Source organism: Chaetodon auriga, chromosome 7, assembly GCF_051107435.1.
Source record: "Chaetodon auriga isolate fChaAug3 chromosome 7, fChaAug3.hap1, whole genome shotgun sequence".
Taxonomy (NCBI): Eukaryota; Metazoa; Chordata; class Actinopteri; order Chaetodontiformes; family Chaetodontidae; genus Chaetodon; species Chaetodon auriga.
Genome location: NC_135080.1, coordinates 13362586 through 13506764, shown reverse-complemented (window position 1 = coordinate 13506764; position 144179 = coordinate 13362586). Strand labels below are relative to the sequence as shown.

The 144179-nt window shown below is 41.6% G+C and overlaps 4 protein-coding genes across 8 annotated transcripts; 3 read left to right on the top strand and 1 right to left on the bottom strand.

Annotated features, from left to right (window-relative positions):
• The first annotated feature begins 70239 nt into the window (after positions 1-70239).
• Positions 70240-94534, top strand: vps53 (VPS53 subunit of GARP complex). Of its 4 annotated transcripts, none has more exons than XM_076735607.1 (22): positions 70240-70353; positions 70770-70850; positions 71959-72008; positions 72105-72171; positions 77214-77300; positions 77736-77851; positions 78167-78286; positions 80549-80627; positions 80717-80860; positions 80957-81099; positions 81639-81780; positions 82427-82522; positions 83806-83900; positions 84974-85216; positions 86909-87056; positions 87377-87459; positions 87561-87639; positions 87909-88057; positions 88173-88242; positions 88468-88605; positions 92666-92770; positions 93271-94534. In XM_076735607.1, exons 1-22 carry the CDS (start codon positions 70267-70269, stop codon positions 93436-93438), a joined length of 2490 nt encoding a protein of 829 aa, XP_076591722.1. In that variant the 5' UTR covers positions 70240-70266; the 3' UTR covers positions 93439-94534. The 4 variants fall into 4 exon arrangements, with proteins under 4 accessions (XP_076591722.1, XP_076591721.1, XP_076591720.1 ...); XM_076735606.1 differs by having other exon boundaries at positions 82424-82522; XM_076735605.1 differs by having other exon boundaries at positions 81639-81816.
• A 234-nt stretch (positions 94535-94768) lies between these two features.
• rflnb (refilin B) lies at positions 94769-97645 on the top strand. The gene is made up of 3 exons (XM_076734347.1): positions 94769-95362; positions 95836-95930; positions 96177-97645. The coding sequence occupies exons 1-3, from the start codon at positions 95162-95164 to the stop codon at positions 96493-96495; spliced, it is 615 nt and encodes a 204-aa protein (XP_076590462.1). The 5' UTR covers positions 94769-95161; the 3' UTR covers positions 96496-97645.
• A 1656-nt stretch (positions 97646-99301) lies between these two features.
• dus4l (dihydrouridine synthase 4-like (S. cerevisiae)) lies at positions 99302-106241 on the top strand. The gene is made up of 14 exons (XM_076735259.1): positions 99302-99643; positions 99731-99852; positions 100031-100148; positions 100425-100547; positions 100669-100895; positions 101020-101287; positions 102216-102235; positions 102743-102860; positions 103037-103137; positions 103424-103571; positions 103661-103796; positions 104278-104380; positions 104540-104640; positions 104992-106241. Exons 1-14 carry the CDS (start codon positions 99552-99554, stop codon positions 105025-105027), a joined length of 1713 nt encoding a protein of 570 aa, XP_076591374.1. The 5' UTR covers positions 99302-99551; the 3' UTR covers positions 105028-106241.
• Positions 106242-106275: 34 nt separating this feature from the next.
• LOC143323097 (solute carrier organic anion transporter family member 1C1-like) lies at positions 106276-134777 on the bottom strand. Of its 2 annotated transcripts, XM_076734726.1 has the most exons (16): positions 134299-134777; positions 128152-128318; positions 121361-121502; positions 118091-118223; positions 116819-116940; positions 116582-116728; positions 115963-116061; positions 114809-115057; positions 114198-114362; positions 112787-112982; positions 111789-111954; positions 111352-111524; positions 109466-109530; positions 109252-109369; positions 108166-108413; positions 108077-108109 (listed from the first exon to the last, which is right to left on the bottom strand). In XM_076734726.1, exons 2-15 carry the CDS (start codon positions 128239-128241, stop codon positions 108176-108178), a joined length of 2103 nt encoding a protein of 700 aa, XP_076590841.1. In that variant the 5' UTR covers positions 128242-128318; positions 134299-134777; the 3' UTR covers positions 108077-108109; positions 108166-108175. The 2 variants fall into 2 exon arrangements, with proteins under 2 accessions (XP_076590840.1, XP_076590841.1); XM_076734725.1 differs by having other exon boundaries at positions 106276-108413.
• Positions 134778-144179: the final 9402 nt, after the last annotated feature.

Here is a 144179-nt window from a genome sequence, read left to right as displayed (position 1 = left end):
TTTTTAACCGTAACCATGATCGTTCCCTAACCTGATGGAATAAAATACCTCATATATCTGTGTTTTATTTGCCTAACCTTAATCGTACCTGTATCATATATTATGTGCCATAACCAGGATCTGTCCCTAAACTTGGCCATAGCCTCCATTCACAGATATTGTAAAACCTTTCCTCATACTATTATGAACTTTACAGTGTTTTGGCATCTCATAAGCCTTCAAAGTCATGAATCTATTACTCAAACTGGCCTCTTCTGGGTCATATTTCATCATCTCAGTGTTACCTGGAGCAACACTCCCCCACCAAACCGCCCCTCATGGTTTTTTAACACATTGGTATTTTCTTCCTGTACTAACATTGTAGATACTGTCAACCTGCATCAGGCAGCTCCTGCACGCTGACAGATAAAAACACACACAAACGCATACAAAAAAAAAGAGAGAAAATTAGTGCAAGTTTTTTGTTGTTTTTTTCCACGCAAACGCACACTTTCACACAGAAGTGTTGGCCGTTACCTGTCATAGCAGAGCGTTTCAAACAGATCTGGTCTGTGTGCAGCGCTGTGGCCTTAAAGCACACACACGTATCACATGACCAGACACACTCATCTCCCTCACAGTCAGACAGATTTTGACACACACAGGGAAACCTTTGCCTGTAGCCTTTCTGTTCAAGCTTGAGACATATACTGATTCAAAATACCTGTTTCCTTGTGAAGGATTATGAATTTCTTCTGTTGGTATGTTTTATTCTCGTATGAAAATATTCAAAGAGCTGTATGATATGTTTTTTCATGAATTGGAGGATTGCATTGTGTTTTGATTACTGCTGATTTCCCAACCGTTTTATCTTTGAAACATACAAAAAAGAAAATCACATCGCAAATGCATCAAAGTTAAAGTCAGTATCTCCTGCTCTGAATAGTGATCAACGTACAATAATTAAAAGCCCAATATTAAAGGTTTTGCATGCCTGAGATCTTTTCCAGGTGGATGCTGAATTCTGTGCTTGTACTTGCATGAAATATTTGCACAGGTGCTTGAGTTTGGTCTTTGATATCCAGTGCTCCTGGCTTGCATTTGCTGATTACTGGAAAAAGAATACAAGTCCTCTCATGTTGCTATTTTTATCTTGATGAAAGTTCCATTCAGATTTCTTCTCCATTGAATGTGTGTTCATTTCACTTAAACAAGAGAGGTTCCTCTGTACAGATAGCCCTCCGAAACAAGCTAACATGTTGATACTATAGAATATGATGCTGTCGATGGCATGGCAGTCTTCACTTTCATTTTAATATGTGCCTGGTGTTAATTCTCTCAACGTCACAGTGCACGTGCTGTATGTCTTCAGCTTAGGGTTGGATCATGGGCTGATCTAGACTGGCAGCGATAGTTGGTTTAAAGCCATTGCAGCCAATAATGTTACAGCTGACACAGAGGGCCATATTTTTGTGCAAACTCAAAGCACAAGGTGAAACTTTTCGCTGGTGAAGTGACAGTTTCCTGAGGAATGGTCAGGTTTTCTTCCTCGCTGCGCCTGCACAGCGGGAAGAGAGATGCAGTTGGAATCTGTCACTGGCAATCCAGCAGCACGCTGCAATTTTGTGTGGAGATTGACTGCTTTTCTCTCTGTCTGCTGCCATCTGCCAGACCAGCTCAGCGATGCACTGCACACAGGTGAGGTGCATTGTCAAAGCACAATTAGGCATTCCCAATTTTCTGTGATCTAATGAGCAGTAGGTCCTTTGATGATTAAATATCATGCAACCAACATCAGGCACAGAGACTCCTGCACTCTTGTTTAAGTCAGAGTGGCTGGTTATGACTGAGGCAGTTTATGGCAGTACTGATTATCAAGAGAGTTGAATCCGGGGAATCACTGGAAACACACACATCTCAATTAAAAATACTAAGGTAATTAAAAGTTCTGCCTCCATTCTACATCTCGGAGCGTCCTTAGGACTGCCAGTCCCACCAATCCTCTTGTGGCGTTCTAACACATCTTAAAGCAGCAGGTTACCACACTGAAACAGCTGCGGCATCATCGCCTCCTTTTCATCAAGTCTGGCAAGTGGTGCCAGAAGCATTGCATTTTAATTGCAAGAGGTCTGCAGCAACAGTTAACAATATGACGCGTGAGGTCAGAAGCATGACTGTTTATAGAGAAAAGTGAAGCTGTGTTGAATAAATTTCATTGCAGGGGAGAAGAAAGCCACTATAATTGTTAGAAGTAAAAATGCATAATTTTTTTCTGGATAGTAAACAGGATGATCATGGGATGTGGCAAGTTGTGCCACAAGAAATGATGATAAATGTGGTTGTTACATTAACCCTTAAATACTGTTCGGGTCAAATTTGACCCCTTTTGACATTTGACAGCAGTTAAATCTGCCTAAATGTCTTTCTTTTAGCCTGAAATTTAATGACTTTTCCTAATGTGTCTGTGAGTATTTCTTATGGGATTGCAGTGACAGTAAGTTCAATCACGTGACTCGCCAACGTTCCACCACATTCTACCATGCAAAGACTAGTTTGCACTTGGCAAATACTTGTAAGTAAGTTAATGTTGCATTAATAGTTAGTAGCTATAAGTAGATAGTCTGTGAGGACTTTTTATGATATAATAGTGAAGACAGGCTGGGCCAAAGCTGACCTGGACCATACTGTGAAAGTATAGAATATGAACAGTATGTAAAGGTTACATTTGTCTGGAGAACAGCATGAACCTTAAACTTATCTCCCCTTGGTGATGTGTTTGTTCCTCCATAAAATTCATATTTGGCTGCTGTATATTTGCACTTGTGCCTGTGCAACTGCTGCAAGAGTATTTGTTTCCTGATGAAGCTGGTCTGGACTCGCCTCCGCTCCCAAACTGTCAGTATGTCATGGTTTTTAAAAAGGAGGCGAGGAGCTGATTTGACAGCCGATGATTGATACTCGCCCTTATCAAACTCACTTTAAATGTGTGGGGTTTTTTTAACCACCACCACCCCATTTCCATATGTGTCATGCACCTCAGGCCCTGGAAATTCCAAAAATGCACCGCATATCCTCTGTACACTTTTGTTTGTCCTCCAGAGCTGAGGCTAGCAGCTTTTAAGCTACCTTCATTAATTTTGCAGTGGCAACGCTGATTTCCCTGATTTGAATGGCAGCTATCAAAGCCACATGTGGCAGTTTTGAGGGACAGAAAAAGAATAGAGATGGCACTGGTGTAGAATTTACTAAAACATAAAGCGGATGGAAGCAGATGAAAGCCTGATGGTGATGAATCAGAGAAGTGACAGTGACAACCATCATCACATTATGGCACAACAGCAGCTTGGTCTATCAGGTTAGAGTAATGCACTGCAACTCTCAAGGAAAACCTCGAGGAGCTGCATGACTACTTAGATCTCTGGTAGAATGTGTGTGTGTGGGTGTGCAGACTCACATTGTGGTGACATAAATCTATTGCGAGGACTTGCCTTCCAAAACAGAAGTCCCCAGCATATAAATCATTACATTTTGAGATGAAGACTTGGGTGGTGTTTAGGGTAAGTCTCCAAGTCTATGTCATGTCCTCAAAAGTGATGCAAACACGACTGTGTGTTTGTGGATGTGTGTGCGCGTGTGCGTGAAAGAGTGTGCTTGAATTCATTTGCATAAGCAATGCAGATTTAAGCCGTCCCCCAACTCTAGATATTATGCCATTAAATCATTAAAATGCCATTTATACATTCACGTTTGGAGCCATTATAATGCAGTGAACAGTACAGACTATGCACATACAGTCATCAATTTGAATGAAATTAAAGTAGCTGCTGCACATTCTCCACACACCGTGTTAGCATTAAGCTCATTTGGAGGCTGAGAATATGCCATAGAGAATCTCCATGTCTGTATTTGAGTGATGAGGTTACCTTCATCTCTGAATTGATATTGTGTATTATGTTGTACACAGCGGGTAAAAACAGGATGTCAGTCATCACAGTCTTTCAGCAAGTCAGGCCTCGAGATCTGCTAACACTCAAATCAGAATTTAATTCTCACCCATCAGATTTTTTGCATTTTGTGCGAAGATAAGAACACCATGATGCAAAATGACAGTTACCTGCCCAATTCACTGATGTAGGGCTTCGCAGTAAGCCGATTAAGTCACATTAAAATGGTACAGTGAATACTTCTTATTCCTCTTTGCCGAATGCAAGACACTTATCTTGAAGAAAAGATCAGTCTGTCAAGCTAACTGGAAAGATAAGATGCAGATGTCATTCTTTTTCAAACAATGCTCTCCACTTGATAACGCACTCAAAGAAGGCGGTTAATTACTGAGACATTGTGGCTGCTGTTCAAATTACAAGCACAGGAGCCTCGCTGCCTCATGAGCGACGTGGCTGCCGCTCAGGAGGTCGTGAGGCTTTTCCTGCGAGGATGATGATGTTGATGCATTATTCTGAATTTCTTATTTCAGGTCTGTTTCATGGCATTGTCATGGCTACGTGCCAGCAAACTGTGAGATACAGAGAGAGCACGGGTGAGAGGATGTGTGAAAGAGAAAGAGAGGAAGACAAAGAGCACTGCCAGCACCTGTCTCAATATATCCCCTAAAAACTCCTCATCTTCATTTGACACTCACACAGACACACAGGCGTGTGCTCTCGTCTCTCTCTCTCTCTCACGCACACACACACACACACACACCACACACACATATAGATAAGCATAGAGAAAGTGACATCCATCATTTCATGTTGCCATGGTGCCCCAGGCAATACGAAACAGGAAGAAAGTCAGTTTAAGAGGATGAAGCATGACAGGAGACATGCACAGTTTTACACACCATATTTGGGCAGCATACACACACCCTTTCTCTCCCCTTTGCTGCTTTCCTTCTTTTCATTTTGCTGGTCTGTGCAAACGACACCCTCGAATGGCATCACAAAGCTCCAGTACTCTTCACTGCATACAACAATTTGCATATAAAGTCATTTACACTTGCTGCTCAGGCAGGACCACCAGCATTGATATGTCACAAGAGCTTTAACTCCACTGCCTGATACATCTGTAAATCCAACACCGGCAGCAGATTTCTTCCATGCTGACCCCCAGGACCAGGAGAAAGGCAGTAATAATGGGGGTGATGCCTCCGCCCGGCATCATCACCACGTTATGTGCATGTCGATGCAATGTTGAATCTTTGCTCCCCTTGTGTGTGAATGTGTGATAGCAATTTGCCCATTTAGAGACAGTACAGTAGTACTGTAAGTGAACTATTTACTGGTTTAAATCAGTAATAATGACCAGCATTTAGTCTGAAATAGAAGTGGACAGAGGACTTGTAAGCACACCATCCTGGAAATGTGTCATCCGCTAAAAGCAGAAGCTTCTGGGTCAGTCTACACAAGTGGGACAACTCCCAATGGAGGTGTTTTTTAAATGATGCTATACTGTTAGCTCACACATACAGCAATGTACTGTAAAGCATGTTCCATCACGTACATGTAGGATTGGAGCGTATGTCATCGCACCTTCGTCAAGCCTCCTCACACAGTGACACATCCTGTTCGTTGTCTTATGAGATTGACTGCTGGAAATGATTGCTACATGAAGAAAGGTATTACTGTTGACTGTGTCATGGAAAATCTTAACACTGCAGTAACAATAATTTTTCTAACCCTCACATCTAAAGGTGTAATATCCATATTTTATTTTTTTTATTTTCGTGTCTGTTATATACTTGAAAATAGGTACTGCAGAGCTGTCAAGCAAATACAGCGCAGGCAGGGTTCATTTTACTTTGTCAACACTAATATATCTGTGTATTTTTGCTCTGCATATACTTGTGTGTGTGTGCGCTGTGGAGAGTAATCTGATGGAGATAGTTTGATAGACAAATAGACACTTGTGTGAATATGTGTTGTCAGTGTGGGAGGTATGTGCTGTATCGAGGTGTTTGTTGATCTTGGTGTTTACTGTTGAGAATAGAATGGAGCGACCAGTCACAGGACTGACGAACGGCTGAGAGGGAGAAGGAGAGACGAAGTTTGTACAAGGAGGTAGGGGATAAAAGTATGTTAGGAGAGAAACATAATAGTCATGAGAAAGTCCAAATACATGCTAAATCTATATGGCACTGGTCCATTATACTAGTGACCAAATTATCATGCCACTGTATTTCTGAGGTATAACAATACCATGATTTTGTACCATAATATTAGAAAATTCCATAATCAAGCGCCACTGCCATTAAATGAAGAGTTATCTCATTTAAACTGAAAAAATCCTTAATCCTTAATCCTTAAATGTAAACATGATTTATTAACTATCCAGTCAATCTCTGTTTGGTAAGAAGAAGAATCCCTCAGCACGTCAGATCTGATTTTGGCCTCACCGCTGAGCTCCTGTCACATTGCCTTCCTCTCTTCAAACTGTCTGCAAGCCAGTGTTGAATTTGTAGAAGAAAAAGAGCAAATATTGCTGTACAGCTCTATCACAGTACCACTGTACTTTGACAGCCTCACAAGCCGTTCACACATACAGACTCGAAAGCTGGGAGAGCGAGAGGGTGCTATTTATTGTGAACCGGGCGCCTCCCCGCTGAACTACAGAGCTTTAAAAGATGCCCAGCAGCAGTGCAGGGGAAAGTTGAAAAAAGCCCAAGGAGAGCGACAACCATATGAGATCCTACTCCGCTCCATTGGTGGAGTGGGAATCGCTTCCAGCACAGATACAGAAGCACAACTGTAATGAGTGGGATTTCCTATGACAGAGACGGTACCTTGAAGGCATCAGCACACATGTTGCAAGTTTTCAGAATACGAGATGTTAGTGTAGAAAGACGAGGAAGGACTGAAGTGTATGTTTCTATGTGCTGAGCAGTGGAATGAACCCCACTGTGAGTGCATTCCTCTCTCAGTTAGAATTCAAGCAGACCTCTCAGCACTGCTAATCAGTATTGTCAGATTGGGCGCCATTGTTTCGGCGTTACCACGTTATAAAAACCACGCTAGAGTTGATCCAATCTGTTAGCGTGTTTTCACTTTAGTTGACAAAATCCACGGTTGTTAGCCAGAAATCAGAAGCCTGCTTTTGTTTACTTCTGTGAAAAATCAACATTACTACAAATTTTGAGTGGAAAATCTGCCACTGTTGTTACTGTAAACTGTAAAAGTGCCATGACAGAATGGAAAGGCTGAAAGGCAAAGCAACAGTATCTAAGGGAGGCAGGGCTGAGCCAAAGGTCAGCAGTGACAAAAACTAAACATGATAGGCCTTGTGGTCCTCACAGCTGAAAAAATGTTAAATGAAATGCAGTAATAATAATAATTTTGCTGGCTGGTTGGACAACTATATTTCAGTAATGCTTTTAGCTTCCTAAAAGCAATGCAACATGAGATAAACTCCAGTTTTGTAGCATTAAATGTGATTTTTTTTTTCTTTTAGCTTAAGGCTAGTGTTGTGTTTTAACTGACCGCAGAAGAAAGATGAACTGAAGTCAAACCAGGGTAAATATGTAAGGAACAAAGGAATAGACCTGGGGGGATTTTTCAGTATTAAGTCATTTGAGATACGCTTGCAAAGAGGAGCCACTTAAATTAGAGCTGAAACTGAATTACAGTGATCTCAAGTTATATCAAAATGAAGAACGTTACATGCATAAAAACCATTTCAGATTTCTAATTATTTTTTCACATTATTCCCAAGCGTACCACACACACACACACACACACACACACACACACTATCTATACGGTACACTCTAATATCTCAAAGTTTGGTTACTTTGGACCTCAGCTTTCAGTGTGCTGATTCAAGGTTTCCACCCCTTTTGAATAACTCTGATTAGACACAAAGGGGAAACAGAAAGCAAGATGGAAAACAGGAGCGTGGGAGAGAGGAATAATCAGAGTGAGAAGTGAGGGACTGATAAAGAGAAGACCTTGACAAGGATAATTCTGCTTAAGTCTGAGAAAATATGTACTTTTGAAAGTAATGTAAAATATTCAGGCATTCAGTCCCGGTTATAGCCTTGTGCACACACACACAAACAAAGCACAGTAAATATTGGCTTAGTACCGTGTCCGCCTGTAATGAAACCATATGTTATTACACACAACACAAAAAAAAAAGAGAAAAGATTGTTGTAACTTTCACCAGCTTTATTCTCTAATGACACTTCACTCATGTAGAAACTCTGCCGCTCAGAATGAATAGACTCAAACTTGTGTGGTTGTCTATGTAAAAGACTAAAAGGCACACTTTGCCTGTTGGTCAGCGACATTTTAGTAACGTTTTTAACTTGTAAGAACGAAGCAACATCCCAACGTCCCATTCGAAACAACAGCAGCACAATGTTTCCATCCAAATCCAAAGTTTTAAACTCATTTTGTTAACGTTGCCAAGATAAAAATTTTTATTTTTACTGTATACAACCAGTAAAGAACAAGTATTGCAACAAACATTACAGAACCAGTACCACTCTGATCAGCAGCCACTGGAGCTTTCCATCTGAGCGGTGGGATGTTTGGTGAGAAGCAGCATAGAGCTGCTTTATCTACAAGAGAATAAACAAAGCAGGAACTGCAATGTCATTGTTTATTCCAAAACAATCTGTTTCCATCAGCCTTTATTGAATATCCTCTTTATGGATAACCGAAGTTTTCCATCTCTGCCCGCTGAGAAAACTTTTTTTTTTTTTTTTTTTTTTGCAGTATTTCTGTTGAACTCACAAAATCATCACTCTTACAAACACATGAACAATACCACTGAATGCATCCAGACAGTTGTTAAAAATAATCATCCACAGCCATCACACTCTTTGAATATTTAATCAATACCTAACAAATGTGCACTGCTGTAGCCATTGTTGGAGCTGCACTTCCAGTTGTTCTACATGCTGCTCCGTCACTGTTGCTGCAGCCTGATGAGGAAGTGCGTGTTTGACAAATTGTTGGAGGAGACACAATGGCAACACTTTGTGTGGGGCTAATGCAATGCCAATACTGATTATCCAAAGTATAGGGCCACTCTGTCACATATCGATGGAGGAAATATGAGGGTTGCTTGGATTTTTGCAGCAACAGCCAGTGTCTTGCCTCTACACAGATTTGAAAACATGCAATTTAGAGACATTTATCTTTATCCTCATGCCATAAAACACTGGTCCTCTTTTATTCTTTGCTATCTCTGCATTAATAACTTTGCTGCTATTTTTCACTGTTTTGGAGCCCTGGTAAAAGTGTCCATTCATCATTATCATTATGATGAATATTTCCTGTACCAAGAAGTACAATATAATTATACAAGATATAAAAACACATTTATTTGCATTGCATATCCTGTAGAATACATGCTGTGCAATAACAAACAGTCACAATGTGCATAGATAGAATTCAATAACCGGGCTGATTAAGCAATCCTGCATTCACACACAGGTCAACCATAAACATTGTTCTCATGGGAAGTGAGGTGATTTATTTGTTTGCTCCAATTATTTTTTTTACCCTCACGCTGTTTTTTTTCTATCTTGACGGCTCCATAAAACAAAGTCTGATCGATTCCAGCCTGCTGCCACTGCTGAATCTCTATTTCACTCTGAAATCTTTAAGTCATCCCTGACCCTCAGCCAAAGCCCCTGCAATAGACACACACACACACACACCTTACACACATTAAAATGCAATCGCTCACAGTTTCTCATATATACACACACACACACACACACACACACACACACACACACACACACACAGTCCTGCTTCAGTTGACACACAGTGATGATACGCCAACTGGCTGATTACCGGCAGGCCTCTCTGTGCAAATATTTACCAGATCCCTGAATAACTGACAAAATAAAACATAAGCAGGGAATAAATTAAGAAGAGGGAAAACACTGATCCCAACTGGAGAGAAAAAGATATCTACCACTAGTAAATATCTGATAAGAGGAGGGGAAAAGAGGAGAAGAATCAGAGAGTAAATAGAGGAGAGGAAAAAAGTGATGAGATGGAGAGCAAAGTGAAGAAGATGAAGACAGAGAGGGGAACCAAACTGGAGAGAAGCAGCCTGGGACAAGAGGAAGGAAGGAGGAGATGGAGATGGAAAGCTCCCTTCGTAATGGGCTAAGTTTTGTCCATTAGGGAAGTGCGTTTGGGGAGAAAATCAAAAACATCTCAAGGGTTTTCACAATTGAGGTCAGCTTAACCTCGCTAACTAATGCCATTTTTAAACTTACCACACAGGTAAAACACAGCATATCTTGTTACTGAGAAGAATCAATCTACTTCAGGAAAGAAATCTGAAGCCAGAGTTAAAGACAATTGCCATAAGGGACATGGGACATGAAGCAGATGAAAGGAAACAGAGGCTGATGTGACATCGCACAGGTTGACATGGCATCTGACAGGCCAATGCTGCAGCAGAGAGGCTGACATGGTGAGACAGTTTGACATTTGAACAGGAGGCATGACAAGAGGGAGGTTTACCTGAAATGATCCGATTGTAAAGAGGATTGCACGGTGCTGGAACTCACACCATGTCAGACGGAGTTCATTGTCAAATAAAATCAATCCGTTGGTGATACCAGTGCATGCAAAATGGTAAAAAGACGTAGGGGTCACTAAGATTTTGGATGGCAAAACTTTATCCCAGGGGAGGTGAACCACTGGATGTAAGATTGTTTGATTCTTCATCATTCACATGTATAGTTTTCTGCATACTCCTCTACCTCCGCTCTGCTCTGCTGCTTTGAGAAGAAGCAATTCTTGCATAGCAGAATGGTTACTCTTGGCAGGACACACTTCACCTTGCGTCAGTTTGGGAATAAGCAGTCACTGAGGTGCTGAACTGGCTCGGTGCACTAATGGCCCAGCGGTGGTGCACTGCACATCCACATAGGCCAAGCAAGGAGGAAGGGGCTGAAGGCTTTTGTGCTAATCCAGGCCATTCAAGTTACCTTGTAATGTTGCTTGTCAGCTGTGTACACTGAAGCGGAGTTCCTACAACTACAGCTACACTCAGCTCATAATGTTCAGAGTAAAAATTCACTTAATTATATGATTATAATGCACTGTACTCAACAAGTCAAAAATATTGAATGCCTGTGGCTGTTTTATTACCATTCCTAAATGGACCCAAACTTTGCGTTCTTCAAGTGCAGCTGCACTTTCTGCCGATTAAGTGCCATTTTCTGAAAGTACAGTGAAGGGCTTTCATTTGCCTGCTGCTGTTTGCTGTTTTGATGGCTTGCCAGAGTAGAGGAGAAGAATCCAGAGGTCCACAGCAATTTTCATGTCAAGACTGTCCACATTTCGTGGCATCCACTGCCTTCTTGAACCAGGCTGCTCAGACAGTGCATGTTGCACCCTCTGATATTTTCATAACTTGAATTGGTTAAGACACACGCTTAAGGTGTCATGCTCCAACCAATCCAATCCCACCCCAACACACCTTTCCAACATCAGAATAGCAGGAACATCCAGCCAACAATTTGTAACATTCAAAAACCGACAATCCAGCGTTCACACCCACTTCACACAGTGATTGGCCCGGTATGTGCTGCTGAGAAAGTAAGCAGGGTTTGGACTTCTCTCCCCAGCTCTCAGCTTGATTCTTTTTCTTCTGGTTTCTTTTGTTATGCACTGACTCACTCACTCACTACTCACTACCTTCTCATGTAGTTGGACAACATTTTAGACAAACTAGTTCATTTCATACCCTCACCTTTAACCCCAGGTTAGGGTTAACCAACCAGAAGTCATACCCAATTATTACCAGCAATTCCAATGCAATAACATTTTGAACGACAGCCTCAAAAAAAAAGAAAAAAAAGAAAATGGATGGACATAGACTTAACAGTTTGAACATTTACAAGCTTCACACACTATTTATTCAAAAGATATTGTGTTGGATTGCAGTGCTGTATAGGTGCGCATGTTATGTCCATGCACCCCAGTATGAGTGAGTTCAGGGACAACACTGTCAGTTAAACAAATCTTTTAGAGTGCAGACTCAGGCTCTTCAGTAGCTTCCTTCCTTTTAGCCCAAGGCTAAAGGTGTTTCAACAATAGGAAATTGACAGGTGGTGTTTCTTATTTTGACCTCATGTCAGGCTATATATCACGAGTACAAAGGCTTGGGAGTCCGGAGGCAGACAAGTCAGATACTTCTTTAGCCACAGCTCTATGTTGTCACTGGAAAAACAACAGAGCAAAGTTTCACTGAAAATCATTGTGTTAAAGTGTATCCAGCTTTTTGACCAAACATGGGGAAAATACTGATGAAACAGTATAAAAAGACGAGTAAAAGGACAAAAAAAAGTCTATCATGTTTTTTGTTTCTCTAGTAGAGACCTCTGACAAAGAGCATCCTTTGCCAATTTATAAGGTTATTTTCAGCAATTGCTGCATTTGGATAATTTGGATTGGATAATTATTTATTGATTTTGGCCACCCTATGATCTTGCCCACGCACCACAATCATGACAACCTTTCAGTTTTCCATTGATCATATTCCCTGACATCTTAATAATAAAGCACAAATTTGTGGTGCGCATTAATGTTCCTAATAAACAGAAATGTATTGATATCAGTGACCTTATGGGCTTTTTTCTAGCTCTACCACATAGTCACATCTCCCCTAATTTGTAGAACCATTTTGTCATGTGCTGCGTACCATGTTTGATGCTAACTGATTAACTGACAGATTTGACCTTGACAGACATCTGCACCATTTGGAGTATTTTAAAGAGAAAAGCAGCATGTTGATCATGTGCAGTTCAGCACCTTATAAGGTACTGCATCATAGGGGGTGGTCAAAAGAGCAACACAGTTTGGAACAGCTCTACTAAAGGTGTTGTGATTATTCCCAAAATATGGTTGGACAACAAGAACTGAGACTTTAACAAGTTTCAAATATCAAATGTCTTTTCTGTCTGCTCACAAAGCCCTCAAGCTGACCGGCATTAACAAACTTCTTTTTCTTCTTTTTCCTGCTAAAAATCTATCGGAAACATCCTTACCCTTGTACATTCTCATTAATGGGGTGTTGTGTATTGCACAGCATGACTACATATGTCCTTGCTGACCTACAGACTTCAACAGTTCAGGCTCTGTGCTACTGCCAATTCATATTCAGTCAGCATGGGAGCATGAGGAAGCAGAGAGAGCCGTAATACCAACTACTGTGTGGTGCACAAGGGACAAATACCCTGATCCCTAAGGTCTACAGAGGAGAGATTGCTTTCACATAGATAAGCGTGCATAGCTGCAGGCCTCTTATTTCATGCCCTTAACAGTTATACTGTTGTCCTTATGGCTTTATATTTACACTGTTGTTTATACTGTATTGTCTTCTTAAGGGTTCCAATATTGAATGTCGTTAATGCAAAGAAAGTAGACACTGCTCACTCTCACGTACACCTGCAGGCAGTTGTATTCTGGTCAACAAAATCATTAGTGGGCATATATCAGTGTCATCATGAGATCAAGGTCAATGTCTGGTTGCTCACATTTTTAGGTTCTGTGTGCTGTGATACATTAGAAAATGGATAAGGAAACATGGAACATGCCCCCAGTATTTTCTACCCAAACAACAGTGAAATTGATATTAGTGCCATGCATAAAAAGATGGTGGCATATCTCTGCCAAATGCTTTAAGATTTGGGAACCCTTATGTCACTGTCTTACCCGTGGAACAGGAACATGATCCAATCAGTCAGTCAGACAGCTCCCAACTGCTGGATGATAAACTGTTGGGACACTGTGTAATGAGGGTGTTTTCAATCAAATGTACCATCATTGGCACAGTTCTACTTTCCATGCCTCTTTCCTTCCTTCCTGTGCAACTTTGTAGTTGCATGAAACACCCTGCTCTGTGGTTTTTTGTTTTTTTTTTGTTTGTTTGTTTGTTTTTTTTTGTGAGTTCTACTTTCAAAATGCTCAATCCTGAAAACTGAAAGTTAAAGTGAGCAGTAGCATATAATTCAAGCGGAAAGGCATTTTATTGACATACAGTATGTCAAGTAATGTCATATACTTGAGAAAATGCCGTACCCAAAGGAAACTTTAAGCCTGGGCTTCACAGAGTGGCATTTTTTGTCACTGAGCATTACAGAGCCTCGTTTCTTTCTGCAAAGACAGTGTGGATGTTCTAATCATTGAGGGTCAAAGGCAGAAATGCCTTTCAGAAGAAAACACTGGACCACAGGAAGCCATGTGCCATCTGAAAATGACCTCCATGTGTGATCAATTCGATCAGGTCTCATTTATGTTCGCACAGGGGCATCTGCTTGGATGCCTTTGCTAGATCACTGGCAGAAAATGGAGCCAGTAAGTCCACCCACAACCATGTTGTTATGGTTAAAAAGAGACAAGCAGTACAACTCTCAATGTAACAATACTATCATCCAGATAAATGGCAAGCCTTGGGATCCCTGTGAGAATGGACACCATTAGTTTCTGGAAACATGTGGGGGCAGAGTCCAACCCAACCCAAGACCCCAGCATGAGTAATGAAGACTTTGAGGTTGCAACTGCTGGGGTGTAGGGGAACTTAGAGGTCACCCTGGTGAAGATCCAACACTGTGGAGCCATAAAACAGGATGGTGAGCTTGTCAGTGGTGGGATGGGGGTATTTTTCTGGAGTGAGTGGCAGTCTGGAAGATTTCAGTCCTTTGGTTTGGTGACACCTATAGTTACTGGTGGTAACAGCAAATGCGGTTTAATACTGCAGGTCACATGAGGTTTGCAGCCTGTTGCCTACTGCTCTTCATCTAACAGCTCACTGTGGTTATTCCTTCTTGTTCCTGCTCCTGCAAACTGACACTCAAATACAAAAATGCTGAAAATGGCAGTTGCTTTGTTTTATAGATGCATTTTTTGCATTTTGTGAGCTCACTGACAAAGGCACTGCATTTTCTGTGACTACTTCAGTGGGAAATGTTGATTTCCTACAGTATTTTATCGAAAAATGTTGAGACCAACACCCAATTCGTAATATAGGAGATGTATAAAAATATTGCAATTCTTTCATCAGTGGACCATATGCTCAGTCACCATTACCTCATATATAAGGTGATAGATAGTGACTTAACAGACACTTATTTCAATGAAAATCTTAAACTGCTTGCAGGCCTGTGCAAAGTTGTAGTTTTCCTGACTTCTCTCTGGCTGGTTCTATTTTTGAGATCCATGGTGATTCAGTGATGGGCTCAATGATACCCATCTCCTCATCACACAGAGAGAGGGTGATGCAGCGTAACAGCTGTATGACTGGCTTGACTGTGGCATCAATCAGCAGCTGGTGAGCAAAAGAAATAAGGCACAGGAGACCATCGAATAATGCTGCCAATTGCTGCTGAAGCAGGGTGGCCACGTTCATAATCACTGCTGTCGTCTCGGACGGAGAAGCCTAAGGCGAGAAACATGTCCAACCCCATCATGTGAGATCCATGGTGTGACGTGGAATTTGAACATATGAAGGGCCTGCCCCTGGTACTTGACTGGCAGTAAAACAGGACCCATAGTGGCAGCTGCTATGTTTCTGTAACCCAGCAGGGGGATTGGATGGGGCACTGAGAGGTTGATGGGCAATAAAGGTATTGTGTGTTTCCAAGTTGAGTGGAGCTGCTGTCGCCTGTGTACCTACAATGAGAGGTAGAATCACCCTCTCTACAATCACCATACATGTTGAGAGACTGACTCATTTGGATGTGACATTGTTGGTAATTGTTGTCAGTGACTGTTAATGTTCGTGGGGTTGTTCAACAATGGTGACAGACCTTGACAACGTGTTGGACAGTTTTGATCTGTAGTTTTGCGTGATGATGAACTAATTCCCACAGGACTGGGTGGGTGGGGCCGAGACTGTGACACAACCTGTATGAGCTCTGTGTTTACCTCAGAACCTGAGGGGAGCGGTTGTCACAAGTAGGCTGCCACTGACTGAGCCAGACAACAGATTCAACTTGGAATGCCATCTGGAGAGCTCTCGCGAGTGTGAGATCACCAGATTCAAACAACAGCTTTTCCTTTACTTTTTTCATGTTGGTGTGCTCTTTGAGCTGATCCCTTATCAATTTGTCCTGGAGAGCCCCAAATTTGCATGTGTTTGCAAGCCCCCGCCGATTAGCCACGAACTGGTGTACTGTCTTTCCTGGTAATTGGCGCCTCTGGCGAAACTGCAGCCACAGTAGTTTCCTGCCAGCAAGGTAACGGCATCACCGCCAGGATGGATGTTTTCCTTGTGTCGCTCAGATCTTCAATTCACAGTGCATTATGTCTGTTCCTAATGAATCATCATCTATTCCAAGGCACTGTGGGCTCAGGAGAGGTCAGTGGAAGGGAAAATTCAGCCATCCGCATGGCCAAATTTGCTTAGAAAAGATGAGCAGCACTACTATTAATGTAACTACACAGGTGAATTTTACTTTTGTGTTACCACAACAACCTCATACACTTTAACATCCAGAAAGCATTTCAGGCTGACAACTGTTAACATGTCCTAAAACAATGGTTTTTCAACAACAAGATCCACCTATTTTCTGTCAAGTAACCACTGTGGAGAACACCATGAAAGGCATCATTCTTCTCTATGACACCTGCCTTCAGCGTTCAATTTCAGCCGAGACAGCAGTCCTCATAATAAAGAGCTGCAGCAAAGTTTGTGACGTACAAGTTTGACAAAGGGTCAACGTTCACATTGCGCACAAAGTATAGTGGTATACTGGAGCACAGTGCATTTCTTAGCATAGATTTAGTGTGTTTTTCATATATGTACAGTTATACATTGTGCATTTATCTCCTACAGCAAAGGTTTTCTTCTTTTAGTGAGAAGGGATCCATCCAGGATTTACACTTGGAATCCCCAAGTTTACACTCTGCCATCCTGATCATGCTGTAAGGTCTTATGTTTACTTTAAGATTACAAGTCCTGTCTTAAATGCCTGAAGTCCTTTTATTTCTTTAGACGGACTGAAGTACACTGGATTCGCGTTTTCCTTGAACCCTCTATTCTGTCCCTGTCAGGTTAGTTAATCAGTCTGTGAGATTGAAAAAAAAATCTAATCGTCTAATCACTCTGCAAAATCACAAGTTAATTTAATCAGTTAGTGCGATTGGTTGTACCTGTAGCCCATTTCAAGCCCCATTACCACCATCAGTGTGCAGTGGTGCAGACACAGGCACCTCAGTGCCAGTCAACAGAAGGACAGATATAGGCTTTTAACAGGTTAACACACCATTTTCTGATTTCAGTGTATTCTTCCTTGCACAATTTCTATTTTTATTTCTCTATAATGCAAATTGACTGGTAATTTTGAATCCTTTGTATGGTTGCCAATATGAATTCTGTCGAGATTCTGAGTTAATAGTAAAATATAGTTGGATTTAGCTTTAAGATTTTCATTTACTCCTTTTTGAAAAAATATTAGATTTTTGGTGGCTTTTCTGTGAATTGATTTTATTTGACTTATTTTTAGTGCATATTTAACCTTTAAATGATGATCCATGCCCCAGCTAACAGCCCCAAATGTGAACTAGAACTAGTGAACTTAACTCAAAGGATGGTAAGTGATCAATAAATGTGATCAGCAGAGTGAATAGCTTGTTGAGTGGACTATTTCAGGCTCTATTAACTTCACTGATGGTGTGAAAGAGGCCAAGATGAGATTTGTCGACAAACAAGTCCCCAGAATGTCAGATTTCCAACCATTCAAACGTTCTGTTAATCTGATTATCCATCCATCCTCCTGTCTCTCCTTCTATACCATTTTCCCCTCTTTAAAGTTTTCCAACTTACCTGCATTAATAAAAATTGATGAAATAAATGATCCTAAGTGAATACAGAAAACAAACAAAGCACTCACTTATAAAAATCCATTCACAAATATAATGCTCATTGTGTTTTTCTTAACAGTTTAACTGGAGTAAAAGTCCTTTGTTGTTTCATATTGCCATTTTTCGCATGTGACACTTTTATTTTGAAGTGTCTTTTTCAGTATAGTGTTGTCACCAATCTCTGCCTCTTCACCCTTCACTCAATCACCCTTCCACAGATAAAATAGACCTCTGCGGTCCGCTGTCTGTCAGATCCATCACTTGTCAGTATTAAACATTTGGATTTATTTATAAAACTGAAGTTAGTGAGGAAATTCACTGGCCCCAGTTTTGACAATTTTATCAAAAAACCTGTTGAGATGAATCTACTCTTTGGTTGGAAATAAAGAATGCAGAAATTCATATTACACACATGTTTCTGCATCCACCGTCACCTAAAATACATTTCTGATCTGGACTCCTGTGTCTTGAAGGTGTCAGCGGCCTTTTAATTGATTTATTTTTAATTTAATCTCTCTTTTGTCTGCTCATTATTACATGACTGTGTCATACAGTTCTTTTTTTTCTCACGTGTTATGGTTCAGAGCACATATACCTCATTTATTCTTTATAGCCAGTTAGGCCTCTCTAGGTCATACCACACCTCTAGGCGATAGTTTACACACACACACACACACACACACACACACACACAGCGTAGTTAAATGTTTTACTTTTTGGTTAAAGATTTTATTATTTTCCATCCACTTTATTCAAAAATGTATTTCCACAGACAAAGTAATGACCACCATTTTTAATTAGCTTGGAATTATTTTATCTATTAAAAGAAAACACACAAAAAAAACTCAATATATACCTCTGCCAAGCATTACGGAAAAACTACAGGCCTGATTTTCATGAAACTTTGTAGAAAGATGTAGCATTGGTAAAGGAAGAACTCATTTAATTTTGCAGTGGATCTGCATCACAGGGTGGAAACACACATTATTTTTCACTTTCGTTAACATTACGAGACAAGGCATTTGGCCTTGTACTACATACAAAATCCAGTAGATGGTAGTAAAGTTCAATAGTGACAAAACATAGCCAACTGTAGAAATATAAGATTGCATATCACAGTCCTAGTCTGGGATAGACTACACATGTAGTTATTCAAACTTCATACAGAAAGCAGTTGCTATGGGAACAGTGGTTTCATGGGAGAACCAGTACAACCAAAACATCACGACAACTATAACAGCACTGTTTTCTGAAACTAAGGTATAGCTATGGAAACAGACACGCACGTATCATGCAACTAATTACACTCTTGCTCACATGCAAATGTGAAATTCTAATGGTTTTGGAAATATATCCAGACATATGCGGTGGCTATGCTTGCTGATTTGCACAGCGTAGAACAGTGGACCACTGGAATCCTTAAGATTCCACTTTTGGTGGATTTGATTGAATGCCTGTGAGTACTATAGTAGTAGCAAGTGTAGCTGATTACTACAGCAAATACTTATTTCAAACAGAAACTACTATGTGTATAAATTGCTGAGTGTAGATATACTGAATGTTATTGTTGAAAAAAGCTGTCCAAATAGTATCAAAAATGGGGTTTGATTTCATGAAAATCTTTCTAACTTTAAATGTAGGATACAGGGTTTGATGTTACAAGTACGTATCTTTCAGTGTTTGAATATTCTTTTAATATGCGCTATTACTTTGTACGCTGATCCCCTGACTCTAGATCTGCCTTTTATGGCTGAAATGAACAGTGGATGGACATGAAATCAGACTGAGGAAAATCAAATCTGATTTTGTTGTGAAGGGTTTTAGCTCTCAAGGTTTAGTCATATAGTTTGATTTTCAGCACACATACTGGATCTCTATGGTCATCAACTAATTCTGGAGACATCATTTTTAACCATCATCAGTCATAATGGTTCAATTTTCAGTCAGTTTCACATTTCTTAACTTCAAACACAGCAATTTCCTTTTTGAAAGCGTTTCGACATTGGGAGCCAAAAGAGGAAAAAGCAGTAATGCTGGAGGTTGTCTTGTTTTGAACGCCATATGCATGCCAACAATGTTCTAGCACAGTAAAGTTTTAATTAGCTTCCTGCTATTTAATAGTTTTAACCTACAATGACTCTCTTCTATTCAGTGAAATGATGAAGCCTAAAATCTCCCTGCTGTGTAGTAATATTTTGAAAGACACAGCCACAAATTGCAACATCTTTAAATCAGTTTTGAATGGCCTTACTTTTAGCCTACATCTTGCACTCTGAGTGATGAAGCATTAGCGTAATGGAGTGCAAAGTAGCTGGAGTGATTTTCTGGCATTGAAGTCCAATAGCTCCCTCTGTAGAACACAACTGACAGTCTGCTCTGTCACCCTAAACACCCTAAAATCAAGTTTAGACCAACAACAATACAAAATATCACAGTAGAGTATGGCACCTCATTTAGAGGTGCAATGAAGTGGTGAAGTCCAATAAGTCCCCATTGTCTGGCGTCATTATTTTGATAGTCCATTTTTGGTTGAATTGTTAGAATCACCCCAACTGAAAAGGTCTATTGACCCTTTGAGCAATGATTATTGACGTATCAACTGGCTGTTAGTGAGAACTATTGAGCAGGTCAAAGGTTAAGTATTTGCCACTCACATTCAAACTGCAGCGTGAGGAGAAAACAGACTGAGAGAGTTGGAGAAGGAAAGGAGAGAGAAGATGAGTTTGGAAGAAAAAGAAAAGTAGTAAAAGGAAGGAGATAAGTGAGAGGGATGACAGAGGAGGAGAATAAAAGCAAGGGATGAAAGAATTAAAAGAGAGGAAACAGTGAAGAAAATGGAGAGAGAAAAAGATGAATGTATGTACAGTAATGAAAAATGGACAATGTCAGAGTGACCTATTCAGCTCCTCATGGGGATAGAGTGTAGATATTTATGTCAGCTAAAGGTTAGGAAATTAGCAAAGTGCATCAGTGGTTCAGGAAGGTGGCCTTATTTTTGGACTGAGACCAGGTTTGGAGTCACTGTATATAAAGGACAGATTTTTATTAGTGTATTTTAAACAGTGACAGTCCATTAAAACCAAAAGACACACAGTAAGGTCTGATCAGTTTCAAGGAGACATACTGGCAACTGGTGTTGGCAACTAAGCAACTGTGTCACTGCATGTGGTGAGTTTAACCACCTCTTTAGAAACTTAATTAAAAAAAAAAAAATGGCCTGGCTCAAAATGCACCTTCAGTCAGGGCTCACCGTGGGTCTCTGGGTTGACACCTGCGTCCAATGAGCTGGAAAGAGCAGCACATTCAGTCGACTGCACAGCTGCGAGACTGAAACAGCTAACAGATAGCAGAGTACTCACAGCATGTGTCAAAACTACAGGACACACCTACCTGTTTGGGTCACTCAGTGTACCATACTAGCAGGCTGCACTTGCAATCTGGCAAAAGTACTTCATCATTATAATAACTATTAATTTACTGTAAAATAATAGCTTTTTCATACATCAGTGCCACTCAAAGGATTTTCTTTGCTCCACCATTCAAATGTTAATTAATAGGAAACCCTGACTAAATTAAATTAAACTATCATGGGACTACTTAAAAGGAAATGTGATTGATTTTACATGTTTATGAATATTAAATGGAAGGGTCTATTTTTTAAAATATGGCTAAATCACAAACCCAGAATTACCAGCTACTCAGGCTCACATATAAAGGGTCAGAAACTCAAAAAGGGGTTCAGTTGGACAGTGATGTATAATAAGAGATCATCTGCATATAAGGACATATTATTTATTACTTATTAGAGCTAAATTTGATTCCTTTATTATGAAGGTTCGATCTGATAGTGAGAGAGCCACTGGTTCATTGGCTAGGTTGAAAGCAGGGCTGGCCAAACACAGTAACTAACTTGTGAAGTGTTTGTTGCCTCATACACAATGAATTCCACTGTTGGTTTTCAGCGATATTATCTGTATATGTACGGTCCAAAGTATTATTCATCACAAACAAACATTTTTCAAGGACTTAATGAATTGCAATGTTGGCAATGAGGAAACACATTTAATTGGAGCGACATTATAAAAACCAAGGACTGAAGTTGAAACGAGGCAGAGATATAATGAGTGTGTGCGGAAAATCAATTCTAAAGCTTGTATACAACTTGCACTGGCATTATGTCAATATGCAGAGCAACTATCATATGATATTGATTTATGCATTTATGAGGATTTCAACCCCGAAAGTTGGAAATAGATAATATACACCCTACTGAGCCGCCAGCTATTAGAAATGCCACTTTTTCCACCAGTCCAATTAGTAGCCTTGAGGCCTATAGAGAAAAGTCCATAGTTAGCCATTTAGAGCAGAGAGCGTCAAACAGTGTTTTCACTCATAAAATCTGTATCACATGTACAGTAAGCAGGCCTTGTGACAAGTGAGATAAGGGTTTGCATAGTGAAATACAAAACCTATGTGTGCATGTGATGACATGTTAACTGCAGACTGTGGGTGTGCTAATGTAGCTCCTTATCTAATTGTATCTTGTAATGTCCCCTCCCTGACCCATATACATAATCCACAGCTGTTGAACTCCTGCCTTCCTTCCCTCTTCCACTGTCTCTGTTTTCCTCATCTGTAGGCAGGTGCTTGTCTGCTGGTACTGACAAGGTAATGGAGAGATGGGATGCGTGCTGACTGCTGAACAACTGGCCACACCTGCAAATGCAAACGCGAGAGATTAAAGGGAAGAGAAAGAAAAAGAAAGCAGGGGAAAAGAGGAGGATGAGAATTGGGAGGAAAAAAAGGAGAAAAAATTTTGAGAAAAGCAGCAGAGAGAGATCAGCAAGTCACACAGGGACAGAAATGGAGAATCTCTGGGGATGACAGGCAGGGAACACCACCAAGGACAATTTCAGCTTCAATAGCAAGAATACCTTTGAGAGAACTGAGTTGTTGAGAGTGTGAGGTGATTGATGCTGCTAATTGCTTATTTTCAGGTTTGCTGCTTAAGCATTTGTATTTGCATGCAAAGCGACTGACAAGATCCAAAGCCAGCGGGAAGAAAACAAGGACTGATTTTTCCAAAGGGGATTCTGTTGCTGTGCGGAAGCTATGATCAAATTGAAACTGTGAATAATTTATAAGATTTGATGGATGCTCCTGTCCTCTGTGTCTTCCAGGGTGGTCTCAAACCTTTACCCTCAGGCTCTATTACTGCCAGCAGGTGTCAGACATTGCAATCATCCAAACGAAATAATGATTTCCTTCGAAATCAATAAAAGCTGCTCTGCTGCCTTTGTTGCATACAGTACCATCCGCTTTCAAACAACTGTTTCTTTCCCGGTTATAGTCTTCCTGTAATTATTCTACAATGCCTTTGATTCTGTTTCCTTTAAAGGAATACTTATGAAATTTGGTGCTATTATAGCCAAATACAAGTCTCACAAAGACAATGGATTGTATCTTATTTTCCTCTGAAGTCTGTGACTGAACATTTTTATTCATCGTTGTCTCTTTTCACTCTAACTAGTGTTCCCAGGCCCACTGATATATTGGCCACAATGCCAGGTTTCTCTTAATCTTAACTGCATAATTTACAAAATATCTTTCGATAATGCAGGACCTTAATGAAGTAGTCATTTTAACCCAAACCCATTCAAACCTTAACCATAGCATCGTCAAGATCAAATGAAGTTAACAACGCCAGCAAGCAACTATAAATGCACCTGCAATACAATATGTCACCAAAAATATTCATCTTGGTATTTATTTATTCATTTTACCCAAAGCAGCTCTGCTCGTGTGCTAAGACACGTTGTCATATCAGCAGGTTAACTAAGACTGCTGATTGCTGTTTTATTCATTTTGTGTACTTCACAGTTCACTTGTGGGTCACTCCCTCTTAATGTTTTGCAGTGGAAAATGGGACATGTTTGACAGCCAGTGTACCCCGAGCACACTCGTAGGAAACGACTTCAGTGGTGTCACTAATAGTGGTATAAATGTAGTGTTAAGCTGAAAACATACTGCTGCCACAGTGCAGCAGCGTGTCATGTGGCACATTTTGTGCCATAAAGTATGGCACATCAGCAGGTCCACAACGTTTTATTTATCTATCACAAAGTAAATTTGGAGTGCTGCCATGGATTCAGGGGTCTTGTTTGTGCTGTATGACTTACCTGAAGAGCCTCCCAAGCTATATTTCTTTTAATATCCAATAGTGTCGGTGGCAGAGGCTTGTCTTTTTTCCACCTCAACAATGAATTTCTCTTCCTCCTACCAGCTACCAGAGCTCTAGATGCACTATCACCTGACAGGAGCAGAAGTCATGGTCCAATAACTGGGATGCTCCAAGCGACTGAAAGTGCTGCTATTATGATGTGGCTGTGCTGGTGCATGTCATAGGGCAACAGTATGTTTTAGTGTAGTTTGACTCTAGTTGTTTGTCTATTATGTAGAAACTTAATGCCAGCTGGCAAAAGCTAACAGGCTATTCAAAATGGTCAAAGTGAGTCCCAGTGTGGGATTGAATACCTGCTTTCTTTGTCAAGATAAATCTGAAGTATAAAAGACATTATGGAAATTGACCCTTGGATATCAGAGTGCTGCTGGTCTTCAGTCCTCTCGGGTGCTGCAGTAAATTGCATTCACCTTGTGTCCCAGTTGTAACTCACATCCTGATTTGATGACTACTATGAAAAATCGAGTCCCCTTGACAACCAGAATTAAGAACCACTGAACCAGAACTTCAATGGGCATGTTACCTAGAAGCCACCAGAGACAGACCGCTGCAGCCATCTTAGCTGTGCTACAATAAAAAGATGTTGCCCTATGACTAAATGCTAAAATTGTTCAATGTATTGCAAAACTTAGTCTTTGAGATCCACCCAAGAACAACATTATGAGTTAACTTGTTAGAGCAGCAAGGTGTGTCTCAGGCTGACTCAGCAGGAAGATGAATAAAAATAGATAGAAGTGCTGCAGCTATACAGGATATGGGCCTTCGCCTTTGAAAACAAAAAGCCGAAGAGCTTAGGGCAGAGTCAGCATAAAATTTTCTATCTATTCTTAAAACACAATTTAACAGGGATAAATTTCTACTTTTAATGGAAACACATTGTATAGTCACAGGCGATGTGGCGAGATTGTTATTCCAGTCATCCTTTGCCAATGATCACCCCATATATAGTTGTATAAAGTGGATTTTACTGAAACATTGGCCTGTATTGTAGTGATTACACTTGCACAGTTTTTTTTGTGCACGACATACAATACTGAGAGGCAAACCACCACTGGGACATTAGTGTTGTGGATATTGTTGCATTTGCCCTCTTAAAGCTACACACAGACTTTCAAAATCCCAAGAGGAGCAGTACTGCTACACAAATTTAATGTCCTTGCCCCAAACTGTGCATTGGCAAATCCAACATGGATAACAGAGCATGAAAGCAGCGTGAAGCGTTTCGATACACAAAACACAGCATTCAAAAACGAAACCTCCCAATAGATGTAGTATCTACTCTGTGAACATATGTAAGAGCTGAGGCTGATTTTTGTCCTGGGAGCAGGTTTCCCTGATGGTCTTTTGCTGTTTTGCATGTTCATTGTCTGATAGCTACCACCATTACAGTGCTTTGCATTGTGGGACACAGAAGATGAGACAGACCACTCTGATGCACACTGGAGATTTCTGATGAATCAGTATCACGTAATGGTATTTTGGGCATTCTGCAGATTGTGCTTTTGTTTGCATACTGCATGCTACGTGGTACGTCAGTACCCGCTGCTAATGCAGTAGGTGGTTTCAAATACATGTCTGTGTGTGTTTTGTCCGGGCGTGGCACTTCGTTACCCCATCTGCTGCCAATCAAACTCCGCACCTGCAACCCATCCACTCATCAATCTCCTGCAGTTTATGTACTCGGCTCTGCACTCCATTGTTCATTTCTCCAACGTGGTACTAATGTTACAGTATTTTTCTCAGGGTCGTTGTCTCTCTGTGGTCTCTGTCTGCCTTCCAGCCAACTCCTCGGCCCTCTCTGCTTGCTCTGCTTCACCATCATCCTGCCTCAGTCTCAACATATTATCAATAAATGTGCATTTGAACTGTACATTGACATGAAGCCACATTTTTGTTTAGTGCTTTAAAGCCATGTTTATTTGAGTGCTATTTGAGAGCAATTAAAATGTTTGATCCTTCAGTTTATTGTGGACACTTTTGAATACATTCCCAGAATCAACTGCATTGTTTTAGTAGTTTGCTGCCAAGCCATGCATTGAAGGGTCTTGCTTTTCCTAGGATTAGACTCTTTTGCTGGAGGTCCATTGTTGAGCATGTTGTCCACACTCCTGTTAATATTGTTTGTGCCACAGAGATTAATGGACTCTACACTAAGTAGTTGTGTGTCTATTTCATATTTAACGTCCTCATCAACTCTTTATGCTGTCATTAATATAATTAATTATAATAATAATAAATGACGTACATTTTTACATTTACTATCTCTTCCTTAATAGATAATGCGATGAAAGCTGAATATCCTAAAAACTGTGGAGGTTTACATAACACGTACTCACCCGAAACAATATTAGTATTTCTTGGTGCTAGCATTGCCTGTGTGCAGCCTCCTAATCATAAACGGAGCAGTTTATCAAGATTATACAGTGTGTCACCGTGCATGATCATGCTGAACTCGCATTGTTCTCATCATTTGCATCCTTTTCTGATCTGATTTGTACTCCAGCTGAGTTATATTAATTAGCACACACCTTTCATCACCTTACATGGGTTACAGGGAACAACCAGGACCTGGAGAGAAACAAGTCTGTGGCTGTGATATAATGTCACCTTTTGACAACATTTCTTAAAACGCATGCATCGTCTATATTTTAAATTTATCACAGAAGGAAATAAAGCGCTGTCCTCTGGGGCTGTGCTCTGTCTTTGACATTAAAGAGAGCTATTAGTAGGAATTGCATAGAAGGAGTCATTTTAGCACAGTAACCTGGGTATATGAAGATAAACGGTTTAGCAGTGACTGTCATTAATGAAGACAAGCTCATTTCAACTCAAATTATCAACGCCTCTCAAACCATGAAAGCTGCCTCCTTTCTCTCTCTCTCTCTCTCTCTCTGTGTGTGTGTGTGTGTGTGTGCATGTGTTCTAATACCACGTGTCCTGACAACGATGAAGAGGAGAGGAATTTCCTCAAATATTAGGACATTTTGTCATTATGTACTGTGACTGCTGGGCCTTTTACGGTTAAGGCATACATTTAGAGTTAAGGTTATGGTTTGTTTTCAACTAAATTGAAGTGTTTGGTTTTAAATATGATCCACAAATGTACTTCTCATCACCAGGACAAATGTTCGTTTATTGGCTTATTAACATATTGTCATATTGGTTAAGTATATTGTGATTGCACATAAATCAAACAGTCATTTGTAGAGTCAAGGCCAATCAAGTTTAACACTCTGGCGGGTAATATAACAAAAGGCAGAGGTCATGCTCCTGGCAAGTCTCTGTCTTCTTCCAGATGGGCAGAAGAAGAAATATGAAATTGCTGATAAAGGTCAAACAAGACTACCAGAGAGGGACAGCATTTCCCATCACCGCTCTAAACAAAAGGGCCTCGGCACTGTCTGAGTGATTTTCAGTGATTAGACAAAGCTCTCATCAGAGCCACAGTCATTTACTGCACATCCATTATATCCACTGCTCAATTTTGAGCCATCATAGACGCCACCATGGAGTTGAGCGCTGCTGAACATGAAGCATCGGCAAACATACACGTAATTCATCACAGACAACATTGATTTTGATCTCTACCGTGTTGTACCATTTGGATTTCAGCCAGCAAACCAAGTACAGTAAATACAGTCTTTCACTGCATGTCCAGCTCGTCTGCTTGCTCTGCCATGGTCACATGGTTCCACAGCACATGTTTCATGACAACCAGCATTTTTCAGCATCTTTCTGCCAGCATATACTGTAGTATACAAAAGTTGAACATGTTCCAAGTTTGTTTGTTTTCTATTACAAACAATGGATCCACAATAACCTCCGCTCCATCATTATGATCATACAAAATAATTTCTTCAACTTATCTTTCTGAAATCACTTTTAGGATTTGAGTGCTTTTCGTTAATTTGAATTATACTATCCTGCAAAAGTAGCTCAGGAACAAGACCCTATAGACACACAGGTGAATTACTGTCTGTACCAGACAGAACCCCTGCCGATTATCTTTGATTTCACAGACTGAGGCACGTGCTGCCCTTGACCTGCTGCCAATCTCTCTGCCTCACCTGTGATTGAGGTCAGCTGTTCCCATTCCTGAACTGACTGCCACTGGAGCCCTGCTTTCCTCTGTTCAAGCCTCAAGCTTTAGATTGTAATAGTGGGCCAAATTTGTCCATGCCATCATCAGAATTTTTGAAATCTGATATTTTCACTGTAGTGGTTCAATCAAAATGATTAGCTCTCAGAGATTTACTGTATTTAGTAACAATAAGTTCCTGCAAATTGACTTAAATTACCAGCTAATAATGAAACTTTTTCATGTTAAGGGAGACATGCAAACTAATTCTGTGAGTTGTTCTGTGCCAATTGCAAGAATCGTCCCATCAGAGTCTGGATTTATGTGGTTATGAAATGAAGTTTCTTTCTAGACAGTAATCTTGCTCAACAGCACACCTATAATCAATGAAATGCTTCTGCATCTATCAACACTTTTAAGCCTACTCTACTGCAGTGGCTTGGTCTTTTTTGGACTACTAAACATGGCAGGACTTTGCACTAAAGCTTCAACAAGCCTCAAGCACAGAACTCACTGTCCAAGCAAATTTTTAAGATAAAAAGAAAAGCTTATTGCTGGTTCTTTCAAGGAATTTCCAACCCACTCCTTTAAATTTGTTAAAGTTGCGTTAATTGGAGCTAAATACAGTCAAATCTTGTAATATTCATCTGATTCCAAAAGGTGATTATTGAAGGGCTGGGATGGCCCTTGTCATGGACATGGAAAACAACACAGTAAAAATATTATATGGCACACAATGTTAATCATTAGAAGCAGTTCTGAAAAAGTGAGTTTTTGATTCGTGATTTGAACATGGATAGAATTGAACATCCACAGATGTGTTTGAGGGGAGAGGTCCAAAGGGAGAGGCAGCTATGGAGAAAGCTCTGCCACCCCATCTCTGGTGCTCGTTCCTGAGTGGTGGAGACAGGACGTTAGCATCAGAGGAGCAGAGACTGTGGGAAGGAGTGTGGATGTACTGGAGTTTACGTATGACTCTGGATTATGTACCATAAAGAATGCAGAGCACAGAAGGAGAGTGACTGGTGAAGTTGTGTTTTTTAGGTGGAAAAAGGCAGTTCTGGTGATTTTAATGATGTGATGATCAAAGAAGATTTTGCTGTCAAAAAATAGAGAGGGCCAAGTGCTGAACCCTGTGGGACGCCTTGGAATAGAGGAGCAGTGGAGGAAGTGCAGTAATTCAGCTTCTTTGAGGATGTTAAAGGTGATTGAGTTTATGAAGATCTGAGGTGGAGCACAGCAGTGGCATGATCCGGTTGGGGAATGAGAGAATAAAACACAGCATACCAGGCAGCACACCAAAAGTCCATTGAGGAGGAGAGTTAGCCAATAGGGGCTACCAGGCTTGTTAGTGTTGCAACCTGGTGCTGTGGTGGCTAGCATAGAAGATCAACCTGATCTAAGCAGGGCTGACCACACCAGGAGGGAAAGATCCCACCAGTATAAGGAAGATCATGCTGGCTCGTGATTGATTGACTGCTCCGGGAGATGGACCACAAAGTCACGCTGTGAGTCAGTTACATGAGTCCAGGCGCTAGCAAGAGAAGGAACCTCTTGGCTGATAAGTCAATACACTGATCTGGAGATGCTAATCCAGTGTTTGTCTGGATAGCAGGATAATATAGATAACACGTAGCCCCAGACTTGCAGAATAACTTTACCAGTCCTGTGTCAAACCTGTTGTGTAAAAAACACAGTGATAACATTTCAATCATTCACGGACTAACTTGAAACACAACTGTGATCCAGTCTTAATGTTTAATCCAAGAAAAGCTTGAATTTTATGAAAAGGGCATGGCACAGTCAAATTAAGTCCATGGGATGACTCTGAAATTCCACAGCAGGTTGTCCTTGTGCAAGTGGACCATCTATTTCAAACTTTTGTAGGGAACTCATCTATTTTGGGTGTCGTGTCTCAGACAAATCTTATGCTGCTGGAGTTGGCCTCTTTGGCAGTTTTTTTTTTTTTTACTGCACTATGCACACTCCAAGACCACTGGTGGATTTAAAACCCGGCAGTAACAAGGCCATCTCATCTCTTAATCTGTCTGCTTGGCTCCAATGGATGACGACAGGCTCTCTAAGCAGCTGTCTACGCAGAAACTCTTCATCACATTTTAAAAGTCACCTCACGCTCTCTGGTCCATGATATGTTGCTGAAGGGTGCAGATAGAAATTTGTGGGAAAGGGTAAAATTTCTAGTTGCTGATGTTAGCTGCTGATTTCCAGGTTGGGCTGAAATGGAGATTTTTATTTTATTTATTTATTTATTTTTTTGTCCTTTGCTAGCAGACCTGGTGCTCTGGTCACTGCCATGGCTCGCAAGTGGAAATTGAGCACAGGAGTAGACTACACCTGTCAAACTGTGAGATGCTTCTTTATGAAAAAGAAATATGTAAAGGTGTCTTGCTCTCCTGCATTTTCTTTTCACCTTCGCTTTCTTCACCTGCCACTTATATGCTCTACTGCCCTCGGCTCTGATGCAGAACAAATGTACGCTCATATACTCCTGAACCTCAGCAGACAGTGGAAATTACTGCTTTCTCTGCTGTGTGAGATTTACATTTCACGGCCATGACACGCCAACAAAAAGCAATAAACTGTAGTCTCATGTGTAAAGCTTGAGATGTTTCATTTTCAGCCTGAGAGTTTATGTGATTAGATAATAGGCTGTAATTACTGTCTCCTGTCTCCTCCTTCAATATATTACAGTATATTGCAACATGTACAATACAGCACAGCATGGACCAGCATCAGTTTTTAAAATGAAGAAAAAGGGAGTGAGGAGCAATGAATTTACACTTCATGAAGTGAGCTAACCTGCTCTACTGTGTCAGCCTGAAAGCTTGGATGAGTGACTGCAGATATGTGCTTCAGGAAGGGCAGCAGCTGTAGCTGTGTTGGCTGGATGTATCCACCTGTCAGAGAGAGCAAGTTAATGCCGAGAAGGAGAAGAAGAAGTCCTGAACTGCTGACTAACAGCTCCAAAGCTCGCTCCCCACAATGACCTGGGAAACCTGACTGAATGGTTAAAGAGTTTAGAGATTGTGTTGTTGGACCAGAGTGCATCGCCAGGGACATGCTGAAGTGAGGAGATAACACAGATATAAATGAAGCACATTATTAAGACAATTACTGGCACACACAGTGGAAAAGAACAAGGGAAAAATCATGCAGGAAGAGTGCCTCGGTTTGCCTCAGTGGGCTACTCCTGATAGGTTCATTTAAAAAGCTAACAAATTGTAAATGTGCTGGGCTAATTACCTGAAAGTGTGCCTCTAAACGGTTACATGGAGAGGGGTATCAGTAACAACACAAACAGGCTGGTAGAAGAGGACTGATCATCCTGATCCCTGTTCTTCAACCTGTAGCATATTGCATAAAGTGATTGGATGTTGAGTTAGAGGTTTTTGTAAAGAAACCACATTAGCCCTGTTTTGCTCATTGCTTCATAGTCTAAATGTCATTTCATACAAGGGACTTGCTGGGATCAGAGGGGAATATTTTCAATAGATTGAAAATACGATGCCTTTGTGTCTGATGCTGCCCATTTGCTCTGATGAGAGGATGTTGCGAACTAATGTTCAACACCTTCTCTGATCTTGGTGCATCAAAAGATGAGAAAAGACAAGCAAGATAGCAAGGGGATGCACAATCTGTGTAATCTGTATTTTTTAAAATACTTTTGATTTGCAGTGGGTCAGCGCTTGGGCACTGACTTGGCACAGTAGGGGGCATTGCCTCACCAGTGGCTCACAGTTACAAAAAGACCCCGCTCTTATCTTTTATGGTGCTTCATTTGCATTTGCCAGTATTGTCATAGAAATATAAAGATAAAAAAATATGCAAGAAGCTCTGAAATTACCAAAAAAAAAAATGGAACTGTCTCAAAAATACAAGTGCTGCTGCTGTCATACTTCAAATACTGTGTTAGCTTGCTCTTACCATTTGTTTGAACAAACTGCTCCGTTTTAACAAGCTCTGGTGAGCTCACCTGTGACACCCAGACAAAAAACATGAATTTTCTCAGGGTCCAAGGCAAGAGGTAGACAGCAGAGAGGAACTCTGTGAAAGCCAAAAGCCAATGTGATTCTCTTCATGTTTGGGCTTGGATTGAAAAAAATGAATAAAGAAATAAATAAACTACTGTCTCCCCTTGGTCACTTTGTTCTGTCTCTACAGTGAACTTTAAGTTTTATGTTGCTTTTCTTTAAGAGAGGAGAGTGCACATTAATTAACGTGAACACTTGGGTCCATTATCCATCAAATCCTGGTGACATTCATGGGGTGACATGAAACGAAAACTGGGTTACAGGCAGCAGGTGGAGCATGGAGCGCCGAAGAGCGGTGGGCAAAGCAGCAGATAAAACAGGAGCGACAGTTGTGAGAAATGTTTTACCTGGAACCTGGTCCTAAAACTTTGTTCATTCTTTTTTCCAGACTAATCTGTTCTCTATCAAAGCTAAATGTTTGATATCATCCATTTGAATGGCTGTATTCTCTATTGTGGAGCAGTAATAAAGCCTCTATAAGCCCGATTGCTGCACCATCTCAAGTTTTTCTAGGTTATTAAAGCACAGATGTGCCATGCCTGAGAGTCAGTATTTTGCCATTTGAGTCACTCTAGCACAGAGCAGGTTGCTTCGTATCACTAATGACATGCTTTCTTTCCTGTTTCGTTTTTCAGTTCCTCAGGACATGTCCTCATCTCCACTGAATCAAGACAGTCTCAATGAGGGTGTAGTGTAGTTACCACAGAAATAGAGCCATGCAGTCACTTTATAGTCAACAAGGGGACATTTTTTTCAATGTGCAATCTACCTCAAAACAGAAATGGAGTGTCGATCAATGAAAGTTGTAGCTGTAGCTACCAGTTAATTCATCGTCAAACAAAGCTCTTTCAGTATTCAAATGAAGGGTTGGTAAACACTGAGCCAGGCAACATAAGAGCACAAGGAACAAGACATCATTAGGATGTCAGAGGCATTAGAATACGTCCTGAATTCAGAAAAAGAAACATGAAAAAATGCTCTGGATTATGCTTTTCTAAGTCTTCAAGCTAACAGATTTCCTCTTTGCACTTGCCAAATCGGCCTACTCACTATGACACACGAATTATCTCAATTTGTGTGTTGTATGTAATGCACACTTTTCCCCTGCAGCTATAGAATCCGTGAACTGAAACAACTTCAGTACAATTTTACAGACACTGGCTGTGCTGCGTTGGAAGAGATTTGGCCAAATTTGTCCTTAATTGAACTTTCGTTAAGCCCCCACCCCCCTTAGTTACTGTTGCTACACCTTTCAAGCTTTCCATTCTGGCACGGCTCACATTACTTTACACTGACAGATGATCGACTGACTTCAGGCTGTGGCACACAGAAGCCCACTGCCTATTTGTGGGCGGTGACCAACAATTTTGTTGGCTGAAATAACAACTGTCACTAACAGCTGTAGCTAGCTAGATAATTAAGCTATCTTGAGCACATGAGTGGTTGAATCAGGCTAACTTTTTACTGTTTGAAGCTCATCCACTTTAAAATTGATACTGTGCTAAACGATTGAGACAAAAGCTGCATGTTTAGGGTGAAAGGTCAGCATCCTCACCAGACAATGATCCATAAAGAAAACAAGGAAATAAAAGACAGCATTGTCTTTTTATTGCACTGTAGAGCCAGTTTGTCCTATTATGTATGATAAGGACAATTGAAGGGGAGAGTATAGCTCTTACTACAGCTCCATGCACACTGCTTCAACATGCAGAGAAATCCAAGCCTTGACAGGCCTGCTGTGCCTGGTTATGGCTGCTCAGCTCTGATTGGACAGTCGACGCTTGTGGGAGCGGTTTAGTTCATGTGTCAGCAGCTACAATTACCAAAAGACTTGTTGGTGTGTCCGGGATTCATGTTTCCAACTGATTGATCCTCTGGTGTGTAAGTTCATGCATCAAACACGCAGAATGAAAGAAACACCGCTTCGCTTCTCTTTTGACCTTGTTACATCACAGGAAGCCATCTTTATGGTTTTACAGTAACAGATGACAGCCTGAAGGACAGATATTTATATTTATGAGATTCAATTTTAACTGCACTCATATTATTAGAAGCTTCTAACTGTCTTTCCAGACTCGGCTTCGGTGACTAAAATACCTTCCCTGAACATTGGGTTGAAGTAAACATCAATGATCAAAGGTGTCACACAGTCCTGTTTTGAGATTTATTATGTATCTGTTATTCATCTTTTTGTTATCAAACCAACGAAAACCTTATATAGCAATGGCGTAGAGAACAAAGGAGTGAGAGATACACATATCCACTCGTTTAAGAAACCTGTTCACCACTGGGGATACAGATTCGACTCAAATACAATTTAGTGCAATATATCAAAACACCAATCTAACCACAAAGCGCTCTGTTGATGGAGACTAAATCCACCAAGGCTGCCAATATTTGTCAGCGTCTTGCTACTGCTGTGACACAGTGTAAGACGGAAATTGTTGGAGTAATTGTGTGATCTTTCTTGTCAATTTGGAAGCTCTCTCATGTGCCATTTTGTTTTGGTAAAAAGCCTGAAGTTACAATGAAATGACACTTTTCAATTAAATCTCAGTTTAGTGTGAAATGATATAAATCTATTGTGTTAACTGTTTCTTAAATCACCATTGCCTCGGGAAGAGTGTCTTTAGTTATTAAACATAACCATTATACACACCATAACTATTACATTACAAATACCAGCGTTCTCATTCTAACTGTGATCCCACTGGTTTCTAATTTTGAACGATGAATTACGTCCCATCCTTTAAAATCCCGTTTCATCAAGAACATTTCAAAATCAAAACTTTCTCCAGATGCCGCTTCATATTCAGCCTCTGGTATTAACATGCGTCTTGGATGATCTGATCCCAAGTGGACAGCACGAAACACAAGTGTAAACAGCCACCAAGAGACACTGTGATGCGATCACTTAAACCTCCTCTGCAAGTGTTCCCAGGAATGTAAACACCAATGCATCCTAATGCATCCCTGACAAGGGCGTTAACAGGAACATAACTTCTCAATGCAGGATGAGGTGATTGTTTTGGTGCTGTTTTGTTGGAGTGTAATTTCTTTTTTTTATTAGGTTCTGTGCTCATTTGCAAGTCACAAATGACTTTGTCTTGCCAATCTCAACAGTTGGAACAGCTCGTATTTATACAGGAACCAGGGTGCAAAGGTGCTGTGCAAAGATGCCCCTGAGACACTTCAGCACATAGCAGCAGGGTATAAAGGATGTAAGATGCAAGCTGGGACAGCATACACTGAGAAGCATAACCAAGTGACTGGGATAGTGAACAGGACCATCTGTGCCAAGTATGGATTAGAGGTCCCCAAATCCCAATGGGACGCACCACCGAGATATATACGTAGCATATAGAAATGTGGTGTGGTGAGTAACGTGACTTGTATGGCCCAGTGAGACATGCATGTGAGACAGACAATATAAATAAACTGGCATATGGATATGTTATGAGCTCTTATGCAATTCTGCAGCTATTATTTCTTCATAATAATGTTGGTTTTGGCCATAGATGGAAAGATTTCTCCCTGGGGGTAGATGTGTTTTTACAGCCTCGACTTGTCTCATAGAAAACATACTGATACTCGACAAAAGTGCCATAGCGGCCCCTCTTCCATTGAAGAGTCACTACACTGTCATATCATGTGTATGTATGACTTAAAATGTCATTTATTCATTTGGGAGACATACATTTGCACACATATTCTGGCCAAGAGCTTTCCAATGAAACAGACCTTTGATGCCATTTCAGCAGTGTCAGTGGAGGAAAAACTGGATGTAAGTTTCAGGCAAATGTACTGCTAGAAACAGTAACTGTAGATGGAACTAAAACACACATGTTAGCTAAAATCACTCTGTCTTCATTAGTACTTCACCCACTCTCATACAGAGCTGTAAATTTACCAGTTTTGTTTAAATCTTAGCAATTAGTTCATATGTGAAAGAGTTGTAATGTCATGGGTACACTTGCTGAATTCACCAATGATTCAGGCATTCACACTTTATTTTAAATGTGTATCCTTTCCATTTCATTTCCCCAGCTGTCTCTCCTATGTTTTAACCTCTATTCCCCCGTAATGATTATTTCCACTTAAGTCTTTTCCCCTACCTAATCAGCCTCTCCCCTCAGCCTTTTTCTTCCATTTTCACCCTCTCTCTCTTTCACCCCTTCTGTTTGCTCTCGCTGATTTAAATGTCACACTTTCATTTTAAGTTGGATCATTTTCTCTGCCTGAGGGGGTAAGAGGGAGAAGAGGAGGAAGAAGTAGACGGGCATAAAGGAGAAGGCGAGGCAGAACATAGCGGCTCCAAATGTAGCAGTTCACACCTAAATTAGAGAGGAATACAGAGAGGGGAACTGGAGAGGGAGAGATTTGAAGCTGTAAGTGAGCAATATTAGAGAAGAAGGCATGACTCGAGTAAGAAACCTTCCAGTCTTCCCTTATCTCTTCACAGACAAAGTCAAAGCTGAATCTGACAAACACAGCAAAGTAGGATCGAGGTTCAGGCCCAGTATGGCACAGTTCAGCACAGTGACTACATTTTGACAGCTTTTTTAATGTGTATATGTTAAGTCTTGGAGCATGGAGCGGCACAGTGACGGCTGCAGCTTAACCAGGTGTTATTTTTCTATTCTAAGCATACACCAGCAGCCCTAAATTTAGCTCTACATTTTAAGATGAAACTTTAATGATCCCTGTGGGGAAATTGGGTCATTGCAGCAGCAACAAAATAAGATATACAGTCCTGCCTATAAGAGTACTAGAAATACAACATATCGTCCATACTGCTCAAGATAAAGTTTAAATAAAACCCGGCACGGGGAGCGGGGAGCTCTCTTTCCCGAAGCACCGAAATGAGAAACTCATGACATGTTGGATATTATTAGTGTGACAAATCCTGCTGCCTCTCATTATTTCTATTTGAGTGTACTCAAATCCAACAGAGCTTATCAATTAAAGGGACAGTTCCACATTTTGGGAAGTATGCTTATTTGTATTCTTTCCAAGAGTGAGATGAAATGATAAATAAGCGGTCTGACATTCGGTCTGCATGCATTGATTTCTGGCCACGTGGGGGCAGCAAAGCACACTGTAATAAGGTGATAATGTTGACATATTATCACCTTATCACCAAGCTGTTGTGGCGACCATTTTTGCACTTGCCTGTTTACACATGAAGCAGTCACGGAGAACACTGGCACTGATTCAAATTCAGATTTTTGACCTTCAATAAATGAACGTTTGATATTTGCTCCCTCTCCAGCTCTGGCTTGGATCTCCAATGACACCTGAGGGAAATATCCACCTGTTTAACTGCTAATTGCTCCTTTGTCTTCACTAGCTAGTCGCTAACTGTGTCTGTCACATGTTGTCGCAGAGTGGAGACCTCTGGGACAACCACTTCCAAGGTGCATTGAGAAGTCTTAAGAGGTCAAAACTCCAGCAACACTTGCAGTATAATATACTCATGCTACAGTTGGACATTTTTATACATTTCTGTTTATGTTCTTTGGAGCCATGAATAGGTTATTACTCCATGGTTTCAATTTGTGAAAGGTCAGTGTTGTCGAGAAATACTGATGGAACAGGTTGACCTCTTGCGTGACCCGTTGCAGAGCATTTATATCCCTTGACCCGCACATCCCACATATTGAGACGATGTCCCACATTTTGACTGGCTCTGGTTTTCAACAGTCTGCGGGACAGACGTTTTGCTAAAATATGGCTTTTATCCAACGGGTGTGGATATGCAGGGAAGGCTGTCATCACGGGGTAGTGTTAGATGTCAATCAAACTGCACACACGTCTAAATTTAAGATTACCTCTCGGCATTGGTAACGTGTCCCACACAATCATACTCTGGTTTGTTGGGATCTGGTCACCATATTCACATCACTTGAATAACATATGTGAATTCTGTTCTAGCGTTAAGTAGATTTGCATGAACTACAGCCAGTAACAGATGTCAATGCTCTCTCTCACTTTTTCTTTCTGTGTGTGCGTGTGTGTAAGCACTCAAAAGTTGCATGCTGTTTCTCCCTGGCTCCTGATGGCACTCAGCCTGGCGTGCCTGGGTAAGCACTGGATTGCTTGGCTGTATGCCTGTGTCTGTAAAAATGTGTGTGTGTGTGTGTGTGTGTGTGTGTCTGATGACAAAAGTAGAGCAATACCATCATAAGATACTGAGTGAATATTCCTCCCATCTTTATCTCCTCGTCTCTGCCTGTATCTTTCATTGTGCCTGTTTGCTTACTTGTCTGTGTATCTGCCTTTTCATTTCAAAGTTTGCTCGCCTCTCTGTTTGTTTGTGTGTCTGCCCACCCAGTTGCCTGCATATTTGCACACCTCTGAGCCTGTCTGCCAAACCTATCTGCCTGTTTGACTGTTCACATGTTCCGCATTCCTGTCTCTCTTCTCTCATTTCATCCAATTTCCTGTCCGTCTTCTTCAGCATCTGCCTATTTTTCCCATCTGAATACAGTATGGCTGCTTGCTTGTCTATCAGTCTTGTCTCTGACCTTTGCATCTGTCTATACATTCACTCACACGCCTACTGTCTTTGTCTTTTGACTTTAGTTTGGACTTTTTTCTACTGTTGTGGACACCCTAAGTCCCTCAGCTATATGCCGAAAATGTAAAACTGTAAATTTTGAAATGTCTTTCTGTCACTTCCATGTGTCTCTGTCAGAGTGTGCCCTTTATGTTCTATTGTCCGTGTCTATTATGTGTCTGTATCTGCTTGTACCCGTCTCCCTCTCAGTCTTTCTATCGGTCTGACTACTTGTCTGCATTTAACTTTGTTGATCCTGGTTATCCTGTCAATTTCCTTGTCAGTGTCTGCACAGCTTGATTTTTGTGTCTGTTCCCCTGTCTTCCCTCTGTCAGCTCATCAGTAAGCACTTTCATCCCTTCTTCCCTTTTCTGTACACTTGCCTGCCATCTTTCCTCTGTCTCTGTCCCTCGTCCTCTCAGCTCAGCCTCTATATGAAATATCAGGCCTCCTTCTGAGTCAGGATAATTTTCTCAGCACGTCGGCGCAGGCGAGGCGGAAGGACAAAGGTGGAGAAGAGCAGCTGCTAATCAGAAAGCATGGGAGGGAAGGATGATAGGAGGAGAGGAGTGGAGAAGAGCGGCGTCTTAACTTTGGAAGTTTTACCTGAATTTTACAGGGAGGAAAGGATTGGGGAGAGACAGGGAGGGCCAGGGAGGAAAGAGAGACACAGAAAGGGGAGACTAAGTGGATTAGAATAAAGGACAGAAGGGAAGAGGGGAAGAGAGAAACATCAAAGCTGTTGAGGCAAAATGGTGGCTGGCATTGGAGAGAGTGGGGAAAAGTGGGAGGCTAAAAGGCTAAAAAAAAAAAAAAAAAAAGTACAGAGTATTATTACTTATCAAAAAGCTGACAGCAGGCTTAAGTTAGCTGTCTGACAGATCTACCTGGAGATCTGAACCTACAATCAGTTCCTGTGGTCTTCCATGAAAGTTAAGTCAGAAGAGGTCATGCATGAATGGTAAGCCTGTTCTTGAGCTTCATCATTAATTTGATTAAAAAAAAAAAAAGAACTTTGCACAAAGCTTGGTACCTCTGGTTCATGTGCATGTCATGAATCACTTTCTACAATCTGTATTGATCTTCATTTTCAGCATGCGGCAATGATTTCACATTACGCTTTGAATGCCCTCTATTAGTCTTTTCCAAAGACTGGAGTTAAGACAGAGGGTTTGGCATAACAATCACTTAGCAATATAATAGAACACATTTGGCTAACATGCACAAGAATGCACTGCCACCAATAAGTTCCTTTGAAGATGGCAACACGGATGTTGGATGTTAAGACCAAATTTCCTGACTTGAGGAATGAAACAATGGAAGAAATAAATGCATCAAAGAGCTGAACTTTGTCATAGTAGTGTAGAAGCTGTGACAGCAATACACAAATCTATGTATTGCTCTTCACCGGAGTGGCTGCCTGGGTGAAAAATGATGAATATAAGAGGACCTGGAGCCGATTCTGCCCAAAAGAACGATTCCTTTTCCTGGTGGACATCGTAACCCTGTAAAACCTGAAACGACTTCCACTGATGGATTTCTCCACCCTCAAGAGGTGGAGGATACAGTGAGCTTTCTTTATGTTGCCCTGTAGCTTTGACTGTATTTTTGGCTTTATGACATCTGTGCACCTTAAGCTTTATGATTAGTCTAAAATCCCCAAATGTAGAATTTGTCAAGTCTGTACGACACAAAGTATTTCAGATGCACTTGGTTTCATTTCATCTGTCGTATGAACTGTGTTAAGTCACCTCATTATGTATGAGAGGATAAACCCATGTTTACCCACCTAAAATTACAAAAATAGAATGATAAACCTTGTATATGGAGAAAATCAACGCCAAAACAAAATTAACATTCAATTTACATTAATTTGCTTCACAACATGTGAATCAGCCTTACAGTATAAATGTAAATCAAGCCTGTGCTGAACACTCAATTATACCTCCTTATATCTTGTGATTGAATGAGCCATGAATACTGTGCAGCTGTATTTATGTATCACTTGAATACTTTGCAGTTACGTTCTTGGTTTTAACCGGAGACCATGTGACTGTCATTGCAGGAATATCATCATTTTACTCCTTATAGCTACCAATTTGTTGTGCATGCTAAGTCGTATGTTTGTTTCTGTTTGCCTTTTCAAAGCGGGAATCCTGTTTTTAGCTACTATCCGTAGGAACAGACTTTGCTCGGTCTTCTTATGGGTCTCATTTCAGAGCAGGATGTGGCTGTCTGTTCTCTACATTGTCCTGCTCTGGCAGCCTGGGCAGTCTCCCTACTGAATTCTGAACTGCAGGTCTTTTGGGAGTGTGGGTGGCCTGCCAAAGTGGGAAGCATGGCCTGTGTCCTCATTAGTTGTACAATTATAGGCACCCATGACCTTGGGGTCATTCCCATTTCTGTTCATCGCTAAGCACTGTTAACATAAAGAGAATAATTCCATTAGACCTCTCTCTTTGCCCATATCCCTGAGAGTGATACAGGCTGGTCTGAGACTTGCAGATGCAGATATTTCTGAAAAATGAAACTTTGCTCATGAGCTGGTTCTTGCATTTGCTTAGATAAACCAAGTATAATGGTTCATTATCACAAGTGTCTTCCCATAACCACAAATAAGATGCACAAAGTCAACCAACTGGAATGGTTTCAGTACTTATCGCGGGCATACATGCATGTCTGTTTGCTTTCTGTTCTTGAGACACTTGCAGACATTTGTGACAAAATGGCTTATATCTCTTTGCATTTGGGGCCAAAAGAAACAGTTCCTTATCAACTTTAATGGCTGTTCTGCGCCCAAGTGACCCATTTCGTTTATGCAGCTCATTTAGAATGAGGGAGCAGTGCACTTCTGGAAGCACAGGCTGCCATTTGGTTTGATTCTTTCTGTGCATGGTCCCATCTGTGCTAATCACTCTGTGCTTGCCCAATTTCCTGACTGCAGCCTCACGACTCTCACCTTTCAGTGTGTGTGTGCAGCAGGTCTCTTAATTCTCATTCAGTAATCAAGTATTTTTCCTGTCACAGAGCCTTGTTGTGCTGCATCTCCTCTTTGGAAAATGGCTGAGCTGTGGGGAGCATATCCTGTGTTTCTGTGTGTTCCTGGAGTGCATTAAATTCAGACTGAATTCAGGAGTGGAGATTGTCTTCTTCGGTGCTCTTGGATGCCCTGCTCTGTTGTTCTATTCCTGACATATGACTGTGTGGACTGACTCATATAAATCTGCTGGTGTCCTTGGTTAGCTATTTGCTTTTGCTTTGCCAGACCAATACCTACCTAAACCCAGTGTATACTATATGTGAGCAGATTCTACAAAGCCTGCTATTTCAGAGTCAGAAACTTTAGCTTACTTAAGTACAGGGAAAGAAATGATCAAATTTCCCTCTGGAAGGGGTCAGTCATCTGGAACCATTAGCTTTTGTCTAGCTCACCATTTCTGCACTGCTGGATCCTTCCGTCCTTCCTGTGAAGCAGCTGCATGCTGGATAAACAGGTGGTTCAGGTCTGGATAGACAGGATTTATTTAGGAGTTATTTATTCAGGAAATCATTTTTGAGAAGCACACGGAGAGAGCAAATATGGGTGGATAAAACAGTCCTGTTGGACTTCATGTGTGACGCTCAGGTCTCCCTCTACATACAGTATATCTACATGGCTGCTTGCAGGTTATTGCCACAGTACTTCATTACATTGTACAGACATGGTCATAGATGCTTGATGAATAATCATTTTGTTCTGCGTTATTTGTGAGTAGAGAAGGCAAATCATATGCAGGGACTTACATGTCAAAGTTGTTTGTTTTTTTTATGGGAGTAATTGTACATTTACTTGGGTAAAGATTTTCAGTTGTACCCACCTCTGGTCCTTGAGATAGGTTGTGTTAGACTCTCATCATCTTTGTGATGTGTTTTCTCAGGCACAGGTAGGGTGAAATCAGTTTTTATTTCAAGCAAGAAACACCCTTATCACGGCCTTGATAGTCTCTGAGTCCATGCTCTATCTGTTACATCAGGTTGCCGTATGAGAGCTTGTCGCATTGTCCTTCTTAAACTATACAAGAACAGCCAACGGTGCCCTTACAGAACTTCATCAGAACAGTCCCTTCAAGTACCCTGACTGGTGAAAGGTTCTGAGTAGGATTTACTGTGGCAATATCAGATTCATTCAGTTTGTTGCCAAGAGCTTTTATCTCCTCCTCTAAAGCTTCGTGTTGCTGCTGCAGCTCTGCAGAAATCTTTCATCACTTTTACGTGAAGACATTCCTGCTTTCCTACCAAACAGCTCTCCACTGCTTTTCCTTGCATGAGGGACAACTCCTCACAAACCATTTGAGTTGCTTCCTCTAACAGGCCAAAGTTTCACACATCACTTTGTGAATCATAGGATTTGAGCAGAATGAGTGATGCTTCACGTAGCGATGGAAAGAAGTAACAGATAGCGTAAGGGGGGGAGAATGCCCACTGAAATAGCTGGCCAATGGCAGGCTTATGCCACCAGCCTACATCCTGTGTGTCACACTGCCTATTCAATAATGACACAAGGCAGAAGCCACATGGATGTAACTCCAGGTCGTGCAGTTCGCCACCATTTTATGTTACAGACTAAATTAAAGGATGTAGACATAGTTGCTGGGTAATCTAATTAAAGCAGAATATGACCTGATCACACATTGTACGATCAATCAAACGTACATGGTCGCTATCAATGGGCTGACTGCCTTTAACCCCATATGTCAACCATGAGTCCAGCTAAGTGTTGTGGACTTTAGGTTGTGACTGACATAATTATAAACCACTCTGGTCTTACTTTCCACTCTCTGTACTATTAAGACCACTTACATGAAGGATCTGTAGATTTTTAATATTCTTTGTTTAATCAGTGTAATTTGTCTCCAGGAGAGTAAAAACTGCATCGATCAAATGCCAGTGTTTATTTTTGTCTGACCTAGTTTACAAAACCATCATCAAAACCATATCTGATGTATTACTGGACAAACTCCAATTAACACTAATCAACACTTAATTAATATTTGGAAACTTGTGGTAAACCAGTGATAAAACAACTTTTCATGGGTTTAATTAAGAGATCAGACATACAGGCACTTACCAGAATGTGGAATTGAGGGTGCAGAGAAAAAAAAAAAAAAGATGGAGGAGATGGGCAGCTGGAAGAGATAAGAGAGTGAAATGCAGATAATCATGTGTTTGACATTTCAGTGTCTGGTGAAAGAGAGAGGATGGGAGAAAAGATGAATAGACAAGGGATTACTGCTCTGAAAAGGGAGGCAGCTTCTCTTAAGATGCTTTCCCTCTTAAATGCAAGTGGGAGGAAGTGAGAGGAGGACCTGTGGTCAGAGAGAAGGACAGAGAAAGTAAGAAAGAAAAAGATGAGAGAGGGGAAAAAGGAAAAGTGAGAGAACCCACCTACACTTACCAGTCTGTTATTTCTAAAAACGACCCTCCAGGCTCTCAGGATAGAGTGACGCATATCTGGCTACCTTGGATTTACTTGTTTTCTGACCAACACACACACACACACACACACACAGAAACACACATGTAAGTACACAGAAAACAAAAAATCCATTTTCTGTCACTTCAGAAAACTAACTTCAGTTAACTCCCACCCGGCTGTCAACTTCAATGTATATTATATTGTATTGCACATGTACTGTACACATAACATGTAAAAATGCGGGAAATGTAGTTGTTTAGTTCCATATTCTCTGTTTATTTTTAGCAACGCGTGTTTACCTTCGGCACGAAATAGGTTTTTTTTTAATCAAGTTTCCAATTCCGCTCCCATTTCCTAAAACAAGACAGAGCAGAAAACAAGCATAACATATCCACTTATCAGATTTCATTAGAACTGTCAAAAATGTTGCTTAATCTTTTCCATAATCTTGTTGTTGGGACACGGCCATGAAGGGTTGTGCGAAAGCCAAGAAATGACACAATGAGGCTGAATGAAGAGACAAGAGAATCCAGATCATCATGTTCCCAAAAACTAAGGGCCTCTTTTAGATTCTGTGAACCAGATGTGGAATTATGAGAGTGAGAGTTTGATAATTGTTCTTTTGCTCTGCCATACAATCATTCCCTGGCTGTCTCCTTCTCCCACTTTTAACTCAGCGAGAGCATCTTACAGACATGACAGGCAAAGTAACATGACAGTTCAAAGTGTTTTAGGTTCTTCAAAGGGGGTTTGGGAAAAGCCAAAATCTTGCCTACACAAATAAACAGAATATCCGTGGGTGTGGCTCATGTGCGAGTTGAAATAATATTCTTTTTAACCATAATTGTATAAATATTCTAAAGATTGGTGGGATATTCAATGAGAAGCCAGTGAGGCCTTATGTCTGTATTGCTGTCATAGTGAAGCCATGCTGTTTGCTCTGGGAACCTGTTTGTACCAGCATGCCAGGTCTCTGAATGCAACTCTCAGGAGTCCAGGTGTGAGATTAAAGATGCCAACCTCTTATTGCATGATCTCAGAAGCCACTGGCGACAGAGTGGCAATGATTTAGTCTGTGGGGGCAACTGCCAATGTTTCGGGGCATCTGGTGTAGCCAACAGATTTCCAGATAACAGATCCAGGATGTCTGAGCCAAGACATCAATCCAGCCCAAAATACCAACCGAAACCAAAATAACGTCACCTTTCACCAGTGCAAAAAAAAAATTCAAATTCAAAATTGAACTAGTCCAGCACCAGAGAACACAACTTAAAAGGACAGATGATGGACTCAGTGCTCAGTACCCATGGGTGACACTTGACAGATAAAACCAAACTATCACCCATCAGAAAGCTGCTGCTTCACAAGAGGAAATTTCACTGGACAAATAATACATAAATGGACAGCTGTGCCATGATGAAGACGTGCTCCTTTGGCTCTTTTAGACCACCAACCCCAATTATTTTCCCCTCTGTTGGACATTTTCACCCCAGCATGTCTCATCACACACTGTGCCCCCTGCTGAACACCTTATTGCTTTTCGCATTTTGTTTGGGTTTATGTGGTTTTTCATCGGTCGTCATGTCGGTTTGTCAGCATTCAACTGACCCCTCGTATCAACCTTTCAATTGTAACGCCTCAAAAATAATATCAATAATATATAGTAACTTTATCATTATTGTTATTATTATTGCTCGTATTATTATTTAGAATTGTGTCAATTATTTTATTATCTTTTGAAATAATTTTAGCCTTTCCAGATTTTAGATATCTGGATTTTTTAATATTTGTATTAAATTTAATGTTATTGCCATTATCCTTTATAACATGTCTGTAGCTGTGATCGTTTTATATTAGCCATCAAAAATGTTCTTTTAATTATGTCATAAATCATACCTCAAAAGGTCACACACACACACACACACACACACACACACACACACACACACACCCTTTTTCTATGCTACTGGCCCACATTAGGCATGAAAATTCTACATTTGGCTAATATTGCTACCCACATCTTTGGAGTAGTTTCTAAAGTGGGTTACTACTGCTCCGTCTGAGCTTTTATTGGCAATGGAGCAGACGCTGCTCTGTGATGTCAGCACAGTCTCATGCTGCTTCCGATGCATTGTGCTGGAAAATACAGCTACGACCATCTTGACAGGTTCTTTTCATCTGTGGCTTTATTGTCTGTGTTCTCTAAATTAATTTGCATTGCAGATACAGTCTTTTTATGTGATCATGTGATTTATGCCTCTTAATATTTTGGAAGCAGACAACATTTTGGGCTTTTTCAAGAAAAGTGGCAGCAGTGTGGAAGTGAGTGATTAAGTCATTTTCAATAGCTGTAACAGCACAAAAAATAGACATGAAAATCCCTCAACAGATACTTTGTGTTCACCCTAATATAAAGTGGAAGACTGCTGGCTACTGTAAGGGATTTAGTGAAGTTTTAAAATAATCTCCCCAAAGTATTTCAATATTGAAGTACTTGGCACTGCTGGTTTCGGTCAGTATTCTTGAGTCTTTCCAAGAGTCACTTTTGAAAAGAGTCGCTCGCAGTATAGGCCGTTGCTTTGCGGCTTATTTTGGCTTCAAGTGATTTCGCATTTGAAAGCAGAGAGCTGAGAAGCTGCTGGAGATGTTTTTGGTAATGTCCACCATGAAGGCTAAATCACACAGACACAGCTATCACTGAGTTTCCACACCAGGCTTTCCTTCATCTCTATGAATTATTCCAGACTATTTGACATTTCCATTTCCCCTGGAAAACTTGACACTACATCCCCCTATGTTTTATTGACAGGCGGCATGATGCACTGACGTGATATCAGGTGCTGTGTGTTGCATTGCATACTATATTTTATGTTATTGTCTTGATAACTGAAAATTGGTCTCCCTGCGTCGTATACTGCCTGGAGGCTGGAGATTCCCCACGCCTCCAATTCAGTGTATACTATATAAATATATATGATTCACAATGATAACTGTGTGACGCTGAGCATTACACTCAGTGTGTGGTCCTGCTACAATGCTACTGTTGGAAACAGGTATGAATACCTTTTCCTTGGATATATTATACAAAGTGGTTCTTTTCAAGCAAACCCCAGCCCTTAACCATGCCATGCACCCCTGGTCTTAGCTAAGCCTGCAGTCCTCACATCCACCTATTCACCACAACCACCCAGCGTACCTTTGCACACCGGGATGCAGGTGAGTTAAGTCCCACCACATTAAAAGCGCATGAATTCAGCTTAGAGCAGTGCCAGCATTGGAGATATCAGCTGTACGTTCTCTCTTCTTATTAGTGTTAGTTGGTGGGTGGATATTTATCTTCCTTGTGCGTAAACTCCCCAAAGTGAATTGCTTCCTGTATGAGTCCTTGAGCTGTTTCCTCTGCAGCATCAGTGCCAATGTGCAGATAGTTTTAGCAGAGGTGGAGGTGAATATGTTTTCAAAGACTAAACCACCACCCTGAACATTTTGATATGAGTTGTCCAACAGGCTGTCATTTCCAAGTGTGAACACGGATGGGGAAAGCCTCAACTGGGCCAGACAGTTCACACTCTAAATGGAGACAGTCGCTTTTTGCCTTGTCACTTTCCGTGTGTCTCCCTCATGGAATTCACAAACTATTGGAGACATATTGCTGTCCGGATACCAGACGCACATTCTCTCTGTGAATGGACAAGGTCTATAGGGCGACACGAGGCAATTTCAATTGCTTGTAGTCCACCACTCACTCAAAACTTTGATAGAGCATTTTCACAAGCTTCCCAGAAATTCAGTTTCTAAATTGCACATTGTCAGGGTTAGAGTCAATGCTTCATTATGCATAGTCACGTTGTGGTTAATATCAAAGTAAATGCTGGATATTGGCATTTTTGTATGTGCGGACCATCTTGTGTCAAGCAGAGCCATTTCTATCTGTTTCCTGTCATTAAACCTGCCTGCAGTGACAGTCTGCAAGCATGAAGAAGGGTCAGACAAAAAAAAGAAAAAAATCAAAAACTACTGGAAAAAACTCTGCAGTGTCCTGGCCGCAGTTAAGACTATTAACTCCACATGAAGTGCATGGACAGCATAATGTAGCCCTTCAGTTATGCTGAAATCTGGACTAAAACTGTAGTATCATTCAAGGTGGGATATGAATAATGGGAATTCATAATACAACTCCAAAGTTTTTGTTCCAGCAAGGCCATTCTTCTGCAAACTTGTATAATAATGATGAAGCTCTTTCTGCTGATTGGCCTATAAGAAAAGAAAACAGTCTCCGAGCACTGTGAGGTAAATGTAGCAGTTTCTTTAAGAGCATTTTGGTGTGTGTATGCGTCATAGAAATATACACTAAATGGCTACTGACACAAAAATGCCACTCCATTAAAAGCATCAAATATGGCATATTTTTCACATGAGCAATTTTCAAGGAACCATGTTTTTATGAACATAAAGTGTAAAAATGTTCAAAAATTCCTTTTTGCTCTGAGTATTATGCACTCGTAAAACCAGGACATTTCATCAAATAATAAAAAGTTAGGCTATGGAGGTACTGGGTCACAAACATGAGGTTGACCACAGTGTAAGCTGCACAAAAGTAATATGTTTTGCAGGTCTTCTGAACTGGATTGCATGATATTCTAAAGGTGTTCTGAGTATTGTTTCCAGACCCTCTGTATCAGCAGCTGTGGGTCTCAGCAACTGAGGTTAGCACAGTCAGATTTGGAGAGAGGCAAGGGAGAGGGAATCAGAGTGGGAGCAATTCATGTCGCTACTGTAGCAGTAATAAGTCTCTGCAGGGTGTGCCAATGTGTGCTAGCATGCTCGGCAGTGTGTGTGTGTGTGTGTGTGTGTGTGTGCTATACGAGCACGCGCTCTACAGTAATAAGCTTGTTGGTGTCTCCAGTTCATTTATCTGCCTCCATTGAGAGTGACCTTCAGCTACGCGGCCTGCACTCAGATATTCTCCACAGTGGAGCTCACACACTCACACAAACACACACACACACTCACACACACACACACACACACACACACACACACACACACACAAAAAAAAAAAACAGTTGTAAGCATATATGTAGACAAGAACACACAAACACACAGTGCAGGGTGATGATGATCTGAACCATGACAAGCATTTCATAACATTTCCATTAGGTTTCTGAATACATGTAAACCTCATTATATCCCCACTGTGCTCAGAATATATAGATGATAGATGTTCAATAGATGGATGAAATTTGTCATCCTGGAGATTTAGTCCTTTGCTTTCTTTTTCCTTTCCTTTGTAATTGAGATAATAATAACTGTTACATTAGTCTCGCAACTTTGCACTGATAAATGGCCTGTTTTCAAGATGAAACATGATTAGAGTTGTGAGAGCTGATTTATGAGCTTTGCTTGGGTTAGTGAGTAGGTTGTTCTGCAAATTTATATTACGAGGCACAGAGCCTGAGCACAGACTATTGACACTATTAGCCCGAATATATACCAAAATTTGCCTCATTTTACTTTATCCCAGGGGTGGGGAAACTCCGGCTTCCAGGCCTTATGTGGCCCTCAAGACCATTTGACCGGCCTGCAAGGTGATTCATAAATGCAAAAAAGCAATCACTCTGTCAAATGCATCATGGCTCTGCAACAACCAAACAACGTCTGAACATGCTGCTGAGTGTGAGAACGGTTTCAGGCGTTTGGTGAGAGGTTTCAGGACATGAAAGTGAACAAAAGGACCTGAACATATCTGCTGTTTAATGTGGAACCAGCTGATGTTCCTGCTAACCTTCAACATGACATCACTTAGCTGCAAAGCAACAACCTACTACTGAGAGCAACTCTTGCAAACAGGTGCCACTGAGCGTGGCCCTTGAAGGACAAGGATTCCCCACCCCTGCCAAACCCTTTGACATGCTTATGTGTATCGATCTGAGGTAAAGATCCAGTTTAGGTCTCAGGAATAGTACCACAAGAGAAAGAAAGGAATCAGTGCAGATAATGGATATTCCTTCACGGTGTCTTCAGTCACGCACTCTCACTCTCTCCTGTCAAGCTCTTGGATGTGGGTCATTTTGCAACCGTGGAAAGATTTTCTCTGACTTTAGCCGTGTTTAATAAAGTCTTGCCGTCAACAAGCAATTCCATGATACCATATTTCTTGGCTGCTTGATATATGACTCAGGTCCATTTCTGCAATAAAAAGTTTATTTACTCTGTGGGAGCTTTCAGTGACATAAGCTCGGAAAGGTTAAACCGAGTTTACTGGAGGGTTTGGGGTGAATGACAGGAAGACTACACACAGACAGGTAGAAACCGTCCGTAATACAAGACTCTCTTATGGTCTTTTAGACTTTTTATTTTGTTTCTTCAGAATGAAATTATGCTAACAATAGCAGCATGAAACAGATAAAAAGGGCAGACACAGATATCTCGTAGAATGATGCCAGGTTGTGTGTCTTATTCTATGTTCCCTGAATAAAAATATTAGGCAGGCTGCTGGAAATCTTGGAGTCATTTCTGATACAGTTTTGCTTCTTTCAGCTCAAGAAAATCTCCAAAATCAGGTCATGCTTATCGCTCACTGATTTACATGCAGTCATGCATGCTTTTGTTTTTTTGCCCACCTGGATTAGTGAAATGCACGTTATACAAAAAATTATAAAATTCTACTGATCATGCGATGATCTATTTTTTTGGCCTTGCTCTACATTATATGAAAGATACATTGATTCCCCATGTGCCTTCACTTAGATCAATGGATGTGCTGGTCCTAAGCCCACCTACCGGGGAACACTCTGCCTGTTCAAATCAGACACTATATCATTGGCATCTTTGAAATACCTTCCCAAAATTGTCTTTTATAGGAAACCATTCATGAATATTTAATATGTTCCTGGGTCTTATCATTTCAATCTTGCCATTTTGCTTTTTGTATTACTTGTTTTTCCCATTTTATGATCCCTGTGTTGTCTTTATTTGTTTTGTGTATACCTATACCTGTTTTTTCCTGTAAAGCAGTTTGTAACCTTGTTAAGAAAAGTACTGTATCATTAAAGTGTAGGTATTATTGTATTTGCATGAACTGTGCATTTTCACAGTGCACCAGTCTTTTCACTTTTCTCACTGTACTGAATCAGACATGCGACTTACACATTGATTCAAGTATTCAGAATACATATCCTCACACACAGACACACACATCCAAACCCTGAATATAGATTATTTGTCAGCTTTGGATGTTATCACAGTAGATCAGTCTACACACAGATGAGTGTCCAAAGAAGAATAGAGCTTTAATTTTGAATATCTACTGCAGAGGACAGTGTTCAGTTCACTTACATCTGAATTTGTGCAGTATTTACTATGACTACAGCTCGTTTAGTTCATGGTGTCAACCTAAAAACTGTTTGTTTTGAAGGTAAATGAGTGAAGGAGGTAAAAAAAAACGGTGGAAAATTTTTCACAGTAATAGGCTTATGCAAAAAGGGAAAAAGCATTTAATGCTAAACTGATAGCAGTGACTTGTCAACCATTTGAAATTTTAAGTAAGCCAATAAGCCAGTGTAGTTTAAATAACTAAAGCTTTGAATCCTAAAACTCATATTTACATTTATGTGTATATTATGATTATGAAACATCTGCTGTGAACTAATGAACTACAGCATTCAGTATTCATTACCTGTTAATCATGAATGAGATCAAAACAATTAGGGAAGGAACAGCTATCACACATTCATGCTGATAGGCCACTGAACCATCACTCACATATATGTTGCCTAATAGTCTAATGGGTATTAATACGCACTGCTTGATAACATACTTCCACCAATCTGGACATCTTTTTCACATTTTCTTGAAGGGCTGGATGTGAACTACTCCTTTCAACGCTGTTCATTACCAATTTGATGATGTGTGTACGAGCAAGTGTGTGGTTGATCCGGTGAGAGAGTGGCAGGAAAGTGACTGCGGATGTGAGCCAGGCAGAGGAAAAGGTTAGCAGTAAGTTGTCAGTCTGGAAGTGAAGGTGCAGTAAAGCTTACAGTGTGTCAGATGATAAATGCTGCAGCTTCTCAACACCAAGAAAAGTCTTGTCTGTTGTTTGCTGGAAAAGTGAAGGAGGTTTGCCCTGAAGCCCTGGAAACAACTCTGCCTACATTTAAGAGAAGTGTCTGCAGTGGAAACACGGATCAGATTCAGGGTTTAGGTAGATGTAGGTGCAGGTTTCAAGGGTATTCTACCTCGGTCACCTCTTTATGTCCTCTTCCCTCCACCTTCTTATCCTCTTTCTCCTCATTTACCCATCTTTCTGTCAGCATCTGTCGTCCTTGCTTCCTTCCTTCCTTCCTCACCTACAGAATAAACACTGTGTTAATCTCTCTCTCTCTCTCTCTCTCTCTCTCTCTCTCTCTCTCTCTCTCTCTCTCTCTCTCTCTGCCTTTCTTTCTGTCTGCTGTCTGACATTGTTTCTGTCGAAGCGACTGTGCCTCCAGGGAAAAGACCAACTGACAGCCAGGGAGGAAGACAGGGAGAGGTGGAGGGGACGAATAACCACAGAAGAAGATGGAGAAATCACCGCAGACAGAAGAGAGTGTGAGGAGGAAAAATGGTAAAAAGTAGTGACAGAGAGAGAGAAAAGGAACAGGGGAACAGGGAGACAGACAGATGGGAAGGGGAGAGGTGAGAGATTTCCGTGTTAACTTTTTTCGACATGAGTCACGGTATCTGTTTGTTCCATCAATCCTATTAAATGAGACAACGCTCAAAACACAGCTTAACACTTTAAGTCCACTTGTACTGACATCCACAGGAGACTGAATGTATGGAACGTTTGAATAATGCATGGAAATAATTAATGGATTTAAATGTCAACACTTTTCTCTGATTAGCAGCTGCAGCCAGCAGAACATTATCAGTATAAACATAAATGAATATATATTTATATGTATATAGGGCCCTGTATATAGGATACGTGACAGCGCCACACTGTTCCCTGTGAGTGTGGATCTGTTTCAACAACCAACAAAGTATGCATGCTCCTATTCAAATGTGACATCATTTTCTGAACATATTTTGTGTTGAAGGGGTGCTCCAGGAATTTAGTCCTGCACCTCCATGAAACTGAAGGACTGACAAGAGACAGCTAAAAGAAATTACTGTTCAAATTGAAGCAGCAGAGGCGCAGTTATCCAGACGGTTAATCTCCAGTAAATACAAGCTCCAAAAAGCACTGGATCCTCCATTTCCCATAATGCAACTGAGGTGTGTCTCTTAATAGACCACCCTACGCTTGAAATTCCTTCCTCTATCAAACTGCAAAGCTCCACTTCGTAATGCAGCTTTCTGCTTTTTAAGTTTTACATTTTTAAATGTCACACCCAACCCAAAAGACTTACTTTAAATAGCTTCTCTAGAGCCACTGAAAACATTATACGACTGTCAGTGCAAATTGATTTATATCTCCTCGTAACAGGAAAACCGAACTTAGTGTATTGTCTATAAATTCCATTAAATTAAACTTTGATTAAAATTTACTAGCCTACAGCCAGCCTAAGGCAGCCTAAGCCTACCTACCAGGCCTGTGTGGAAACACTGCCCATCAAAATATCAACGAGCCTCCAACGAGTTTTCCAAGGATGAAATGGGAAGCATTAAAATACACTTTGGGTGACAGTCAAGGCTGAAAAACATGAGTGCTTTTCTCCTCTACATTGCCAAGCAGACTGCCAATGAAGGCCAGTTTTAGGACACTAGCAGATGAGATTGTACATTGTGTGCTACTTTGTTGTTTTCCAGCAGATGATTATCTAAATCAAGTTAAAGGCTTATTCTGTGGAAGAGGGTCAGAACTTTGTCATTAAAGAAACATCTCAATAAGGTTGTCTTCTGCATTTGTTTTAAAAGAAATCAGTAATATAATTTTGGTGTCTATTTGAAGGGTCTCCTTCACTGTATCTACTGAAGGCACAGCTGCACGTCTTTAGTTCTGTTTGAAGACTCACTGGCAGCAGTATCAAATGCAGACATAAACAGAGGAGAGAAAGGGACACTTTTCATAAACCTGTGTTACTCATTCTTACATTAGCTCGACAAAACAAACAGCTTTCTTATGAAGGATTCTGTAGAGAAAAAAAAGCACCGGTCAATAGGTGTAATTATGTATTGACAATTTTATCACAATGACTCCCTTCATGACTATCATCAATACAGATATCGTCAGGTCTGCTCCCTGTCTGTAACAGAAACAGTGATGCTGAATTATATGTATAGATCTTTGGGGTTTTTTTTGTCCAAGAAGACTCAAAAGGTGCAAAATGGATTTGTTTTGTAGTCACTTTGCAAAAATAGGAGTAATAAATGGAACATATATGAAATAATATCTTAGGTAAGAACACAAAGGATCTCAACCTGATGTAAACAGAGAGTGGAAACAAAGCAGGAAACATTGAAAAAGAAGTTCATTCAGCATGTTAAATAAAGCTGAACATAAACAACAGCCATTAATGGGATGAAGCGAGAGATCTTGAGGCGCGCATCTTTTTAACATTCTTCCACTGGTAGTTTTAAATAATTCAAAAAGTAACTCTGCGCAATGTTATTATCCAAAATCAGTCATTTGTGATGTTGTTTGAAGAACAGAAAAAAGTATATAGAAGCATAACAACCAGAAGAACCAGAGCAGATCAACACCACAGCAAAATAAGAAAAGACACGGAGAGAAACACAAGAAGATGAAGTTGAGCCAAATGGAAAAGATCAAAACCAGAGAGATCATAACCAAAGCACAGGAGAGCAGAAGAGACAGAGTCTAAGGACCAGAGCAGGAGAGGACGGAGCAGGAGAGGACGGAGCAGGAGAGGACAGGGCAGGAGAGGACAGGGCAGGAGAGGATGGAGCAGGAGAGGACAGGGCAGGAGAGGACAGAGCAGGAGAGGACAGGGCAGGAGAGGACAGAGCAGGAGAGGACAGGGCAGGAGAGGATGGAGCAGGAGAGGACGGAGCAGGAGAGGACAGGGCAGGAGAGGACAGAGCAGGAGAGGACAGGGCAGGAGAGGATGGAGCAGGAGAGGACAGGGCAGGAGAGGATGGAGCAGGAGAGGACGGAGCAGGAGAGGACAGGGCAGGAGAGGACAGAGCAGGAGAGGATGGAGCAGGAGCAGGAGAGGACAGGGCAAGAGAGGACAGAGCAGGAGAGGATGGAGCAGGAGCAGGAGAGGACAGCACAGAGGAGGGAAGGGCGACATGTTTCATCTGGTGAGCTGGAGGATAAACCATACCAGGGAACTCTTGTCAATAACAGCTGTGTGTGTGTGTGTGTGTGTGTGTGTGTGTGTGTGTGTGTGTGTGTACATGTAACCACTTTAAAGATTATTTACCGTAGTGGCCTTGGTGCTGAATTAAAGTAATCTTTGGTACAGAACAAATATATGAATGCACCTTCGTGTACTTACAGATCTGTGTGTGTGTGTGTGTGTGTGTGTGTGTGTGAGTGAGAGAGAGAGAGGGACTATACACTCTGAAAATGCTGCGTTCCCTGAAATCACTTGGTGTATCTCTGGCCCAGAAAGCGCCAGAGAACTACTTTCTCAGCACAGGAAATATGAGTCTAGCACTGCAAACACACACACACACACACACACACACACACACACACACACACATTCACAGCCTGGGTCATAAAAGTGCCAACATTAGTCTTTTTTTGTGCCATCTTTACGGATCAGATAAAGAACGTTGTTGTTCAAAGTGAACATCAGTCCCATGCAGCCTGTACGAACACTGCCCTCTTTCTTTCTGCACTGAGATCTTAACATTTTACTGCTGAGCTCATCTGAATGTGTAACGTCAGATTGTGCCAGCTGGGGAATGATGGACTCTTGAAATTAAGCAGATTGTCCAGATTGCTTTCTAAAATCTTTACAATACGTTTATATTCAGATTTGGAAATAAGTGCATAGTTGGTATGAAACTTTTGCCAGCCGCCTCCCCAGCAGCTCTCATGTGGTGTCATAAAATAAGACGTTCCCAGCAGATCTATTTTCCTTTTTTATCAAATGCTATCTGTTGTGGGAGGAAAGTGGTGGGAACAGCAGCGGTCATCGTGTGGCATTGTTAAACACAGCTGTGAGTAATTTGTTAATATTCTGTGAAGTTTCAAGAGTTTTTAAGAGAAGGTACAATTAGCGCCACTTGAATAGGCTTTCTTCATAATCCTGCATCTTCGATTTGAAAAAGATATTTCACTTGGGAGAGATTAATTTAAGACTGACAATATTTAGTGTGAATTTATGATGGTGATTAAACTCAATTGAAACATCTTACCAGAATTCATGCCCAGATTCACAACACTGGTGGTGCTTGAAGCGACGCCAGACAGTGATGGAAACTCCTCCTTCACAGGTGACTCTCACGGCATAATTTTAAGACCTTATCGCCGTGGGTGGGTTGTGCAGCACACGGCCTGAAAGACAGACTGACAGGTCCAACAATGACTTTTAAAGTTCAACATCCACCGGCCGATTGACTTGTTGAACGCAAGGAGAGAGGTGATTTTTTTTAGATATGGTGACACCTGGAATTTGTGAATGTGAAGCTTTGTGCTTGAGTGGAATATGTGAAAATCATATACTAGAAAGTCAAAGCTTGATAATAGTCTGTCATTATTTCCAATAACTACACCTGTTATTTAAACTGCTGTGGAAGACCTTGACTTCTCCTTTTTCCTCTCACCATACACTTGTTAGCAAAAGGTCTTTGGGTTGGGAAAGGTACACCTATGGAGTCTAACAATGTTGTGGCGCCTAAAGATTGCACCAGTCATGCCATACCTGGCCACTGGATGCCCATAGTGAGTCCCTGCCTCTGTTGAGTCCCCGCCTCTTGTGATCTACCATCTGCCTGCACAGCTGTTCACAATTTACTCATTGGTTACTCTGCATATAGAAAAGCAGTTTTCCAGTGGCTGCACATCACTTTGCTGTGGCTGTGTGCTGCATGTTTCAAGGGCAGGGAACCCTTTTACATGAGCTGTGTCCCAATTCAGCGGCTGCATCCTTCGAAGGACCCAGCCTACGCGGTCTCCGGAGGCTGGGTCCTTCGGAGGCTCCTCCCTCGGCCGCATCAACTATCGGTAAATGGGACGGTCTAGCCTTCGGAGCATTTCGTGATTGTGTCACGACGTCATAACTTCTTCCCTCCTAACCCGGGAAAAACACACGTACAGGGTGCAGAGATGCGCCCGTACAGCTCCTATCGCTTGTAAGAGGCGCGAAATGTAGCCTATTATACAACTTACAAATGCACCTGATGTTAATATCTTCACAGTTACAATAAGATATTAGTTGACATGCGAGCTTGTAACATTTGTAAGTGAAGGGTTTTAATAAGGCTAACAGTTAACTGAGCTCCTCATATCAACAGGTCGCCATTATTAAAAAAAAAAAAAACAAAAAAACAATCTGTGCGCAAAGCATCTTGGGATATGGGAGGCCGTGAAGGATAGTAGCGATGCGTCCTCCGAATACAGGGAAAAGGAGGACGCATTTGTTGGCTGCATTTGGAGGATCCTTCGAATTTGGATGAATTGGGACAGCCTTCGCACAGCGTTATGACGTATTCGGCCTTCAAATCCATCCTCCGAAGGATGCAGCCCCTGAATTGGGACACAGGAACTGACTGTGGCAAGCATCAAACCAGCTGATCAAGCAGTGGCAGGTAGTGAGGGCGGCTCCTGCTGAGTAACCACATTGATATCAGGTAGGAGCTTAGTGTGTGGTCATCCTGTCTTCAATAAGTCGGCATAATAAACAGAGTGAATGTTTGTCTGTCTCCAGGAACAAGAGAACCCCAGGAACGAACCTCTGTTTCTACATCGGGAACTAAAAGTGTTTACTTGAGGCTTGACTTTGACAAATTGGCAACACTTAGTGCAGCAAATTCAGCACTGATAGTTCTGGGGAGACTGTCCTCCCAAGAAGAATGACAGCATCAGTCATTTCAGCAAGAGCCCTGAAAAGACATCTGTCGACATTCAAGTGACAAAGCCATCAAGCGGCTGTAGTATTTCTGACAGGAGCAAAGGGGGAAGTGAGGTGAAGTCATGAGTTACAAATTTCTTGACTCTATCACTCTCTGTTTCCTGTTTCAAACCAGCGGTCATTGTTGTTGCATGACCACAATAATTCCCCCACTGCTTAAAGTCTCTTTTTGGAAGGCACCGACAAACGTCGTCATCCTACAGATGTGGGCGTCCGATCAGAAAAAGCTTCTATGTGTCCTTCTCAAGGGTATGTTTGATGTTGAGAACTCATTGCTCTCGGCCCTTGGAAAGATGCTAAATGTAGATCCTGGTTCTTCCGATCAAACGTATCTAAGGTAGTTCTGGGGTTCCTGCCATAGAGAAGGGATAAAACATTTGGCTCTTGTTGAAGACAAGCATAACCAGCAGATTTTAGTGCGTTAGTGAAACAATTGTCGTGTTTATTCAGTGTACACTAGAACAGCGTTGTTTACTTCCTCTTCACAGTTATACTGCATTCTGGATGATATGTTGGATGACAGCATTATTTTTCTTTTTAATAGATGAATAAAATTACCTTGAACTTGATTTACTCTCTGCAGTCCTTGGGGAGGTATTCCTCTATGGTTCCCCATAAATAATATCACCTAGTGATTAATCAGGTGGACACAAGAATACCACAGATGGTGTTCATGCAGAGACATGGGGGTGCCTATGAAACTGAAAGGTTACCCAGATGTGCTTCGCGTGGCATATATCATCATGCAACATGAAACCGCTGCTGTGTATTGACCGTAGACTGTGTAAAACATGGATGTAGTCTCCATGATATCACCCATAGGTTTCTGAAGTGCCACCTTGAAGTTCAGTGACAGATGCTCCAGCTGTCACCATTTTGGTAGCGCCTGATTCCGCCTAACTCCAGGCAATCATACACTGACAAGGGTTGAGTAGAAAAAGAGAAAGGTGATGAGATTTGAAGAAAGAGGACCAGAGGTGAAGGATTGAAGGAAGGAGGGAAGTCGGGTTCAAAAGTAGGACGAAAAAAGATCAACAGGAGGTTAAAATGAAGGCAGGGGGAAGAGGAAATTAAGGTGACCTTATTATCTACCAGAATGACTCAATTAACCGAGGTCTGATAACCTGACTTAATGAGACATGCTGATTATTAGTATGCATGTTGGCGTGTATCTACATTAAGTATCTCTACGTGGTGCATACTGTTGCATGAGTCTTGATACAGGCAATTGTTACGGTTATGCAGTTGTTCACTGTTTAATCATCTTGTGTCTTGGCTGCTCATTTGATGCATTTTCTCGGTTCCCAGGTTGAAGGAACAATGAATGAAGCACTTATGGCAACGACTGCTGTGCGAGTTGGGATATCTGAGCCCAGGCCAGGCTTTTATTGAGCGTTCAGATTCTACCACCCTGCAGACAGGAGCCACAACAAACAGTACAGGGATTATGCACCCTTCTAAAACTCTCCCTCTCTGTCTTTATGTCTCTCTTTTTCAGTCTGTCTTTCTCCTTGGCTTGGTATCCTTCTTCCTTTCACCCTCTCTTTCTTCCTCTGTCGCAATTTCTCTCTGTCTCCCTCTGATTTAATAAAAGTGGCAGAATAAAGGGTTTACACTGAAAAGGAAATCATTCAGAGAGCCAGGAAAAATAGAAATAGCCTGTCTTAATCACCGCATGCACACTCACAATCACACACACGCATGCGCCGTTGCAGGGGCACCCACACAGAAACACATACTCCATATATCATTATCACGGGGTTCCAGGCAGCAGATTATCCGGTAACAGTTGACATTTAGCAGCCTGTTGTTCGCGCAGACACATTCAGCAGAAGCCCTGATTAACACTGGGCATTAACACATTTTATGAAGGCGAGATTAACACCAACTAGCAGAAAATACATGCCCTCAAAAGCTACAACAACACAGGGCACCACACAACAAAACAATAGTGCCTTTCTTTGTTTGCTTTGCATTATTTTGAAGGTATTTTGTGCAACAGAGACAAAGGCAGAGTTGATAAAAGGAAAACAGGTTCGAAAGAGGAAAAATTGTTGATTATGAAATGACCTAAACGAAGAGTTGAATTTAAAGAGATTATTGCTGAGTGTACGTTAGGATCCACAGGTGGGTCAAGAGGAGCTGACATTCACACAGCAGCATCACAGAACTGTACCACAGGGCAGTGTTTATCCAGGTTAGGCTCAACAATCATAAAGATAGTCATGGGGATTAAAATGGCTTGCAGACTGCAGCATAATACCAAGAATTAGTATGCTCATTGATATTAAACACAGCGTAGAGCAGAGCAAATGGAAAATTAATAGGAAACACGACTGGCCATGGGCCTTTGTTGCATAATGTTCCCAATCTCTGTCACGTGTCTACTGTTGCTATCTAATGTCAGCTAAAAAAGAAACAGGAAAAAAACACAGAAAAAAAAACTCAGATCTCTCTTAACTGAAAACAAAATGTTAAGATGCAACATGTAAGATCTGCTTTTCAAGCTTACATTACGAACAGTATGTGAAGAAGATGGATGCAAGCAGCGAGTTTGCTATGATTCACAAGCTCTCTTAATTTTTTTCATCTAATAAATAAACTCACAAAATGTCAAGAAAGGAAACACTCACATCTGTTTCCTTCATCAGGCAGAAAAATACATCGTACAACCATCAGTTTGTAGAATGTATGAATCCCTTTTCTTTTAGTCGATAAAATCTGCTCTCCTCGCGCAGCAGCATGTATGTTGGTTGCAATTGCAGACTGTAATTTTGCAGACACACGGTGTGTAATCTATACACAGCTGGCACCTCAGTGGGTTCCAACGCTGATTATTTATATCTTTCAACACGCCACAGAATAAGCACTTCTCTGCTTTCTTACTGTATTTTTTAATGAGCTGTTCATAATGAAAAGATTAAACAGTGAGTATAGCAAGTGACTGTTTCACCTAAGTAGCAGCACTGGTTTGTGGGATTGTGAACATTACCCCAGAAAAGATGGGGGAAAATACACTGAACATTGTTTTTGTTTTCCTTTCTCTTTTTATTTCACCCGCAGCCTGCATGTATCTACCCACACATACCATACCTGCATCAGGTACCAGACCTGATGCAGGACTCTGGAAAGACTCAGCAGTCTCTCTTATATCTGCTCTTATTGCACATTAACCGCATAATAGCTAGTTCAATAGCCAAAGTTTAATTATGTAAGCTGGCACATCACAGGTGCTGATGAGTTACAGATGATTAGAATTGACACCAGCTGTTATCGTTTCAGCCAGCAAATCAATTGGCTAGAAGTTTTACCTCCTGAAACGTGTCAGGGCACAAGGCTATAGCTATCTAATTAATATTGCAAGCTAATATTGGAAGACAGGATCTTATTATGCAATGAGTTGCTGCCTTCTGTGAAAATCAGGTGCTCGTTATATGCAGATAGTGTGAAGTCAGACATATACAGTCTGTCGCCCCGTATTCGGACTTCTGTCTTTGAGAAATATATGTTCTGACAGAGTAAAGCAGCAGAATACAGTGGAGTTCGATTATAGTATGGAGTAATCAGGGGTGGATTGACCAGGATGAGATACAGCGCACGGCACAGTTCCAGTCCAGTGTTTCAAATTGCCTGAACTCCCATTCAGTTCATTTGCGCTTAATTCCAGAAGTGGATTTTCTTCAAGATCCCAGAAATCCGGTCTGATGAAGTGTGTGTCTGTCTGTGTGCCCGCGTGCCTGTGTGTCGATGCAACAGCTCGAGGGCACATTTATCTGGCAACGAAAATGAATGAGTCCAGTGAACTAATTACACCGCTGAAATGTACTCATCAATATTTAGGGGTAATCACAGTCTTAACAGGTACTGATTACGCCCAGGAAGAGGAGAGAAGAAGAGAAGAGAAGCACGGCCCTCTATCATCTGTAGTGTTTCAGACAAAGCTTACAATATTGGTATGGGCTGTATAAATACATGGCCATGAGGGAGCAATATACTGGACTTTGAAGTGGCTCCTTTAGGACTCGAGAAGCATAAAGAAAAAGCCTAGGTGTTTTTCTTTAGAGTGGAGAACAGGCCAGCTGATGCTTGCTGCCTCTTAAGGCAAGGAACCCAAGGACTTAATCTGGAATCCTCTCTCTGATTACCGCATACAGTGAGGATACGTGGAGTAGGTTGAATTTAAGATGGAGAAGATGGAGTTCTGAGCAGCATTCAGGTGCAATGACCACAGACACGAGCTAGAAATTAGATGTAAAGTAAGGAATTTTTAACTTTTCATTAAAAGTCTACATTATTTGCATTATAGTCTGCATATTTCCTGTTTACTTTCCAAGTTCTTCTTCAGTTTCTTTCTCGTTTCCTCCTTTTCTGGCCTATCTTCCTCCACATGTGATTCACTGTCTCGTGCTCTCCTCTCCTCCACATCATCTCCCTATTTTTCAAGTTCTCCGCCTCGATGCATGAAAGAACATCGGCACAAAGCCTCACTCTCACTCAAAAATACCCCGAGAGAGGCGTGGAGGAAAAACAGTTGTAACATTACAAAAAAAGAATGGAAAGAAACACCCAGGGAGGATGAAAGAGAGCAACAGAATCATGCGTGTAATTGCCCAGTCGATTTCTCTGACAGACATTAAAATCAAGAGAGAGATGGAGATGAAAGAGTCATTACTGTCCTCAAACTTCCTGCGTTCTGCAGCTATTATTGCCACTGCAGGGTCTTCCGTGTTCTGATTAGTCCAACACAACCTGGCATGAAAGGTGCGCTCACAGATACTCTCATGCACACATGCTCCTGGGAACACGCAAGCATGCAGCTCGATCATACACACACCCCGTCACGGTCATTTGCACCCACACACGCATGCATTCACGCGAACACTCCTACACACGGTAATTCTCTTGTTTTTGTCGTAGCACTTCTCAGCTCAGTCATATGAAACAGAGAAAAAGGCAATTAGGACAGACAAAAAGAGTGGAATGAAACAAAAAAAGGGGAAAAATGTAAATTTGCAAACAAATAGACAGATGGAGGAGCGAGATTGGAGGGAAGGAAAATCCTGGAAGGATTTATTTTAATGAAACAGAAATTGTTTTTCTCGCGCTAGAAGAAGGCGGATTCTTAGCTAACCTGAATGCGATATGTGCTCATGATTCATCTTTTTTACTTTAATTCTGGGGCTCTGTCTCATTTTGCACTCTTGCTCTTTGTTGCAGGAAATAGATATAATATCCCCCCTCAGCTGGATGTCACACCAGGTTGTGGGGAGGCGCTCTCTCGCTGTTAAAACAGCACATTCTTGGTGACATATCCTCCCAGGTGATCATTTAGATCCCTGTACAATTTGTTCACTACCTTGTCTTTAATGTCCCTCATGTAAAATTTAATGCGGTGTTACTGAAGGCTTTGTGTGGGTCCACAGATTCAGTTTATTTTTTCATTTTAATGTCCCTCCCAGTTTCACAGCGTTGTTAGGTAATATTTTAACGACACAACAAGACGAGTACAGAACAGCTGTTTTGCATGTTTGTGTAAAACAATTTTTTAAAATACACTTGCTTGGTTTCTTGCCAAGAGTTAGATGAGAAGACCGATACCACTCATGTATCTGCAGTAAATTTGAGGTCACGGCAGGTGATGTTCAGCTTTAAGCGTATGCTGGAAATGGGGAAACTGCTCCATCCAGCTGACTCCACCTATGAGCGCGTCTACAGCTCACCAAAAAACGTGTTATACTGTGTTCATTTGATATGCAGAAACTTTGGGGAGTGAGGAACATAACTTGTACACTTTGTTTTTAGACAAACATAACATATTAATTTGTGAGCTGGAAGCACTGGTCAGTTGATTTTGTTACTTTCGGATAGAGCTAGGTTGGCTAGCTAGCTAGTTTCCCCCCTTTTTCCAGTCTTAATGCAAAGCTAAGCTAACAGGCTGCTGACTGAAGCCTAAATAGACAGATACTGTATGACAGCAGTATCAATCTTCTTAACTCTCAGCTAGAAAGTGAATGAGCACCTTTCCAAAGCAAAGCAAATGTTGTAATTAGCTTTTAAATTATGTTCACCATTGTTTCAAGCTAATTTAGCCTCCTCCCGCTACTGTTTCTATTGTATCTGTTTATAACACAAGGTACTGTTAAATTAGGATTACCCCAGTTTGCTCTCTTTTTAACCTTTTGTAAAAGTATCCAAGAGTGATTTAAGAAAGTGAGGAAAGGTATTCAACTTCGCCCTTCAGTCGACACAAACATACACACACACACACACACACACACACACACACACACACACACACACTCCCAGTTGTAACAGGTTGCTCTCTCTATGGTCATAAAAACAAGGTCACTCCCCACATCTTGGGTATGCCAGCTCCACAGGCAACCATGCTATCAAGGTTATTAAATGGACCATCTGTTACTACACATGCACTCACACACATGCCGGCACACTCACATACACCATATGCATGCACAAGCATGTGTGTGAAGACATGCACGTGTGCGAAGACACGTGCATGTTCATGAAAAGAAACATGGACACACCAACAAATTAGTGCATATGGACTGACATGAGGGAGGAGTTCATTTGGGTCTTTAGGATATGATGTACAAGTGCACACAAATGCACACTCACACACACACCCATGGGAGAGATGCGCTATAGCAGGCTACAATGTGTCAAATCAGTTACACATGGCAACGTGTGAATATGAACATGATGGACAGAATGCTTTAATTGTTGTAAGACTTGAACAGTTGTTACTTGCAGATTGAACATTTGGGGATTCCTGCTGTCAGTTAATGTGCTATAGCATCCAAAACTAGCATGCTCACCTTCCTCACAGCAAGGCGGATGAATTACCGCTTCTTTTAATTTCCATGCTGTTGTTAGCATGGTGCAAAGAGGGTGCTAAATCTCTTTCACTTTGTTAAAAGGCACTTACAGTTCCCTTTAATTCAACTCTGTCAGTGAAAGCTAATTGAAAAAATGTGTTAAATTCATCTGTAACTGTACGCCAAAACACTGACATCCTCATGTTCCTGTTAAACCTACAATTTACGTGAGTAATGAAATAAATCACAGAGGGAGTCATCCTCCATCCTGCACCTCATATCTGTAAATAAATTAACACAATCATTTTGAATTTACCTGCCACTGTGACAATTGCAATACTGAAGTCCCTGTGGCTGAATTCATTTTAGAGTTAAAATTAACCATCATTCTGTTTCCCTTTCGTTTTTCCTCATCAGCTTACAGACAAATAAGGCTCTAAATCCTCCATGACAGATAATCTTGGCAAAATAAGATGATTGCAGTGCTCTTTAAATCTTCATATTAAATTTAACCTTGACATTTAAATTTACATATTAATTCTAACTGATCAAGGGATGGTTAAAAAACGTATGCTCTTATTATGCAGAGCATAACAACATATACAGAGTATGTAGGTACTGTACCATAAAGGACTAATGGGTGGATGTGTTATTTCAAGATGACATTTAGCTTAGCTTAATCACACTTGCAGGATGCATACTAAGGCTGTCGTGACACCAGATGTTCATTACTGGGTTAATTAATAAAGTACATTTATCTTTAAGTATCTTTTATGTCTTTTGTGCCTCACAGCAACACATAGAATACCATGTTTCAATTATTTTCACCCAAACTTTACCTCAACTTCCTGTTTATTAAATGATAGCATGGGTCACATTTTGGTATTATCTCATTTAAAATTACACACATCTGTAGTGTAGACCAAGTTGGAAAAGAAGGAGCTCATATGGCAAGATGTGCATGTTCAAGTTGATGAGTTTTCAAGCTTGATCAGAAAGCTGTCTGGGTGCTGCTTGAACACAGGCTGGAGTGCAAAGCATCTAGTTCTGCCAGCCTTGAATCTCTGCCTTGTGAGTTTTTCCCTGCCGCAGCAGCTCTTCACCTACAGTGATATTGGTAGTGGATAGCTCGCGGATTGTTTGTTTCATGCTGTTTTCCACTTCCTCATGCAGTGTGATCATCTTGAAGAGGCCAGACAAGCTGTTTAGATCCTGAGAGCTGAAAGCGTCTCATCTGGCTTTCAGCGGAAGCCTCTCGTGAGTCCTGGTCCAAAAGATTTATTTGGATGAAGCCTACGAACACTATTGCAAATAATAAAAATGAGTCTCAAAGACATACGTTTAGCACTTTGTATCGCTTTTACAGGTCTGTGCAGTCGACATGCTTCATTTCCTTCGCCAGGTTCTTCCTTGAGGCAAGTGAGTGCAGAGAACACGAGAAGATGCAGTAAATATTTTTTATTCATGCGATGTTGCCCCAGTGTCGCAGGGGTATAAATCCTGAGCCAGTCAGAGATCTTAGCCAATTCATTCCCAAGCTTTTTGGTGTCTGATTAATTTTTGATTGATTCTTTTCAAATTCCCCAAACTTTGGCATTTGCAACTGATTCAGTTTGCTTCGTCAAGACATCTTTGTAGACCAGATGCTGCATGCCAGAGTGAATCCACTCACTCTACACACTTTGATACATTCAGAGAGCCGGTGGGATTTAACCAATGAAAGTATTTCTGAGGTCCAACAACGTTTGGACAGATCAGCTTGAAATGTGCATTCCTCATTTGATTCACCCGTTAACTGCACCTGCAGTCAGCATGCTTTTAAATTGCACAAACCAATCAATGCACAAGGTACTGATGTTTGACTGATCCAACAATCTTTGGAAATCTCATCATGCAGAACATCTTGGACTGGATGTTGAGGGAAATTTGGTTCTGCTTACATCACCCCCGCCCCCCCTGTTCTTCCAGGAGTAGTTAAACCCCTGGACCACACTGCTGCATCCACTTTGCAAATCTTCGGTGCTTTTCCAGTTGCAAATTATGCTCAAAGCAGCTGATTTTGGAGAAAAAGCTTTCGACGCAGCCGTGCAGGTGGTGGCGAGTGGTGACACACTCACAGATGTTCCCAGGTCAGTGTCATCAGGGGAACGCTCAGCGTGGAAACATGTTCAGATTCAGAAAATGAGATTTGTTGCAAAAACCTGACACATAGGTAGATATGCAGGGTGTCCTTGTCGGGACTTTGAAACAACTGTTCTCATAAGTGCTCTGAATCTTCACCTCTTCACGACCCTGAAAGACATCACGTCCATCTCCACAAATAAGCCCGAGAGTTTGTGATTATTCCATCCTGCGTGCACTAATCTCATCTGCCTTTCTTTTCCTCTCCAGAGACTCGAGTGTGCTTCGCCTTGCTGAACCACTTGCTTTTGCTTGACCTGACGTCTCTTGTTTCTTGAACGCTGCCCAGCCAACAGGAAAGGCAAAAAGCTGTTAGTGACAACAGTTCAGCATAGTCAGCTCGGGCATTCAGCAGCAAATGTCTGTCCACAAGCTATCAGAGACCGTCTGGCTAATTAAGTGCTATCATGACAGTGGCTATCTGCCCATTCACATTCTCCAATCTGACTTTGAATGTGTTGATACCAGTGGTGGAGAGTAAGTGAAAGTTTCCATTTTCTGCTTCTTTATACATCTACTCCACTACAGTTCACTACACTACACACTACACTCACCTGTTACTTTGCCAATTAAGATTTTACATAAAAAAGATATGATAAATTTGTGAAATACAATTCATGGTTCAAGAGTAAATCACTGGATTATCTTTCATTTATTGGCTTGTGGCCTCTCACGAAAAGCAAAATTTTGTGCCAGTTTTTTCTTTTTGTCCCATACACACTCATGACTTGATATTACATCCCATTTTCATATTTCAGTTGTCTCTAAAATTGCCACACCTCTATAATGTATGTGCATATACACACACACGCACACACACACACAGCTTGTCTGCAGTGTTAGTTGTGACCCCTGGTGAGTTGTGCAACATGATGTGTTTCCTCTGTGGGAGAGATTCATATCAGGCGTCTGACAGCTGCTCTGGTGCACACCGACAAAACACACTGAAGCCATCTCTTCCCTCTTCCTGCCCTCTCTCTCTCTCTCTCTCTCTCTCTCTCTCTCTCTCTCTCATTGCTTTTCTTTCACTTCTTCTGTATTCTACGCTCCTCTTTTACATTTCAGTACATCCCCACATCCTTCAGAAATGTCAGACAACACGCATTTAATTGTAAGCAATTCCATCAAAAGCCTTTGCACCTTTGTCACATGAGTCACAAATTCAACCATTTCCATGCTTCTTCAATTATATGTCTTTGCTTTCAGTTATATAAATGAGCCGTCATGAAGGCTGTTTAATCCTAGAGGTACACTGAGAACCTGTTCCACCGGATCATCTCGTCTTGTTCTCGCTCTCCTTCTGTGTACCCTATTGATTTTCATCCCTATAAATAATATCCAGTTTAACCTGATATCGCCATTTCTCTCTTTTCCTCTCTTTTCTGGCCTCTTGTGTCCTCCTCAACCTCCACTCATTCTTTGATACTTCTACCCTCCTCACCCTTCTGTCATATTCAGCTTTTTCACCACTCCGCTGCTTTCCTCCTCTGCTCTTCTCTCTGTCTCTGTCTGTCTTGCCACACTTCTTTTCTTATTCTGTCTAGTCCTTTAAATGCTGCACTAAAAGCTCTCTTATGGGTTTATATGCTTCCCTCTTGAATAAAACATAACAGTGTAATGCTTAGAAGCTGGGGCTTATGGAGGCGTGAGTGTTTGTGTGTTGCTTATTTTTGCAACAGCAGGGGGCACTGCTGCTCCTTGAATGGTGACGTGGGAACAGATGACAGCCGTATGTCACTGCAGTAGGAGGTTAATTTCTTGATACAGTAGGTGTGGTAGAGATAATTTTACTATATAAAAAGCATGGAATAAAGTTCGGTTCAGGACAGACTATGATCTACTGAGATCAGAGCAGAGCTATTAAGAGGTGACGTGTAGAAGACAGACAATGCTGGAAGAGGTTGTAAGGCTGTGTGAAATTTAATTAAAATATTCTGTGAAGGGATTTTCATCACCTTGGCTCAAGCAGGGCTTTAAAGGATGGAGGTGGAATAAAAAGTGCATGCACTTTATCTGTTTGATGTCCTTTGCCCTTAATTATTCAGAAAGTTTGTTTTCAATACAGCAACTACTGAAGAAGAAGAAGTGCTGTTTAGATGTTTTGGTGCCTCCACGGGCCCTTCATGAGTTCTTAGTGTTAATCTCTCTTGTGCATGTTGGAGTTCATGATGTTATGAATCCAAGGGTCGGGCATCTGCTGCAAACATCAACAGATATTTCTTATGTTAGTCTTTCAGTTTCGTTGCAAAATAAGAAATCAAGAAATTATTATAAAACTTAAGATTTCATTCACTGGCACCATGTTTCCCCCCCTTCTTTTTCTGATTGGGGGATTATAAAAAATTAAATACGACCCTCATGTCACTAAACCACACACTCAGACCTTGCCTGCACCCTGGGGAGCTTGATGCCCCTATTCAACAGCTCTTGCACCATTAGTATAAATGGTGGCTACTGTGTACACAAATTTGTAGTCTATATTTGTAATTTTGTTGATCCTAAATGAAAACAAAATGACTAGTCTAACAAATAAATTTGGGGCTGTTTTAGTAGGTGAATCTGTGGGTGGCTGTTTTGAAATACCACTTTCTGCTGTTGTGTCAGAAAATGTTTATGTGATTTATGTGTTTTGTAAATGTGTAAAACGAACAATGGAAACATAGGAAACAACCGCTTAACAACATGATACATACACAGAATTATAATACACATCACTTATTGACACTCTACAACTTTTTGGCAACCAGTAATTTTTATCATGGGCCTAGATATTAACTAAATAAATTCATCGTATTTAGCAGGGAGAAATTAACCATTAAATTATCTAATTTGCACCAAAGGGGTGCGGTAGAAAGAGGAGGCGAGAGGTGGGGGCATATGATCCATAATAATTCGTAGATGTCTTGTGATTTCCGATGTCCGTGAAAGCACCGTTTCTCAAACGTCATCTAGTATCCCAGAGGCCTCCTCACCAGGAAGTGTTTTGCCGGAGAGGTCTTCGGTTTTGTTTTGACAATGATGGAGGAGGAAGAATTTGAGTTTGCTGAGGACTTGGAGGCTATTTTGCATCTAACCCCGGAGGTGCAGCTAGCCATTGAACAGGTAGAGTACTGAACTTGTTAATATTGCATTTTTTTTTGTTCTTTTTTTTTAAACGTTGTGGTTCGTCTTGCTAACACACGGCCAGCTGCTAGCAGGCTAATAACAGGGGAGGGTTCCTAGATGTGACACTGCTATATTACGACCGCTAGATGTAATGTATTTAACTTACACATAAAGCATTTCCCCACTATTTTAACAGTATTTAGTTTACAGAAATGTTTGTCAGTCGTAGTGTAATGTTAACAGGACATTACTCGGACATCACCTGCTAATGTACGACTCGTTTAACAACATAAATGTGCTGTTTGTTAGTTATGATTGGCACGTTGCATGTTGAAATGATCCTAATACACCATCAAATATTACTGAGCGGTCGTGACTGTCTGATTGAACATCATTTGTCTTTTGTGCACAAGGTTTTCCCCAGCCAAGACCCACTGGACAGAGCAGACTTCAATGCTGTGGAGTACATCAACACTCTGTTCCCCACAGAGCAGGTGAGGTGAACTGACACGGGATGATTTGCAGTCAGACTTACCCTGGTGACACGCATGCTGATGTCTGTTTTAGTGTGGCACAAGTGGATTGATTTGTAACTAGAGAACTGAAAAAACATGAAAATAAGAGGCTCTTTTCAGACATTTTGACTTGTCACAGTAGGAAAGACATAGGCATCGCTTATGGTCCTGATTCAGTAAGTCATGAGAGTGTGACAGTCATGCAGTATGAGCAATACCAGGACCTTGTATTGAAATGTAGTCATCGTTAAGGTTATTGTGTTAATTATGCTGGTATTTTTATGACTCTGACATGTGAAAGTGTCTTGCATGAAAAATTGCCTCTTGATAATTGGGTTGAAGAAATACTTCATGTACTTAATAAATCAAAGACGTTACTGAGATTGGAATTTGTGTGTGCATGGACCATCATGTATGTTGTTTTATTTAACAGGTGCAATGCGAGTAACGATTACAACGAATGGAAAAATAATATAACTGATGCAATGTACTGTGTCAAACTAAAATCGGCCTTGATTAGACTTTTAAAATCAGACTATTTATCAGTTCATATCCATATGTCGATATGTGTATACTCCATCTCCATGAGGGGTCACTGTAACTCTATAGTTTGTGCTTCTGTCCAGCAGAGGTGCTCCCAGTAGTGTGCATGCATTTTCACTCAGCTGGGTTTCGTGTGTTTCCTTCAGCAGGTGAGGGGTTGCACCTGCCCTGCATTTGACATGCAGATGAACATATTTGCCTGATTTGAAACAAAGTCTGCTCATCTAAACACAAATGCATTAAATGCTTCAAAGTATGTAGGTCTGTTCAGAGGTAGTTTGAGTAAAATAAAAGATCAACAGCACAACACATGAAACAGCAGGTTAAGGCAACAGAATGATAAAATAAAGGTTATCACTCATAGAAAACAGTATGTGTGTGGGGATAATCCATCCATTATCCCCTGTACACACAGTTTGTGGCTTGTTGGCCTCTCAGACAGCTGCAAGTGACAACTTCAAGTCAAATATTAGGATTTTTTTGGATGTATGACGAAAGGTTGCTTCATGTTTTCCTAATTTCCTGTTTTCTTATTTGTCCACAGTCTTTGGCTAACATCGATGATGTGGTAAACAAGATTCGTCTGAAGATCAGGTGAGTTCATGTCAGTGACTTCATAATGCATTTCTTCTTTTTGTGTTTATTTTACCCTCTTAGTGACCAGGTACCTTTTTTGGTCACATTTGATAGGCGCCTGGATGACAATATTAGGACAGTGGTGCGAGGCCAGACCAACGTGGGTCAGGATGGCAGACAGGTGAGTTGAACTACAGGTCACAGAGGGAGAGACTGCAGTGCTTAGACTTTCAAATATGTACTTTATTGAATCAGTTTTATCATCTTTCTGGCAATATGGCTGGAAAAAAATCACTCTGCTTTTATTTCAGTTCTACTTTTCATTAGATTTTTATAGAAGCATTCATTTTTGCAAAGTTTGATTGATGTGTGTTGGTCTAAGATAGAAAATCAGCTGTAGAATCACAGCATGTAGACTTTGCATGATCTAATCTAATGGCGAAGATTAACAACCACATTTGCAAACTGTACATACACGCCACTGGGCCTGTTGATCACTTATGGAGTTCAAAACAGCATCCTTCTTCTGAAATTAGAAAGTTGCCATAGGTTGCTCCCAAACCCAAAAAACATGTTCTTCCCACTCGCCTGCTCTTTCCTCTCTTCACATTGCTTCCATGGAAAAGGACAAGATGACTCAGAACCATTCCCACTGCTCAAACTGCCCCTCTTTACGGAAAACACGTCTGGGAAAGAGATTCCCGTATGTAAATACTTAAATTTCTTTTAAACCCAGGCTTTTGAGTCGTTGCCTTTTCTTGTGGGAGCATGACGGGAAAGAACAGCCCCTGCTGATTTAATCCAGCTCCTTGCCCTGTCGAGGAGTTGCGGCTTAAAGGGAACGTGACACCTGATGGGTGAGCCATGTATGCTCTGACCAGTTGACATGATTAGGTGTGCGTTGTCGTCAGGGTGTCTGGCCTGGTGGCCCCGTCTTTCACTGTTAGCTACCGTTTGGTAGCGGAAACGCTCTAAATCCCCTCCAGACCAATAACATTACGCAGTCACACACAATAATTTTAGTTTGTTTTTCCAACCCCCACAGTGCCATTCCAACATTTCCAGAGGGAAAATGCTTTCTGCAGACGGAAAGATGGAGAGGTGTTCATTTCAAGATGGCGATTGAGACATAAAGGCAGCAATACAATAAAATCAACAAGATCAGCAATTTAGTCAGTTCTGCTGTTGACTGAGCTCACTCACCAAGTTAAATGCAGTCCCCGGGTTTAAACCCAAGGTGGTTACATTTACAGTGAAGGACAGACAGACAGACAGAGAGAGAGAGAGAGAGAGAGAGAGAGGGGAGGTGGTGGAGGAGGAGGAGGAGGTCTGGGGAATGATTTCCCCTGTGTTTTTTTTCTGTAGGGAGTCAGACAGTAATATGCTGCGGGACTGAGAGTATGGAAATGTGACTGTCTGGTCAGACCCTGGCGACTAATAGAGCTGATATTTAGTGTGTTGATGGCTGTGTTACTGGGCGACTTTTCATGTGATGAATACATAACATCAGTGCTTGGTATATACTGTACTTTAATGTAATTTAGCTTAATTTGCCACGAATCCTTATTGTGTTTGCACGGGCAGTTCCACTGAATTACGTGCAGCACATGAACACAGATGCATGCACACACAGCCCCACAAGCTAAACTGGTGTCAGTATGATTGACTGTAATACATGGTGTCCAGTGGCAGAGGGACAGCCTCAATTATAATGACATGAACTCTGTCATTAACCAGAAACTATAACAGTGCTCATGTGTGGCTCATTTCAGGCCAATCTAGACTAATCCTTCTAACCTGCATGATTCCATGTGCTCAACATACAACAGATGCTGTTTGCTAAAGTGCTGAAGACTGAGGGCAGACTGGGGGAGTCTCCTGACGAGTCTGCCAGCCCAGAGTTTCCTACCACACACGGTGTTCTCGCCTGCCTGTTATGGCCATTCAGATACCGCATGCACACCTGCTCCACGGCCTGCCAGCCGAGCTCAATATCGTAGCTTGATTTGCATTTGTTTTTTTTTTTCTTGTTTTTAATGGAAATGAAGGATCTGAAAGCGCTCTGGCTGAAATCTATTTGTGGAAGTCTGAGTTGGAGAATCTCATTAATGAGAACAAACATTTGTTCTGAGTTACTGCCTGCCATTCACGTTCCTCTACGCTGATGGCTGAGGAACGTTTTTTGCCATAGAATGTTGCTGTGCACAGGGGTACACACACACACACACACACACACACACACACACACACACACACACACACACACACGCCCACACACCCTAATAGTGAGGCTGTACTTGCTGCTTGCTTGGCTGGCAACCTGGCATTTGCGTTTTTCTTCCTGTATGTGTGTGTGTGTGTGTGTGTGTGAGACAGTGTTCGCTCTTTATGTGTCCACTGTGGTGTTGAGGGGGCTGCATTAGAAAACACAGTGTCGGGTGGTCTTCCTATAGAATCGACATTAATGTAAATATTTAATGTGAACTCAGAAAAGGCCGTTCTCCGCTTGTTTTAGTTTCCACGCTTTCATCTTCTCAGAGCTCTGTCTTAAACTCTCTCAGCTGTCATTTTCTTGCTTCTGTCTCTCTAATTTCTCCTTTTGCAGTGCTTTTAACTTTATGTTTTCTGCATTTGCGTGTCTTTGAAAGAAATCTGGGTCACACTCTCTGCAGATTCTATCAGTCTGTGGCTCAATTATGATTAGTGACTTGTTCAGTGTAGCCTATGAAATCTGACTGTTACGTTATCTGCAAACACAAACTGTGCCAAAGCCTTATATTGTTTTCCAGGACTGAAAATGAAGGGGAAACGAAACAATCAAGGAGAAGCGTTGTAACAGCACAGCAGCATATCGCTATCTATAACAGGATGCATTAGAAAAGACAAAACAATGTTTTAACTCGAGGATTGATTCTGTACAAAGCACTTCCTGAGCTATACTGTGTTCTGTTAAGTGAAACCCTCTTTTCTCCAAATTGTCGCCCTAAAACTGTTTACATGAAGCATTGTGCTCAGGCAGCGTTCCAGCCGTTAAAATAACTCTGTTAGGTTGATCTGATTCATTGTATTTGGCCCTGAACTCATAAGTGCCATTTAATATGTCAGAGGGAGGAGTGAAGTGCGTCCCGACCCTGTTCAAGCTTTGAGAAGTGCTCGCCCGTGTATGCCGTGGAGCATGTGCAGCTTATTGCATGTTAGGGATACGCTAGCCTACATGTGCGTGTTTGTGTGAGAGCAGATAACATCTCGGGCACGGAGGCGCCTTCTGGGCAGTGGTCTCTCTCTCTGCTTTCCTCAAGGCTAAATACAGGAAATGAGTGCCAGGAAGCGAGCCAGATCAACTCAGCTGAGTCTCCATGAGCGACAATTGCAGCCTTGAAGGTTCTGGCCTCGTTTGCATGCACTTTGTTTGCTCAAGAACTCCTCCAGGGAACCTCTTTAAAGATTCAGCGGTACTCCCTTCCTCCTCACCCTCAGATCAAAGAGTAATCACTTAACCTGCCTTCATTTTTTTTTCCCACTTCATTTATCCAATCACCTAACAGCCAAAGGAGTGTTTGAAGCATAAAAAGAAGAGAGGATGCATGCAGGCGAGTCGGCTTTTGCTCATCTTGATTGAAGAAGGGTTCTTCTCTCTTTCCTCCATAGCAGATTGTCTTGGCATAAAATCATATTACACACAGTAGATGAAATTTTAGCTCAGGTTAAAACTGCCCTCTGAGGGTTGAATGTCACATGGTTTTGTTGTGGTTTTATGACCTGGTCATATGGCGCTGTCTGGATTTTGACCGTGTCTCTTCGACACTGTCACTTTGACTGCATTCAAGGAAAATTAATCCTCTGCTGTCAGTGAAAGGTGTATTTATGTTTGAGTGTGTGTGTTTGTGTGTTTGTGTGTGCACATGCACAGTTTTCGTGTGTTTGCTCACTCGCTGTCTCTTAGAGGTGCTTGTAAAAGTGGTAAATTCCTTGCACAGCTGGTGCCGGCTGTTAGCATTCCTTGTGTGCATGTGTCTCTCTCCTCCTGTGTGTGTGTGTGTGTGTGTGTGTGTGTGTGTGTGTGTGTGTGTGAGAGAGAGAGAGAGTCAAAGCTGTGTGGCAGTGCCGCCACAGCATTGAGCCAAGAGAAGCCAATTACCTTGGCATCAGATGTCGGAGCACAATCTCTGTTTGGGAACATCAAAGAACAGCTGCAATGTCAGATGATGGGGAAATATTAGAATAGCACGTTAACTATCTTACAATTGTAACCGTGTAGTGTTATCTAATCCGCTCTGGCTTTATAGGCTGTTTAAACTGCTAATAATCTCTTTATAGTGACAGCCTTTATGCAGAGATTAGCCTCATGGCTCATGTGTCAACCTAAGACCTCTCCATGTCAGATAACTAGATAGCTCATCAATTAGACAGCCAATTAGTCTTTTTGGCATTGACCCTCCCCCCCACCCCCCCCTTCCCCCTGTCTAGAACTGGGAACGGGCATAAGCAGGATCATTTTTCACATGGACCAAAGCCAGCGGTGAGAGTGGATAAAAAAAAAATCCCTGGAAATGTTATTCCACGCACCGCTGTTCTTCTCAAGTATTATTACAAGTGTAGCATAGTTTTTCTAAGGAAATCTAGAGGGAAGTTGATGTTTTATGTATCAGGTGATTAAAAGCAGAATAGATCGCTGAAAGTCTCCATGTTTTTTTTTTCCTTGTGGATAAAAGGAAATCCAGACTGTCCCTTTTGTTGCATTTGTAATATTTCTGACACCAGAAGGCACCTAGATGTGCATTTGTTATGTTGACTCATTCACACTTCAGGCACACAACAGTATAAGTAGGTGTGTGAAGGTAAGAAAGAAAGATCTTCTCATGTCTGCGCTTTTTGACTCACCATTGCTCTACTGACTGACCAGACCAACAGGTAGAAAACCTCCACTCACTCGAGCTGTATGACAGCTTTCTGAGAGGTAACTGTGTGAGAGGTTTCTCACCCCTGCGCTCCTCTCAAGGTTTTGGTCTGCGTGGTTTTCATGTTTCCTTCAGTTCCTGCTGTTTTTTCTGCTTCAGGTGTGAGTCTGACTCGGGCGTGGGCTGAGCTGGACTACCAAATTTCTGCCCATTCATTTGTTGTGTTGCCCACTCCCAAAAATTCAGACATGCACACTTTGTCAGTGGTTGTTGTACAGCAGTTGATGTATTATATGTTTCATATTGCCCTGTTTGGTTTGTGTAGGCTTTGGAAGAGGCCCAGATAGCCATCCAGCAGCTCTTTGGCAAAATCAAAGACATCAAGGACAAGGCAGAGAAGTCTGAACAAATGGTACGTACGCACACACACACACACACACACACACACACACACACACACAAAGGTGGCTTGTTGAAGCTTAGCAGGGATACGGCCCGAGCACAGTGGAGATACAGCCTGTATCCTCCTTCTGTTACAATAGAGGACAGTGGGGAGAGTTATTTAAAGTCGAGGTAATGCAGCTTCCATGTGTCTGTTACAAGTGTGTGTGTCAGTGAGAGTCAGAGGAAGGCCAGTAGGCTGGGTGAGTAGAGAAAGGATTTAGGGGGAACCAGCAGACCCTCCCTCAGAAGGCACGTAGGAACAATTATTTCTCAACCCAGCGGGCGTGTCCTTCATCTTGGTCTATTTCTCTTTTTCCCATCACCAGCGAACCTCTCTTACACATTCATCCACCTTTTCACTTTCCTTTCCCGTCTCACCCGTCTCGTTCCTCTCCCTGCACAGGTCAAGGAGATAACGAGGGACATCAAGCAGCTGGACCATGCCAAGCGCCACCTCACGACATCCATCACCACCCTCAACCACCTGCATATGCTGGCAGGGGGTGTTGACTCTTTAGAGTGGGTACAATCGCATTCAACAGATTAGACCAAAAGACCCAGACAGTTTACCCTAAAGCTTATTTGACCGAAATGAAGCATTTGGAATTGTTCCAAGATTTTGCGGTTGTGACATGTGCACTTAATTTTAGGATGAAGGACTAGTTGCTGCCAGAACAAAGCAGTATGACTGAAATTACACTTGTAAGAGATACACAGCCAAATTGATGCTCCAACGATATGGATGAACATGCTCACAGAGGTGTGTGGCGTAGGTGTAGATAATATAAAGATGGATGTTTTTGATATAATAGAAATCCTTCATGTGTGTTCCAGAGCCATGACACGGAAGAGGCAGTACGGCGAGGTGGCCAACCTGCTGCAGGGAGTGGTCAACGTGCTCGAGCATTTCCACAAGTACATGGGCATACCCCAGATCAGACAGCTGTCTGAGAGGTAACTAATATACGCACACTAACACACACACACACATGCACACTCACTCACTGTGATGTGTGAGCTTACATAAGGTTATTTCTTTCTTTCTTTTGTGTTCAGCGCTTCGCTCCAGCTCACTGTGTGGCGAGCAGCTCGTTTCCAGTAGCCAGATCAGAGCTCTGTCTCCTCATACAGCTGAAATATTCCACAGCTCTTCAGCTGAATTGTTGAAAGGAGTGGTTACAGTATTTGGCTGGAGGTGTTTTTTGTGTATTACATCCTGTTTATGCAGATATTCACACACATACATGCTCAGTCCCACACAGGAAGGAAACCCACTGAATAGTGCCCCGTTATGCCAGAATTTCTTCCATTGTGGGAGATAAGACGCATGCTTTTCTGAGGGTGTGTCTGTGTCTCCGTTTCTGTGCTTCCACTCGTGTGTGTGGAAGATGCATTTACTTCATTTTGTGCTCGGGATTGTTTTTCATGCCTGCAACATGCCTATCAGTGGCTGTACACTGGTACGTTTAGTAATGTTTCTTGTTCTGGGCAGAGTTGTTTCAATATCTGGATGTGGCCTTTTGTTGAAACACACAAGCACTCACAGAGATTTACACACAGGGAACAAAGCACATTGTTACGCTGTTGTTTCCCACAGCTCTGACTGATTAAATTTCCATTTTTGCTGTTATTTTCCAAGAATACCAGAATCAGTTAGGGACACATTGGCCAAGTTTATGTTCAGGTTCAAAGTAGTGCTGATCCCCTAAAGCAAAACACAAAAAGCGTGACCTTCTGTGCTGTTTTGACTGAGGTGTGGCAGACAGTGTTCATACCAAATAACAGCTGCGTGGAAGAAGTGACTCTGCTGGAGAAACAGATGATAGGAGAGACGCGGGGAAGGGGAATATATATGAAGACAGGGCAGACAGCTGGACGAAAAGGGTTAATAGACAGAATCAAGATCTAATGCATCAGCCACCACAATAAGATAGCAGAAGCAGACAACAGACAGATGCAAGCAGTATTTAAGACAAACAAAGGCAGTGCATATAGATGAGGGATCAGATGGGGATTAGCCAAATTACAGCCAGGAGGAAAAGTAGCTCAGAGATGTTTACAGCAGCAAGCTAAACCTTTTACCTGTAACTGTTACCTGTACAGTCCAACCATTTCTGTCGACTTCATAATGGCAAGATAGTTAAAAGGCTTTGAATTAAAACACAATGGCAGCCCAGTTTTAAATCAGTAAGCTGTAATCTGACTACATTTAAAGATAAATTGAATGTTTTTTGAAGGCTAAATGCACATTACAGCCTCCGTCTGACACTTCTCTGTTCCTGCCTTTACTTCTTTCGTTCAGTGGGAGAAATTAGCCTTTTGTCCTGACGTTGCTTGGAAGCGTGACGGGTGAGGTCGAGTCAGTGCAGCGTTCGCCTTTGAACACCATCAACTTTGCTAATTGTTTTAATTGGCCTTTTCCTCATTGTCGCTTCATGCAGCGAGACATGTTTGGCTGTGTTGCTGTAGGGCTGAAGGATATTTAAAAAAAAACACGATGTTGCCATTATTTGGAGAGATGTTGCGATATGAGTCTCTGCTGACAGCTTGGTCTCAGTATGATGAAACAGCTGACTCATTCTGACCAGACCCACCAGACAGAGGGGGACAGTTGCACATTTAGCCAGGAACTGACACTTTACGTGAATGCTACTGGTTCAGTTGCCATCCATCTGTGATACTGTCTCTCCACCCTCTTGTGTTTATTCTGGCTGATTGTCATGGCTTTGGGTGCTGTCCTGGGTTAACCCAGCCTGGAGGCCTTCTGGAGAACACAGACTCTCTGAGGACGCCACAGACTCAGATTTTCTTCAGCAAATCTCATTATGCAAACGTTTCCTGTCACATGCCTTTGTTGTTTGCTTTACTGACCAGAAACCAGCATGTTCAGGTTTATAGAAAATGCACTGCACGATGCATGCACATGAAGACACCTGCACAGGTGTGTACTGATAGACAAACAGAGGAATATTAGAGAATAGCATTTTAGAGCCATCAGGTATGTTTTTGGTGTTTTTCTCTACAATCCACGGACAATAATTAAAGAAGGTATCTTTTAGCTTTTCAAGAGTCTTTGTCACAGTGGTTGAGCCAAAGAGGAGGCAAAAATCTGATTTATATTGGATGCTTCCACATGAAATTGTCACCGTTCTAGAATGTTTGTCTGATTGAGAAAACGATGAATCATTCAGTGTGATTGGTTTTTGTCCTGTATAGAGTAAAGGCAGCGCAGAGTGAGTTGGGGACTCAGATCCTGGCTGATTTTGAAGAGGCCTTCCCCTCTCAGGGCTCCAAGGTAAATATGTTGTATAGTTGTCATGCTCTTGTCTTGTTGGCCCTCTTGAGAAAACTTTATGTCAAACTTTTATTTCACTATCTGTCCAGAGACCAGGTGGCCCCAGTAACGTGCTGAGAGATGCCTGTCTGGTGGCCAATGTGCTGGACCCGCGCATCAAACAGGAGATCATCAAAAAGTTCATCCGGCAGCACCTCTCAGAGTACCTGGTATTATTCCAGGAAAACCAAGATGTGAGTAAGAGTTTGAACTCCATGATGAACCAGATCACATCTAAAGTGGGATTAAGGTATTTAATGAAAAAGCATTCTCCCCCCTCGGTTGCTCAGGTTGCATGGCTGGACAAGATCGATCGCCGCTACGCCTGGATCAAACGGCAGCTGCTCGACTATGAGGAGAAGTATGGACGCATGTTTCCTGAGGAGTGGTGCATGACGGAGCGTATCGCTGTGGAGTTCTGCCACATCACCAGGTAAACACGCAACATACGGTATAAAATCCCATCGAGGAGCAAGCATTTCAAATGTGGCTTTAGCCTGTTTAATGGATATTTTATGCTGTCTCTCCATCCCCAAGAAAAGAGAAGAAAAGAAAAAGAGGTTGAACGTAATTAAATTAAAAAGGCAGAAATTGAGAAATTGGTTGTGGGTCTTGTCTGCATCATGAAGTAAGCCACACTGGCTTGGCGTGCCTGGTGTGAGTCTGCACTTTCAGTGGTGTTGACGTAGGTGGCCTACATGAGCAGTGACCTACTGTCCCCACTTCTCGGTCTTTCCCCTCAGCTACACCAGAGAAGAAAAAGTGGCGCTCTGTTTGTGTGTTCCTCACAGCTGCAGCTAACAATAAATAAAAATCTGACAGAAATTGTAGTCGTGTCATCAGAAAAAAAAGCCTGAGACATGTTTTTGCAAAAGAACAGATCATGTACTAACAAGGATCATTTGAAACATTTTGCAGTGTCAAAGTGTAGAAGTTCGAGGCGATATACTCCATTTTTTTAATGTTCCTCAGGGTGGAGCTCGCCAAAGTGATGCGAACACGGGCGAAGGAGATTGAGGTGAAGCTGCTTCTGTTTGCCATTCAGAGGACAACAAACTTCGAAGGGCTTCTGGCCAAACGCTTCACAGGATGCACCTTGACGGATATACCTGGAGTGAGCAAAGCACACACAGACACACAGCGCACGCAGGTCCGTTGACTCCAGCTGCTTTAAATTATTCAAGCTGAAAGATATTGTTTGCTTGTGTTTGTGCAAACTTACATGAAACTGCTCATGTGTTGTTTGTTGTGTTCTACACTCTCTCACACACACATGCGAAGAGGTACTCTCGGTGTCTCATCTTAAAGATACCTCTTAATCCAGGTCATGTTGGTGTCTGGAGGTGGAAGTGATGCACAGAGAATGGACAGATTATGATTATTGTTAGAGCACAACTAGGCCAAGCTTGTTCAGAACCGATGCTACGGAGGCTCGACAGAGGCCTTTTGTCTTCAGCTCAGTTTACACACACACACATGCCTGTTGAGTTCTGTAATTCAATCAGGGATTTGGTTGAGTGGAATTTTCTAATTGGAGGTGCAGTTTCATCAAAGCCTCCCACGAAATGATCTACATAAAGATGGAAGAAAGTGATGAAACCTGGGCTTAATTTTGAAAGAGTTTGTAATGATTACAGAAGCAGTTCTGTTAGTCAAGAGCGTTGCTGGCGTGGATCCCTTAGTGGCAGTCAAATCCCTTATGATGCTCTAATAATTGTGCAATAGAAAAAAATAAAGTTTTATCTGTGTTTTTACAGCAGAAGAGGCCAGAGAGCCCTCTGGACCCCACTAACCCCTTCCTGGAGGATGAGCCAGGCGAGGATGTGGGCACAGAGAAGGACGAGGATTTGGCTAAGGTGAGTTCACCTGGAATGACCCCCATCTGACTTCACTAAGGGACCATTGGATGTTGCTTCCTCTGATGTGGAGCTTTTTTTTCTAAAGTGCTCCCTTTAAAGGCAAGATGACTCATTTGCTCATGACAATGCATTGTCAAGTGGAACAGTAGTGTAGCAGTCTTATTTAAATATTCTTCCTTGAGGCTTTGACCATACATATATGGATATTTTTTTAAGAACAGATATTTTCTGCCTTCATTCGAGAAAAAATCCACACAACCTTAGTTTTACAAAATATGTCCACGTACACAAGATCGCAAAAAGTGTGGTGGGCCTGTAGGTGGCAATAAAGTTTCCATCAATGATGCGTCAAATACCAGATTAAGACAGTTCTGATCTTGTGTAGTGAGCTTATTGTCCTTTCAGGGGTCGTAACTTTAAAACGCAAACAGTGCAACAGCAGCTAATTATTAAATTAAGACCTGTTTGGCACATGACCTAGCAGTGCTAACCAAACGTAAACGTAATGACAAAACGCTATTTGCATGCGACTGAGAGGTTTCTGTGAGATCCCAAGTCCCCAGAATCACTACTCTGAAATCAAATATGTAATAAAATATTATAAATCGGTTAAATCTACCATTATGTCTGCAGTCTCATTTCTAAAATCACTTAATCTGAAAATCCTCCAGTGTGCACCAGGCGTTGACTAAGCAATAGCAATCTGTTGCTTGAATAATCAAGAATAAGACCAGTCGTTTTGGGTAATTGGTCAAAACACTTTCTGTAGACACAATCCATTTTGAACACTGAGGTAAAACTTCTCCACTCTAATATAGCAGCCCTGCAATGAGTTTAGAAATACCTCTCAGTATAACACAAGTTCAACAGAACCACAAACTGCAGCTTCCAAAATGACCATAAAGTTGAATCCGCACCTCTTTAAAGCAATTTCAACAAAAACTGAACGTTACTGCCTTCGTGAACATAGGATTTATTGCAGGCCTGTTGTATTGGACTGCATCAGTTCCAGCTAGGTAGACCTAATAAAGTGGTGGCTGACTGTATTTTATGCTTGGAAAGTCAATCGCTTCATTTTCTAACATGTTTCACGTGGCGCTGTATCAAATGTAGAGTTTCCCACAAGGCCGTATCTTTGAAAACTGTTTCTGTGTTCGGTGTTTTTGACATTTACCTTTGCTTGCTGAGGTGGAAGCAAAACATAAACTCGCTGATTGGTGCTCAGAGGAGCTAAAACCTGTTACTTCACTAATTCCTCATTTTTGCCTCTATTGTTTTAGCCCAGGAAGCCGAAAGCTCCGGACAACCCTTTTCACGGCATTGTCTCCAAGTGCTTTGAACCACATCTGTATGTCTACATCGAGTCCCAAGACAAGTGAGCAACACACACTTATACAAGCCAGACAGGGCCAAACTGGGTCATGGTACACAGACCCAGAATCAGGAGCAGGTTGTGTGTAAAGCTGGCTCATGCATCCTTTTTCCACTGCCCCCTCATCAATCAGATCCCCCACCTCCCATTCTACTTCATTGCCTCTTCTGTCTTTCCACCCCTTGTTCCTGTACATGCCTCTGTCTCCACTGTGGCAGAAATGTTTCCCATTAGCTGCACGACCACAGACGCAGAGAGAAAGAGAGAGAGGGAGGTTGAATAAGTGCTGCCACAGCAGATCTGCCTGTTTTCATTCCCACCTCTTTATTTTTCTCTGCTCGGTACCCCTTCCCTTGTCTCTCTCTCTCGGTGCAGCTTTTGTTTCATTCCTCCTTTCTTCATCTCAATCTCTTGTTCTTTATTTTGGATTTTTCTCCCTTTCCTTGCGCTCTCTCTTTCGGTTTTCTTCCTGCCTTATTATTCACCTCCCACCATCCTTCACTTCTCCTCCATCCATCCCTCCCCTGTCCAAGTCATGGTGAAGGCTCCTGAAATTGAACACAGTTCTGGGACTGCTGTACTTGCATGCAGCCCCTGGCTTTTGGCTCTCCAGAGCGTTAAATGCTGTTTGTCTGTCCAAGGGAACAGGATTGACCTATTCTGCAGCTACAGCCTCATTTCAGCTCAGTCCAGAGGCCTTAAACAGGCCAGATCAGCTTGTCTCCAGTGGGACATTGCAGGAGAGAACAGTGGCCTGCTTGTTTTGTTCTTGGCTTTATTTCCAAGATTCAGTAGGACTGGGCCACACCAACTGACTGTGGACCTGTTGACTGTAGTACTGAGGATTTTGATATGCTTGGATTGTTTTCACCTATTTATCCATCTGGCTCTCTGTCCGAGTGCCTGTTATTTTATCCTTTTATTTATTCATTGGGGTTAGGAACCAATTGTATGTTTTTACTGTTTAAATGTTTTTATTTGATTCATTTAATTCCTTTCATGTGCCACTAATTCAACCGTGTGTGTCTGTGTCTGAACCTGTGTGGGTTTGGCTGTACATTTTCGGGCATCTGCAGGAACCTGGGCGAACTGATCGACCGGTTTGTGGCTGACTTCCGAGCACAAGGCCCACCCAAGGCAGGCACGGAGGAGGGCGGAGCGGTCCTGCCCAGCTGTGCTGACCTCTTTGTCTATTACAAGAAGTGCATGGTGCAGTGCTCCCAACTGAGCACTGGAGAACCAATGATCGCCCTCACAACCATCTTCCAGAAATTCCTGAGAGAGTACGCTTGGAAGATCCTCTCTGGAAACCTGCCTAAGTAAGACTGGCTCAAGTTATACTCTTGGCATAGTACTGAAGTTACTTTTGGTTTTCTTTGATTGAACTTCATCCCATACTAGAATGAAAACAAACAGACAGTCAGTGTAGAGATGAAAGGTAAGCACCACCGTGACATTGCTACAAGGTGCTAAATTGACACTAATTGTACTTTTTACTGACATTGTCAAGTCTGACGGCTTCAGTATTAAACCACTTTCACATTGGCTTCAACAGTCTTCTCTATGGCAGCTGCTGAAGCCAATATGGAAGCGGCTTAACACTTAAGGGCCAGTAGATGCTGGCTCTGAGACAGCCTGACTGATTTGAAGTGACAGGGAAAACCCTCAATTTCTCTCTTGGAGTACAAAAGTTGAAGTCTCAGTAGAAAATCTGACTTATCTAATCTGTGACCTTTTCTAAATATTATTCTAACAGAAGAAGATATTGAAGTATAAGTATGGCAGTAATCTAGTTTTTCTTATTTTGAGCAATTACCATTAAAAGGCCAAAGCCAACGATGAATTGATCCTACAAACAAGTTACGTATGTGTGTGTGTGTGTGTTTGTGTGTATTCCACTGAGCCATCGACCTCAATTGTTTTCCAGAAACTGTTGAAAACACACCCTCAGCCGCATCGCTGCACTGGGTGACATGTTCCTTAATCACAGTGAACACCACTTCTGTGTATTTAGAGTAAATCTCATAGCGTTCACTCACTAGTTTCATTAGTATTTCAACCGTTTCCATCCACAAGAATCATTTAATTTTCTGGGCAGTAACACAAACACAGATTTTTTTCAGGATCAAATTTTCACAAATAAGCATGTCACGCTCGTATTTCTTCATTCTTTTGGTATGGTGATGGGGCTGTTTAGGAGTTTTAGTTTGAAACTTAATGTCTTCAGTCCTCGCTGTGTTTGATGGATTGGGATGGCACGCTATGTGGGATCTGGAGTTGGTTATGTTGTGGCAAAGCCTAATATGCTACCAGCAAAAACATCTCTGGCTCATTGGCCACATTAGAAGTCATCGCTGGGCTGTGGTGTGCGCACACACACACACACACACACACACACACGCACATACACACACAGAGGTGCTCTGTTTCTGTCTCAGATATGCATGCGTGCTAATTACACACTTGCGCTCGCTGACTAATGTATACCATATTCGGAGCCGTTTACAGAAATTGTTCGGAGATGCACTCAAATGTTTTGCAAGTGTGCGCACTCCCAGACACACACAGACACGGCCGTCCAGCGTGGTGTGCTGTGAATTGGTTTTGTGAGGTTTTGAAGGGGGCCCTGGAAAGGAGCTCAAAACTACAGTATGTTGTGGTTTTACCCACGTCTCTGTTATGACGTTTATTAATGACTGGGTCGCCACTGGTGCAGCATCCTGACATTTGCGTCTGCTTGTAGTTATGTTGTCTGTTGTGTCTCAGTTACTATAAACGTCCTTCTTTACCTGTGGTTTGAAAAGACATGTTCCACACAGCATTTTTCTTTAAGCTCCGTAGCAAAGTGGGTCCACATCAGCCAGTCTTCAGAAATTGATAGATGTCTTATCACACGTACGGACACTATACACCAGCTAAATGTTAGTTCTTAGCAGTGTTTTTCCCCCACTGTTAACCCCTCTGTCTCTCCCTGTCTCTCTCTCCCCTGTTGCATCTGTCTGTCTGTCCAGATCCAACAGTAACAGTGGGGGTCTTACCATCAGCAGCCTGCTGAAGGAGAAGGAAGGCTCAGAAGCTGCAAAGTTCACTGTGGACGAGCTCTGCCTGATCTGCAGCATCCTCAGCACTGCAGAGTACTGCCTGGCTACCACACAACAGGCATGCACGCACACACACACACACTCACACACACAGGCACGGGAGCATAAGAGATGCCTATCACGGAGCGGTTACAGGATGTTTGACCTGTGTTTCATCAGTGTTTAAAGGAACTGACAGTGGCCGTTGTGATTACAACACAACCTGAAAGATTTCATCCCTGCTGGGTTTTTTTTTTCTTTTTTTTTTTTTTTTTGCAACACACATTCAGCAATTTTAAACCAGTATTCCAGGAAATAGACCAGCACACATTTGAAAGGATGAACTCTAAATCATGAAGCCTTTTATGTGTTTTGTGTTTGTGTTTGTGTGCTTTCCAGTTGGAAGAGAAGCTGAAGGAGAAAGTAGATAAAGTCCTGGTGGAGAGAATTAATTTGACTGGGGAGATGGATACTTTCAGCACGTAAGTCAGCCATTTTACTCTTTGTGGAAAAAGAGCTTCCTTTATATTATGTGAAGAGTTTGTTTTAATGGCGGCCATTATGTACTTTCATGTTTTCTCAGGGTAATCTCAAACAGTATCCAGCTGCTCGTTCAAGATCTCGATGCTGCCTGTGACCCTGCTCTCACGGCTATGAGCAAGGTTACACACAAACACACACACACACACATATTTAGCTTATATACTCTATATTTCCATTTCATTCATTAAACAGGTTAAAAGATCAGATTTTTGCCCTTAAAGCGTTTGGTGGTATTACACACACTTCCTGGTGGTTTTGTGAATGTCTCTTTGCCAAGAACCTGAAAATATCCACATGAGCCTGATGATATCATATTTTAACTCTACTTGTGTGTAGCATCTGATGCTAAGGCTTCCATCCCCCCTCTGCCTGTCTCCCTCTCTCTCAGATGCCGTGGCAGAGTGTGGAGCATGTGGGTGACCAGAGTCCTTATGTGACATCTATCATCATGCACATTAAGCAAAATGTGCCCATCATCAGAGACAATCTGGCCTCCACACGCAAATACTTCACACAATTCTGCATCAAGTTCACAAAGTACAGTAAACTCACACACACACACTCACATTCACGCACATCATTGTTCTATCCATAAGCTGTGATTAAAGGTTTCCTGAAGTTTACATATTTGTCATTTCTTTCTTCTCCTCAGTTCTTTCATTCCCAAATTTATCAACCACCTGTTCAGATGTAAACCTATCAGCATGGTGGGAGCTGAACAAGTAAGTTTAATTTATGCTAATCTGTCCTAAAGCTTCCTTTGAGCTGCATTGTGTGTCATCATCTTAAGCACATTTTAAGCCATTCGTGTATGTTCGCTATTTCGTGATTATTACGTCAGAAAATTCATGCTGCACTTTCATTATGTGCACTAGTATACTTATTTACCCTTATATAACTGGTTTTTAAATGCCTGAGTTGCTGACTTGTGTATCCTACCCCACCAGCTCCTCCTTGACACTCACTCCCTGAAGACGGTCTTGCTGGATCTACCCTCCATAGGCTCCCAGGTGCTCCGCAAGGCACCTGCCAGCTACACTAAGATAGTGGTGAAAGGCATGACCCGTGCAGAGATGATCCTTAAGGTGAGGAGGGGGAGGGGGGGGGGGGTCTCATTAATGCAGATTAGACCAGAGCAGCTCTATTCAGACAGCTTTCAGGGACAAAACTCTCGAAGCACAGAGCCAAACTTTCCTCAGATAAATCTTAGAAAGACAGTCAACCTTGCCCCTAAGGCCAGTAGAGGTAAATTAAACAGTTTACCTTTCACACATAAACTCAGAATGAGCCCCTGCATCCTTTTACTGATGGGCTTTAATGGCAACCTGAGTTCAACTCTAAATACAAAAGAGCTCAACTTAAACATATTATCAGAGCAGCTCAATCTTTATGGGACAATTGAGATTTTATGACATTTAACTTGGGTGGCTCAATTCATGCTGGTCATTTTTACAACCAACGCTTCAGTTTCTGACCTTTAAAGGCTCGGAACCTGAGGTAGAGACTCTTGTACAAGTGTAGTCTGAATGACTTTTCTTTATCTCTTGTTTGCCGTTGCACAGATTCAATGTTGAAACTCTGACATATCCAGTTAAACATCAGCTTTGGTGTTGCTTGACCAAGAACAGTCGGGCACAACCTGCAGCTAAGTGCTTTTTCCACTGATTGAGGTTTCGTCGTTAGAAGCAACAATAGACTGAGCAACCATTTGAGTGTTTGTGGTTTGACTGGCGAGTCAGTATTAAAATGTTTGTCTTGAGTCACTCGAGCAGATTATCTACTTACGGTTTATTTTTGGGCAGAATAACCCTTTAATTGTGTCTTTAACCCCACTCACAATAGCACTTTATGAGCATGTTTCCATAAAATACGCCACCTCACACGAGGTAGGGAGGGGATAGGAACGGAGCTCATGCACTACTGGTTTAATGAGTGAGAGACGGGCCAACACGAGACACACGCACATATTCTTTAAACACGGTATGTGGTTGACCTTGAGCCAGTGGAAAGGTGTGAGCGAGTCAGTTAGTAAATGCATGCAGCCATGCGTCTACTCACGAAAACACAGTCACACGTGCAGTATGACTTGATGTATGTTGGATTTTTGTTTTCAGTGAGAGAGCAAACACAGGGTTGAGCCTGTTGCCTCAGAATTACCTTATGTGACCCTGGAGGACACTGGTATGCGACTGCCATAGATTAACCCCACCCTAATTAACTGTCCCTGGAGTGTACAGAAATGCGCACACACACACACACACACACACTCGGAGTACACGCCTGTCTGCCCTTTGATTTCCCTCCCAGGAGTCCTCCTTTCCTTCCTGAAGTTGTCATGGTTGGACTGTCTTGATGTCGCTGGGATGACCTGCTCTGATCGTGCTGTCCTGTGAAAAACAGTGGGCCAATGGCAGACGGCAGATATTTTCAGTTCATTCACTCTGTTCGACTGTGGCCTTCAGGCGTGCTGCCTTTGTTTCGCCTCGCACGTTGACTGTCTAACAGACCCCTCTCGCCATTTCACATTTGATTGCCTCCTCTGACTGTTTTCTGCTGGGATGCACACTTTTCCATATGGCCTGTGTAAGGCCTGTCTTTATTCCCTGGAAAAATGCCCTGAATGTATACACATGAATTTCCACTCATCTGCCACACATTAAAGGGGCTTTCACATTATGGAATTATAGAATGCATTCACATCGGCCCACTACTGTCTGTTCCTTTTTTTTAATGGAATTGAGTGCCGGCGGGCCCCTTCAGCTGGAATGTGATCTATATGGCTCCCACAGACGTAGCTGACACTGCATGAAGGCCCCTTGGGTGATTTGCATACATTACTGTGACAGCAGAACACACAACAATCGCTGAGGAGGCTGGAAATCTGATACTATAAGAAATAGCAAAAGAAGAAACCCTGATAATAGGCATCATATATAAGAAAACTCTTAGTAATAGTTGGAGTGATAGACAAATACTGTCCAAACAAAATTTAAAAATAGCAGTAATGCCTCTGTGGCTGTTTTTTGGCCTTGAAAAGACAAAGCCCATATGATTAAAGAGAGGCTTTTGTACTAAAGCCAGCATTTTATCCATCAACTTTGTGCACCGTCAAGGTCCCTCACAGGTAATTGCTTCCACCTTGGACTGAGAATGACACTTCTGAAAGACAAACCCCTCAAACGAAGGCCAGTACAAGAATCCCTCTGTCTCGCTCCAACAATAGTTTTAAATTACACACTGGGATGCAGGGGCTTGAAATTAAATCTGGCTTACCCCCACCAAGAAACTGCGATTCCCTGGGACAACTGAAGGTTGTGTCATCTTGTGTTATGGAGTTGATTTAATGATCTCACACTAATCAAAACCATCTTGTTGATGTTACAAATAGATGTGCAGTAGTGTGACCTTAAGCAGCATTAATCTTTTTCCCCCCCTCGGGAGCAGCGAAGCATGCTGTAATCCCAACATTGACACATTATCACCTTATAAAGTTCTTACGTGTTAGCGAACAGTTACCTTTTTACACATCGAGGAAACATGGACTAACATTAGCATTTATTTGCAGTTTGTGGTGTTGACACTTGAGGAAAACGCCTGGCTCTTAAGCTGCCAAGTTCTCCACGATGTCCTCCAGCTAGTTGCTAACTGTGTGTCTGCTGTTTGTTGCAGGGCAGGTAGTGAACAGTGGGTGTATCAGAGCTTGTTTGCTAAAAAAAAAACAAAAAAGCCACCACGCTGAAGAATGCGGGAATGCTGAACCAAAACAATAAAGTTCTGTGTTGTGAAGCCAAACAATGAGCTGAAAGATGCTAAAACAGTAGCGCTGAGGGGAAATCTGGAGATAATTCTCTGGGTTCATCACCTCTAGGAACGGCTTTCCCAGAACACAGTCATTTGATTCATTGTTAATATAAAAGTATTGATGAGTGCAGCTTTAAACTGTTCACAGACGAGAGTAATCGCGGTGCTCTCCCATCTCTTAAATCTCTATATAGCTGTCAAAGAATCTGCTTTGAGTGTTAAAGATGAATATATTCGTGTTGCCTGTCTGGTGAGCCAGTGCTCAGTTCTGCTCTGTCTGTCTGAGACGGCCTCTCCTGGCCGGTTCGATGCCTGTGAGACGTGGCTGTTTTCCACACTCTTCCAGCCCAGCCCAGCATAGCTCCAGCTCTCTCTTCCACCTCTGAAGTTCTCTTCTGGGGAGAATTTAAAAGGCAGACCACCCCCCTCCTCCTCCTCCTCCTCCTCCTCCCCCTCCACCCTTGTTCAGCCTGAATGTTCTCCCTGACTCTGTTGCTCTCCCTTTTTTATGCCCGTTTTCATTCTTAAACTCCCTCTCCCCCCTTTCTTTCCCTTTTTTACAAGGTCCCTACAGGCCTTTCCCTTGGCCTGGCTCCAGGACAGTTGCTAAGTAAGTCACTCAGTCAGGCCAGTAAGAAAGCAAAGAATTCCACACGATCCTGAGCCTTTCATGCCTGCTCTTCTCCCTCCCTCCTCTGTGCAGCTCACCTTCTCATATATATTTACCTTGAGTCAAAAGAGAAGAGTAAAGTCTGAAAGGGCAGACGGGGTCTTTTTTTTTTTTTGAAGTGAAGGAAAAGAGAAACATTTTGTGAGATGATCCCTGTGTGCATGCGTATGCATGAGACAGGAGGTGGGGGTCTGTCAGCCATGTGTTGGTCTGCCTGTTCTTTAGCGGCTGCAAGAAAAGCTATCCGATCCACGTTTTCCACCCAGCCTCTATTGTTGAAAAAAACAACAACTAAGAGAGTCCAATCCTGAAAGACTTGTGCCCCATTAAGCCTTTTCTGCCTGCTCTTGAGTAATGCTCATTTTTGCCTCATTATAGTCCAAAAATAATTACCGGTGAATCTAATTCTTGCCCACTCAAGCATGGAGTAATTGGTGTTTAAAAGGGAAAAAAAGAGTGAGGAGTGGGCTCCTAAATATAGCAACATAGTCTCGACTTTGTTTGCAGCTAGAACTGCTTGGTTTTGTCAGTTCTAACCCCCCACCCCCCACCCCCTCAATTTGGGCCTTAGCTGCCCCATGTGGGATCATTTAAAGATCTCTTGGGTCGTCCCATGATGGTTCACAGGAAAGGAGGGGGGGTGAAACCAACATTAAACTCTACTTTTTCCGCAGGTGGTGATGGCCCCACATGAACCACCAGTAGTGTTTGTTGATAACTACATCAAGCTCCTGGCTGATGGGAATCCAGAGACCTTCCAAAAGATTCTGGACATGAAGGTCAGTTGGTTCGACTCTAGCAGTGATTTAAAGGCAAAGTTCAAGATTTGATTGATGCAGCTCCCACACAGTATCTGTATCTTCAATATGGAGTTGCCAGTTAGTTTAGCTTAGCTTATCAGGGAGAGACAGCTTGCCTGGCTCTGTTTGAAGGTAACAAAATCTGCCTGCAAGCACCTCTAAAGTTCACTAATTAACATGTGCACATAACTCTGCTAAAAACACAAGTTGTAGGTTTTTGGTACAGATTAAGCAAATGAGATAAAAGGTGCCAATTAGTGGTCTTTAGAGGCGCCAGTGTGTGGATTTTGATGCCTTTGAATGGAGCCAGGCTAGCTGTTTCCCACTGCTTCCAGTGTTTATGCTAAGCTAAGCTAACCGGCAGCTCCTCATCCTCGCCTCATACTGAACGTGCAGATCTGCTGGTGGTATTTAGCTTCTCATCTAGCTCAGCTTCTCTTTTTTTAATGCTTCGTGATGTGATGTGTTCGTGTGTGAAGGGTCTGAAGCGCAGTGAACAGAGCAGCATGCTGGACCTCTTCAGGCAGAGGCTACCCACTCCACCCTCCGGAGGCGATGGCCCCTCTCTGTCCTTCAGTGCCCCCACCCCTGAGCAGGAGTCCTCCCGCATCCGCAAACTCGAGAAACTCATCAAGAAGAGACTGTGAACAGACACACGCACACTGAGATCGCAGGATGGGATGGTCTTCACCTCTCTTGCAAGTTATTCATCTCAAAGACTTCATTATGCTCCATTCAGTTATCGTGGAGAATTACCGAAAGAGCAAAAAGTGGACAGAATTTTCTGACTGACAGTAACACGAAGCCAAGATGACGCTGGATTATGAAGAACGTTCCTCAACTGCTGCTTGCTGTTGTTACACATGTCATTTACTACTGTAATCTCCCACCTTTTCTTTCCATGACACTAATGTCTGAGCTTTGTAACATTAGTACATCTTTGCACAGTGTGTTTACACTCGCAAGACCCAAATGTAGTGCTGGTTAACTAATTTCTGGCCGCTTCTCTGGGACGTGTCTAATCCATGATGATTGCAGGCAGAATGATCTTAATTCAAGTTGATGTTTGAGCAAACTGTTTTGAAGTGGGGGGGGGGGGGGGGGGCACCGGGTTGAAATTTTGTGTGCATCTCTGCCACCAATTAAGGTGGATATGCATCGTAGGTGTCAGGATTGCTTTTTGTGAACGGTGGCCCAAAATGAATCCCAGACTCCAGGTTGAAAGACCCCAAGTCTGAGACAAAAAAGGATCGTTGGATCCGCATCTTCAGTCAGACGTGAGGCTGGCTTTGTCTTGGCATTTGAAATCCCTCTAGTTTGGCTTGGAAATTAGAACAGGGTATGTGTACATAAGTACACCTGCGTGCCGTCAGTCCAAAATGTGCTTTGGTAATTTAATCCTCTGTTTCCTTTGCACTGACGTGAAAAGAAGGTTTTGCTTTAGCGAAATTGCAAACTTCTGTGTAGTTTGGAAAATAATCTTTTCTCTGCATTTTCCAAGTGCTCCCCCATGTACTCAGTGATGGCAAGAGTACATCACAGTTTCTGGAAGGAAAAGAAAACCTATTTGAAGTCAATGCGCTGCTCATTGATGCCTCTCAGTTCAGCGGGTCCTTGTGGATCACGTGTGTCTGCATCAGTGTACACATTCCTGCCTTCAGGTACAAAATGTTATTTGTTTGTATTGTCTGAATTGTATTTAACACAGGCAATTGTTGAACACTATTAAAACATTGCCACAGATTTTTCCCTTGTGCTTCATCAGATGGGTGTGTGCTGCTTAAGTTTAGATTATGCACAATATCAGGAAAAAATATCAACCTTTTTTTTTATTATTATTTATATACAAGGGTCCAATTTTGAATGAGGCCTCTGGAAAAGTTCCCATGAGCAGCTCCGTCTCTGGTTGCCACTTATCCTCCAGCCAATCAGGAGCCTGTGAGCGCTTCAAAAGGCGTTTCCTTTCTTAATATTTGTGGATGTGAAGGCGAGCCGCGGGCAGGAGGACACCCTCACATCGGTGATCAGCTCAGCGCACAAGTGGACAAACTTTCTCAACTCTTCAACACACATTTACCGCGGAGCTGGGTCCTGCTCTGATGGTCTTACATGTCAAAGTTTTCAGTTTTCTTGTTGTGAAGTGGTTTTAAGCTCTGGGTTGGCTGCAGTCGTGGGGCTGAATTACCGCCCGGGTGATTGTATTTCCAGCGGGCAGCCGTGCATCCTGTCCGGGTGGAGGTGAGCGGTAACACCGCGAGGACTCTGCATTAAAACAAAACCCGAGGACTTTTACGGAACTGCAACCTGGAAGTGTTTCTATTTCGCAATCCACGTTTTTACCCGCTGGAGTTTTGCAACTTCTAACCAGAAATGGTTGGCAGGTTGAACTTGCCAAATGTATGTGAAGGAGATCCGCTGGATGTGATGAGCTGCAGGGCTGATAGAGGACTTGACAGCCCGGACTCTGGGTTACCCCCGAGCCCGAGCCCCAGCGCCTGGCTGCTGCCTGTGTGCGCGGAGAAAGCCGGGGGCGTGAGCCCGGTGTCTGAAGACGAGGGAAGGGGCTCCCTGGTAGGTAACACGACTTCCTGCCTGTATGTTATTTGAAGCAATGTATGAACTCCCTTTGCAGAAAGGCAGACGACCACAAATTGCAGCTGGACATTTCTTATTTAATATGCCAGCACATTCCATTACTTGCAGTTTGATACGGGAAGACTTGGCATACCATTAGGAATTTACTATTCCACGCATGAAAGCTTGATGGTTTCCCCAAATGCATAAGTTTGGCTATTTTATCCTTCCATTGGAGTAAGTGTTGCCACTGCCTGCACAGGAAGTTTTGCTTACTCCTGATGAGCCAGTTTTTAATCAAACAGTCTAAATGTTTGTGAAAGTTCTTAGAAAATAACATTTCCTGGCAAAAACTTGCATGTTCTGGCCAGCTGATGAAAGTGGGTCATTTCAGCACTGAACTGGGCCAGTGAGAGCTTCTCGTATTGGCTCCCATTGTATTGACAGTGGGGCTGATTTCTGCATTGCAGGTTCCAGTTTTACCCACTGGATCATTGCAGCAACTACAACCGTTGTCCTTTGGGGAAGGCATAGCACTTGATCCATTGCCGGCGAAGGAAATAAGGTGGGTTGGCTTTGATGTGACCTCTGTGCAGCATTGGACCTGCTGGATGAGTGAAGATATGCGATACAAAAATGGCACACCATGACATGCAGGCTGTGGTATTTTTGCTTTAACGTGTACCAAGACAGCTAACAACTGCAAAGTGTGCATACAAGAGGGCAGTGGTCTAGGACAGACCTTGCAATGTAGTGTAATAATGCACAGTTTTGCGCCAAATAAAAGCATTACGCTTTCCCTCCTCCACAGATACACCTCATCCGTGCACTACAACTCGGACCGCCACTTCATCCAGGGCGTGGCCCTGCAGCCATGGGGCCAGGGCCTTGAAAACTGCAGGCAGACCATCATGGCCGTGCCCCACAGTACCTGGCGCCACTACAAGACGCAGCTGGAGTTCCAGCCTCGCCATCGGCCGCAGCACTTCAAGAGTACCACCATCATCTACCCCAAGAAAACCAGCGCCGTCTACACCACGGAGCTGAGCTACGACTGCCACCGACTATCCAGGCGTTTCCTCTCCAGCGTGGAGCTGGAGGCGACTGGCCGCAAAGAGCTACCTCAGTGAGGGTGGGAGGGGGGTGACAGGTGGCTGGGGACACGAGAGGGTGGTTATTCCCATTGCTCCTATACTGTAGCTCCCACGAGGCTGGCTGCCATTGACCTGCTGTTTTGTCTTTTTACACTTGTGTAGCCTGTTATCCTTTTAACATCCCTTTCCGAGCTGTGGAAAGGAAGCATCTGTGCTGCAATATTACAGATATCAGAGGTGACAAGACACGGACAAAATGGGTGACATATCCATCAGTCCATGTCTTGATGTGTTTATATCCCTTCCGATGGATGATCAGTCCGTATCAGGAATGAATATTTCATTAAATGCTTCGTTTTGCAGCTTGTTGGTTTCTAGAGGCATGCTGATTTTTTTTTTTTTTTTTTTTTTTTTTTAAGGTCGGCTCATATGGAGATGAGAAGACTTTCTCACGCTCCTCATGTCACATCAAGTTTGTCAAGTATGCAGAGTGATTGGTTTTAAATTGGAACGACGAGGCCTGCCTCAACTCAAAGACTTTGTTTGTAATCCCAGAGAAGAGTGCTTTCAGAACTGCATGTGCGACGGGTATGTAAGGGAGAGGAAGAGCAATTAAATGTGGTGCTGGAGTTTGGATGCATGCTTAGGAATCACTAACTTATCCACACTGTACAGAGGTTGTGGTGAAAATACTTTCTTCACAGGGTATTATGTATTTCAGCACATTAGCACAGGCTAAGCTCTTCCCATGCCTTCTCTCTGCCACTGTTAAAGGCTGCGATTCATATTGTATTGTGTATATGCTGGTAGTTGAAGAGAACTTGTGTAAGCTCAAACAAACTAAGTAGGTAGTATAGATGGATCTTGAGTGTGTGGAGTTTACTGAGAGGTGGATAGTGTTTGTGATATCACTCACTGGCTTACTAGTGAAAGTAACGAGCTGCATTCCACTGCTTTCACGTCCTTCATCTTGACTTGGATTGAAAAATTGTATTTATTCTGTTGAAGTTTTCGGTTGTGAGATTTTTATCAGCTGATTCACGGGTCTCTCCACAGACATGGCAAGGGATATTTTTGTGATGGCCTTTGTGCCTTATTGATGTACCTGTGATGCTTCCTTTTGATATTAGTCACTTATTCAGTGCCAGTTTGAAATAAAGTCATTAGTTCAGTAGTTGTGTATTTTATGAGGTGGTCGTCCTTGTCTTTTTTTTTTTTTTTTTTTAAAGATGACTGCAGACAGAGGTAATTATAAATACACTAACAAACTTTGACAGCAGGTGTAAGTGCTTAAAATTGGGAGACCATGAGACACTTGACATGCTTTTTTTTAACGTTTCTGATGCTGCCACAATTAAAATTCCATTGAGCAGTGACATATTCAATCCTCAGCAAAACACACTAAAACAATCTGGGTAGATGGATGTGCTGTCGAGCTGTTCAGGATATATTTTTGTGTGAATTGTTCCTTTTAAAGGCCAGAATCGTGCTGCTTCAATGCCCTCCTGTGGTCGAACAGGGGAACTACTGCAGGGAACTTGCTTTGATTGCACAGCAGTGTTTGCTCTGTGCTTCAAACCAAATTTCTAACATTCTAGATCTTAATTCGGATTTATAAAGATTTTCTGTTGACTGCACTACTCAGTGGAGGTACTTGTAAATGAGGATAGTTGAGATAACATGCAACTGTGCCAGAATCAAAATTACAACATGTATAGCCAGTTCATTAGGCAATCAGAGTAGGTCATATAACAAATGCAGGCCAGTCGTGAGAAAAAGTGATATCAGGGAAAATTGTTCGAGTAATTACTGTATATGAGATATATGTAAGTTTTGCCTTTTTGCTTCTTTCACAGATGAGTAGTTAAAATTAAAAATCTCAAAATAAATAAACAAATACATAAAATAGTGCAGCATTAGTTCAGTGTTTCTTGAGCATTTGTGTGCCACTAGAGTTTCCTCTGAAGATGCATCCACCACTGGCAGTCCTGACGGGGCTTGTCATTTTGGTATTGCAGCTCTCTGCTGTTGCACTGATGGTGCTGCTTTTCCAGGTGTTGAGCTTATCAGGTCAAAAAAAAAAAGCAGGTAAATATACAATAAGAAGATAAGATAGTACTTTATTTATCCAGAAGTAAATTGTTGTGCAGCAGCTGCAGCACAAAGTAGGAAAGAGTGCAAATACAAACAAAATATAACAACAAATAAATGTCACCATGGTGCAAAAAGTAAATGTACACACATTGCACAAAATAAAGAGGTTAATGGTAAGGTGTCAAAATACAGCAGGTTGATGGTAAGTATTAGAAGTGAATTTAGATATGTATGTACAATACATGTACAATAGTGACTTTCCACTGATCCATTGGCATTTATTTCATTTTATTTTAGAATTATCATTATCTGCAGGATATATGTCTGAAGATCAATGTCATTTGGTGCTCTAAATGTCAAATATAAATAGCATATTTATCAACATATTTACTGTTTAAAGCAAACCAGCAAGGTCGTTTTTGAAGACAAAGAATTTGTCTGTATGTCCGTACATGTGTAATGAGCCCCGTTTCAGCAAGTTATTCTAAATCCGTAAACAGAGTGCCACATTATGTTCTTAAGCGATTTGAAAAGGTGAGTCTACCTTTTACCTACAGAGCGTGAAGGCAGCATTGCATATACGTATAGAGAGGTGATATCTAACCATAATTTGAAAAACAAATAAACAAAAACCAAAACATTTTCTTGTACAGCCTAAACTAATTAAACTGGTCGTGGAAGTTTATGATTTGAAAAACAAAATAAAATAATAAAATGAAATAAACACACGGATTGCGTCGTGTGACGTATGAGTTCAGAGCACACGCCCACACTTCCTTCCCGCATGGTGGACAGAAGCGACGTTGTTTTAATGTTATTCCGAAGCTTTGTCTGTATGCGACCTCGTGGGATTTTACGATACATATGCACTTTGTTCTCGTCTGTGAAACAATGAAATAGAGGTCAGACGACAGAACCTATCCTAACGACGCTCGAGTCTTGGATATTGAGCTCGTTAGCTTGTTGTGCTAGCTGGCTACCATTGCTACCTGTGAAGAATGAAGACCTCTAACAGTAACGCAAGTATCATGGACATGTTTGAAAAGGGAAAGGTGCTGAAAATATGTGCCCCAATGGTTCGATACTCAAAGTAAGTCATCTGTTTTCTCTCAATTATACTTTCATTGTCTGTGTCTCTTGCACACTGTGGTAAAACAGAGTATTTTCCCCACTATAGGCTTGCATTCAGGTCCTTGGTGAGGAAATACAACTGTGATATCTGCTTCACCCCAATGATAGTTGCTTCTGACTTCATGCGATCTGTTAAAGCCAGAGACAGTGAATTCACGACCAATGAACGTAAGTAGCAATGTTACAATATGAGCTATTATAGTGCACAGCCACAATGTGTTGGAGCAGCACCGCATCTTCACACAAGTTTGGCCACATGATGAATGTGTTGTAAATTGTGAGCTTTGATATTACCATAAATTAAGAAGACTTTTCGCCATTGTTTGTTTTTCCTTTTCCTTCTCAGATGACCGGCCCCTGATCGTGCAGTTTGCTGCCCATGATGCCCAGACTCTGGCTGATGCAGCCTGTGTGGTAGCACCTTTCTCAGATGGAGTTGACCTCAACTGTGGCTGTCCCCAAAGGTGCACCTACTGACAGTAGGCTCTGATACATTTTGGCCTCCAGTCACTTTTTATTATTCTGTTATTTTAGGATTTTGATTGCAGAATCAAACCCTTACAGTTTCTTTGATTTATTCATTTCTAATGGAAATGTATCTACTTGTGTTTTAATCCATGTTGTTTTGAGTACTAACACAGTGTGATTATGATAAATAATCTCTTGAACCCTGTGCTGCCTTCACGTGCCTTCAATCTTTTATCTTGGTTGTTTGATTTGCTTTGTTGTTGTGTCTTCAGATGGGCTATGTCAGCTGGCTATGGTGCGTGCCTCATCAACAAGCCTGAACTTGTGAAAGACATGGTCAGACACGTCAGGAATCAAGTGGACAATCCGAACTATACGGCATCCATCAAAATCAGGTTTTGACATTATACTAGCTTGTTCCAGATATATCAGTATCTGTGTATATGTCCTGCCTTGAAATGAGGGTCATAACCCAATGATAATAACAGTAATGAAAGAAAATCACTTCGCCCACAGAATTCACAAGGACCTGAGGAAAACAGTGGATTTGTGCCAGAAGGCTGAATCAGCCGGTGTGTCGTGGATAACAGTCCACGGCCGGACATCAGAAGAACGCCACCAGCCTGTCCATTACGATGCCATAAAGACAATCAAAGACAGCGTGTCCATCCCTGTCATTGCCAATGGGGACATAAAGCACCTCCGTGATGTGGAGTCTACTTATCAGCTCACTGGTGTGGATGGTAGGTTGGGTTTGAACACATTTCACTCTTGAACAAGAACACTTCTCAAGTTATCACAGGTGCAGAATTGATAATATCGCTTTCAAATTTGTTAATTTCGTGTTTGTTTGGATTTGCTCTTTAGGTGTGATGGCTGCACGGGGGCTGCTTGCTAACCCTGCCATGTTCGCTGGCTATGAGGATACTCCTTTGGAGTGTATATGGGACTGGGTGGATATCTCTATCGAGCAGGGCACTCCGTTCACCTGCTTCCACCACCATCTTATCTACATGCTGGAGAGAGTCAGCTCCCAGCCTGAGAGAAAAGTGTTCAATTCTCTATCCAGTACCTCAGCTGTAATCGATTACCTCCAAAACACATACGGGTCAGTGCATGATCTGGGAACATGTACATATTGAAATGTAATATATTTGATTTTAACTTTTTTCTTTGTTTGTTTTGTTTTATTTTATTTTTTTTGCCAAATAAACCTGCAAAGCTGTAGTTGTATGGCTGATGTCTGTCTTTGTTACTACAGTATATTATTTTCTCAATCAGTATCATGTTACAGAATATCTCATTAGTATTAATGCTTGTCTTAAACTGTGAGGTGTACATTTAAGTGCATACTAATGCTTGAGGTTTTTTGCCTCATTTAATATTTAGATGTAACATGGGACATACTGTTATAGCTGCACACCCACAGAGATTACAAGAACTTTGATCAGTTCTATCAGTAAGATCAGCAAGTAATCAGCAATATTGCAACTGACGGTCCATTTTTATTGAGTCTTTGCCGTTAGAAGAGAAGAATTATGATAGTAGTGTAATCCTTATCATCTCTGTGGATGATGATTAGTTCTTGATGTGTGACAGTTTTAGCAGCAGAATGAATATAATTGAGTCAAAGGAAGCAATAACATGTATGTAAATTTGATTTTGGTATTAAAAAGTGCCTGAGAGGAATAGGCCGGATGTATTGCATTTGTGCCTTCAGAGTAAAGTCACGATTTGTGTACTGAAGGTAAAATGGAGTCAAGTGCACAGACGTGTGAACAAACAATGAATTTTCAAAAGTTTGATCCGAATATATTAATCAATTAATATTAATGTTTCATAACAACACGAAGTGAGAAACAATTACACAACATTACGTTCAACATCCACCTAATCTTGAATTTAGCTTTATTTTGTTAAATTAAACCGGAAGTTAAGTCCTCACACGAGCGAGCGCCATAGAGCCGGCGTGTTACGAGCTTGGTGGAACAGGAACCAGGAAGCAGGCAGGAAATCGTTGTCGTGGTTGATTTGTGAAGTTAACTTAAGTCACTCTCTTTAAGTCATTATTTGCGATTTGCTGGTAAGTTGTGTTTTTATGTCTGAATTGTGAACTTAGTTACTTACCGTGTCGCCATTTTCAAAACTGCGTCGCTAGTTAGCTAGCTGTAGCTGTTGTGAATTATGCCAACGGAGCATTGGATTTAACGTTACGGTTTTGAACATGGACAGAAGATAAAATGAAAAAGAAAAACCACCTAAACTATAGTTATGGATATTTCCGTCTAATAAGCGTATTACTTCATATGCGCATTTGTTGTCACACGTTGCTTGTGATGACGCTGTAACGTAAGTCAGTTAAATTACAATGGCGCGAGTTTGACTGAGTTGACTTAAGCCGTTGTGACTTTACGTTAAGGTATGTGAACTGTGAATGGAGTGGATAAAGAGATTAAGTCATTTTTCTCCACAGAGGCTGTATTGTTGTCCAAGTGGAACAAAGGCCATACACACGAGCTAAACCTCCCAACTGTTCTGACTGAGATTGATTGATTGATTGTTATTCTGTAAACTTTCATGTCTGTATCAGGGAAACTTCAGAGACCCTCGCTAGAGATGACGCTGCAATGGACTGCTGTGGCCCTCTTTCTCTATGTGGAGATTGGCATTCTCGTCATCCTCTGTTTACCCTTCATCTCAGCCAGGAGGTAAGTAACGTTTGTATTACCACAACATGGTCTTACATGGTTGAACTAAAACATAATGCACGGAGTATGAAAATCGACTGTCAGTTGTGGTTGACACTGTATGTCGTGTAGTGAGTCAGGGACGTACTGTTACATACCGCTTGCCTTTAAATGAACGTGATTGTATGTGATTGCAGATGGCAGAGTATTTTCCACCTGAGGATATGGAACAGTCTGGCGTGGTTATGGAACAAAGTGTTTCTCACAATGATCATAGTGCTTATCGTTCTCTTCCTTGGTAAGTGAAACATCACTGTCAGGTTTTTCCTCACAAGCTTGTGGATACTGTAGGTAATAACTCCAGGTTGGAGTTGTGACCTGTTCACTGACCGCTTGGGATTGTGTGAACTGTTGCGTTTCGAAACATCAACAGTGAGCTGGGGGGAGATTGGGGGATTTTGGCATACTGGATAGTGTGACAGAATCAGACCATATGTTGGTAAAAGTTAAAAACTGAAAGCTACATGATGATGGTGCATAGTAGAAAGCGTGTAACTGTTTGGTTTTCACATCTTTTTCTTTAGATGCAGTGCGTGAGGTGAGGAAATATTCCAACAGAGAAGTTGGCTCAGATGCTAAGCTGCAGCCCAACATGTTTGATCACCTGCACATGAAGCTTTTCAGAGCCCAGAGGAACCTCTACATTTCTGGCTTTGCTGTCTTCCTTTGGCTGTGAGTCTTTGCTCTCTTACGTTGATACTCTGATGACAGATTAATAATCAGTGAAAATAAGTTAATTGTTAATTTTTGTCTTTTTGCAGGGTTATGAGGCGAGTGGTCACCTTGATTAACCAGCTGGCATCAGTGTCCAGCACTACAGCTGCTCTTCAGGCACAGGCTGACGGTGCTAACCAGGCTGCAAAGAAATACATGGAGGACAATGAGCTGCTGAAGAAGGTAGGCCAAAACAACCTCGAGGTTATCATTTGGTTAGAACCACAACCGCAAAGTCTACGTCAGACCATTAATAAATCTGACAAACAGACTCAGATTGTACTATCAGTTAATGAGATGGTTAAAAGTACAAATTTTAGTGGCAGATTTTAGGTGTTGCAGCTTTCGTTTTGTGTTTTTTTTTTGGTTTACTTTACATTGTAACTCTACTGGTTTGTCAAGATTATATTCACACTCAGTTAGACATAACTTTGACTTGTCATCACTTGTTGTTTTTTGTCTTTAAACGTTAACTGTGAACTCTTTGCAATACACCTTTAAACTACATCCCGTCTGCTTGACACACTCACCTACCAAACCCTCACACTTGGTTTGGTTCCCCTCATCAGCCACCTCCAGATGTAAAAACACAATCTGAACGCTTCACACTGCATTTGCAGGTAGCTGACAGTGAGCTGTAGTTCATGTTCTTGATGCATTTCAGACTCTGATGGAAGGGAAGGGAGATAAGGCTACTGCAGAGGGGATGGAGCTGTTGAGGAAAAACACAGAGAAACTGAAGGAAGAGCTGAAGACCTCGGTAGATGGTTAGTATCCATGTAATGTTTGCTTTTATATGTGTGTCTATGGGAAATTTATATTCAGACCCCACGAAAATTGATACCTGTGACTGTAAAACTTATCACGTCTAGCAGCTAAAGATAATGAGGATGCCCTGTGGTGATGTATGCTTGTTTCCTCTCCAGCCCTGAAGAACTCTCAGTCAGAGGCAGATGCAATGAAGAAGCAGATGGAGGGCCTCGCCAGGGAGTACGACAGGCTGCTGAAAGAACACCAGGAGCTGCAGGTAATGCTAAGTCTGAAACACCATAGGACGATGACTTGTTGGGTCGTTCACTAGATATGATAATTTCAGAGTGACATTAAAACTGATCAGCATCCGGCAGGTTGGAGGCGTGGCTCCTCTGTTATCATGTTGATTTCATCATCAACTCAAAGTCTATTGAAAAAATGCCAGGGCGCATGCTTTGTTATGAGACTTTGAAAAACAAGGATTGTTAATGATAGTGAAAGACAACAAATCCCATTCATTTTCAGGATCAGCTAAGGTTTATTAAAACCCTAACACATTTAACATGGCCTGACATAATATCACACCACATCAGCTGACCTTTTCATCTTTTTTCTGTCTTTCCAGAACCTTCAAGATAGTGGAAACAAAAAGGATGAGTAGCGATCATAAAATGCTTAAAGGTTGAAGTGATTATGAGGCACCATGGCTCAGTCGCGAGAGAGAGAGAGAGCCACTGCAGCACATGCTTTATCTTCATATAACACCTCATATAACAGCACATACCACACAACTAGGATTGGTTCCTCTGAGGTACATACTTTGGCTGATAAAAGTGATGGTTTTAAAGGTGAAATTTTTATGACTGGCTTAAATGCAATGAGTGAATATTGCTTCTGCCTGGCGCAGTGTGACTAAGCAGATTGTTTTTACAAGTGCACACTCTATCAGGCAGGTTAATTGTGCAAGGTAATTGCAGAGAATTCAGCCAGTAATCGGCCCAGGTCTGATCACAGAGCACTTGCTATGTTAAGGCAATATGCAACAGTGACTTTTGTTTTTAACCATGTGTGCAGTGTAGAGCACAAAATAGGTGTTTTAAGCGAGAGCGCTCTATCTCTGTGGTCAGCAAGCTATGAAGCTATTTTGCTAAACATGGTTTGCTTCTCTATTGGTGTCTGTATCAGGGATGCCTGCCACATTCACCTTGAGCTTGATAGCAGTGTGTAAATTAGTCTGCGCTTACACGGCTGTTCAAATGTAGTTTGCATGTGCAGCTGCACTGAGACAATTTATTCTTCCATGCTGTTTTGCACCTCATAATCTGTACTTTTTCACCTAAGTAGTGGTGATAAATGCTTTTTTTTCCTTTTGGTTTCCTCCTTAATTCCTTAGAATCCAATGTATCTGTGGATATAAATTACAGCTGAATATCTGAAGGGATATGGAATTGGATTCAACACTTATGTTCTTAGTTAAGGTTTACATTAAAATAAGATTCAATCTGGGTTAGGGTAGGAGTTCAAATATGTCTCGTGTTTGTTTCTGAACCACTGAAGTGTCAGAGTGTCGTGTATTTACTCCACTGCCGGTTTCAAGCGTTCATTTTTGGGTCAGTGTGAGTAGTGTCTGTGTGTGTCATGAGAAGGGGATGCATTGAGTGTTGTGTTTGATTAATCCAGACAGACAGACTTGTAATCACCAGATGCTTCCCACCCCCTTTTTTATGATACATAAGTAGGTTATTGTCACAATTCAGGCAAATTTGCAAAAATGCTGTTTCTGACATCACTGATTTAGACAGAACTCTGATAGACGTGCCTTTTTTATTTGGATGTCGTACATTTCGTTGAATAAAGACACATTTCTTTACGCTGTGCCTCGTTTTGAATAAATACCACCAACACATAATTTGATTGGATATTAAAAGTTTTATTGTAGTATTACATTTAAGATATCCTTTGAAATTTTACAAAAATAATCCAAGAAAATTATTTACATTCTGATTTCTTTAATGCAAGTTAAATACCTTACATTAGTGAGATAATGACTTCCTTCCTCTATACCGCTCGCTGCTCCTCTCTGAGTCTGTTCTTCACCTGTGCCTGAAACTCAACCTGAATTCAAGAGACAATACAGTCACCACATACTGTAAGTTGCCAACATGGTACATATCCATTTGGGCAACAAAGACTTCTAAAATGATACGTCGCTATACATTTACAAAGACAAAAGTATGATTTTTTTTTTAAAACAATTGTCTTGTGATACAGTAGCTCGTCACTATATTTTACTTTGAGGATTTATTTTGGCAGAATCTAAACAAATGTGTCCTGATTTTGGGCTTTTTCATGAGAATAAAATTTGAGAGGAGAAAAAACTAAGAATAGACTATGATGGTTGTGTTTATGGGTTTTGGAACAGGAGTTCATGCAAGTGCAAAAATACAGAAAAAACGAACCTGAAAAGAGGTGGCTGAAAGTCTGAAGGCAGAGCTCATACACATCAGTAATATAAATGCACATTTCCGGTGGCAATATTTCACACAGACTGGGACAAAAAAAAACAACATATCTTCTATCAATGTTGCAACAGTACAAACTCAGCCTCCTCCAAGGCACAGCACATGGCGACCACAGCCTCAGCCGTCAAACAAAACTGGCTGTTTAACACCAGAGCCTGCTGATGTGCTCCGACGTATTCTGAGCAACGTTTTTCTCCTCAATACTTGAAGACTTCGATGCGAGTTCAGTGGCGCCTGCACTGGTTGAAAGTATAAAAATATGGTAGCGCCCACTTGTGCACTCGTCGCCCATATTGAAATCAGAGCAGCACCAGACAAAGAGGTAAGCAGACCCCACTAAAATACAGCTTCCATTTTTAGTGAGTATGAATACCAAAGGAACAAGCTGACATCTAAAGCACACAACACAAACTGTGATACACTCAGACCTGACTTTGGGCTTAAAGTGAAAAAAACAAAATTTTGAAAGAGTCAGAAATGAAACATTTTTGAAAGGAGTGCAAAGATGTACATTCAGTCTGAAGTCTACATGGAAAATGAAATGGTGTTGGATATGTTTTCAAAATCTTACAAAATAGATGACACACGTGATTTAGAGGTAACTGTTGAGTGAATGAGGCACATATGTCAATCAACAACTGCTAAGAGTTAACTGAAATAAATGTTCAGACACAGACTTCCACAATCTGTTTTCTCTATTTAGGATTCTGAAAAGGATCGTCCTCACTTCCTGTCTCTAATTATCCTCATTTTTATCTTAGATTTTCTTTGAATTTAGTGCCTCTGGTTTATAAGGCCACTTCTCCTCTTATGTTCGGGAACAGGGATGTCAGGAAGAAAATCTTCATGAGAAAAAAAATAAGCTTTATAAGTGCTGGTTTTCAAGATTTCACTGTTTCTCTGTAGTAGTCTGTACAAGTCACATTTCCCATCTAATCTCTTGTGCCACCATTAAAAAAGAAAAATATTGTTATATTTTTCTTTATAAGGAAAAAAAAAACAGCATGTACATTCAAGAAATTTCAGTTATATCAAATTTCTGTCAAATTCACAAAGCCTTCACAGGTCCAGTAGTACAAATATAGAATTTATGCTTTATATGAGATGATCGGCTACAACATGTGATTCCCTGCAAATCTCGTTTATGTGTGCATGTGTACAGTATCACTGTGTTTGTGTGTGTGTGTGTGTGTGTGTGTGTGTGTGTGAGAGTGTGAGAGTGTGAGAGTGTGAGAGTGAGTGTGTGTGTGTGTGTGTGTGTGTGAGAAACAAGGAAGGTCATTTCTGTCACAGCCGTGTCTCCCTGTCTGTGCTGTTGTCTGAGGTTTGTTGTGATTGGTCAGAATTGGAGATCACAAGCTCTTCCTTCCTGAGCGCCTCCAGCTCTGTCCCGCCGTTGGCCAGAGCTCCATGGATGCCATTTCTTTCCTCCTTCTTCAGCTGTCGGCTGAGCAGAATGAAGCCCGGGATGCAAATGATGAATGAGATAGTCCGCAGGCTCAGAGTCAGACCCAGATAAGCTATCCTGAGAAGTTAGGATTTAAAAAATATATGTGTTGTTTGTTAAAGATAAGGTTTCTTGTGACAGCACATTGGACAAGGCAGGAGGAGGAACTGAATGGGAGAAATGGGTTGAGGGTAAGTGAAGTGACTCTACAAGGAGTACAACTTTAAAGCAAAGTCCTGTAATCTACTGAGAAATTTTGGAGTACTCACACTGCGACTGAGCTGGGCCACATCCGCTGTGTAGAACTGGCCAAACCAGCGGGGCCAACCTAAAATAACTCACTTCCTTGTTTTACATCACTGGCATCTACCTGTCCCTTCTACCTCATGTCTCTTCACCTCTCTCTCCGAGGTTCACATGCCTCACAGTCTGAACACTTCTGCAGTATATTTTCACTAACACTTTGTGGAGAAAGTGCAGTTTTGAAGTTAGGAAAAGAAAATTACTGTTGCAAATTTATACAAGTCTGTGCTTTGTATGAAGTCCTCAAAGCAACATGAGAGAGATAACAAAGCTGAAAAAACTGCAAAATCATTTTACATGTCAAATTCATCTAAAGTCAGAATTATCCTGATATATGCAAACACACAAAGATGTCACCTAGTGTAAGCCAGCTTTGCAGCAGAGAGTTGGCTATCGACCATCCCAAGAGCTCATGGTTCATTCTTTATGATTTGTACTGCAGTCAGTCAGAACTTAACATGTCAAACATACATTAACCTAAGGTGCTCAGTTGTTGTTTTTGTGCTAAGTTTCAAATTCCACATTGTACAAAACCTTGTAATCACTGCCACATGAAATGTAAAAAAAATCTGATACTAATGAATAAATGAAAGATGACACTGGTGAGAACTACCTGTAGGCCGTGGTGTTGTAGATTCTACAGGCTCCTATGCCTCCACACCTCTTCTGACCCCATTTTAGACATGTGGTGTCGATGATTGCGCCGAAGTAGATAGGTGCTGGGATCCCCGCTGGATGGCCAAAAACAGATTTTCACAACCACATCCCCCAGAACAGATACAACAGATTCTGCTAATGCTGTTCAGAGCAGTCAGAAGGAGACTTACCGAGGGTGCGTGTCGCCAGAGCATGGAAACCCAAGGCCAGAGACTTCAGCTGTGGCTTAATGCACCTGAAAGAAGACAAAAATTGCAGACATTTTTCAGGAATACCATCAGAAACTAGTTAGAAAATGTCCGCAGTACAAACCAGAACACATTCAAGGCCAGTTAACTCAAGTTCCTTTCTTACTCCTCAATAAAATACAAGTAATCTCAAGTTCAGACAAACCAATGTACACACATAATGTCACACTTTTCAAGAATTTCATGAGCCCAAACAGTGTTTCAGGTAATACATAGACATTAAAATAAATGGTGCAAAAATACATAAAAACACAGCAAGTAAGGTAAATTCGTTTCAGTGAGGCCAGTGCATCCCGACAGGATCAGCTGATACGGCCTTAAGCGATCTTTTAAGTGTGTGCATGTGTTGTGTGTACGCAGAATTTTGTAAACATTTTCTGAATGAGACAATTTTATCTGAAAACTTCACACCAGTGGACAGTAGAGGATAAAAAAAAAAAAGCATCGGGTGTGTTGTCCTGCATCTAAGGAAGGTCTCATCAGTAAAAGAGGTCTAGGAGTTAAGTGGAACATCAGCCAGCAGGGGGTGCTGTGGTGCAAGGGAATCTACTGTATATCTAGTTCATAGTACAGGATTTTGGGCTACATGCATTCTGTATGTTTTCCATTGCCATGGAAATGTCAGAGTCCTAACATATATGTATTTTATCAACAACATTTTGTCGATATTTCACTCATTTTCTTTAAAACATGGATGTGCATGCATGTGTGTGCATCAGTGAAACTAGTTGGGCCTGGGACCAGAAGCTGGCAGGAAAAACTCCAGAATACATGTTCAGTAGGGACCTGGGAGTGAAAGCTCCCCTTCCAGCCTCTAGTCCATGAACTGCATCCTCCGCTCTCCATGCAAAATAATATATTTTAATTACAATGTCAGTAACACAGAGCAACCAATCGTCTCATGATCCTCTTGAGAAAGAGTGAGAGAGATGGAGCACCGATTGTCACGACCCATTTCCTCTGTATCTGAAGGGCCAGTCATTATAGGAAGTTAATGATGGATGACATCCCCGTTTCTACCCCGACCATCATTTATTGTCATTCATAACACAACATTAATTCAGATTTGAGAAACACTCTGCTGCAGCCTTGCACAACTTCATGATTTAGACCTTTGACAGTCATTAGGTTTATATAGGGGATCTCTAAAATACCTGCTGCTAACTACACTGAATGATGCCTTCTATCACAGCTGTCAGGACCATATCGTGTTTGACAGTTGTTGGAATCAAAGGTGCTCTTGCTACAAGATCAGCAAATCGACAAGAATTTATAACAGTTAGTAACTCAAGAGTCTCCCTGACCATTAGATGTGAGCATTAGATCAGAAATTGGCCTTCAAGGGTTTAAGTGATTCTCAACTGGCCATGTCCTTCTACCCAGTGCCATCACATAGAGGCGTTTATCCTTCAAAAAAACAATAACATGCAGACATACAACACATAGCGGTTTCCAGTAACAGTAAGTCAGGTATGGAAGTGCATTAAAAACCTCCACACTTTCCACGATTCTTGGAAATAAGCAGCTCAAATGTAAGATTTTTCCTTTCAAAGTCGCAAATTACATGAAACCTGTCAATGGATCATCATCAAGCTGCATTGGTGGGCTAAAAAGAAGCTTCTGAAATCAGCACCAGCTAACAGCTCCACAGGGTGCAAATCATCTAGGCCAAAATTAAATTTGCACCAGTATAAATGTAAAATTATTTCATATGTCCAGAATCTGGAAATAAAACAACACATGCAACTCAAAATGCTGCATATGATGACATTAAAGCTGATATGACCCGTTTTCAATTCACATCTGACCTGATGAGAAGCATGTAGCCCGGTGTCCCCCCAAGGGAGATGATAAAGGAAGTGATGACAGAGAGAGCCAGGAAGTATGGGAACATCCTGTCGCAGTCGTCCGTGTGAGGGCACTGACCTGTACTGGCCGTAAAGTTACCAGCCACACCGACACAGCTACAGTTAGAGAAGACCTGGAGAGACATGTATAGCCGCACACATGTGACCATGTATAGCAGGACATAAACACAGCAATGAAAAGGGTGTACTGTACGCGCACAAACACCACACACATGTCTGCAACACACAGAGATTCCCATATAAACAGCAAACTGCAGCACATAGCCGTAAAGACTAGATGCTTTGATACAAAATATTGATACTGAAATGTATATTGATATTGAAACAAATAAATGCGCACATCTACACAACAGAGTGACACGTCTTTGACAGCTTACTGTGTTTTTTCCCGTGCCGGCAGAGCTGGTGCAGCCAGCAAGACAGGGAGACACATACGTGATGCCGTTCTCTCCACAGACAGGGTCCCAGTCACTCGCTGAACAAACGCAGACCGAGTTGCAGGTTGTGAACGCCGAGGGTTTATCATAAGATATCGTCTCCACGCTGAAAGCAAGAGGAAGCACAAACGAGGGGGAATTATTTATTATGTCATTACAGAATTTGTTGTAGTACTCTTGATATAATTATACCTGAAAATGCTTAGCGTACTTGTAATGCATTAGTAAAATAAAGGCAGAAGCAATGTTACTCACAGAGAGACTGATGCACATTTTAATGTATTTGGTATCTTTTAATAATAATGTTGTCTTCCTCTCCTAAATCCATGTATACGCACACACATGGATATGCCCATATTAAAAAACGTAAAGAAATTCTGTAGGAAAACTTACTATTGCATGTTATTATTTAGCATTTTCTTTAAACGTGGTTTGTGAAAGTAAATGCACAGTTAATGAACGTTAGGAAATTCTATTTACTACAAGGACTGCTGGGTTTTGATTGTGTGTGTCAGCTTTAGCAACATTCACTGTTGCTTAATTAGCACATTGCACCCATCTGGCTGCTTTTCATCTGTTTTGTCAGCAGCGTCACTTCACTTGTGTCTGCCGTGGAAGCTCAGTTGTCAGGCTCGGCGGTGCATCGGGCACACACAGGAGCTGACTGTTTTGTTGGTCTGTTATGTTATTTCTGGCTGGGTTTAAGCTTGCGATCACCCACGGGTTGCCACGGTGTGAAACAGCAACCTGCATGTTCCTGCTTGTTCTGTCAGCGCTTCTCATGCTGTTCCTTCATGTGTGGCCCCCATGGAAACCTACGGCCATTCGATGCCAGTTCTGCTAAGATACAACTCCACGCTCTCACTCTCAGTTTAACTTTCGTCACACCTTGAAACATTAATAATCGGACAGATTTATGTAAACTAACGCTGACTCACCTGTCGTAGGAGAGTGTCACCCCAGCTACCTTGGCGTTCTCGCAGCTCATTGCGAAGAAGAACAGTGACAGGATGTAACCAATCAGAGAGGTGCCAAAGGCAAACTTGGCTGCTCCCATGATGTTCAGCTTCAACCTCTTCATTAGTAAACCTCCAGAAAACATACCCAGTGCCACAGCTGGGATATTGATCACACCTAAGATTAAGAGAAATGGCAAATCACACGATCAGTGTTACCTGAAAGGAGATGATGCTCTAAAGATCCAGTGTGTAAGATTAAGGGGGATCTGTTGGCAGAATAGGGCAGACATGGGTTCTGATATTCATAAGTATGTTTTCATTAGTGTACATATATATGTGTGTGTGTATGAATGTGTGTGTGTGTGTGTGTGTGTGTGTGTGTGTACACAAGGCCAGGAAAGTCCTGTTAACATCCCCATGAACATTATGGGAGATCAAAACAAGACGTTCTCAACGTGTTTTTCTGAAGGACAAAAATAAGAACGTTATCCAAGGAACCAAATGTTTCCTAAAGGTCTGATGTCGCACATTTCGCGGCCACTGTTGGTTCTCCTACATGCTTAGAAAGGGAGAGGTGAGATGAGGGCTATTCATTTGGTTGAAACCTGCAACCTCACTGCCAGATGCCACTTAATCCCACAAACGGGTGCCTTAAAGGCTAAGTCTGGATTTGAACAAAGACAGACAATACGATTTAATATTGTATCAAAGCTTTGCTAATATCACATGCAAGTAAGCTACTGAGACGCTTTCAGAGAAAAAAATAAGACACAAATTCCAAATCCCCTTGATCAGAGAAGAGCCCTGCTTTTTATTATTTTAGTCTGTTCTCTCATACCTTCATTGAACATCAATGTGAAGACATGGCCTTTTATCTATACCCATGTCGTTAGCTCTGGTCACTAATAATGCATTCTCTTTCATATGCAGCCAGTCTGGTCCGTGCAGGCATCTCCCTTGATGAGACCACATGTACGTCAATGCTTTCATCTTATGTTACCAACTTCGTTAGATATTTCATTTCATATTCACAAAGCTTCCGTCTCTGCAGCTGTGGCGGTTAGTAGGCTAAATTAGAACATAACCAACCCAGTTCTCCTTTCTTTCACAATATCCCCCCTTAAAGGGCTTTTTTTCTGCTTCGTTCAGCAAATGCAAAACACCACAAATTAACAGGGGGGAAAGGCTTGGAATGATAAACATGTTAAATGTGTCATCTCTGCAGTGCATGTTATAAACACAAGAATTAAGCAGGCACATCCAAGAGCTCTTTCTCCCATTTAATGTGAACCAAGCAGAAAAGCCTTCCCTGGGTCTGCTGTGCGCTGACTTTCCTGCTTGTAATACACAGACGATTTACGTGACAGAGCAATATTCAAAGCACATGTACCCATCAGAAAGTTGGCCTTTGAGGCAGACTGCCTGAAGTGCTGCTCGATGTACTTGGGCTTGTAGGTGACCATGCCAATGAGGGAGTTCAGCTGGATGATTGTCACACACAGGTAGATCAAATACACGGGGTGTCCCAGCAGAGTTCGCAGGGTTGGAATAAAGTCTGCAGAGGAACACAAATCAGAGCTGAAACACAATATTTTTACGAGATGTAGCTATGCAATGGTGACTGCGGACTGTAACAATCTCTATTTACTGCTTTGAAATGAAGTTTGCATTTCTGTCTACATGGTCTCATAGGAAGCGAAGGAGTATATCCTTGTGACAGTACAACAAAATTAAACTCTCTGCGTAGAGAATTTCAAAATGTCAAACTGTGCCCCCCCCTTAGTGTCAATTAAAACACATCCCAGCTACAGAATGTAGTGACTTTAAATCGTTCAATCATTCATGATGAATGCCGACAACTACAGGGACCACTGATGGAACCTGAAAACTATCTGACTCACATAAGAGAATAAATATTCAGTAGTTCAGACAGCCCTCCAGAGACCATAGAGTATAAAAATAGCGTGTTATCTGACTGCTAACCTCCCCGTCCATCCTTACCTTTGGCCATCTCTATGAAACTGGTGTTGTCATCCGCAGGATACTTGTGCTTAAGTAGAGGCGAGTCTTTAATGAAACTTGTCTGCTCTGGTGTGCACTTTTCTGGGCCCCGGGGCCCAGACATGGGCAGGGAGCGGGGCAGAAACCAGAATGGGATGGCAGACAGCAGGGTGATGACCCCAGCTATGAGGTAGCCCAGCCACCAGGCGCCCACCCAGCGAGCATCTGCTGGGGTGATGGTGATAGTTTCTGTGTTGGGGGGGGCAGACGATGAGATGTAAATCAATACAGACCACATATGAACCATGCAGGGGGCAATTTTATGATGTTTTTGACTTAGTTCTACAGGTTTTCTAAAACCCACTGAACTCCCTTTGCTTCGCTGGCAAATAAACTAAATGGATGCAAAGACGGAGGCAGATTTGCTATTAAGGAGCGCCAGAGGTGATCAGAACAACCCTAACAACCTGTGGTCCGCCGTTTCATTGCAATAATGTCTGAAATGGACAGCATGCCGTGTCTGTTTCTTTCCTCTCTTCAGTTCTGTCTTCTGCTTTTTTTTTTTTGCTTTAGTTCTGCACTCTATTTGATTGTCGTCTATCACGGGGCTTTGTCCTTCTTTTCCCTCGCCGTGCCTCGTTCATTAGCTAAGTGATGCTAATCTTGTACACCTGTCCAGCTGTAAGTACACTGCTTGAGGTCTATCTGCGGTCACATCTGATAATGTCATGCCTCAGTTTTATGAATGAAAAGGACTTTCTCAGAGCAGACATTTAGATCTGCATTGGCAGGAAAAATACAGGTTTTACTAATAACATTTCCAGTGACTTCAGTCTAGCCTGATATGACTAAATGACTATGACATTTTGAACGTATTACAAAATTGAATCTGGGAATAAGTGTGGGGAAACTGGCTGGATATATAAAGAGATATCTTACTAACCTATTCTGGCCACTAAAATTAGCCTGTTAAAGTGTTAAGCTCCTAAAGGTGGATGATGTGAGAGCCAGGAAATGTTTTCTAAATTCCATTCACATGAGCTCTTCAGTCTGGGAGGAGCGGTTAATGACATCAAATTAGTCTAGACAGTCTGTAAATTCACATAATTGTCCAACCTGAAATACTTAGAAATGTATGTTCTGTTTAAACTCACCCATTTTTACAAATCCAATGTCCACATAGATTTTGGCACAAAGGGAGCCCAGTAGGTAGCCGAACACGGGGCCAACCACTGAGATGGTCTGCACACAGCCTGGGATACGACAAACACAAAACACACAGACTAGTAAGGACTCTGGCTATCTGTATTAACAGATGAGATGCTGTTGATAATACCGAGTACTGCACAGACATTTCACCGCATTTTTTCCAACCTGTTTTAAAACCCTCGTTATTTGGAAATGACCTGCTAAGTCAGCATGTTCTTTTTCAGTAATACTGCTATCATAGGACACTAAAGGGCTTTCCTGCCTTGCTCGTTTTTAGTAAAACATCACTGTTGCACATGGTAGGGCTTTCAGCAAGCATGGCATTATTGTGACATACTGTCATGTGCTATAAACAAGACTGTGTTTACTTCACCATGTGGCGCTAGGCTGCAGCCAGACTTTAATTACTGTTTCCCTGAAATCAACATCAACATAGATTTTATGCGCTGGCTCTGGAGTTTAGTTGCACATTTTATAGATTACATTTTAGAGATCATGTGCATGGAATACCATCAGGGATAAGGTGTTTAGTGTATGTCCACCACTGGGTTATATTACTCTTACCAACATATAGCGCAGCATTCTCCTCAGTAGCAAAATCATCTATGTAAGAGATCCCAAGTGGCTGCACAGGCGTCTCTCCGATCCCCCGCAAGACATTTCCCAGAAGTACATAGATCCACATGGACAGGTTGGATTCACCTTCACAACCTGGAGGAAAAGATTAGCTGGCACGTCTTTACTTGTCTACAATAGTTTACGTGCGTGCGTGTGTGTGTGTGCGTGTGTGTAAATCCTCACCTGTGGCTGGCACTTCAGGCAGTTTACCACCTTGGGTCAGGTCTGCTGGGGAGCCCCCCGTACAAGGAGAGGGGTTCAGTGTTGAGTTCACCATCCACCGCACCGATGTTTCAAATTCATAGCTGTGTACAAAACACAAATGGAATAAGGATTTTACTGTTATAGGTTATAATCTGTGAATCTGACTGCAGGTAGATTTCATAAGTGCAGTATGTCAGTATGGAAGTTGGAAAAAGTGAAAAGTGAAGCCATGCTGAGGCATCTATACTCAAAACGCACTGGAATAGTAACCTGAAGTAAAATAGAAGCTAGCATGATACATTGACATGACCTTTTCCTGTTGTATTGATGTAAATCCAGTGGTGTGCCCTTAAAACATTCACTGCTGTGCATTATAATGTATGTACCAGTTGTTGTTGTGTCAGTGAGACCTTATCTAATTGTTAAATGAATCCGAGCATGTTTTTAATTTAATGTTAACAAGGCTGCTTCATCAAAAATATATCACATGAGACCCGGTCTCATTCCCAGACCGCCAACACCAACATTTTGTCACGCCCCTCGCCTTCTCATGCAGTGTGTCTGTGTGAGACGCACTGGGTTTTCAACTGACTCCAATGTAAATCCACCTACAGCAACATTAGACGCTCAGAACAAGTTGGTGTAATATACAGAGCGACAAAGTCCCATGAAGGGTGTAGGTTGGCGTAGAGCTGTGGGTCACGCACAGGACTTTCACCTGGGCGACCTGCGTTCATGTACCACGTGAAACCAAGAGCCAAAGGTTTTGTCCTAAACCTAACTAAGTACTTTTGGTGCCTAAACCTGACCAAAGTGCAGCCGTTGCACAACGTTAACCATGTGTGAGAAAGGCTTTTCCTCAATCAGTCTTTTCTTCAGTGTAACAAAGTAGCATTACAGCCGAAATCTAACCAAACTGTAAGTGTTTCACAGGAGCGACCATTTGACAATGTTAACCACATGTTTGAATGGGTTTCTGGCAGGAAGGCAAACACATGCTATAGGGTACCTTGTGCGTCTGTATGAGATGAGTGTGACAAAGGTGTGTTGGTATTTGACGACCTGGGATGAGAACGTGTTGCACATCGACAACAAATCGAAATTACCAGATTAAGAAATGTGCTCTGTAGCTCTTGTACTGCTCTTATCGATGTGTTGGAAACTCCAGCGTTGTTGTATTAAACCAACATGAGTATCTGCGTATATAGCTGAGGTCAAACAACAGCCAGGCCTACGGACTCTTTTACTTACCGACCGATGATGAAGTGAGGCAGAGCGATGATGAAGGTGCCGATGGACATCAGTACACAACCCACTGCAATGATCTTTGGCCGATGGAGCTTGGCCCCAAAGTAACTGACGAAAGCTATCACCATCAGGTTACCTGTGAGGATGGAGCCAGCCAGAAATATCAGACTTACAGAGCTGCAGTTCATTCTCCAAATTAATGTGTGAATGTAGTTTATGTGTGTCCTGAAACAAAATAATAGAAAAGTTAACTAGAAAACAACCATTCATCCGTCATAAAGTATAATGTAGATACATATCATTATAATAGTCTGACAGACATTTTGACATGTACATGTCGGGTGACTTCTGCGTGAAATGTTCGTGTGAAAAGTATCAGCTGAAAACTGAAAGCTACACTGCTGTGTATGTCCCTCATTTGAAAGGCAGATGAGGTCGTGTTCTCACACGTGGTGCATTACCGTCGTGCTCCAAGAGATTCTTTATTATCTCCAGAATGAAGCAGCAAGCGTGTTAGATGGCACGAAAATGAAACGATGCCGGGTGGGAACGTCACCTTTTAGTGCGTTTTGGCTTTGATCTAACTAAAAACACTGTAAACCAGATGGAAAACTGGTCTAGAGAGATAAGCTTATCCTGTGCCGCCTGACCTTCTTCTAATGTAAAGGTTCATTTGACAGGATGACGTCAAACCCTCCAGCAATCATTCAGCTGTTGTGCATGTGTGTGTGCGTGTAGCGTGTGTGTGTGAGTGAGAGAGAGAGAGAGAGAAGCAAGATGTCAGCTAAGTATGAGTAGACGTGTGTGTAACCTTTATGTATGCTTAGGAGAAATTACTGGAAACTTGTCTCTTACACAGTATCGTACATGGTACTCAGAGTTTTAGCGAGTACTGCGGCTGTGTGTACTTTCCCAGAGCGAAACAGGAGATCTTTGTTTCCTTTTCAGCTAATTTCATCGTGTTCTCTCGGTGATCATTTCTCATGTTTCGTTACTTGTTTGAACTTTCTGGATATCCAGCATGTGTTCAGTTCATGCTGAGAGTGATTCATGCAGCATATGTGCGAGTACCTACGTCAGCTGAGCTCCACTGGCTCAACTCAACGCCCATCGTTTCCACTCTCCACCCTCCTTTTTCTTCTTTATTCCTCTGCTCTCCCCCTTCTCTCCTCTCACTTTGTTTTCCCTCTGCTCTCTTCTCCCCTCTTGTTTCTCGCACTTTCCTCTTTCTTTCCTCTTCACGCTGCCCTGCTCTGCCTCTATGTTACCCTGGCAACGGTCCTATAGAAAAAGCCTGTTGCCTTGGCCACACGGGAGAAGCAGCTTTCAGAGGAGGTGGAGAAACAGAGGCAGAGAGAGATCCAGGGTATTCAGCTCCGACGGCACTGGAGGCGTCATCCTCACCTTTTCCTCCAGCAGATACACCCCACCTCCATCAGAGTAACAGCAGGTTGCACACTCCCCCATAATGTTATTGAAGAAAAATGTTAATTATTTTTCACTACTATCATGTCACCACGGGCCCAAACTGCCTCCCTGACAGCACAAAGAACAGAAGTAGAATGGCTGATAGTGTGTAATGACTTTTATCTTGCATGAATCATGTCTCTTTGGGTCTCATCTTGGCTCTGGAAGCTATGTATGATTTATAACCTCCAACAGACACTTGAGTTGAATGGACTGGCCTTACATAACTGGCCTAGAAACTGGTCAGTGGACAATCTGGGAACACACTTTGCTGAATGTCATCAAGAATTCTTCTGTGTTACGAGGAACCGCAGGTTACATAAAGTACGCACAGTATTTGCTGTGTTATACAGAGGCACTATGAGCCAGATCCACTAACTAGCCATATATTTTCACAAACTAAATCTTTGGTTTGGTCAGTAATCTAAATCCTACTTTTATTCCATGTGACACCAGACTGCCAGTACTAGAGAATACAGTGGTAACCACATTCCCCCAAATACTCATTTTTGAAGTTACTTTCCAGTCCAGAAAAGCGTAAGTGACCCTGAATCATTACTGAACCACGACAGTGCGACTGGGCTCTAGATGTTTTGGGATGTTTTTCTTTGTGCCCTCTGCAGTCTACTCAGTGGGGTTGATTTGACAGCCCATAATATGATCAGCTGACATTCATCCAGGCCCAGTAGTGTTAATCTGAGACAAGTTTTAAGAATAGATCTAAAGCAACACGCCTGTCAATTCCAGCTTGTTATAGGCATTATTGTGCACTTGACAGTCACACAGGAGCCTTTTTCTATTTAACTCTGCAAAGATTTTGATGCTAAGCTTAAAATTTCTTTTAGTGACTGGTGATCTCTTATATTCTTATGTAACTGTTGTCTCTTTCTGCCCTTTCAGTTGTCAGTCTGGTTGAGTCACTACACAGTGTTTTCGTACAAAACATGACCATTTTTTGTAAACACCCTTACCCTTACCTAACCTTTCATGCTAAATATTATTTTGAAGTCACAATGGACAGTTTAAAAAAAAAATGCTACAACAGCGACGACAATTCGGTCAGAGGTTTGAGTGTATTATGCTTGTAGCAGCTAATGCAGCCTTGAACCGCTAGCCTCAAGCAGAGAGGAGGAGCAGGCTACAGACACCTGGAGAGCTCGCTTCTTTCGAACTCCACACGCGAAGATAGTTTTCAGGACAGCTTTTTTTAGTTGTTTATGTGTCTATTTTAATACCATCTGCATCATTTTATATTGAAAACATTACTTGTCCATAAGATAATTTACATTCCCAGCAGAAAAAACAAGCTGGACATGCCGTACAAGAAACGAATGAATGTGATATATTCATAAGGGCCTGCAGAGAGCTGGGCAGTTTGTGTTGCACTTACACAACAAATCGTTTTAGTATCGCCCTGGGGGTCATTCTGCTTGTTGCTGATTCACATGTCAGATAAAAGCTGGTAAATGCTCATGCATATTACTGGAGGAAGGCTGAAATTAAATGAATTATGGTGAGAAAACCTTACAAATTCAGGCATCCGGCTGTCGACAGTGTAAAGAAAGCTCGGAACCTACTATGTCCCTGCTCGACACTATGACTCACCACACACACACACACACACACACACACACACCCCTCTGTCCTCTTCTCGGAAGCCTGATGAATCCTTTATCTGCAGCTTGAATACCTCTGTGACCCATTCATATTTCCGTCAGGCAGAAAGACAGAAGGGAGGGGAGCCCATGACACAGAGGCTGCAAACAGAACAACAAAATAACAGCAGTGACTGGCAGGCCTACTCACCTATCTCAAAGCTCCCGTCAATGACACCTATTAGGTAACTCGGGATGTCAAAGCGCCTCTCCAGCTGAGTTATTGTGCTCTTCATGTAGCTCCCCGACAGAGCCTTTGCAAAATAGGCAAAGGACAAAGCCACCAGAAACATCTGGGAGAAGAGAGGGAGATGAGAGAGAAAGAAACAAAGAAATAGATTTTACATTAATACCCACAGGGGCATGGAAACACATGCACGGAAATACAATGCTTTAACCTAATTATCAGGTATAGAAATCATCACTGACATGAAAATATCACAGTGGACAAAAAAAAGAAAAGAAGCACTTCAGTGATATCACTGCCGTTGCTACGATGCATGAACTCAACTCATTAAACCACTTTCATCAGCCCAATGTTCACTCATTAACAAGTGCCAGCGTCGCTTGAATAAAAGGGTAGAGATGGACACAAAGTGCATGAACAGTCAACAACAATGAGAGAATAACTGGCTCCGGTTAAGACAGCCAGACTGACAAATGGATGATCAAAGAGAGAATCCGTGTGGGATGGACTAGCGCAGGGCTGGACGGACGTCAAAACAATGCGTGACAAAAAAGAGGAAAGTGAAAGGAAACTGAGACAGAGGAGGAATCCCCACGGATCATTTTGAATTTTAATTTGGGCTATAATGAGACGGAAGAGCATTGAGCCATCTCTAACAGATCAACAATTCTCCTGCAGTTACAACCAAAGGAAATCTAATAAACAGATTCATTGATGGCCGAGGCCCAAAATACCAGATAAATTCACTTATCTTATCAGCATCACAGTAGTCCCGAAACCTACTCAGAGCTTTGGTATTTTATTTCCTTTTTCACTCAGTAGGACATGTTAGTCTAACATCAAATGGAACGAGAATGAGTAAAATCACAAAATGGGTTGCGTCTGGCTTTTTTACGTTATAGGATGGATACAACAGTCTCAATTAGTGACACATCCCACAGCACTTCCAATGCAAGAGAAACAGACCATAAACAGTCAGTCAAAGTATCGCTTCATTTCTCCCCACAACCATTTACATACAGTACTTAATCAGGATTTTCAGGGTTATTAGCTTTTTATTGGCTGTCGTGATACACATGAACAAACAAAATGCAATCATTGGCCACCAATAATTTTCAATGGATCTTCACAAATTAAAGTAATCTGCTCATTCTTTATTATTCATTCATTATTATTATCAATACTGTTACTATCACTTTACAACTTGCATTGTGCTACTGCGAATTCTCTTTCCTCCTTCATCCCAACTGCTGGAGGCTGATGGTTGCCAACCAAGATCCTGGTTCTGCTTGCAGTTTCTGTGAGTTTTTCCTTGCCGCTGTAGCTACATGCTTGCTCATGGTGGGAATTGTTGGGTCTCTGTAAGTAATATTATCAAGGGTGTGATCTAGACCTGCTCTATATGAAAAGTGTCCTAAGATAACTGTTATGATTCGGTGCTATATGAGTAAAATTAAGTTGATTACGCGTTGGGATGCTTAGATTTTGGTATGTGATATTTACTGAGTAATTAATGAATTGGTGTGTCATGGAGTGAACGTTATGATGGAACGTGAAAAAGTTGTTTCAACCCAGATTCATGTGAAATAAGTCAGAAGCGAAAACTGATTTGTGTTAAGGAATAGTTGACTAATCTAACCTAAGGTCACATGTTAGCCCCTGCTTGCCTACAGGAGCAAGCAGTAGAGATATCGTTATACATAAAACATACATAATCATCTGTGCCATTGAACAGCAGCACAGACAGCTTGAATCAGTTTTCAAATTTTTTATTTAGATATTTATTTTATTAGATATTATTATCATTATGATTATTACTTTATTAGATATTTAAACAAACCTCAAACTCAGACAACTGGCTCAACCACACACACACACACACACACACACATACACACACACACACACACACACACACACACACACACACAGACACGCAGGAGCCACCATGATAATACAGTCTTAATGTCATAAGAACTGGGACATGCCAAACTCAGTTATTCAGTTGATCTGATTATGTTAATCAGCGTATGTTTCTTTTGCCCCCATTGAGCCAGGAAACAAACAGTCAGTATGATAATAGAGATCAAATATACTACAGCCAGATGAAAGGATGCCTGATAAGAAACTATTTTTGTAATTTTTTTTTTTATTAAGAACGAACATACGTCCACATGCTTACACATTTCTGCTTATGGGAAATAAAAATTGTGACTTTGTAAAAGGAAAATGACTTTTTCAATATATACTTCAAAACTGCACTAAAGGCAACCCCTGTTAAACAAGCCTGTACAGATCTGTGGTGAAGTCCTGAAGTCTTTAACCTTAACTCAGTAATGTAACTGCTTGTGCCTTTTTTTTGCCAAATGGTCTTTTGAAAACATAAAAGTGACAGTGTTTTCACTCCGGTGATTTCTCTGTGCAGAGTTTTGACAGACGGAGAATAACAGCGCTGTGTTGCCTGTACACTGACTGTCATCTCTTTCTCCCTGTGTGCTTGTAAATCGGTGATGGTTTGTGACCTTGGTCATGGTTCTTCTGCTTGAAATGAGAAAAGCAGCACACATGAGACTCAGATTACACAAATGATCAGACAAAGACATACCATGTTCACAGAATGCACAATGACTGGAAGTAGAGCTTACATACGTACTGCAGTAACCTGCAGGATATTCCAACAAAACCGCTCATAAAGTTCAAGTAATCAGCACTGGGGATACAGTGTGACCTTTTCACAGTTTAGTGAGAGTTGAATTGGAAGCAGCTGGCTATGGTAAAACCACAGTGGCACACTAACAACTTATCTTATCCCTCTACCTCTCCTCGCATCTCCATTTACATGAAATGATGGGAGAGGGGCTATCAATGCAAACAGACCTCGGTTGAGATCATGCTGTGGGGCATTAACCAGAGTAGCTCATCACATGTGCATTTCCTGGAGGGATTAAGTTGCAAGCAAGTATGTATGGCCTTTCTTTTCCTTCCTAAGCAAGGAAAACGCTCTGTTAAGACAACACTGGTGTCATGTTCTTAATTATACTATTGTTTTTATTGCTGCAAAGTCATTTGGTAGCTCACAACGACCTCTCCTGTCTTCTTAGACAACCTTTTAATGCACCACGGCAAGGACCAGGCTGCTTTTAAAGGAAATGAAAACTGAAAACTGATTCAGGTGGTCAGCTCCTCACACACATTCAGCATTATTTGTCATGGCATTTTGCTCTTGTTTAATAGTTTCAGATCTCATTTCAGATCACCATCTGCATGCCTTAGTTCACAACAAGGCTCAACCATTCTGGCTCCATACATATAAATTTAAAGGCAAATCTAGTTGTTAATTTGCTCAGAAACAATAAAAAAATAGTGGAAAGTCAGAAACTAATTTCCTGTAGTTACAATGCAGGTACTGAGGTACTGGTCTGCTGTATTTGTTTTACTTGCACTGCATATAAAATTTCAACAGAACTCTGCTCCAATATCTAGAATTAAAGCTTTTGTCAATATATCTATCAAGCAAAGTTATTTTTACATTCCGGTTGATTGCTGATTAAAGAAACAAAATATAGTGTTCATTCGAGTTTTAGAGGTGTTACCTTCGGACAGAGCCACCTGTAGCTGGTTCCCTTTATTCCCAGGCTTTGTGATAAGCTAAGCTAATCGGCTGCTGGTTGCAGCATCTTGCCACCTACTCTCAGCGAGAGGGCGAAGTCATTACTTTACTTATTGAGTAAATGATGAGAAATGAAAGTGATTAATTGCTAATTAGTAATGGATTACTTTTTCTGAGTAACACCGTGCTCGGTTTTAAACAATGGCATGCATTGTGACATTTTCACTGTGTGCTTTTAATTAGTTTTTAGCAAGTGCCAAATAAGCAGTGGCCTCATTGAGATTAAAGATCACTACAAAGAGATTCACATTAAGACTGCTTGAAAATTTTAACAAAGCCTCCTTCTGACCTGCGACCCGCTTTTGTTCTTAGCTCAACACCCTCCTAATATGCTTAGACTAACACAGGAGTCTGCCACACACACACATACACACACACATACGTACACACGGTTTTCCATTATTTGTGATGTCAAAAAGGTGGAAACAATTTATTATACAACACATAACATGATTAGAAAGGGAGTTTTGAGATGGTGTTTGAAGCAAGAAAGGTGTGAGGAATTAAAAAAAAAAAAAAAAAAACTTGTCCTATTTGTGGAATTAACAGGAAGCAGAGAATAACAGTGAGCACAGGATTAGAGTGGAAACGGGCTGTGCCATGCCCCACCCAGCCGGTCAGGGAACCAAACAATTCTGAGAAGAAATAAAAGTCTGTCCTGCCTCTGCAGCCTGTATGATGATAAGCTGCTTGAGCGCCATTGTCTCACATCACTTTCATGTGAGGAAAAAGCAACAAGAGTGTCTGATCTCATTTAGGGCTTTACGAACTTTCATGTTGTTCGCAGACAACACGCTTTCAGCCAATTGAGGTTTTTTTTTTTTTTTTTAGGTTGTTTGAGGTGGGAGAAAGAAAAGAGACCTGAGCCTGAGGTGGTCTATTTATAACAATATGAGATTCACATCATGTTCTGCCTTATTTCCTTGATCTTTCCTCAGAGGGAAATGTTGTAACCATTATGACATTTTCACAATGGCAGTGAGAGGACACAAGAGACACATTATCATTAAAAAAAAAGGCATGTATTTGTTAAAGTGGAAAGCCATTAACCTAAGTGTGCTTGATTTGAGGGTCCTTGTTTCTAAATGACTTTTTCTCCTCAAGAGCACAAGAAATAACACTTGTTTTTTGACTCTGATGAGATGGCAGTGTTCAAATGAATTACCTGTGTTACCTTTTGAATAAACAAGGTTAAACTAGAGATAACAGATGGTGTTTCTTCAATATTACACGGAAATGTGAGGCTGCTTTTTTAATATCGAAATAAATTATTTTGGAAAATGAACTAAATTAACCTAAACTGTCTTAATCTTTCTCTGGAAAAGTAAAGATGCCCCACAGTCCTGTGTGTACCATCTATTTCACAATGTCCTTTTGCTAAATGGTAGCCATAGAGGCCACAAGGGGCAATTAATGGATAAAAGTAAATGCTCAAATATTTTGTAACAGCAGCAAAAGCAAAACTAGGTTGATGGTCCGCCCTGGCATGTTCATTTGCTGCAGTAAGCTATTATTAATGCATAAAAGTTGCTGTTGATACTTACTCACCACTTCCTGTGGTGCTGTGTTGTACTTCATGTGTATGTGGGGCATAACAGTATGATGATGAAGTTTTTGTTAGCAGTGTTTGTAAAGACGGACAAAATAGATTTCACTAACTCCATCTGCTGATGAAGATCATGTGATCAACAGGTCCAAAACAGCTACTGAATGGACACTGGTTTATCGGGTGAGTGCCCAAGGTCAGGAATGCACTTTGAAACTCAACTTTTAAGTCAGCATAGGTGAGAAGTCTTTGAAGTGCTAAGAACATGAGCAAACTCCAACCTCTGTCTCGGATCATGTGATATGATTGAAAGAACAACTACCTCTCACCTGGAAGTAGGATTGTTTTGTCAGCTCTTCTTCCAAGGTCAAAATGAACTTCAAAATTCAGGTTTTATGATGTCTTGGACATAAAGGGGAGAGGATGTGTTGCATTTTGTTTAGTGAGCAAAAGGAAGGAAGGAAGCTTCAGCACTGTACGGCTGTGCCATCTCCCAAATGAATCTGGGTGAAGTCAAGGCTCTACATAAAAGTGCGCTGTTTTCTACCATCAAAATACACCAGCCGTAGTGTCCAGTATGACTGCCAGACATGTGTGTGTGTGTGTGTGTGTGTGTGTGTGTGTGTGTGTGTGTGTGTCACATGTATTACATTAGTGCAAAACCTCATATTAGACGTATAGAGGCGAAGCTTCACTCTATGTCAGTAGACAAATAGTCACATAATTAAATAAACAGTGATAAACACGAAGCAGTGAGAGCTGTCTTACCTTAACATGGATGTTTCTTCCTGCAGTTTCTGTACAAAACTATCCGCCACCTCACGCTCTGACCAGATCACTATGTAATATCTGCTGAAACTTTGCTTCTTACTCCTATCTCACATTGTCCACCAGTTGCTTTTGTAATTCATGCGGTTTAAGGTACTAAAACAGTTTAAAATGTTGACCTCATCATAAATTGACTGATTGATTGATTTTGGTTTGTTTTCTACCTGCTGCTCATCTCACTTGTGATGTTGCTTGAACACCCATCTATGAGCTGATCACTGATCAGTGGTTGTTGATTGGCTACTTGATACCATCTTACAATATGGAACAACAACACTCATTTACCACTGATAGCCAAGGGAGGAAACATTTAAACTGAAAGGCTATGGCCCTGTTAAGTTTTCTTGAACCTTTGAACTGATGGGAATGTCACAGTGTATTGAGAGCAGAAGAGTAGGGGCATGATTAATTTCCTCTGGCATTCTGCAAATGCCTTTATATTAAGACAGATGACAGTATCCCTCATAGACACACATCATCCTTGTGGAAATGACTTTTTGGCCTATTGCTGTAATTTGGTTATTTAGTTAGTACTGCTCTCTGTGTGCACACACACACACACACACAAACACAAACACACACAAACATACATACTAAGAGAGCATGTGACCCCCTCCCCACACACAAACACACACACATACACATACACAACATCTGAAAGAGAAACAGGCAGCTGGAGCTCCTTCATCCCAGGCATGTCAGGTTGTGTACCTTCAGGCTGGTGCAGGGAGACGAGCGTGGTTCTCTGGCCGCGGCGTCACTGCGGCCGTTCCACTGTGTGCGTCCTTGCTCAGCTGCCATCCTCCAGAAATGTCTTTGTGTCTCCTAAGCAGAAGTCTCCCACGTAATGCAATTTCTTGGCACTGATGCATGCAACCCTGCAAATGGATAATTCAAGCATGTGACCCACTTCTCATCCTCGGCACAAAAACAGAAACATGTCTGCAGCAGCCGGCAGGGGGGAGACTGATACAAAAACACAACATAATAGCCCCTATATTGGTTGTAGTGATCTTAAGGTTATATAAACACTGTGAAAATGAATCCCCATTAATGATGAATGCTGTGTGTCAGAATCTCCCCAGCACTCACAGAACTGCTGCTCTGATGCTCTCACATGGAGGAGGGTGTTTGTCTTAATTTATCTATTGAGATTTATCTGCTACTCACTTTTTTGTGCAACATTTGCTTCTATATGCATATAAATATTAAGGTATAATGTGAAGAAATATAAGGGAAAATGCTATTGTTATACGCATACTGTCGGCAGTATTGTGGAAAAATGCAAAGTCTGGATTACCGACATGTACTTTCTCATCCACATACTTAATTTTAACATTTCTTAGCGAACATGATATTACCTACTTTAGGTGTTCTGTGTGGTGCCAATCTGTTCCATCACACATTTGCTGCAGGACATTCCTGAGCTCACCCATGCAGTATCCATGCAGTGCTTGTGAGCAGGGCCAAACCAGCCTCAGCTGAGCTATAATGGCATCATGGTCAACAGAGTGGCTCAAACAAAGAAAAAAGGCATCATGTAAAACAGAAATATCTGCGAGCCATTCAGCGGTTTTATGGCTCCTGTGTAAAGTAGGTGTTGTTGGAGTTGTGTTATTTTTCTGTTCCTATTCTTACAATCCATCTGGAAAATCTGTGTTTTCCAATCTGATCCCCTTAATTGCTACAATATTTGACTCAATTTGCCTCAATGACAATTAAATTCAATGCTCCCTTTACATATTTATGAAGTATTTTACTGTGGATACAAAATGAACACTTCCTAGTAGCAGCTGCTTCATCATGTAATGTATTTTATATATATATATATATATATATCATCGGTTTTAAAGGGATGGTCTGGGTTATTTGAAGTGGGGTTGTATGACACTCTTATCAATATTCAGTGTATCACCTATGGTAGATGGTGATCGGCACACCCCGAGTTTCTCTGAATCCTAACTAACCCTTTAAAACACAGAAAGTCACAAAATAACACAAGCTAACCCATTGAGACAGCGATAAATTAGCAGCTCTTTTGTTCTGCAAGGTAAAATTGATGTTTTTGTCAAAGGAGTCTGGTTTGGACCGTGGATTGGAGAGATAGATATTAATTGATTCAGTTCCCGTCCGAAAGGGCCGTCTGACGGTAAAGCAAAGTGCTGAAAATAGTCTAAACATCGCATATACTTAAACTGGTATTGATTGTTTTAAGTGGCTAAAATTTGTGTGTACTGTAACACACTGACTATTGATTAGTACCTCATACAGCCCTACTTCTAATAATCCAAACAAGCCCTTTCACACAATTGCAGTTCTGCAAAGCATGGTAGCAGGAAATGGATCAGAAATTGTGGGGCTTCAGATGCAAACTGATAACAAAAGGGCAACACTTAAGTCCAAATGAAAAGTACTCCTACATTATCCAATCATTCATATATTCCAATTTATTCTATTGTGTATATATGGAGACAAATGTAATGAATGAAAAACTAATTTTATATTCTTTTCATCTCCTTTTACCTATTCCATCATTTCATCTTTACTGACTTCTTTCTCTCCCTTTCTCTGGATTCTTTCATCCTAACTCCTCACACTGCTCTTGCTTATTTCATGCACTGGCCTCTCCTCCCCCCTCACTCCCATTTCCAGTAGTCATGTGAAACAGTGAATGTAATTGCTCCAGGGTACCAGTTAGTGATCGCAATGCACTAAAGAAACCTAACACAACACCACTACCATTGCTGTGCAGTGATCGTGCCACTAGCCCCACATGTAACACGCTCGCACCTCTCCCTGAATGATTTTCTGTCTTGAAGACCAGAGCAGAACGAAGGAGCTGGCTAATCGCAACAGGTTTGACCTACTTTCAAGGAATTAGACCAACAGCAGCTTTAAGTAGGCCAATATGAAGCAGTAGTCCACAAAAGCAGTAGGTTTTGCAAAAGAAAAAAAAAAACAGTAGCTCTGGCTCTTTTTCTTTTGTACCACCAATGTTTATACTCACTAGACCCACTTTTCTCATCCCACAAACACTGTGCTGTGGTCGGTGCAGCACTTTATCAAACGTCATTTAATTCTCTCTGATGAGGAATGTCTGGTAAACAGCAAAGTCACTACAGCCGGCAGAGACCTGGATAATTTCAGCCACTAGGCCTTCAGGTTATAGGGGGGCCTTATTCTAGCCTTATTTGTTACAGCCAGTTAAATATTAAAATTGTATATTATATGTATGTTGCATTGAACTAAGCACCAAGATCCACTTACTAGCTTCAGAGCTTTAAAGGTACAATACGTGAGAACTGGCCACCTGTTGAAGGTCACTCCAAACAAACAGGGGGCAGCATATCCCCAGAGTAACTGCTAACTGTTGCTCACCATACACTTTGTAGCTACCTATGGCTGTGGCTATTAGCTACCGTTAGCTAATTAGCTCTGCGGCTAGTGGGCCTATTAGCTGATCCTATTCTGCCTGGACCGAGAGCTCAGAGCACCATTGGTTTGGTGGTGTTTACACCGCGGGCACTGGAAGCAGGCTCAGCAGCCTCCCAGTGAACATGAATGAAGGGTTTATTTCGACCAAAACAGAGTTGTCAATTGTCGTAGCAGTGGGAAGGCAAGATAGTTTGTTGAGTTGTATTTTGCTTGTGTAATTTGATTTAAGTGTGTTTTACAACGTGTTAGCAAGGCAGTTAATCTTATCGTAGTTCGGTAAAAGAGAAAAACTTAAATTCAGAAGATGTACAGTTGTATTTTTATATTTGATAAGGAAAATGGGTGTACGAATATTTCCTGTCTGGACATTTTGTGAGTTTATTTTATTTATTAGACTGAAAAAAGCTAAGGGCGCTTGTGAAACCTATCAATCTGGGGTTTATGTTATTGGACTGTTAGGTCTGAGGTACAAAGTGGTATGAGACAGGACAGGCTGCAGCTAGCTGGTTAGCATACTAACTTCAGCAGATATCTATGCAACACAATACAAAGACATCTTAGACACAATGTCAGACCTGTTATTCCTTCACAATCTGATGATAATTCTAATGAATTTTTGAATCTTTTAAACTAAAATTCTTACATAAATATGCATATTACACATAACATACACAGTACAGTATCATCAGTCAACCCACTTCTGATATGAGCTTTGTTTTTCAAAGCAATGGCATTTAAAGGCCACCCACCTGTAATCAGTTCAGACAGAAATGCCATCCCTATGGCGTAATAGGGCAAGCATTATGTGTGAATGTTTGCTGTTGTTCACAGATCTTTGCTTGTACAAAAACTACATACCATTCACACTGACATCATAATATGGAGTCAGATCAGTCTGAGTATTAATGAATGCACACAGAGGGATTTACAAATGTATTTCGGGATTTATAAATAAATGACTCTCTACATATTTATTTTTCAGTCCACACAAAAATATTTGTCATTGTATAGAAATGTAAAACTAAACCACATTTACAAAAAGGTTTGGATGTTGTTACATACAGACCGTTGAACCTGCATTTACAAGCTGTTTGTCATGTATGAACTTTACTGCATCTGCATGTGGACTTTTTTTAGACTCGCCTGATGTGGTTCCACAGATCAGGTGGTTTTCAACTGGGAATCATCTGTAATCAGTCAGATGTCTTCTTCTGCTCCAGCCAATCATATAAGCACAGACACAAGGGTATCATTTGTGATCACATAGTGTCAAATCTCCCCACAGATTGTGTTAGCCAGCAAGTTAGCTAGGATTAGATTTGTGCTTGATAGAAGTCTTTGCAAGCATGCAGTACTCCTCCAGCCTCCTTTGAAGTGTGCTACCATGTTCAGAGACTGCAAGTCTCACAGACTTTGTCTGAACATCAGTTTGCTGCGGCGTCCATGTTTTCCCACGTGGATGCACTGGAATACATTTAGATTGGAAACTGGGAATACTGATGCTGAACTATTGACTTCTGACATGCAATGGATTGCAGCACAGCGATCACATTAAATGACAGCGTCAGATCTACACTTACATGATTAGCTGAAGTGGGAGGAGCCATCTGATTGACTTTGTGAATCCAGCCCCAAAAAACCCACACATAACTGCAGTGAAGTTCACACATGAGTTTGTTAGTGCAGATTCAACAGTCTGTATAGAAATGTAACAGCCTCCAAATATGTTTTTGATGAAAACTGCAATTACGTTTAATACATTTGTTTGTGGATATGTGCATCCAAAATACATTTGTGAACTTTACTTTTTTGTAAGTGGATTAGTTTTACATTTATATACAACGATAAATATTTTTGCGCGCATTGAAAAACATTTCGGTCGAGAGTCATTTATATGTAAATCCTGTAATACATTGGTGAATCCGTCTGTGTGCATTAATACTGAGACTGATCTGACTCCATATTATGATGTCTGTGAATGGACCGAGGGTGCAAAGCAGGACTGTGGAAGTAGAGTACTAGAGCTGCCACTGGCAATGCCAACTCCACCGCTCTCTACGATCCTACAAACAATATTCCATCAACTAAAACTAAGCACACTATGAAATTGAAACCTAAGAATGTGCATGAAAAAAAAACAAATTGTCAGCAAGAAAAAAAGATCTAAATTTTGTACTAATGAAAATAATAGTTTATATGTATGTAAGAAAATCCAAAGTTTCACAGGCTTAAGTGCCCAAAGGTCAAAATACTCACTCAACATACACACACCAGGACAGGTCGTCTTCATTACAGAGTGATGATTATTAGAGGAAACAGAAAAAACATTTAACCTGTAAAAGCCCCTCTACTCTTCAGCTAACTGAGCTAACAAGGTCAAACACACTCACACACACCAACCATGAAACAGAGAGATGGGGTTTAAACTGAAAATGACACATGGCTCTGTTTGGATGTGGAAAGGGTTACAGATTGGGTAAATGGGTGCAATATGGATGATATCCACATCAGCTCCACCGTCTTTGCTGTAAGCTGAAAATCATTTTCATTGTCTCCCAACACCGGTGATAGTTCGCACAGGTGTTTTAATGAATCCCACACATTTGCTTCAAACATCTCACTAAGATGACTGGATCAGTGTGGTAGTATTAGACTATTGTACTATTACCTAAATCATCCCTGAACAGGTAATATACGCAATAGTTCAAGTAATTAGGACCACTTTTTATGATTTTATCCAACTGTTTCTGTTCTTGAGACTTGGGTCTGACATTACTGAAAATGAAGGCATCAAACCAAATGTTTCCAAGGTGACTGCATATCTGGAGCCATCTGGTAGCATCCCCACAGACCAAAATTTACCAAGTGATGCTTGTGGCAAATATTTCCTATCAAGCATGTCAAGCAACCTTCATGGAAAGAGTCTGACATGCAGGAAAGACCCAGTGGCAGATTTTAACTCAGGGTGCTGCAAAGGCTGCTCAGCCAGGTACAGCAGCCCCCCCCCCCCCTTTGCATTTTATGGTCAGCGCACTGTTCGCTGCGTAAACTCCAAGTGTTTCACAGTGTATTGGTTGATTGGGAAAAAAAAAAACAAAAAAAAAAAACTCTTTGCAACAGGATGGCAATGTTTTAAAGAGGAACTGTTAATGAGAGAGCCTAGTTATACACAGATATTCAACACGCTGTATTTGAATATGCTAACATTGAAACAAAAGAGAGTGTGATAAGGTTAGACTGAGACAGACGAGAAACACCAATAACAATAATAATTAAGACTTGCCATTTTTCATTAAAAAAAAAAGAAAAGAAAAGAAAAGAAAAAAAAGAATCATTGGCTATCTTAAATCACACATCTGTGTGTGATTCAACAAGGAGCATCAACATGTTACTTGGTTAAAAAATAAAAGCACGCTCACGTACCTCAGTGTCCTGTGAAACAGTCGTCCAGTTGCTGGAGCCTCAAAGATAAAGAGCCAATCGGAAACGCAGGTAGCCTCCCTTCAGCCGGCTCCGGTCAAACTTCTCACGTGGATGGGGAAGGAGGAGAAGCGCCGACTCTTATCATGAATGCTCTGACACCGACATGTTCCTTCAGAGTTCATTTCCAGCCGACTTCACGGTGACTCTCAGGCAGACTGGTCCGGATCAAACAGGGCTTCTTATCTCCTCAAGCATGTCCTCGGCAGTGAGACGCTGCCTGCAGATATGGCGCGTTAGATGCGCTCGGAAAGTGACCCCGCTGCCTCCTTTTCTTCGACTGACCCTGCAGACAAATATGACAGGCGTGCACAGAAAAGCGGCTGCCTTAATCCACAGTTCTCTCCCTCGCTTTCTCCTCTCTTTCTCTCTGTCTCCCGCCCCTCTGTCTGCCTGCCCCTCTCTCCTTCTCTTTTCTCCCTTCTCCTCCCTTTCTCCCTCCCCTGCTCTCCCTCGTTTCTCTACAGTTCAGCTGAGCTTTGTTGGCATCATACGGCATTTACAGTGTCCTGCATTTATCAACAGGAAATCATTAAATAACTGTTAAATGGTTTACTAAATGTGATCCTGCCGTAAATTTGCCTCTAAATCTCTCAGCAATTGTCACTCAGGCTGCATTTTGTAATGAGTTGTATTTGGAGGTAATTTGCATTACCATTATTTGCTGATTTATCTCTGAACGAACTGCACTGTTCTCTCTTCTCCTGCCAGCACAGTCTCATAAAAGTCCTGTTTACTTGTTAAAACTTTATGTAATAAAAAGTCCACTGGAGCCCAGTTCAGAAGAGGCACATGACAAGGTTATATCATTGTGTTCTGGATCAGAAAAATACGTTTTTTATTGTTAATTTTGCATTCATTGAAAGTGGTCCAAATGACCTTTTAAGTTCAGATTCAAAGGAATTTGCTAGGTTCAGGTTTTATTGATCACTTTGCAATAAAATCTGAAGGCATTTGAGCTGCCTTGAGGAGCTCTGGAGTGTAAAGGTGAGGGTGTATGATTGGAAAACATCTGAGAAACCTGTCAAATGTTTAGTGGTGGTGGTGTTTAGTGCTTTTAAGCTGTAGTATTTCTCCTGACCTCTCCATGCTCTATCTGCACAATCTCCTTTGAATCTTGCCTCTACTGATCATCATTTTACTGGTGTGGGTTTTGCCCATCCTTTTCCCTTACGTGACGTAGGAGAGAAGAGCCTCCTGTGCTCTCTGCTGCGTATCACCATCTCTGGATTTTGGGTCCAGACGCTCTGATATTGTTGATAATTCTGTAAGTAGAGGTCCAGGATCAAAGTAGCTCTAAGTAATGAAAAGGAGTCTCCTTGCTTAAGAAATTTTGTTGCTGTGTTTTAAATTTTCTCCCTGGTTTGTGGGAGGTGAGGCCTTTCACTGACATGTTCCTGCATCTCGTTTTGTAACCCAGCTACATGCTACACGAACAGATTTTCCTGCTTGACGACAGTGTAACACCTCGACCTCCTCCTCCTCCTCATCTGATTACTGCCGGAGGACAGATCAATGTTAGGCAAGCACGTGGAAACAGAAGGTGACTGGTAGCATATTTACACCATGTTCTTCTACCACCTGTCCTGGCACGCTGTATCTGATTGCATTCGCACTCCCAACTGTCGGATGTTACACGTTACAAAAAGTGTACAGAGCCAATGTCATGTCCTTGAAATTTTCAACACTGCCTGAACTTACGGCATTTATGCAGTTTCTGGATGGCACTGATGGCCTCTAGACCGGGCCTGACTCAATCACTAAACAGTGAAGATTAGCTCTGTTAGCCTGCGGAGACATTTCTTCCTCGTCTAGCACGAGTTCAATGCTTTTAAACACGTCAGCTCGTCTGCTGCTGCGATGCTCTTGAGAATTTCTATTAACTGAAATGCTGCCTCAACGCGTTCATTAACTGTAGCTGACACCATAATATTATGGGGTTTAACCTTTTAATAACCAGAATGTGGAGTTGAGATAGTCAGGATTAAATGAGGACATTTATAAAGATTGTAGTATGCACTGAAAAACCATTAGAAAACCATGAGAGAATTTTTTAGATTTCCACTGATGCCCTTTGTATTTTCTGTTCACATTGTGATGTTCAACACAAGGCAGGAGCAGATTTTGATGATCTCACTGATTCTTTATTCATGTCTAATCTGAGCGATAAAAGAGCTCCCTGTTCAGAGGAGTAATACATAAGGAAACATGGGGGTTATCATAATTGACAAATCTTACATGTTTCCCTGTTGCTATGGTGACATGCGGTCCGTGAAATGTGAGGGGCTCGGAAAAGGCCGAGACACAGCGGACCTGTAGAACAGTTGTACACAGCGCTGGCCACATGCAGCATCCTCACCTGGAAACCCTGTCACCTGTCGGTCCTTTCAGCAAATAGAACAATGCTGACTTGGAAATTATGTTGATCTCGTTATAACAGTTTGAAATGTATTTGCATCCTTACTGCAAAAAAAAAAAAAGGAAAAATATGAAGAGGTGACAAGTGCGTGTGTTAGTGGCAATTTCCTTTGGTTTTGATCTGCCTTTCAAAGCTACAGAAATCACTGTTGTCTCTTGGTGATTTTGCTTGGTCTGCTTTTACGATTCCTCTGAGGAATTCCGCTGTGTGACCACAGTTTTGGTGTGCATATAAGTAGCAATGTTATGTGATTAGATATGGATTACAGCTTATTTGTAATATCGTATGACAGTCTTTTGATTTACATTCATGTAAATAGTCACTGGCTGGAATAATGGCCACATTGTAACTTACATTTTTACACCTACTGAACAAAGTGAATAGTTTGAGTGTATTTACAGTCGGAGGAATTAACTGTGATGAAGGCGTGAAGGGTACAGCACTCACATGGCAAATAACTACAAATAACTGAGATGACCCATATCCAACAAATATAATAATGTCAGTGATAGAATCTCAACTGTCCAATGTGTGGGTTAAGTGGTTGGTCCACCGCTTTGATCCACACTCAAATATCTCAATATTAAATCTAAATCTGAAATTTCCATTTACAGAATTAATTAACTTTCAGTCTTCAGCCAGTCCAGTGTAGACATGGCCTTAGAGAGATAAGTTAAAGACTGCAGAGGGAATGTGAATGGTCCCCCTGTCACACACTCACTATCCACAAGGGTAGACCTAAGAGGGGCACAGAACATCAGGAGAGAGGAAGCTCTGAGATAGTGGTGGATATAGACAGACAGTGGGAGGAAGCGATCATGAGAGAGCTCAGGAGGAGACAGAGCTGTGTACATCTTACCCATTTACCGTAGTAGATATCATAAACCACATCGCTGAAGCTTAACATGTTATGAAGATCAAAGGCAAAACACTGATATCAAATTATGAATCCAGCTCTAACTTATATGCATAGTCCACCCAGTGGGTTTAAAGAAAGGATGTGTCTCGATATTTAATACGCCCACTTGTAAAACTGATAGACAAGCACTTCAAAGAGATGGCAGCATCAATGAAAACAGGATTACCAAAGGAATTGCTCACAATCGATACTAGACAGAACATGCAGTCAACTTATCAAATCTTCTACACCGGGATTGCTGAAGACAAAATCCTTCACAAATCTCACAGAATGAGTTTGATATTTTCATTGTAAGTTCTGAAACATTATCAATAGACAACAACAAGCGCTCCAAACCCCGGAGGATAGTCAGTGCACACATCAAAACTCCAAACTGTAAGTGGTTGAGGATAAAAAGCAACGTGGAGCAGAAGACACTGCAACAGCTTACTGAAACCTTTCTGTCATACTTACTGACACTGGATCCACTTAAGTGTTACATATTTTATTTAGCTTAAATCTAAATGAAACTAAGCAGTATATGGTAAAATGTGATTTACAGGGCGTAAACCTCAATATTATCAAATTGCGTGGCAATCCGCTTCTTGGTTGTTGTCGTTTTAAGAAACATGTTGTACACCACACAGGAGATAATCACTGAATTCCCTCCTGCCACCACACCTGTATAAAAATAAAATTAATGTGCTGAAAACATATGACTACATTAGTGAAAAAAGTTGTATAAAGCCTTTTGTGTCTCCACAGGGAGCCAAGCCAAGTCTGATAGATGTCACTTGAGTCAGTGTGGGTTGGGGCTGGAGATAACAAAATAAATCAAATCTGGGGGTGCGGAGTCAGAAAGAAGTGAGCTTATCAGACCTCTGAAGCTCCCCTCCTCATCTCTGCTGCAGGCTGGAGGCTCAGCGCTACATTAGCAGCTTAGCATAAGATCTCAGACTAAACTGTCACTTGCAGAGTTGTATTGTGGGTAATGTAGGTGCCAGGTTTCGATAAGGAAGAAGACTGCATGGAATAGAAGAAGTAAAAAAATATCTCAGGCTCTGCTCCATCATTAACTGTCCATCGTGAGTCCCACAATGTTTTAGGAGTGCAATGCTTATTCTGTGGAGGATTGCTTATGTTGATTTACGACAGTATCAGTTTTAACAAGCTACTAATTTCCAGTATTAATAAGCTTATAACTCATATTTGATTATTGAACTAAGGGAGACAAAATGGCAACAGCAAGCAGCACATGAGCCATCAATAAATAGGTGTTAATTTTTTCTGACAGTCATATCTAAGACATGCTGCAAACTCACTCGCTTACCAACCACATGTCAGGTGAAATCAGATGTAGAGTACATGATCCTGGTTGCCTGACTCCCAAACAAATTCTTTGTTCTCACAGCCATGAAGGCTGGGGGTTCTTATGGGATGTTTACAAGTCAGGTATACAGCAGGAGACTGTCAGCAGCCCATGTGTATGTTTTGTTTTAGCCCTTAAACAGACAGCATCCTGCCTGGGGTGACTCCTGTCCTCAGCCTTGTGCAGTACATCGGCTCCGTACCCTCGTGACGGAGAATTTGAATAGGAATGTAAAGACAATAAATGGTCTGTTTTTGTTGACACTCACTGCTGTCTTAATAGTCTGAAAAGCAGTGTTACTGTATTGTACTTGGCAACACAGAGGGCAAGACTTTTAACTGTAAAGACGAAATTCAGCCAAGTAGAAAATACATGGACATCTAAAAGCGTTGTTTACTTTATTACAAGGTCATCGGCAAACATGTGGTCAGAGCCACAAGTAAATAGGCTGCAGGCACAGAGCTGTGCTTAATGGTTAGTTAGGCCTGGCTATACTGTATGTCAAGTTGACTAATTATGAACTAACAGGACTTGAAGCTATTATTCAATGAAACAAGTTTCGAGCACATGCTACTCATTATTAGCTTGAAATATATGATTAATGTTAATGCAACTCATGTGAAGTCAAGCTCATATAATCCAGTGATATCTGATTACAACATAGTAATTTTTAGTAAGTAATTTGAACTTTGAAGTTGAGCTGAAAGCTGAGCTGGAGAGTTGTTGGAGAAATGACTGAAGAACAAGACAGACACGTGTGCAGCATTTATAAATCTTATTATTCAACAATATTCACATTACAACATCAACACTGCTCTGCTAGTGACATGGTCTAATAATCCCAATATATTGTATAGTTACTTTGTAATACATTATCGAGAGGCACTTCCAGTAAGTCTGGCAATAGAGGAGCTACAGTATTGTGTCTAAATTACAAAACAGTAAAAATAAATATTTTTCTAAAAGTTTTTTGTTATAATATACTTTTGAATCTGTACAGTATATATTTTTTTATACAAAGACAAACAATATCTAGAAATAAAATTTCATATTCCACTTAAACAAATACTGGTGAATCACACAATTTCCCCATCCTGTAGGTATTGCTACATGTGTTAAGTGCAAGATACTGGAGAGAAGAAAAGAACTGAGTCTGTGAAGCGCCTGCTATAGTAGATGAAAACATACCAGTCTTGTTTGTCTTGCTTTAAAGGTGGTGAAAAAGGTTTGTTTTGGTTTCCTCTGTGACAAACAAGGAAAGCTGATGAATATAGCATTCAAATAATGTATACATACATGTGAAAATGCTATGGCACAGGAGCTTAGCCGCCTTTTTAGAATGGCTGAAACAACAAACAATACAAAAGGGAATGTTTTTGGTTCAAACCATCAAAAGAAAGTACAAGGGTTTCAGTCTGAGAGCAGAACAGCTGATCAGTTCCACTGTAGTGCCGCTGCTGCCTATTGACACGGCAGTGAAATAATAACAGACAGTACGCGGCATGTGGACAACACTGTGAGCTCCGGTCTGTTCAATGAATGCTGAGACGGTTCTTATGTTGCCTTTAATCTGTCCTGTCTTCACAGGAGAACTGCTACAAAGTGTATGCATATCCAGACATCCTCAGCAGGTTCTGGATAACACTGACAAATAAGAAGATGCGAGAAACATGCTCCTTGTCGGGCTCATACTGTGCAAATCACAAAAAAACACAGAGTTCAAAAAGTTTCTTTGGTTTGCACATGTTAATCCTGTGTGCAGCAATCCCCGCCTTCTCGTCATTTAAAAGCAACCACTGCTACCAGCTTTGATTAACTGCCATGATTTAATTTTAGACCCTGTACGTTTGTTGTTTTCAGATGACATGAGCTCGTCTACTTTGGTGGCCAAGAATCTTTCCTTAATATATTTAGGATGAAAATAAATTATCTTGTCACAAACATTTCTGTCATTGAAAACCAACAGATAGTTAATACCAAAAAGAAGAGAGCTGAATGATCTTTAAGAGACCTTAACGCCCCCTGAAAACCTTGTTCTTGCCGCCCTGGCCCGTGGTTTAACTTCTCGTCTTGCTGCAGTGATGTAAAAGTGACTCCAGAGTGTGTCAGTAAGCTGTGACATCACTACCGGGTGTGTTCAGATGTGACAGAGACATGCAACTTTCAAACAGAGAGGGCAGTGAAACACTTACACTTTACATGACCATTTTGCAAACAATGCTGTTGTGTTTCACACATTTGGATGCATTTCATCCATGTTCCAGGCATGCACTGGTTTCCATTCATTGTGAACCTGAAAAAAAATTCACTCTTTAAAACAGTTTGAGAACATCAAGTCTGCATTCATTTTGCAAGCTGCAGGGTTGTTGTGACATGATGCAGCGCAGGGTTTTCAAATGAACTGAAACTGCATAACCACGCAAAATAATGCAGACCCATGTTCACTGTGATGGACTGTGCCAATAGATTTTCATACTGCAGATAAATGAATGAAAACAAGCGGCTTGGCCTTGGAAAAATACATCTTAAAACAAAACAAAACTGTAAAGCATGCATTTGAAAATGGTCAGCAAATATGTTAAGTATACATGATCTGTAGTTAAGAAGCAAAACGTTGCAAAAACACTGGTATGGTCTCTTCATTTCATTGCAAAAAGAACTGAATCTCGTTCTTAAATTGACCAGTTGACCATCCTGTCTCATTCAAAACCCTCCGGATGGCTACACACACACACACACACACACACACACACACACACACACACACACACACACACAACCTCCAACGTCTTGGATTGTTTACGACAAAAATAGCGACCCCAGATTCTATCACAGCTTTGATTAAGTCTCTTTGATTGCTGCACTGTAGTGTACAGAGTCAGTGAGGCAGAGCTGGGAGGGACGATTAGAGGAGGGAAGCGTCTATTTTGACTAACCTGATCCCTAGTGAGCGTTGAATTCTCTGATCATGTACAATTCAAGCAAATGCGTGAAGGGAGTGTGAGAAAGTTTACAAATTCCCAAACACAGGTGGAGCATGGGATGGTACAAGCGTGAGATAGGAGGAAAAAATCCATTGCCATAGCGTGCACGTTAGACTGCCAGCGAAGCACTGACATGCTGTATGGTGTGTGTGGTGCTCGTTAATGTGTGCTCAAACGTGTGTTGTTCACAGGAGCCTTGAACTTTTTTACAGTCTTGGTTATTTTTAGAACTGAAGTCTGAAAGCTATGTTGATGTACAGAGCTTCAAAGATGCTCAACCAAGGGACCCCGGTCGCTGCCTTACATGACCCACAGATGTGTGTGTACATCAGTTGTGTATCAGCTGCTACTCACAGATCATTTTTACTGCTACAGGTAGTCATGACAAGCCAATGCGAGGAGAGGCTATTGGAAGACATTTGGTTCAGGAGGGGACTATGTCTCGCTGCGTATGCTACAAATACGCTGCTGCCATTAGTGTTGGCAGGTAAGACACATGTTGTTTCAGAGCGTCACTTTGCCTTTTATCTGTTGCTAAGCAGCATTAGCTCTTTCATTATGGCCTTTCTTAGCCCAGGGCTTCCTGTTTGATTCATATCGTTGCTGGAGGTTATTTTTTTTTTTAATTCATTAATTATGCTGTGATACAGTTCGTAAAGTGAAACCCAATTCAGCTTTTCAGAATGAAAGTTCCATCTTTAATTGTCCGCAATAGCGACTGTAAATGAAAAAACAAAACAGACTTTGAACGCCTATTAAGAGCTTTTCAACTTGAACTGAGACGCGAACAATAAGCTCAGGCTTTGGTTGGCACAGGCTTTCTTTTTCATAGCAGTAAAAACAAGCTCAACCACTGCACCCTTTGCTAAGTACTGAGAATAAGCAGTCAAGGGCATTATGTTGCACAGTTTAGGCCTCCTTTGCACAATGGGCATTTTGATAACAGTGCAATGGATACAGCTGAGGATTTAGACAGTATTAATGTTAGCAAAACTCTAATTGAGTTAAGAAATTGGGTCACAGTGGGGCAAGTTCAGCCAGTAAAAACTTAGGACGGTGTCTGCAAACAAGTCTGTTAAACAGATTGCTTAGTCTGTTTTTATCCAGCGTATGTAGATAATGTCTAATGGACTGGCTGCATGAGGTGTTTGTGTCTGTCTGTACATTTCTAACAGATTCTCCTGTTTCGTCCTTGTCAGGGACATGACAGGATGGCGAAGATGAGTCACGTTCTTCATCAAATCAACATTCCTGACATCAAACCCTTTAACAAACATCCCAGCCCAAACCTTTCTTAGGTTTGATGTCAAGAATATTTGTTCACTATGACTGGATGGGCAACGTTTCACACCCATTAAGTCTTCATGACTTCACTTCACCATCCTAGAAAGAAAAAATTAGGATGCATTAACACCAAGAAGATACTGTACGTGGTCAAATGCGTTCCAGACCACCTTGGCAAGTGTTTTGAGTGATTGGACCACAATGCGTCTTGGTGGTAGTTGTATTTAGCATCGTCCCCTTGTGAGCAAATCATCATTCATTTTAAAACCAAGGGTAAACATGGTCAAAAATGACAGATTAATGCTGCTTGAATGCCTCTGATAACTGGCGCAGCTGCAAGTATAACCACACATTCCCTGCTCTGATTTACCTATCCAAGACTACCTCACGTCTTGAGCCAGCTGTGACTCTCAGGCAGATTCTCCAAAAAGTGCAGTCAAAATCCAAGAAAGCCTTTCAATTTTATTAAAATGCGCCCTTCTTCCTTTGCTTTATTGACACGAAATACCTGCTATACATCAGTGAAAGAAGACACTAAAATCACCGGATCTTAAAGAGTGCCCCTGTGGCTTTTCTGATGTCAAATCAAATACACTGTACTGCACATCACTGCACTACACTGGAAATGTAGATCCTCACATGATTTCGCATCAGGCCGAACCGGCTCATCTTCAAAGAGTTACGACTCGGGGAATCTGCTGCAATGTGAAATAATATCTGACCCCTCAGAAACAGCTACAAGACAAGCTTACAGGCTTACTCTCTTCCATCCTCTGTCATTACTAAGCCTCATTACGAAGGCTGCTCCCCTTGTTCGCACTTCCCTCCATCACCACCAATCTAAATCTCTGAGGACATCAAAGGAGAGCA

Excerpts from the sequence above, each read along its gene's own strand:
- LOC143323097 (XM_076734725.1), bottom strand. The coding sequence starts at position 128,241 with ATGGCAGCTGAGCAAGGACGCACACAGTGGAACGGCCGCAGTGACGCC. Across the intron at positions 114,363-114,808 it reads TTTCATAGAGATGGCCAAAG|ACTTTATTCCAACCCTGCGA; the intron begins GTAAGGATGGAC and ends GTTCCTCTGCAG. Across the intron at positions 108,414-109,251 it reads TACAACACCACGGCCTACAG|GATAGCTTATCTGGGTCTGA; the intron begins GTAGTTCTCACC and ends CTAACTTCTCAG.
- dus4l (XM_076735259.1), top strand. The coding sequence starts at position 99,552 with ATGAAGACCTCTAACAGTAACGCAAGTATCATGGACATGTTTGAAAAG. Across the intron at positions 103,797-104,277 it reads ACAATGAGCTGCTGAAGAAG|ACTCTGATGGAAGGGAAGGG; the intron begins GTAGGCCAAAAC and ends GATGCATTTCAG. Across the intron at positions 104,381-104,539 it reads GCTGAAGACCTCGGTAGATG|CCCTGAAGAACTCTCAGTCA; the intron begins GTTAGTATCCAT and ends TTTCCTCTCCAG.
- rflnb (XM_076734347.1), top strand. The coding sequence starts at position 95,162 with ATGGTTGGCAGGTTGAACTTGCCAAATGTATGTGAAGGAGATCCGCTG. Across the intron at positions 95,363-95,835 it reads ACGAGGGAAGGGGCTCCCTG|GTTCCAGTTTTACCCACTGG; the intron begins GTAGGTAACACG and ends TCTGCATTGCAG. Across the intron at positions 95,931-96,176 it reads TTGCCGGCGAAGGAAATAAG|ATACACCTCATCCGTGCACT; the intron begins GTGGGTTGGCTT and ends CCTCCTCCACAG.
- vps53 (XM_076735603.1), top strand. The coding sequence starts at position 70,267 with ATGATGGAGGAGGAAGAATTTGAGTTTGCTGAGGACTTGGAGGCTATT. Across the intron at positions 77,301-77,735 it reads CAGAGAAGTCTGAACAAATG|GTCAAGGAGATAACGAGGGA; the intron begins GTACGTACGCAC and ends CTCCCTGCACAG. Across the intron at positions 87,057-87,376 it reads GCCTGGCTACCACACAACAG|TTGGAAGAGAAGCTGAAGGA; the intron begins GCATGCACGCAC and ends TGTGCTTTCCAG.